The sequence below is a fragment of the Daldinia childiae genome (assembly GCF_008694065.1).
Source record: "Daldinia childiae strain JS-1345 chromosome Unknown Scaffold2, whole genome shotgun sequence".
In the NCBI taxonomy this organism is placed as follows: domain Eukaryota; kingdom Fungi; phylum Ascomycota; class Sordariomycetes; order Xylariales; family Hypoxylaceae; genus Daldinia; species Daldinia childiae.
In genome coordinates, this window is record NW_022984643.1 from 3,818,169 (window position 1) to 3,957,544 (window position 139,376).

General features: G+C 46.0%; 34 protein-coding genes across 36 annotated transcripts in view; 16 read left to right on the top strand and 18 right to left on the bottom strand.

The window, feature by feature from the left end:
* Positions 1–731: 731 nt before the first annotated feature.
* Positions 732–6,479, top strand: GL218_01934 (Serine/threonine-protein kinase cek1; the record flags this gene model as incomplete). Its single annotated transcript, XM_033578420.1, has 2 exons — positions 732–1,217; positions 1,266–6,479. The coding sequence occupies 2 exons, from the start codon at positions 732–734 to the stop codon at positions 6,477–6,479; spliced, it is 5,700 nt and encodes a 1,899-aa protein (XP_033438118.1).
* A 1,559-nt stretch (positions 6,480–8,038) lies between these two features.
* Positions 8,039–10,030, bottom strand: GL218_01935 (uncharacterized protein; the record flags this gene model as incomplete). Its single annotated transcript, XM_033578421.1, has 2 exons — positions 8,039–8,861; positions 8,910–10,030. The coding sequence occupies 2 exons, from the start codon at positions 10,028–10,030 to the stop codon at positions 8,039–8,041; spliced, it is 1,944 nt and encodes a 647-aa protein (XP_033438117.1).
* Positions 10,031–11,845: 1,815 nt separating this feature from the next.
* On the bottom strand, positions 11,846–13,147 carry GL218_01936 (Endoglucanase; the record flags this gene model as incomplete). The annotated part of the gene is made up of 1 exon (XM_033578422.1): positions 11,846–13,147. The coding sequence occupies one exon, from the start codon at positions 13,145–13,147 to the stop codon at positions 11,846–11,848; it is 1,302 nt and encodes a 433-aa protein (XP_033438116.1).
* Positions 13,148–14,361: 1,214 nt separating this feature from the next.
* On the bottom strand, positions 14,362–16,144 carry GL218_01937 (uncharacterized protein; the record flags this gene model as incomplete). The annotated part of the gene is made up of 4 exons (XM_033578423.1): positions 14,362–14,883; positions 14,940–15,710; positions 15,770–16,008; positions 16,060–16,144. The coding sequence occupies 4 exons, from the start codon at positions 16,142–16,144 to the stop codon at positions 14,362–14,364; spliced, it is 1,617 nt and encodes a 538-aa protein (XP_033438115.1).
* Positions 16,145–24,545: 8,401 nt separating this feature from the next.
* Positions 24,546–27,546, bottom strand: GL218_01938 (Glutamine-dependent NAD(+) synthetase; the record flags this gene model as incomplete). Its single annotated transcript, XM_033578424.1, has 10 exons — positions 24,546–25,054; positions 25,194–25,225; positions 25,374–25,388; positions 25,441–25,928; positions 26,014–26,051; positions 26,128–26,511; positions 26,561–26,584; positions 26,730–27,267; positions 27,343–27,423; positions 27,493–27,546. 10 exons carry the CDS (start codon positions 27,544–27,546, stop codon positions 24,546–24,548), a joined length of 2,163 nt encoding a protein of 720 aa, XP_033438114.1.
* Positions 27,547–32,014: 4,468 nt separating this feature from the next.
* Positions 32,015–35,419, top strand: GL218_01939 (Linear gramicidin synthase subunit D; the record flags this gene model as incomplete). The annotated part of the gene is made up of 5 exons (XM_033578425.1): positions 32,015–32,323; positions 32,382–32,778; positions 32,830–33,069; positions 33,144–33,219; positions 33,286–35,419. The coding sequence occupies 5 exons, from the start codon at positions 32,015–32,017 to the stop codon at positions 35,417–35,419; spliced, it is 3,156 nt and encodes a 1,051-aa protein (XP_033438113.1).
* Positions 35,420–36,073: 654 nt separating this feature from the next.
* GL218_01940 (Serine/threonine-protein kinase cbk1) lies at positions 36,074–38,855 on the top strand (the record flags this gene model as incomplete). The annotated part of the gene is made up of 4 exons (XM_033578426.1): positions 36,074–36,161; positions 36,220–37,204; positions 37,265–37,793; positions 37,863–38,855. The coding sequence occupies 4 exons, from the start codon at positions 36,074–36,076 to the stop codon at positions 38,853–38,855; spliced, it is 2,595 nt and encodes an 864-aa protein (XP_033439184.1).
* Positions 38,856–39,422: 567 nt separating this feature from the next.
* Positions 39,423–41,345, bottom strand: GL218_01941 (Inositol phosphosphingolipids phospholipase C; the record flags this gene model as incomplete). Of its 2 annotated transcripts, XM_033578428.1 has the most annotated exons (3): positions 39,484–39,516; positions 39,633–40,337; positions 40,494–41,345. In XM_033578428.1, the coding sequence occupies 3 exons, from the start codon at positions 41,343–41,345 to the stop codon at positions 39,484–39,486; spliced, it is 1,590 nt and encodes a 529-aa protein (XP_033438999.1). The 2 variants fall into 2 exon arrangements, with proteins under 2 accessions (XP_033439000.1, XP_033438999.1); XM_033578427.1 differs by having other exon boundaries at positions 39,423–40,337.
* A 1,244-nt stretch (positions 41,346–42,589) lies between these two features.
* GL218_01942 (WD repeat-containing protein 5) lies at positions 42,590–44,364 on the top strand (the record flags this gene model as incomplete). Its single annotated transcript, XM_033578429.1, has 2 exons — positions 42,590–43,596; positions 43,713–44,364. 2 exons carry the CDS (start codon positions 42,590–42,592, stop codon positions 44,362–44,364), a joined length of 1,659 nt encoding a protein of 552 aa, XP_033439182.1.
* Positions 44,365–44,939: 575 nt separating this feature from the next.
* On the bottom strand, positions 44,940–51,495 carry GL218_01943 (E3 ubiquitin-protein ligase ubr11; the record flags this gene model as incomplete). The annotated part of the gene is made up of 2 exons (XM_033578430.1): positions 44,940–45,207; positions 45,266–51,495. The coding sequence occupies 2 exons, from the start codon at positions 51,493–51,495 to the stop codon at positions 44,940–44,942; spliced, it is 6,498 nt and encodes a 2,165-aa protein (XP_033439183.1).
* A 1,923-nt stretch (positions 51,496–53,418) lies between these two features.
* On the top strand, positions 53,419–54,030 carry GL218_01944 (Partner of Y14 and mago; the record flags this gene model as incomplete). The annotated part of the gene is made up of 1 exon (XM_033578431.1): positions 53,419–54,030. The coding sequence occupies one exon, from the start codon at positions 53,419–53,421 to the stop codon at positions 54,028–54,030; it is 612 nt and encodes a 203-aa protein (XP_033439180.1).
* Positions 54,031–54,987: 957 nt separating this feature from the next.
* GL218_01945 (Protein FMP42) lies at positions 54,988–56,774 on the bottom strand (the record flags this gene model as incomplete). Its single annotated transcript, XM_033578432.1, has 2 exons — positions 54,988–56,468; positions 56,543–56,774. 2 exons carry the CDS (start codon positions 56,772–56,774, stop codon positions 54,988–54,990), a joined length of 1,713 nt encoding a protein of 570 aa, XP_033439181.1.
* A 2,024-nt stretch (positions 56,775–58,798) lies between these two features.
* On the bottom strand, positions 58,799–60,099 carry GL218_01946 (Secreted beta-glucosidase sun1; the record flags this gene model as incomplete). The annotated part of the gene is made up of 2 exons (XM_033578433.1): positions 58,799–58,849; positions 58,900–60,099. The coding sequence occupies 2 exons, from the start codon at positions 60,097–60,099 to the stop codon at positions 58,799–58,801; spliced, it is 1,251 nt and encodes a 416-aa protein (XP_033439178.1).
* Positions 60,100–68,836: 8,737 nt separating this feature from the next.
* On the top strand, positions 68,837–70,894 carry GL218_01947 (Transcriptional regulator CRZ1; the record flags this gene model as incomplete). Its single annotated transcript, XM_033578434.1, has 1 exon — positions 68,837–70,894. The coding sequence occupies one exon, from the start codon at positions 68,837–68,839 to the stop codon at positions 70,892–70,894; it is 2,058 nt and encodes a 685-aa protein (XP_033439179.1).
* Positions 70,895–71,947: 1,053 nt separating this feature from the next.
* On the top strand, positions 71,948–72,712 carry GL218_01948 (40S ribosomal protein S15; the record flags this gene model as incomplete). The annotated part of the gene is made up of 4 exons (XM_033578435.1): positions 71,948–71,968; positions 72,058–72,134; positions 72,277–72,573; positions 72,643–72,712. The coding sequence occupies 4 exons, from the start codon at positions 71,948–71,950 to the stop codon at positions 72,710–72,712; spliced, it is 465 nt and encodes a 154-aa protein (XP_033439185.1).
* A 932-nt stretch (positions 72,713–73,644) lies between these two features.
* On the bottom strand, positions 73,645–74,482 carry GL218_01949 (NADH-ubiquinone oxidoreductase 17.8 kDa subunit, mitochondrial; the record flags this gene model as incomplete). The annotated part of the gene is made up of 3 exons (XM_033578436.1): positions 73,645–73,816; positions 74,010–74,248; positions 74,330–74,482. The coding sequence occupies 3 exons, from the start codon at positions 74,480–74,482 to the stop codon at positions 73,645–73,647; spliced, it is 564 nt and encodes a 187-aa protein (XP_033439186.1).
* A 626-nt stretch (positions 74,483–75,108) lies between these two features.
* GL218_01950 (Nucleotide exchange factor SIL1) lies at positions 75,109–76,404 on the top strand (the record flags this gene model as incomplete). Its single annotated transcript, XM_033578437.1, has 1 exon — positions 75,109–76,404. The coding sequence occupies one exon, from the start codon at positions 75,109–75,111 to the stop codon at positions 76,402–76,404; it is 1,296 nt and encodes a 431-aa protein (XP_033438830.1).
* A 373-nt stretch (positions 76,405–76,777) lies between these two features.
* Positions 76,778–78,347, bottom strand: GL218_01951 (uncharacterized protein; the record flags this gene model as incomplete). 2 transcript variants are annotated; one of them, XM_033578438.1, is made up of 3 exons in its annotated part: positions 76,778–77,835; positions 77,911–78,131; positions 78,199–78,347. In XM_033578438.1, the coding sequence occupies 3 exons, from the start codon at positions 78,345–78,347 to the stop codon at positions 76,778–76,780; spliced, it is 1,428 nt and encodes a 475-aa protein (XP_033438828.1). The 2 variants fall into 2 exon arrangements, with proteins under 2 accessions (XP_033438828.1, XP_033438829.1); XM_033578439.1 differs by having other exon boundaries at positions 76,778–78,131.
* Positions 78,348–82,066: 3,719 nt separating this feature from the next.
* Positions 82,067–85,156, top strand: GL218_01952 (uncharacterized protein; the record flags this gene model as incomplete). Its single annotated transcript, XM_033578440.1, has 1 exon — positions 82,067–85,156. One exon carries the CDS (start codon positions 82,067–82,069, stop codon positions 85,154–85,156), a length of 3,090 nt encoding a protein of 1,029 aa, XP_033438832.1.
* Positions 85,157–86,678: 1,522 nt separating this feature from the next.
* Positions 86,679–87,916, bottom strand: GL218_01953 (uncharacterized protein; the record flags this gene model as incomplete). The annotated part of the gene is made up of 2 exons (XM_033578441.1): positions 86,679–87,090; positions 87,147–87,916. 2 exons carry the CDS (start codon positions 87,914–87,916, stop codon positions 86,679–86,681), a joined length of 1,182 nt encoding a protein of 393 aa, XP_033438831.1.
* Positions 87,917–88,674: 758 nt separating this feature from the next.
* GL218_01954 (uncharacterized protein) lies at positions 88,675–90,714 on the top strand (the record flags this gene model as incomplete). The annotated part of the gene is made up of 2 exons (XM_033578442.1): positions 88,675–89,569; positions 89,636–90,714. The coding sequence occupies 2 exons, from the start codon at positions 88,675–88,677 to the stop codon at positions 90,712–90,714; spliced, it is 1,974 nt and encodes a 657-aa protein (XP_033438823.1).
* Positions 90,715–94,366: 3,652 nt separating this feature from the next.
* Positions 94,367–96,073, bottom strand: GL218_01955 (Protein flp; the record flags this gene model as incomplete). Its single annotated transcript, XM_033578443.1, has 1 exon — positions 94,367–96,073. One exon carries the CDS (start codon positions 96,071–96,073, stop codon positions 94,367–94,369), a length of 1,707 nt encoding a protein of 568 aa, XP_033438821.1.
* Positions 96,074–98,443: 2,370 nt separating this feature from the next.
* Positions 98,444–99,547, top strand: GL218_01956 (putative 7 alpha-cephem-methoxylase; the record flags this gene model as incomplete). Its single annotated transcript, XM_033578444.1, has 5 exons — positions 98,444–98,776; positions 98,832–98,934; positions 99,020–99,110; positions 99,169–99,404; positions 99,453–99,547. The coding sequence occupies 5 exons, from the start codon at positions 98,444–98,446 to the stop codon at positions 99,545–99,547; spliced, it is 858 nt and encodes a 285-aa protein (XP_033438827.1).
* A 99-nt stretch (positions 99,548–99,646) lies between these two features.
* GL218_01957 (Dehydrogenase/reductase SDR family member 7B) lies at positions 99,647–100,573 on the bottom strand (the record flags this gene model as incomplete). The annotated part of the gene is made up of 1 exon (XM_033578445.1): positions 99,647–100,573. One exon carries the CDS (start codon positions 100,571–100,573, stop codon positions 99,647–99,649), a length of 927 nt encoding a protein of 308 aa, XP_033438826.1.
* A 1,764-nt stretch (positions 100,574–102,337) lies between these two features.
* GL218_01958 (uncharacterized protein) lies at positions 102,338–105,109 on the top strand (the record flags this gene model as incomplete). Its single annotated transcript, XM_033578446.1, has 4 exons — positions 102,338–102,378; positions 102,455–102,948; positions 104,078–104,765; positions 104,821–105,109. 4 exons carry the CDS (start codon positions 102,338–102,340, stop codon positions 105,107–105,109), a joined length of 1,512 nt encoding a protein of 503 aa, XP_033438187.1.
* A 1,008-nt stretch (positions 105,110–106,117) lies between these two features.
* GL218_01959 (uncharacterized protein) lies at positions 106,118–106,942 on the bottom strand (the record flags this gene model as incomplete). The annotated part of the gene is made up of 2 exons (XM_033578447.1): positions 106,118–106,333; positions 106,439–106,942. The coding sequence occupies 2 exons, from the start codon at positions 106,940–106,942 to the stop codon at positions 106,118–106,120; spliced, it is 720 nt and encodes a 239-aa protein (XP_033438186.1).
* Positions 106,943–108,240: 1,298 nt separating this feature from the next.
* On the bottom strand, positions 108,241–109,998 carry GL218_01960 (C6 zinc finger domain-containing protein; the record flags this gene model as incomplete). Its single annotated transcript, XM_033578448.1, has 5 exons — positions 108,241–108,281; positions 108,342–108,976; positions 109,030–109,289; positions 109,337–109,405; positions 109,462–109,998. The coding sequence occupies 5 exons, from the start codon at positions 109,996–109,998 to the stop codon at positions 108,241–108,243; spliced, it is 1,542 nt and encodes a 513-aa protein (XP_033439261.1).
* Positions 109,999–112,389: 2,391 nt separating this feature from the next.
* Positions 112,390–118,504, bottom strand: GL218_01961 (uncharacterized protein; the record flags this gene model as incomplete). Its single annotated transcript, XM_033578449.1, has 7 exons — positions 112,390–112,611; positions 112,679–113,177; positions 113,239–113,345; positions 117,540–117,668; positions 117,729–117,784; positions 117,910–118,252; positions 118,325–118,504. 7 exons carry the CDS (start codon positions 118,502–118,504, stop codon positions 112,390–112,392), a joined length of 1,536 nt encoding a protein of 511 aa, XP_033439262.1.
* Positions 118,505–119,153: 649 nt separating this feature from the next.
* GL218_01962 (Protein AFG1) lies at positions 119,154–122,940 on the top strand (the record flags this gene model as incomplete). Its single annotated transcript, XM_033578450.1, has 4 exons — positions 119,154–119,461; positions 119,660–120,070; positions 121,368–121,477; positions 121,532–122,940. The coding sequence occupies 4 exons, from the start codon at positions 119,154–119,156 to the stop codon at positions 122,938–122,940; spliced, it is 2,238 nt and encodes a 745-aa protein (XP_033439263.1).
* Positions 122,941–125,421: 2,481 nt separating this feature from the next.
* On the top strand, positions 125,422–127,504 carry GL218_01963 (uncharacterized protein; the record flags this gene model as incomplete). Its single annotated transcript, XM_033578451.1, has 2 exons — positions 125,422–125,633; positions 125,707–127,504. The coding sequence occupies 2 exons, from the start codon at positions 125,422–125,424 to the stop codon at positions 127,502–127,504; spliced, it is 2,010 nt and encodes a 669-aa protein (XP_033439264.1).
* Positions 127,505–128,464: 960 nt separating this feature from the next.
* GL218_01964 (Leucine aminopeptidase 1) lies at positions 128,465–129,741 on the top strand (the record flags this gene model as incomplete). The annotated part of the gene is made up of 2 exons (XM_033578452.1): positions 128,465–128,662; positions 128,728–129,741. The coding sequence occupies 2 exons, from the start codon at positions 128,465–128,467 to the stop codon at positions 129,739–129,741; spliced, it is 1,212 nt and encodes a 403-aa protein (XP_033439257.1).
* A 692-nt stretch (positions 129,742–130,433) lies between these two features.
* GL218_01965 (uncharacterized protein) lies at positions 130,434–132,804 on the top strand (the record flags this gene model as incomplete). Its single annotated transcript, XM_033578453.1, has 4 exons — positions 130,434–130,724; positions 130,777–130,883; positions 130,937–132,215; positions 132,328–132,804. The coding sequence occupies 4 exons, from the start codon at positions 130,434–130,436 to the stop codon at positions 132,802–132,804; spliced, it is 2,154 nt and encodes a 717-aa protein (XP_033439258.1).
* Positions 132,805–133,635: 831 nt separating this feature from the next.
* Positions 133,636–133,935, bottom strand: GL218_01966 (uncharacterized protein; the record flags this gene model as incomplete). The annotated part of the gene is made up of 1 exon (XM_033578454.1): positions 133,636–133,935. One exon carries the CDS (start codon positions 133,933–133,935, stop codon positions 133,636–133,638), a length of 300 nt encoding a protein of 99 aa, XP_033439259.1.
* Positions 133,936–136,356: 2,421 nt separating this feature from the next.
* The window catches only part of GL218_01967 (Dipeptidyl-peptidase 5), a gene marked incomplete at both ends in the record, with an annotated part of 4,961 nt that continues 1,941 nt past the window's right edge, over positions 136,357–139,376 (bottom strand). Inside the window, 3 exons of the mRNA XM_033578455.1 lie at positions 136,357–136,604; positions 136,660–136,762; positions 139,034–139,376. The exon at positions 139,034–139,376 is cut by the window's right edge and continues 8 nt beyond it. Coding sequence (XP_033439260.1) covers positions 136,357–136,604; positions 136,660–136,762; positions 139,034–139,376 — 694 coding nt within the window. The remainder of the gene's footprint in view (positions 136,605–136,659; positions 136,763–139,033) is intronic.

A 139,376-nucleotide genomic window follows, 5' to 3' on the forward strand; every position in this document is an offset into this window, starting at 1 on the left:
ACACGGGGTATATTATAGCAATAAACTTTCTTTGCTGACTGACTCTTGCTTTACGCGCCCCGAAAAGGGAAGAAAGGCTAATCGGTAAACGACCCGCGCTGTAAATCCGTATATCCACTCCAACTCAAAATCAAGTGTATGTTTCTTCAAGAAACTTTAGAAACCTTACTTACCTGGCTTACCTTAAGGTACATCCATTTCCTTCTTTTAAATCGAGACTTTTTTTGTACGTCGTAGTCCTCGAAACTAAACATTAAATTGGCCCTTGCATTAATAATTTTTTTTTATAGATAACGTCCCTGTACTCTTTTATCCTCGTCACTTGTGGCCCCTCCATTAGGCCCCCCCGTCGCTACCGCCCCTTTGTCAACAATACGATCGGATCGCGATAATACTCGAGCGTGCTGGCAGTCCCAGTCCGAGCTGAGAGGCTTGTCCTCAACCCTCAAACAGATCAATCTCTGCCAGAATCGAGTGACCTGACCAACTACGCACGTCACTCACCGTCATGTCTCGGGTTCTCGCAAGCTTCTGACTCTGGCTTTCTGCCAGATATCTTGGCTTTGCATGAGGTCAATCTTGACCAAGAACCGAACTTTACGATACGCCTACCTTCCGCCCGGACGCGTTTGCGTCTCTGCTAAACCGTCGAGGGCTTCTTCTCGATTTCAAGAGGCTTACTGCCCGATGCCATCATTGCAATTGAGCAACGAACCGGTCGTTTTTCAACAATGGACGAGGATACCAGTAGGCTGGCCCCCCCGGCTGTCACCTCGCTCCGTGCTCAAGCCATCGGCCGTTCAATGGAAAGATCTTTAAGCGCAAACATTAGGGAAGAGCGTGAAGAACTTCGCGAGGCCGCAGAACAGACTTTAAATGTCATTATGGACCTTAATCTCGATGGCTCTATTCGGTGGGTTAGCCCGTCATGGGCCGATGTTATTGGGACAGATCCAGATGCCGTCGAAGGCACCCCGATCGCCGATTTGATTATTAGCGAGGACAAGTCTGCATTTGCCGGAGCTATTGATTCAATGAAGAATGATGATTCACGTAGCCATTATGTCCGATTTACCGTTTACCTAGGTCTCCTGTCTAAGTTATACCCTACCGATACTCGCGAGGAGTCCGAAGCAGACCAAAGCAACCCTGCCACGATCGATTTAGAGGCTCAAGGGATTATGGTCTACGATCGCACTACTGGAGACGAAAGTCATGTAGGAAACCGAACTCATATTTGTTAACTCGAAGCTGACACCTCCTAGACTATGTGGATGATACGGCCATGGGTTCCGCCGCGAGAGATAAAAATTGACCTTGCACCGTTACTTGTAGATTCTCTTGGGTCGGGTGCTGAGGTTCTAGCTAGCTATTTAACCCAACTAGCAGAGTCTGGAAACGATGATCCCGCAAAAAACCCACCGCCGTTACCAGTTTTGTGCCGCATTTGCGAACGCCAAATCCCGCCTTGGTGGTTTGAGAAACACACGGATCTATGCCTCCAAGAGCATCGAGCTGAAATGGATGTCCAAATAGCCCAAGAGAATTTAACCGAGCACCGACACGCTATCGTTAAAGTGCTAGATGCGTTAGAGGCCCGCAAAAGCCGTGCTCTTTCAGGAGAGCCAGGATCGTTACCTATTGCCGAGTACAAGGGCTTACCTATAGGGCCTTCCTCCACTACGTCCTCCCCCGGGGCGGCCTCTCCAACTCCGTCGTCAAGGGATCGATCGATTGGATTCGGCCATGGTCGATCTCGATCGTTTGCGGTGCGGCGTCCTCAAGCCCGTATTGTGGAGTTGCTCTTGGACCTGTGTGATACCGCTATCGAAATTAGCACACCTGCAATCAAAGAATCCTCGTCGCAAGAATTTCGAACCCAGTCACCGCAATCCGAGTCTCGAATATCTCAAGTGCTCCAATGGCAATCTCCTGGCTCGAACACCCTTGAACAGGAGCAGGGGTTGGCTTTGCTATGCGCAGAAACCGAACGGGCTGCTAAAGAGAAGGTCGAAGCCGTATTTCGCCATAGGAGGATAATCGAGTACGCGGAACGGATCCGGGTTGAACTTACCGTCATAGTGGAGAATTGTGTCGAGGATGCCATGCGCAAGGCAGCTCGTATCGCGGAAGGTCGGCTGAGCGACTCGACTGAGGATGAAGAAGGCGAAGAGGAGGAGGAAGAGGACGACGACGACAACGGCGATGAGGAAGAAGAGGAAGAGGAGGAAGAGATCGAAGAGACCCCGGTGGCACAAGAAGAGCCTATTTTTGCTGGGTCATTTGATACGCCCTCTTCACTAGCACTTGCTCTCAAGAACGTAGACTTGGGAGATGCAAACGACAAAAGGCGCCCTTCTTCTATTATTGAGTCTACAAGGTCAAGTAGCCCTAGGGAATGTCCAACGCCAAAATCCCACCGGGAAGTGTTAGGCACCTCTAATACATCCCGAGCTTCTCGCCGGGGATCCGCCTTGCTTGAGACAGATGCCGGAGACAGTGATGGTAGTGGTAGATCCACTTCCGTAGCGCGGAAACCGCCTCGGACTGATTCGCCTATGTCCGAACGGGGTGGTCTACGACGTGCTACTAGTTCGCGCCAACATCAAAGGCGAAGCCTCGTCCTTACCGGCACATCATCACCTCATCGTCAGGAATCACCTTCAAGGGCCACGCAGCCCTCATCGCCATTACGAATACATAAGCCTCGTAATCTTCAATATTCACAAGATGGAGTCGTTTCTCCAGAGGCTTCGCCTATGCTCCCTAGTAGTGAATTTAGTTCGCCGGCCATATTTACGCATCACCGTCGACAATCGTCAACGGCTATGTCGGACTTCCCAAATCGACCCACGTCTCCCCGTTTAAACCCTGCTAACCATCCACCGATGGCACGTGCAGTCCCCCCTTCAATTAAAGACTTCGAAATTATTAAACCGATTAGCAAGGGTGCCTTTGGTAGTGTCTACCTGTCGAAGAAGAAGTCCACAGGTGAATATTTCGCAATTAAGGTCTTGAAGAAGGCGGACATGGTGGCTAAAAATCAAGTCACAAATGTTAAAGCCGAAAGGGCTATTATGATGTGGCAAGGGGAGAGCGAATTCGTTGCAAAGCTGTATTGGACGTTCTCTAGCAAGGACTACTTGTATCTTGTCATGGAATATCTGAATGGAGGAGATTGTGCTTCCCTCATTAAAGTTCTCGGGGGACTACCAGAGGAGTGGGTAAAGAAATATCTCGGTGAAGTTATTCTCGGTGTAGAGCATCTACATGATCGAGGCATAATCCATCGTGATTTAAAACCCGATAATCTGCTCATCGATCAAAAAGGCCACCTCAAATTGACTGATTTTGGTCTATCACGCATGGGATTAATCGGTCGCCAGAAGAGAGCTCTAAATAGTGGAAATGCTGAGCCTACACCCGATTTACTTAAGACGGGACCTTTTGTCAGGTCGACATCCGTGGCATCGTCTCGGTCAGCTTCACTTGACTTCCATGGCAGTCACCACTCTCCCGCTGCCACACCGCAGATAACTCCGGACAATGGAGTTGGGCAGCCGTCCTATTTCACCCTTTCACAAATTCATCCAACTGGTCAGCGTAGCGATAGTGGCGGTAGCGAAACGTTGGCGCATATGATGGGGAACTTCTCTTTAGGTGACCCTCAACATAGTCAAACTAGTTTGCGGTCTCCGCGCGATGATGTGAGTGATGGCGGCAATGCTTCTCCTGATTTACCATCGCTTCAACACACCAACAGCCACAATAGCGACATACATAGGAATACACCGCCTCAGTCAAGCATGATGCCTCCTCCAATGGCTCTATTCGACCCCGAAGACACAAACCGTCGGTTCGTAGGAACTCCCGATTACCTCGCTCCCGAGACCATTAAAGGTGCCAGACAGGACGAGACGAGCGATTGGTGGTCAGTCGGCTGCATTATGTTTGAGTTCCTCTATGGTTACCCCCCTTTCCACGCCGATGAAGCGGAACAAGTCTTCGAGAACATACTCGGGCGAAAAATCATGTGGCCAGATGAGTCAGAAGACGAGGTATCGTCCGAGGCGAAAGACCTTATCAACAAATTGCTCTGCATTGACCCGCAGCAGAGACTGGGTTCAAATCGCGAGGGGAAACACGAGTCTGGCGGAGAAGAGATTAGAAGCCACCCTTGGTTTGAAGGTATCAATTGGGCTACTCTACTACAGGATGATGCTCAGTTTATTCCCCAACCTGAGAATCCTGAAGACACAGAGTATTTTGATGCTCGAGGTGCTACTCTACAGTCTTTCACCGAAGAGATGGAAGATCAAGCTTCGCCTCCATCGGTCGCGACACCGGATTATCCTGACCGTCCGCACGACGCTTTATCGCGTGTCAGGTCTCAAGTTCAGGTCAACCAGATCAAACGAGGCTTAATGCCACTGCACATACCTCCCCACATCCGAGATCTAAAGAGTCGTCGACTTAGTGAGCCGGTGGCTTCGGATGACTTTGGAACATTTGCTTTCAAGAATCTTACAGTGCTTGACAAAGCCAATAAAGACGTTATCCAGCAGTTGAAAGCTCAGGCGATGGCGGCACAGAACAGATCCGGAACGAGTCCAGGTGGGAATAATCCCACTTCTCCAGGTCCCGGGCTCGAAGGGAGCCCGATCTTATCCAACCCAATACAACGCAACTTGTCCAATGCTAAGGCGTCAAACTCGCAGCGCCCGGCATCGCCTTCCACGGCTAGTCACGCCAACTCATCTCCTAGCCGTGCTTCTCAGCCGTCTTCGCCACTCCTCGTATCCTTCCATGCAGGTCAAGGAGCAGAGGGTCGCAGGAAGGCCTCGAGCAATTCTTCAAGTCTGTCGCAACAATCTGGCTCTGGATCGTTGCAGCCTGGAAGCTTCTTTGATGTCCCTCGTACTACTCCCAGCCTTCAAAAATCAGCAACAGCAGCTTCTCCGTCGCCCGCGAAGGGTAAAGTTGCACCGCCTCCGTTGCCGTTACCGTTATCGCCGCATAAAACAGTAGGAACTCCAAGACAGCCAAGCGAATCCTCGACACGATCGCGATCTCTAACCGTAGGCTCTCAAGAAGGTAGTCCTGTAGCTGCTGACCTTCTTGCACACCATCGCAATCGTCGAAGCCAAGTTTTTGACATGTCTCCTTCGTCTTCGGACAACGAAAACGAACGGGCGAGTGCTCTTCTTAAAGTGCAACGACGTCGCCAGTCCTCTCGTAGGATGTCGGCTATTGTACTTGACAGTCCATCATTCCGTTCTTTAGACGTTCTAATTTGCGAAGACCACCCAGTTTCACGAATGGTAATGGAGAAGTTGCTCGAAAAGCTGCGGTGTCGTACCATCTCCGCGTCGACCGGCTCAGATGCAGTTCGATACGCGGTTAGCGAAATCAAGTTTGATATCATATTTACCGAGTTTAAACTGCCCGAAATAAGCGGTTCTGATGTTGCTCGGATGGTACGCGAAGTCAAGAACGTCAATGCCCACACGCCTATTGTTGCAATTACGGCCTACTTGAAGGAGTTACAAGCTCCTCATTATTTCGACTCACTGATTGAGAAACCCATTAGCTCTTCTAAGCTGATCGAAGTTCTTTCTAACCTTTGCCAATGGAAACCACCGACACCAGGTCAAATTCAGTCACTACCAATTCCAAACCCTATCACCAGTGTGAGACTAAAAAACCCACAGATAGGAGACAGTCCCACCTCGGTATCATCTGGATATGCTCACCCAGGCAGTAGTAGCTTCAGGGGGTCGAGCAGAGAAGATTCTATCAGTTCTAGTTTATTTGGGGACTCCGAATCCGCGACGACCGATGAAATACCTGTGGTCCCTGGCCGCAAAGGTGTGGGCGAGTGGGGAGAAGAGTCTGGCCTTGGCATTAGTAACGAGGAGACGCCTGGAAGTTCCGGAGGAGTCTCGAAAATGCCTATTCCACTCATTTCTCAACAATCAGCCCCAGCCCAGATGGAACAACCTAGAATGCCAGCTCCCCGGCGATCTTTAGAGAAGCTTCGGTCGAGGCGTGAACATCTCGAGAAGCGGCGTACAGAAGGTAATGACTCGGCAGATGATGAAGATGACGAGCTTGGCACGCATCGAGATCGTGGGTTCCGTGGTAAGCAGCCGACTCCTAGCTCAAAGCTCGGGATTGAAATGATGAGAGCAAATAGTCACGATAGTGTTGCTATCTCATCATCCGACACTACCCCGGAACCTACAACTCAGGTAGTCACTCCGTCAAGGGAGAGTGATGTTTCACCATTTTCAGGTGCTATATCGTCATCTACAGCCCCCTTGCAGACACCACCAGAAGTTTCTTTAACGCTCAATCCAAGTACCACTGGCCAAGGTCCCGACACAACACCAAAATCAACGACGGCGACTAGAACAGAAGACGAGGAAGCAGCCGAAGAGCCAACGCCACGACCACATGCGAAGTCTTCTGAGACTTAGGCACTATTTTAACAGATCGAATTTGAGTTTTCACGTTCGACATTACTTGCGTATGTCACATATTTGAAACGCCACCCATCATCATCACCACATAACAGTCGTTTCTATAAATGAAGTCCACAGCAACGGCGTTTTTTCGGGTTTGGAACACGCATTTTCTCTCTATTTTTTCCTTTTGTGTTCAAAGTATGGACTTGTTAGCAACGGAGTTATTAGGCACACGGGACTTTTTTTTTTTTTGGTCGTTTCCGATGGTGGCCTATTTTTTGAGAAAAATAAAAGACGCCCCGGACGGACAGATAGTCAGAAATCGGGCGGGGTTTGTCGTTGTCGCATTTACACTACTTTATTTAAGGGGGGAGAAAAAACTCCACTCCCCCCTTCATCTCGCATCAATGTCGTCTTGTTGTGCTGCCATGTCTGATTTTCACCCGTGCAAAATCGGTGTTTGAAATCCATGTTGCGCAATCTCGGCAGAATCCAATTTACTCCGTTCCTTTTTTGATCGGTCGCCTTTCATCGTGTGTCTGTCTGTCTAGTGTCCTTGTCCCGTATACCAATCAACCGGTGTATTGCGGAGAGGAGAGCAGCTCGACAACTAGGAGAAAGATGAAATATGAGCTGGATTTTTTTTTCTTCGCTTTTTTTTCTATTTCTTTTTTTTTTTTTTTTTTTCAAAGCTCATGTTGCCTGTCTAGGCAAGTTTTACGATCTTCAGGGGAAGGGAGGAGTATTCGGATAGCCTATTAGGCTTTTTACGTTTTCCGAGTTCCGGAGCAGAATCCAAATACACACAGCAACAAAAAAAAAGGAGTAAAAAAAAGAGAGAGAGAGAGAACAGTTGATACGAAACGAAACGAATATAAAAATTCGTAGAATGGATGATTTAACGAATTTTATGGAGATGATGATGATGATGTGATGTGCGTGTGTAAGTTTTTTTCGTGTCGTCTTGCGTGGAGATGTGAATGAGGTTCCTATTTGGGATTCCTGTGTATTCTGCTAGGAGTGATAGGATGGATAGATGGATGCATGGATGCATGGTGGGTAATTTGTTTGCGCGGGGGAACGAAGTGAGCGGCAAGTATTGATGTGAGAGATGGTAATGTTTTGTAATACGTCGTGATGATGATGATGTTGTTGTTGTTCCGTCCCCTATAACCATGTAGGCGTAGATTTGGCATGTGCTATGCTATGCTGTACTGTGCTAAGATGAAGGTTGTACTCTTACACCTTTTCAGCTTGAATAATCGCTTAAGACGACCTTCTACATAACACAAGGCTATAATCACTAATACTCAACACTCGAAGGTGCCGGTTCGATAGCACTATGTTCATTGCAGTCGTATTTACTCTAGGTTCAGATTCCTCATTCTCTCTCTCTCTATTTGAGGAGTTTCTTATGTACACGTGATAAAAGTAAAATAAAATAAACAAAATAAAATACAACGCTCCTTGATGACCCTCATTCTCTCGTTTCGTGTTCTCGTCTCATCTCGTCTCGTCTCGTCTCGTCTAGCGGCTTATAAATCGCCGAGCTCAAAGTAATCGTGGGTTCCCTACGCCTCTTCTAGCAGTGAAGGATGCCAGGGAAACAAGACTTGTCCTATATGGGCCCCCTCGAAGAAACAGAGGCCATTGAGCCACCGCTTGATGTATAGCTTCGGTGGCGTGCAGGGCGAACGTCCCTCGGATCTGTCGCGCTTCTGCCACTCGATGTCGACCTCCAGCGATACGTGTTTTTCAGTATACCCTGGCTTGTCTTCATTATGGAATTGGTATGAAGTAAAGGCATAGCTGACGTCGTCCTCGTCCTCGTCCTTCCAATCATCGCGGCTGTCGCCTACGAAGACAGCACTATAGGGACCGTATTCTATTCCATTCCTAGGGTCTACGAGACAGGCTAGTCGAAGGGCCTTTCCTTGCATCAGGGCTTCCTCGACTTCGCCGGCCATACTGTCAAGCCACCACCCCCCGCGGTATGGAGAGCAGCCGCGGGCGTATGCGCGTCTAATTAGATCGGCTGCGATATCCGCGTAAGAAGCGCCGTATATTCTATATTGCAACTCAGTAGCAAATTGTGCAAGCGGTTTCAGCGTACTGTACTTCTCATACTTCATTGGTTTCCGACGTATGACTTTGCCTAGTTTCCAAAGGTGGCCTCTGGTCCATGTTCCCTCCGGAGTCAGTCGCGGATTCGTAAAACGACAGCCTTTGATGAAATTAAGGCCTTGCTGGACGGGAGGCCGAAAGTTACTTAGTGATTGCTTAGACAGGTACTCGTGGATGTTGTGTTTGAGTGTACCCAGGATGGGTCGTTTTGGGTCGTTCTCTATGATTTCGCCATTTAGGAGATATTGGGCAAGGATCGATAAGCTGAGGCTAGTTCCATCGTTATTTAGAGAGTTTGTGTCGATACGAGTACCATACTCGCAACAGTTAGCCATGATAGCAAGGCGGTCGGATTCTTTCTTAATGCTGCGCGAAATTATGTCTGAAAGGATCGTTGGAGACATAGAACGCGATGCTGAGTACGTCGAAGACTTGTCGTTAAGGAGGACATTATACTTTGTGGCCCTCTTAATGACCCTGTTACAGATATCCACATTGTCTGATCTCTCCCGATACGAGAGGCAGAACTCCGTAGCCCGCTCCCTGAAGTCTACAGATTTTATACAAATCTCGCCTTCGACGTTTCCAAGAATGTACCGATCAGACTCGTCTACCATAGCTCGTTTACGCCTTTCTAAGCTCCAGTGGTGTGGGAGAAGCAACATCATTCGGGTAGAAGCTCTATAGTCTTCCTGAAAAGTCCAGGCTCTCGTCCACCATAGGTCAGATGTAATGCCATCTAGAAGATCTAATACGGCTAGTTCATCTTCGGGGGCAACTTCGTTACACATTAGATTGGTAAGAAGATCGAGCTCTTCTGTAGTCTTGATCCTACGCGTGAGGAGGGCAATTGGCCACTTGCTTAACTTATACACCAGGTGCATGCTTTGTATTGCTGCCTCCTTCTCCGCCTCGTTATCCTGATCGATACACTCCTTGTCGATCCAGATGTCCTTACATCCCATATGCTCGGCATAGTTTAGTACTCGATCCAGGACCGCAGGCCTCACCTTAGCTAGGGTAGGCTGGCCGATCTTGTGAGGTGCGACAAGGTAACGCCTTGCCGCTTCTTTTCTTGCCTCCTCTTCTGCCTCTTCTTCTTTCGAGACTTGCCAGGTGTAAGAAACAGCAACATAGGGTCTCCCTTTAATATAGCGTTCTTCGTTAGCGTCCATAAGATTAATGTACCTTCTCCTCAGAAACTCCGAGGAGTCGGCGGCGGCTACACTGCCATTGTCTACGCGTCTCCGCTTTCCGCTAGGCTCCTCGTTGTCCTTGGCTACATAAAGGCATTCGACGAATTTGAGCCAATTCTCCTTGCTGACAATGTGGCCATTGACGATGTTTAATACGGAGGAGATGAGAGAAGACGATGTTTGATCTCGAATTAAACCAAGAGGTAACGAAGTATCTTTTGTGACACCATTCTTCTCGGACATACTCAATGTCTAATCTCTAACTGACCAATTGATTCATGAATTCTGAATTGGTGATATTGAAAAGAGAGGGTTAGCGCATATACATTGGTAAGGTAAGTAGTAAGTAGTAAAGTAGTAAAGTATTAAAGTAAGTATTAAGAAGTGGAAATCTGGAAATCTAAAAATCTAAAAATCTGGAGTTCGGTTGTTTGAAACGAAAAAAAAGTGAAATACTCGGGGTTCCGAGTGGAGCCCGCATTAGCTCAAACCAAACGGGGCTGGTTGGTTCCTACCTCTTTACTTCCTACCGCCCTATCGCCCTATCGCCTAATAATTCGGCAATTATATGCTATTTATAGTGTTATTATGTGCTGTGTTCCAGCTCGTCACAATTATTACGACGTGTTATCGATTCGGGTATTTCATCACGCGATTGTTGCTTTTCGGAATAATTTCACTATCCTACATCGACATCAAATTTATTAATCCTGATGACTTATCCAATGCTCTTGTTGGTCAAGCTAAAATTTATTTCAATGATTCTGAGTCAAGTCGTTTCAGCCCCTTTTCAGCGTAAAAAGGTATGAACACATTAATCAGTCACGTCAAGCCATAGGTTTAGATAAGGGACTTTAGTAGATATCATATTAAGATTAGGTATACGCTATATATTTAAGACAACGCATTAGTCTAGCTTAGATCCGCTTAACCAGGTACCAGCAAAGAGAGATTGACGAGATATGAAGAACCAGGTATGGATGAAGGTTAGGAAGCCAACACTTCATCCAAAGTTCATTTCTATATAGTTATTAGCAATCGGTAAGAAGTTGTAAAACTACGAAAATACCTTCAATAGCTTCTAAGCTTAAACACTCATAGCTAGTCCTATACATCGCTTACGTCCCTACCCCCTATACCCGCATTACCAACCCTGAACTATCTACAGGAAGCTTTTAGGGTCAATGAATATATAGAAGTTACTCTCAATGAAATAAATAAATGCCTAAATAACTATTTCCATATACACTTCCCAAAAACTATATATAAAAATACCACGCCGAAATATATATATCACCAATGATCTATCCATCCACACAGGTACCTACCTACCTAGCCAAACCAAAGTCAAAGAAGAAAAGGGGTTCCCAAGCCAAGAAAGAACAAAGCCATCCCATAATTGCACCAACTAATCTCAATCTAAAATATCTACCCAGCTAATCGCCAGCCTTATCCCGTCCTCTAAACCAGAGGGACAAAATCGCCTTAATAACCATTACTCTGCTCTACTCTAGAGCTACATAGAACCAAACCAATACTTACCTAGGTACCTAGGTACCTACTTATATATCAAACAACCACACGAACCCTATGCATCAAGAGTATGTAACTAAACTCACAATCTCGCTATTCATTGTTCATACTTGGTCTCATGTCTATCTATGTATAACTCGCTTCCGAAGGGCAGACAGGTCAGACTACCTACCTAATAGCCCAGTCCGCCTCAACCTAACAGCCACAACCACAACCAACTCCCGCGTGCCAGCATGACAAAAGCCCGCCGGTCACTCGCTAGGGAGATATCTAACTCTCTCTTATAACCAACCAACCAACCAACTCACAATCTAATCCTCACCCACGGCATCACCACCCGGGAGGAATAATAATAATAACCGCCCTCAAAAATAAATACCCTCTGGCAACCACGCCATGGCGAGCGCACATGTCCTCATCGTCCTTATCCTCCCGCTCCCTAGATGGGTATTTCCAGCACAATTCCCCCATATCATTCCAGCCAAAAATACAGTGCAGCACATGCTTCCTCTCGGTTAGAACACGCTACATACCTCCCGGGCCAAAGCTCTTGCCCCCATCCGACGTATACTCGCCAACACCACCCTCTCCTGAGCCGGCAATCAACTCCGTCATATCACGCATGCGATAATCCAGAATCGGCGTGATCCAGTCGTCGTGCACGAGCGCGTATGACTCCTGGACGTTGTCTTTCGGCTTGCGCGGGTTGATGGCCCAGTACCCGAAGTCGGCGTCGATGCGCTTGAGGTACCGCAGCAGGTTCCGCCAGTAATTTGCGTCGCCGGCGCCGGGATGGTGCGGTGCGCCGAATTCGCCCACCCAGACGGGCGCCACGTTGTCTTCGACTAGGTACGCCCAGTTCTGGCGCATCGCCTGGATGAAGGACGCGTAGCTGCGCTTCGCGTACCGGCCCTCCCGGCTACCCCATCCAGACCACGCGTACACGTGCGCCGAGTACACGACGCGATCCGCCACATCGAGTTTGATTGGCCGCTCGCTTACCTTCGTCAGATCGTTCCCGGACTCGGTCCCGCCGACGACGATCAGCCAGTCGCTGTTCATCTTGAGGAGCCTGTTTCCGCATTTCTCGGCAGCGTCCGCCCAGCGATTCCACGACATGGTGCCCCAGACGCCGCGGACCTCGTTCCTGAGGTCGGCGCCGATAACCCTTGGATTATTCACAAACGGCTTCATGATTGTCTCCCAATGTTGTATCCACTCCTCCTCGGTCTGTGAGATTTTGCACAAGGGGCCGAATTGGTCGTTGGCCCAGCCGGCGTCGCACGGATCAGCGCCGCAGCACCACGTCGCACTTGTGATGTGATTGTTGAGGATGACAGCGATGCCGGCATCGGTCAATGCCTCAACAACGGCTTGAAGTATATCGAGAGCGCGTAGACCTACGAGGTCGGGATTGGCGGTGAGAAGGTGAGGAAGGATATGCGGGTTGCGGATGACCATTTCGTCCGAGTAAGGTAAGCGTACGCTGTTGAAGCCCAGCATGCGAATAGTTTCAGCAATCACGGACCGATGCTGTACTTCGAGTCCGCCGGGGATGAAGAGCTCATCGCTCGCTCCATACCAATTGACACTGGCGAGTTTATAGCGACGGCCGGTTGCATCGACGATATCCCGGCCCTGAGTCCGTAGAGGAAAGGTATAGGTTGCTATACTAGACAATTCCTTAAACGGGGGAAGAGGTCGCTGGCTAAAGAGTCGGTCGCCTACGTCCGGAACCCACGGTTCGTGAAGGGCAGCCTCGGCTTTCCACAGATAATGGACATAACCGCCGAGAAAGAGGAATATGAAGAGGAGGATCTGATACATTTTGTTATATTTATATAAGGTATATATCTCCCCAAAAAGATCGGGGGGTAACGATGGAATCGGGGGTTAAGTTAGGCGGGATAAGGAGGGTGCTATTCTAAATGGAGGGTTGAAGATAATCGATGTCCAGTATTCCGAAACAAGACACGACAATTAAGATGGATAATGATGGTATTGAACCCATCGTAACATGTGGGTTTTAATCTACGAGGATAAAATTATTAAATGGAAAAGAGAAGTAGAGACTAATGTCTGCGAGAGAGAAGATCTTATCGGGCTGAGTTAAAGCATTGAAGAATTGGTAGCCAGTCCTTCCGTCACGGAGTGAAGTTGGCGGGTTTAACAGGGTACGTACCCCACTATTGCATTAAGAGGTACCTAATGTACATACCCCTGGTACCTGGACCAGAGAGTTCATCAGTTCATCCAGAGCTCTTTATTACATAATCTATCCAACTCCTGCCCTACGAAGTACAATATGTAAAGTACCTAACCTACATGAAGGCACATATGTATGCACCTATGCACCTATGCACCTTGTACGCAACTGCAGCCCTATCGTTCTCGGTTCAGTGCTTCCAATCGAGGTGACATAAATTAAAAATACGAATCTTTATACTCTGGGAAATAAATATAAGTATCTCTGAGAGACCACACTTGAACAAGAAAGTAAAGGTCAAATTGAGGCTTGTAGCCCATTCTATTCATTTAGACTAATATAGGCAATCTATCCGAAGCCAACAAGCAAAGTGCTTAAAGAAACGAAACTGTCATCGCTGCGTAGCTTCGTTTCCCGGTCGGCTTTCATGATACTTCATTCTAGGCATCAGAGGCAAGACATGAAACATGCCAGCCAGCCGGCTTACCGCCATCTCTCCTCCCCTGAACCTGACGTCCACATTATAAATACTTATTTTTAGTCATACCATTTTGTCTCGCCTCGCTGCTTCTTTCCTGAGGCAACCCTCTCTTCTGGGGTATTTATCTTCCTAGATTTTCCGATGTCCCTGCCTATCCTTTGCAGTCGATCACGCCTCTAGGGTAAAGAGTGATTTTATCGATACAAAATCCGTCCAATCCCGAGACGCCGCGCTTTAAGCCTCAAAACACCATATGTTCAAGGCACTGAGCCGTTTTGATATGGTAACATCAAAAGAAAAAATTGTACACGATAGTGGTTATGCAGGGGACCTGCGTGAATAAAATGGGTTTTCTCAGATGAAAACATGGTCGCGATTATAATCGGGTGCTCCAGGCTGGGTATATTGAGACCTCGGAGCTTCGTATCGTTCTTCTTCGTCTCTCTGTATTCTGTTCATCCCTAATGGGTTCATATTTTCGTACTCGTGAGATTGTGGAGGCATTGATGGCAATGGATACGAGTCTTGGTACTCCTGTGTCGTTTCCCACTGTAGCTGTTGCGGCGGCCTTGGTGAAGAGAAGGACCGCTGGTGTGGTTGGTATCGTGCCGTTTGACCGAAGTAATCCGGCGTCTGGCGTCCACCTCGTGAGGTCGGCGACATTGTTGGGCTAATTGGCGTCAGCACGGTGTCTGTTTTTCCGGAATCGCGAGACAACATTTCATAAGACCGGGGGTCCTGCTTAATATCCATCCGAGCATCAACAGATACAAATTCTTTCTTGGTACGTGTACCAGTGTATGATCCGAATAAGTCGAGCCAGCCAGTAACCATTGACCAGCGGCCGAGTAATAAGAGCAGCCAAAGGCCGTTCATCTATAACTATTATTAGCCTCATATACCATCACTAATTTCCTATGATAGTTACTTACCGCTAGAAGTATTAAGACCGCCGTGACAGTTGGGAGACTGACTACTAATTCGTTTGCTAAATATAAGCATTTATTCTTATCAGCACCCGATTGGACTAGACAGGCCGCCCAGGTCAACGCCTTGTCGGGATGAGTCCTAATTGATTCCACAGTATTATCTATGAAGACAAAGATAACGGCGAAGAAGATGACATCTGCGATGATAACGAGCACAATGACAATACCACGCCATTGAAGTTGGATCACGCGGCGTATTCTTCGGTATGCCTGACGAGGAGTCATAGTGCGGATGCTATTTGAGTAAGAGGGCATGCCGGAGTTCTCGGTTGTGGCGCTATTGTCAGTCAGGGATGCGAGATAGACCTTAATGCAGTATCCGAAGGTGGCGAATTGAATGATAACGGTGAGACCTGCAAATACCAGCAGCGGAATCCAGAAATCGGCCAAACTGTTCTCGTGGTTGATATGGCACGTAGCTCCAAAGCGGAACGAAACTCCGCTGAAGACAAGGAGGATAATGAGGCCGATGATAGGTATACCCCAACCAAGCACTTGAGAAAACCACATATAATTCCGGCCCACGACTAATTGCCAGCAGATCTGAAGATGCAGGGAAAGCGCTCGTAAGAAAACCCACATGATACCAGCCCAGCCACCGGCCAGTAAGAAAGAACCCGAGGCGGCGCATACGGAACTCGTATCCATCCCATGCGGAGTGATCTCGTTATAACATTGCTCTGGCTTAGCTGCTAAAGGAATAATGAAGCCCAGCTGTAGATGATTAGCCAACTATACTCAGGCTGCATATCCCTAAACAAGAGCTAACTCACATTCATGAGAACAACAGCGCAGGCGAGACTGATACTCAGATAGTGGCGATGCGTCTTTTCGACGGGAAGCACAATCCAGGATATCAAGAGAAAGGCACAGCAAACCATGCCAACAACATTGACCCAGTTTGCTGCCGTCGTTGCCGTCTTGAAATTATCTGGGTAAGCCCAGTCTGTCATAGGGCAAGGTACACAACAATTCAAAGTTGCAAAGGGCGCGCATAGCCGGCCATCCACATCTAGAGGCTGATTAGACACACATTCAGGGATAAGATCGATTCGAGACTTACGTCCTCCATCCGCAGGGAACATGAGCTCATTGAAAAAGGGCGCGGGGCACCCGCCACGTAGGGCTGCTATCGTGTTGTTTGCCATATCGAGATTATCTCTATATCGACCCCAATCCTTGGGGATGCCTAAATAAATTTTAATCGTCGATATAAAATATCAATACAAACGTTGTCGTACGGCGCTAGCTATAAGGTGTATATGCTACTACTTCGATCCGAATATTCGACTCTGAGATGGTAGAAACCGATCCTGACGAAGCTGATGTAAACCGACTTGGGTGTCGCGTAAAACGAGAAAGGTATATCGCAAGCGTGTTCACAGATGTGACTATTAATCGAATCGTTCCTACTCGGTAGATCTTTAGGTCCACGGACTCTGTCAACTAGAATTATGCGCGCCAGAAAGTATATAGGTAAGGCGGTCGTCTAATCACTTCAGACCAACAACCAGGCATGGGCCGGGGGCGCGCGGCGAATGCTTCTGATGTGTAAGTGGATTAATAACTTATGTGGCGTTCATGGCCCCGAATCTCATGCAGATGAGGGTATTCCCATACACATGAATCACAAGTAGGGACGGGGAACATGAACGAAGAGAGACACACCAAAAAGCAAAAAGACCAGAAATACATGAATAGACAGAGACGGCAGGAGGAGAGGACATATTTAGGTGAAGGCACCGGAGTACATTACAGTACATGTAACCTAGCGAATAGATGGGGCGGCCTCGACTCTGAAAGCCAATCGACGGCGTATTGCCGGGGGCTTGGGGTAGCGGATACTCGATGGTTGCAACTCTTGGAGTGGATCGGTTCGCTTCTTGTGGTATTGTACATATGTATGTACCTAACTGCATATTACTGCACGTTAGGTAGGTAGATACGACAGGCATTGAGCACGAATAATCCTTGCGAAGTTACTCCTCTTGGGTCGCCCTGACGTATTTCGCCTTTGTACAACCTGGCCCGCTGAGTGGTGGAAAGGCTTACTTGGGGGTGTGCTCCCGGGCGGAGGCCGGTGGACTACATGGGGAAGCTAGAGTTCACCATCTGCCAAGTCTTGCCATCGACCATCCATCCTCGAGTTTGACAAGGGAACTTCCTTTGCAGTTCGGTCCACTAGAATTCCAGACAGTCTCCCCTGCTATCTTGGCAGCCTAGAAGAGCTCTACGCTTGGCTGTTTAGAGAGACGACGGGGCATTGTATACTCGGTTAAGTCGTGTCCCGTTTCGACTACTGTAGGTTAATTAGGTAAGTTCGGTCTTTTTTCCCATTAATAACCAACACTAATAAAATTGGCGCCTTGGTGAATAGCTTCGTGGAGAAATTTGATTTTGAGCAGCTTGGGCGGGCTCTGCTCTGCCACTGGCCTTTTGCCATCTGAAGGAACAAGGGATCAACTCTACGCTGAATAGGGTTCTACCGCAGATTCGCTGAATCCTACGCCTAGGTATGTCCAGTGGTTCTATGTATTTCGCATGTCCTCGGTAGTATGACATATAGTGGTTGGCCATTGAAGGATTTCTACTGGTGATCCATTGTCGCACAAATTCGCGGCACGCAGATAAATTCGAGTTTCTCCTTCTGAATGGTAGGGACATTATGGAGTACCTGCCCCCTAGTCTACTAGGCCTGCTTACCAATGGTATGGTAAAAGCATCGGGGGTTAAGGAGCAATTGGGCAACTCCAAAACACAGTTGATAGCACCTGCAGAAAATTACAGTTATTCCGGTAGCACGCTACAGGTACGTAGGTACGCAGGTAGGTACCTACCTCGATAAGATGCACCATCTATATTTTCGTTTCAAGTACCTAACATATTAGTACCTACATTAGATCACGTACTAGGCCGTCCCAAAGCCACTTACCTTATGGCACAACCCGCTGTCGGTATCGAGTTGAGAAAAGGATTCTCCATCTGCAAGTCATACATTAGGTACTTACATAGGTATCTTATGTACATATCTGAAGGATTTCTACATATTATTCTTTTATTTCCCTCCACATACAAACCGCGTGTGCAGTGCATCGCATACTACTCAGCATAATCAAAATGACAGGTCAAAGGGCGGGCCGAATCTATAAGGTTAAATCCATCAGGCTGTACTGCGGGCTGTTATTATTAGCTTCAATGTTGCCAACCGACCCATTTGGGGATCCATTTGGGGATGGCGACAGCCCCAAAGCCCGACGATTATGTACATTCGTATAATACCAAGACCTGCACCAACCTTGTCTAAAGAAATGCAGCTAAAATATCTCGCGTGCCGGTGAGACATAGTCGCAGGCCGAGTACACATGGAGTATAGGGCGGCACTTCCAGGTAATTGCAACTTATCGACGGCGAACTTGGCGACATCTTAAAAGGCCAAGAAACTCAACAAAATTCAAGCTTCATTACTTGGCACTTCGTAGCCTCGATATTTGTGCCGGCACTATATAATAGTAAGTCTTTTATATCGAGGTACATACATCTTAGACGTATTAGATTCCCTCCGATCTAGGGCTAGTCCTGCAGGTACGAAGCTCGCCGAAGACAGGCTAAAATGCAGTGTGACGGGTCAGACTGTCCCTGCATTAGGCGTATAGTCAATTGCTTTTTTACGCAGACGGAAGTCGTGTGCCGTCTAAAGGAGGGTAGGTGTAGGGCAACTTCTCGTAAGCTCGTCTATTCTCGCTTGTCGATATTTTGATATTTAGAGATGCGATTAGCTGAGAAGTCTATCTTATCTCAAAACAAGCCACCATGCAAATCATAAGACGCCTCAAAGTCGAGCCGTTCATCTGCGTTCCATAAAATGTCTAAGTAGCCTAGCCTACGGGTTCGAGACCATTGCCACTAACATACGAGAAGAAACAAACAGTTAGAAACAGCCACAGGTCCTGATTATAATGTCTTATTCTTACATTTTGCCAAGAATAAGAAATGAAAAACGAACATGCACATACAAATGCATATACACTGCATACATAGCACAGAACTTCACAGCACCATGTCTTAATATCGGTTAGTTCCTAATAAGCGAAGCGTTCTCGATGCCTTCTAGGATGTCGGAGCTCTTGGGAAATGTCTCAGCCCTGTCGAGCTCGCAGGCCTCGTGGCATCATCGGGTCTGTCGCTCATATTACTCCATCATATGGATATCATGCGAAAACAGCCCGACAGTCCGTCAGGGGCTTTCCCAAATTTCCCAGTGCCGGCCAAGCTTGCCTTAATAGGAAATCGCTTCGGAGACGATGCAACTCACCTGCACCGGGGGTTCCCAATCGGAAAAGAGGAAAATTCTATTAAGAGAAAAAAGAGAGAGAAAAAATTATGCGCCCCGCAGAACACGCGGAACGAACTATAGCAAATACTAACTAACAGGTACCTATGCATTGTACTTCATACCTGACAACGATGTACAACCATGTCAGCTGAAAATCTTAGGCCTTGTAGCCATTCGTATTCAAGTATTGGGATTAGATGCGGTTGCCATGCGGGTTCTCACGTAGCACGTAGCACGTAGCAAAATAGGGGAGAGAAAGGTATAGGTAGGCAAGAGGCGCTGAAGCGGTAATTGACCAATCCCTACAGTTCACTACAACCAGTCACAACAGCGTTCCGACGTGTTGGTTCTCGGAGCCGCTAGAAAATCGCTGAAAAGGTGGCCTCTCACAGTCGATAACATCAGCGGCGCACTTTTACTGGCTCATTCTTCTGCAGGTCTCGGATTTTGCCTTACGATTTTGTTCCCCGCCGTTCCACTGTCCCGCTCTTCACTGATCAGCACCCCAATGCAAGGGGCATTGTATGGTTTTATGGAATTATCCTGGGTTTCTAACAACATGGGAGCTTTAGACCAATCGAAGAACGCGTCACCATAACGAACTACCAAGCGTTTTTATCTAGATTGGCCCAGAACTACGAATCCAACCGGAACAGGCACAACGAGACTACATAGTAAGTCGCCAAGTCGAGTCGTCAAATCATATAGCGTTGCCTAGAAAAGAAATTGCCGACACGAAGCAAGGGTCTAAAGGCACAACAACATATGACTAATAAGTAGATGAATATCAACCTGCAGTATAGCATCGCGTTAGTTTTCGACGCAATACGCTGTCCACTTTCCGCTACTCCCCGAGTCTAGGTACTAGAACCTAACTTTACATAGTCGACTCACAACGCGTCAGATTTTGGCGTCTTGGTCGTTACATATGGCAAACTATTACGACGAGAGGCAATGATGACGAGAACGAAAATGCAAAACCGACGCCACGCGTATTAGTACCTCTATGAAATGTTTGTCACGACAACTTCGAAAATGCCGCACCTATAAAATCTCAAGCACCAGGTCAAGATGTGACGAGGCTACTTCGTGCCTGTCTATTGGCAAATCTAAAACGCCACGAAAATTTCATCACGACTTGCTGCAGACTGTCAGCCCCCTTTTCAGCGGGAGATGTCCTGTAGTCAGCGATTATGTTGATACTAACATGCACCAAAAATCGGTATGTCATTCATCATGTTCACTCGGCCGATACGTAGCATATTTCAACCCCCCTCAAAATGAGCTCCCCGGCATGAACCGAGAGATGCATGGTTAAGTATAGGTATGTTCAAATCTCTAGGGGGTGAGGGCCAGCAGAGCAGACGTCGGTGGCGATTACGTATTACATCGGGTTAGAGTTGTCGCCGCATCGTCTCAAGAAACAGGCCCTCGGGCCGAACCAGATCGGAACCAGCAGTCTTCCAGAAAATATCGACTTTCCTATTTCGGCATCACACTCCAACGTCTTTGGAGTAGCACTGAAGGGGGAAGAACGGCTAAGGCTGTTTCGGAGAGGAGTTTATGTACTGCTATGCGCATGTTGGTAGAAATGTTCGGTTCGGCCATTTCAAGATGGTTTTGCAACGGTATACAAATCTGGTAAGTATGATTCTGTATAGATGTCCGCCGCCGCGAGATAAATTGCTATACAACATGATAAGAGAGAGAGCGCTTCTTTAGTATCATCTTTTTGGAACTATCAATGCCGGTTAGTAAGTACCTACATGCACGTAGCCTTCCTACGGGAGCTTTTGATGCCCGATTTTCGCACTCTTGCATGCGTGTGTTACGTGCGCCGAGGAGTATTCCTCTTCTATGTCGAAGTGCCTCATATTATTCATGCGCTACCGTCGTATCATATCGCATTGCATCGCATCTTGCTTTATTGCTACAATATCGCTGCACTATCATCTGAAGTATCACGTTCGGCAAGTTTCATATATGTTGATGTTGCAATGAATTGATGAAGTTATTCCGAATGCCGCTCTAGATTTCATCAACTAAGTGACTATGAATGGATCTTGCTGCCGGTTATTATGTGCTTATTCAGTAACTCATTCAGTATATTTAGGGTTGGGTAGTACTGTCTCCCGATAACAAGCCACATCGGTTAATAGGTACCGTTATCTTATCTGTTTATAGAAATTGGGATGCATTTTAGATGGACCACTTCCTATTCGCAACTTCTGCCAATACATGTCTCGTTGCATGTCTTCAACCACCTATAACCCCTCTTTCTTGATACTCGTTACAAAAATTGGAGACATTTAAATAGAATTATCTATGCTAAACTACGAATATTTTATTATACCCGGTTTCGAACTCATATCTGACACAGAGCTGCACCACGGGATAGGTATCTCAACTCTTGACTTATTACCAAGCCTCATATCCTACCTTGAAGGAAAGACATGACGACATAAGAATAAAGCTATTCACATCAGATTCGCGTTGCATAAAGCTTATCTGAGACAGTGTCTTGCGAGGTGGCTCGGTAGTTGATGGCAATCTCGAAGCAGTGCTGTTTGGTCTAGAAACATGTTCGATAATCTAGAGTTCGTCCGCTCGGATATTCTGCATCCCACGAAGATCATCAAGCTTCTGAAACCATACAGAAAACCTGGGTCTGCCAACTCGCATCTTTTTTGTCGGAACTACCCGCCAAACGCGCCAGGTTAAACCTGGTCAACTAAAAATGGTAATTTAAGACATTGTCTTGGTAGACTAAAAAGCATGATCTGTAGAACAGTGACATCCGATGGAAAGCTTCGACTTACTATTAGGTATTTCAACAACGGAAGACTGCTAGATCGCGGGCCAAGGAGAGAAAGCCACCGGTATATGCCATGGCAAGTTTACATAGTCTGTTGTCTCATACATCAGCCAAGCCTCTAACTTAGCTAACAGTAGCTCGCAAACCCTAGTATCGGGATATCATGAAATGAAGCCTGAATAATAACGCTAAACACTTAAGATATGCCATATTTAGTACCGACAAATGGATATTCAAATACCTAGCGTACATATCTACCCAACGATTCTTAGACGATGGGTCACATTTGGAGGTCTCCATATGGATCACCTCGAACGCTTGGGCGAGTTCTCTAGATGCAGATGGCGTCGCATTGTGCACTGACTAGAAACGCTCTAGATGGCGCCATAGCTTTCTGTAGCGTAGCACCACTACCTCATTTTCGCACACCGGAGGGCTGGCTGATTCTGTGAGAAGGTAACCACATCAGACAGCCTGGTGAGTTAGAAAATATACTATTGTACATACATATGTAAGTAAGTATGCACGAGTCTTCTAGAACAGGTTGTCTTGGCCGCGCAAACCAATTACACAACAGGCAAGGGAAGATAAAACGGCTAGTCAGATCTAAGGTAGAGTCCAAAAGATATGTACTTCGGAAATCAGCCCGATCCCTGCTTACTGCTGCAGCTGTTAACAACCTCCTGTTTGCGGAACGGACCCCCGTCCAAGCCTCGCGACTCACGAGGGGATTCGCGTCGGCCGGCCCGATTAAGATGGGGAAAGCTGCGCCAGGGGGGGCCAGGCTGACTTGGAAACTTGGAGACATGGAGACAACTAACTAACACACACTTATTCTATCTTATCGATTATGCTTCAACTTCTTCCTCCAACGTTTCGAAACATGACGTCGAGCACCAACAGCGAAATTAACAACCTTGAGGGTTCCGTGACGACGACATTAGCGATCTCACTACCAATGTAGTGTACAAGCTAATATATAGCAGTTATAAATATTATTTACTAATAGAATACGTAAACACGATAGCACTATTGTTTCTACATCCCTGACTTTTGGGGTTGCCGACATCATTCTATTGAATAACCCACCTCTTTAGCAAGCGTAGATCTCTAGCGATCTACTAGAACACTAACTCGTGCTACATACAGATAGACAGACCGACAGACATAAGAGTTTCTATGCAGCGTAAATCAGCCACTACTATACGTGTAATTTATATCGGTGCCCTTGCGTCTAGGAGGATGGATGGGTATAGCAAACTCGAGGACTTGAAGGTGGTGTGATTGAATTGCTTTTCTGTTTGAATATTGCTTTCAATAGCAATCAACTAATACGATACGAAACGAACACGCGACATGGTTTATTCATAATTACTCATTATTGCTAATAGGTACAGGTTCAACCGAGCTTCGAACGACTTCCAACTGCCCATTAACTACGGGAGAACCCGTCACCACCAAACTCCTACCTATCCTATATCTTACTCAGCTATAAACCAAACAGCCCACCTAGTATATATATATATATATATGTAATTAAGACACTAGCTACCTACCTATAGCATATTTCATATAGACTACTCCAAGTTACCCTACCCTACGCAACTCAACTCAACCCCTCAATTTCAACGACCCTGGATTTTGTAATTTCAACCCTTGCTTCGGCCAGGGCGAACAATCAAGGAATACTTATACTGCTGCCTACCTATACATTACGCAATGACCGCCTCATCATGTTTCTATAGTTATAAGCACTAGTTCTATTACTTGTCAGTTAACTACCTATGCAGAACTTCACGAGCAAGGTTTCTTTACAAATATGAGTTCATCGCCAGGATACTGCCTTGCTAGTATGCATACCTAGCATTTCGACGACGTTTACCTAGTTTGCCAACTCTTTCGGTATTACCTATGCTTAACTCCCCATTGTCGAGGACTACCAAAACACTGGCAGGAAGCTCTGGGCATGTACGAGGCTGGTTTATACTTAGGGTGTCTGTGTAACTACCTACTTAGATAGGTAGACTTCTGAACTTGTTACTTACCTATTAAGTCTATTATTTCAGCGCCAACAGAAGCGAGTCGCTACAAGAGCAAGTGCTGTGGGTATATTCAAAGTCCGTTATCAAGAAGATACAGCTATATGAATGTACAATATGTAATTACTCCACACTGAGATATACCGATTGGATACGTTCAAATTTACACAGGAAGCAACTGTAGTGTAACATGTTTTAATACTTTACTACAGATTGCAGCTATGCGCTGTATACAACTAGAGCCACAATATATCATGCATCTAAAGTTGTTCTAAGATCCGTCTACCTAGCCTTAGACTTATGTACGACATTTCCAAGGGAAGAGGCATCTATCGCTCTTCGCCTTCCTAGTGAACGAACCCCTATTTCTTCGCCATCCGCTTCTCAATCTTCTCCAATTCCCGATCGATCTTCTTAAAGGACCACGACTTCCAGAAGGGAGGGTACAGGAACGGTCGAAGATCGAATCGGTTGTCGTCGGGGGAATAGGGGTTGCAGTGTAAAGCGGGTGTGAGAGTCGTCATTTTATGGCGGTTGATAGCGTAGAAATGGAAGAAGCGCTTGACCTTCTCCGCCACCTGAGCGGGTGTGTACTCAGGGGCGTCGTCGTCGGGTCCCTTAACGCGGTCGGCGCTCCAATCGTGGACAAGTCGTTGGAACATGCCAAAAGGTCCTAGCTTGTTTTCCTTACGTAGACGTCCGAAGATTGTTAGCTCCGCATAAGTCATTCCCATGTCCGCTTCGTCGCTCTGCACGTAGGATTCTGTCAGGGGCTCGAGTTCCGCAGTTGGCGTAGCAGTAAGGAAATCATGTAAGCACGGCAAATCGAAGTTTTTCTCAGCCCAGGCAATGAATCGCTTCAGATCGGCCTCTACATAACAGCCGATATTAGCAGTTATTCTTTACGAAGAACTCAGTAAATCGAGTTGAGAGATAACATTTAGTCGAAATAAGAAGGACGGGCTTCGTGTTGGATGGGACGAGGAGAGGGTGAAAACAAAGCTGCTCACTATCAATAGAACCGATCGGATTGATGTCCGCGCTAGATTACCAATAAATATTAGTAACCAGTATGAGCAATGAGGTCAAGGCTTATTGTAGGCAGATGATAGGTTTTGTGATATCTATCAAGAGTAGATAGAGCAACCGTATCTGATCCAAAGGAAGCAATATATATCTTGTATACTGACCTTGAACAATCATATCTTACAAAATTGTCAATATCTGAGTGAAAGTTAAAAGGGGCCGAGGACGTACTTTGTAAGGTAGCCACGAAGAGATTCTCCTACGTTCGCGCTTCCGAGAATAAGTAAACTTCCACCGCCGGGCCGGTTTCGAGCCGTCGGCAAGATTTGCCCAAATTCATAAGCCGTAACCATACGAATTCTTGCCTGCAGACATTGTAACGTGATGTTCTCCTGATGGGTTCCGCCATGCACCTTGAACTTCGGTTCAAAGTTCAAGGTGCTGACGAGAAGGGCCTTCTGAGAATTGTAAACATCGTCGATATCTAGGTTGACATGGTAGCTGCCGATAGCTTCTGCCAGGTCCTTTGCTCTTTGTCGCGTCTCGTGGGAACTCTGTGCCTTCATGCCCATGTAAATAGTCGAGAAGATCTGATTACAGAGCTCCTGTGGAGTCTCGGGGAGAACATTCTCGCCCTTATACTTAGCAATCCGTTTGACGTCATCGATCACTTGGGGATTTCCTTCCTTTACTGCATCCATCACGATACGGCACATGGACTGCAGCAACAAGTGTTAATGATCATGCCTAGAAGCTCCATATGAAATTAATGAAGAGGAATAGTAAAAAAAAAAAATAACATACGTAGACGATAGTTGCCGTAGCGCAAGAATCTATACCCCCTTTATATGTTATGCGGATTAGCAGCTACTTAACCCAATAAGTATGATCGGGGGATAAGGATAGGACATCACGCACCGCTTAGAGGAACGAGATACCCTGCTACACCCGATCGTCTCAGGTAATCCCAAAGATAGCATCCTGCTGAAAGTGCGACCTCTTCTTCTACGGTATGATATCGAAGCTTGATCGGCGGCGATGGACGCTTTTCAATATCGAAATCATCCTGCTCTGAACTGAGCTCAAATGCAGTCTGAATACGCTTATACTTTGCGCTGGAACTGGCAGCTTGCATGCCTCGAGAGATTGCCGACCGGTAGGCGCGGACTTCCTCGAGGTCCACTGTTGCTGTTACCACCTCGACATCGTTAAGGCTGAATTGAGAGCCCTGAGCCACAACATTTCCATTCACAATGATCATAGCTGAGCCATCGTAGTACAATCGGTCGCCATCACAGCCCTCTTTAGCCATATTAGTTTCAGCTCTTCAGCTGGGATCGGGCTTACTTACGTTGGTTAGCATAAAGATAGACACCTAAGGCAGGAAGAGTTAGTATCTATTGCGAACGGGATATATCATAGAATTCATCGAATGCTCATAACATAGCTCATATACCGGGCAGAACGCATTTAGTTAGGGGGTGTGCTGAGATATGGGGTAACAAACGCCTCATACTAACCCCCGCATTTTCTGGTAGCTTCCATAATGAGTTGGAGTCGGGTTTCAAGTTTTTGCAGTTCGAAATGCGAACCGCTAGAATTTGTGATGATTTCTACACCATCGAGGCTCATGGGAATGTGAGGCGCCGCAGGAGTAAAGAGCTCCTCGCACGTCTCTGCGCCCATGCAAGTATCGGGGGTGGAGATAACGGCATCACCAAAGGGTACGTGTGTGGCTCCTTGGATCTCTTGCAGCATACGAGGCAGATGATAATCTTCTACCTCTCGGGGATGCATCCATGGTGTGAAAAATCTCATCTCCCTATAGTTACCGTCATTTGCGAGCCACATCTTCGGTCTGATCATCAGGATCTTGGAATTGAGGCATATGACTCGGCAGTTAAATCGCTGGTTCCGATGCTGGATAGGCATACCAATATCTAGTAGTATGTCATGACAACTCTCATCAAGCAGGATTCGCCTTAACATCTCTAAGGAGTGCAGGTAGAGGTCCTGCTCCATCAGATGATCGAGACATCCATAACCGCATATTTCCAGCTATCATATCAGATTAGCAAACGGCGGATAATAGTACCAAGCCCGAATAGCTGGAGTAAATGATAAAAGCCTCACCTCTGGTCCAACACGCAGCCGTGCACCAGCATCTTTCGCTTTTTGAATGCTCTCGATAATACGTTGAGTATTTCCCTCCCACTAGAATATGTTGTTAGTCCCCCGCCACGGGTTAAGAGATTGATATTCTGCTGTGGGATCAATACTTACATCAAGGGCCCACTGGTTTAGCGAACAAGTCGCAACAGTCACAAGATGACCCATACCTGCTGCCAACAATAGTTGAGATGCGACGGTAAAGGGTTTAGTGACAGGTAAATATTATCAAGTTGTAAGTTGCGATGACTCGTTTGTTGATACGATAAGGTGGAGAGCTGTACCTATGTATCTAGAGGTATACATGCTTTGCCTGTCTTAGGTTAAGTTCGGATAAAGCTTTAAAAGTTTATGTGCAATTAGGTAACCTTCGCACTAGCAATTGACGTTTAAAGTGATTATGACTAAGAAGTACTTAAATTTGTATGAATTTATCACAGGAAATAAGTACCAAATACTCGAATTTTTCCTAAACAGGTAGTTGGTATTTTTAAGTCTCTTTGATAATACTGCCTAATAACTTTAAAATAAAATATAGAAGTCCTAAAGACTTTGTTATGTTTCTTATCAAAATAAGATTCTTGAACGTGCCATGAGGACTTCTCTGTATGTGGTCCGTGCTCTTAGTCCCGATAAGGGGTTCACAACCTCCTTTTGAAGCATTTCATAGGTAATTAAGAAATGAATGACTTCTAACTAAGGTTTTTTTTTATGAGTGAGATAGGTTGAGCTAATGGGGATATTTAATGTACTGGGTTTTACTAAGTTGTTCAGAAGTAGGATCGCCTCCTTACAACAAGCAGCAGCAGCCCCTTTAAGGAGATGACTTAGGTATTACAGAATACTAAGAGGCTTAAAAATACATAAAATTCATTTTTGACAGCTACAGTTGTGTTCAAGGCCTGTATTGTATCATCATGTTTATAAGTTTAGCCTTATAAGTAAACTGATCTATTAGATGATGACAAGATGATATATGCGGATACTACAGTCATCTACTGGGGCGAGAAGAATATTAGAAAATATTGGTTATATTACTAACATCCTAAAGTATAAAATAAAACTCGCATATCTCATACAAAGATAGATTACATTATGCAAACTCCCGCGTGTGATGTTATGAGTATGGCATACCTCATAAAGTCTTTACAACAGCATCATATCCTTTGGTATTAAAAAGGAGGCTTCTTAGAAAGGAGATACCTATCAAAGAGTAATATACTCATTATAAAGAACGAAACATATTCAAATATTTGTTGAGGAGAATGTTATCTCATACTCTGACCGCCACAATTATATAATGGCATTTACTGATTTATTGTGTTTAACGATGATATTGTGGGTTTAGCTTAGTCTTGTTCAGCTAAGTGTAAATCGGATTTTTTTGAACAGGTCGAGAGCGCTTGATAGTCTATTAACTTTCACTTTATTTATTGTTGTGGCTCGATTTAAACCATGTCTCTAGCATCTTACTTTATACACAGTTCAGCCTTATTATCCCAAAAGATGAGTATGCGGGATATTTTCCAAGATGGATAGCTACCCCTTTTCTTATAATCCCTTAATAACAACGACCATTAGAATACACGTATTGTACTGGAGCTATTCCTTTACTCCATGGATTCCATAGTGGGCTCTATTTAAGTCGGGACTTCCACTTGGGATTCTGTGGACGGGTTATGCCTCGTTGAAAAAAACTCACTTAACTCTAAATTATTCATTCTACGTATCCCAATTTACTCAAGTATGAGTTCAAGTACCCCCCCCCTATTTCGTGGTGTGAGATGCTCTGTGTACCTAATCAGAGGCAGAAGGTAGTGAACCAGTTCTCAGATTAGAATTTACTGAAAGAATAGCCAACTGCCGTCTGTTAGAACGACACTTAACATGCTTGCCAGCCTCATTGAGAAGGCCCATCAGGTCTTATGTCTAGACACCCAACAATCACCTCAATCATAGAAGTAGTTGCCCGATGTTACTAGGCTTCATCGTACGTGTCCATATCCTCGATATTTCGGCCCTTCTCGTCTGATCTTCACCGCTTCCAAGTACCGCTTTATTCCCGCAATTGTATGCCTTGGATGCTGCTAGGTGGCCAGAGTATCCATCGTTCGACTAGTCAACTGCGTAGAGAGTCTGGCCTCTGGGTTCGCGATAAAACACTACTGCAATACGGGTCGTCACGGCACCCGCATATTGGGTTGCGATATACGTTGGTCACCGCCGCTCTCTAGATCACGGCTAGGAACGGAAGATATGATATGATATCTTGCTATTTCCGACAGCACCTCAGCTGCGCAGTTGCCCCCTTACAAAAATTGGAACCTTTGTGCGACACTCCTGTTTATATAGCATGTTCGGTGTAGCATCGGCATCGCGACGGAAGGTTATCAAACCTGCTATATGTCTTCATCTAGGTGGATGCCAATCAACTCCTAATACGGGTCAAGGTGACACATGTCCGTAGGTGCGGGAATTAATATTAATTGCTAGTGATCTTGGCGCAGGAGGACTAGATGGTCAAGAGAGCCAATTGCGATATAGGAGGTCAGTATGGTGATCTACCGATGTAGTTGAAACCCGTGGATTTCGTAGGTATGGGATTTAATCCCGTTGTTATACCCGATGAGCTTAGATCAGTAATGAGTAATTGGTACCGCAAGCCGTCAACTCCGGGGGCTCCTGCGTATCATCGACTGGCTCATTTATATGCCGGTTGGGATTATTATCCCAAGAAAATATTCCGGGGAACCAACGGAGTAAAGCGTCAACCCTAGGGCTAGTATGTATTTAGAACAGCTGCAATGCGGTACAATTTAGTGCATAAAAACATCGATCCTTTATTTAAGTATGGAGATTTGAATTGCCGGTAAGGCTAAAATAGACTCAGCTTTAATACTAGGGTCATGCTGGATTCTACATCTCGATTATAAGTGTGTGAATATAATTTAGAGATCTCATTCTTTCATTATAGGGATTTGTCATATTGGAACTATACATCAGAGTTCAAATGAAGAATAGGTAGATACTGGTTTAAGATCGTATATGGAAGGTAGTTGGTAGCTAACCCTAACAACTGGATTTCATATTCTAAATTCAACCTTAGAAACATGAATAGACCTACTACTGCACTTAAGGCAAAGTTCTATAAAAATTTTATTTCTTAATAGATGGATCACGAAACTTTTGTCGTCATATCGACGTATTAAGTATTATAGAGAGCTAAGAGCGAAATCCGTCGGTGATATAAGCGTGTTCTATGTATATTTTATACATTAAGTTGGTGGTGACCGGATTTCGGAGAATATACTACTCGGGATTACCACGTAAATAGCACCAATCCGGTAGAACTCTACGCTAAAACCATTGTGTGACCCGGGAGCTAGAGGATCAATCCCGGATATTGGCCCGTTCAATTCAGACAATTAGATCCACTATTGCGGGGATGCCTCGGTCGAAGATACATGTTGCCCCACTAACACTCTCGGCGTCCGAACCGCGTCGCGAAAGAGCGGAACCAATACTATCCGGCTGACCCTTACAGAGTTATGAATGCCTATCGATTTTATCTAGAAGGTTTTCTGATATCTATCATCGATGTTGGTGGGTAGATCGTAAAAGTATTGACTCAGCTCTTTACATAGTAGCTGTACAGCTCAGCCTACATACGAATCCTTACACATGAGTAAGAGTAAGGTACTTAGAAGTTTAGAATGTAACCTAGATTCTAAGAGGGCTACCTAAATGGACATAAGAGGGAAACGGCAATCAAAATCCACTTATGCATTAGTGTCACACTAACATAGATGGGAAATGCCGAAGCTGTCACCGGTTGTCTTAATAAGCTTCATACTTGGTTGATCTAGTACTCATATGGTATAGAGTCATTACCTACGTCAAGCACGGAGGCTACGGATAGCTAAGGTTTCACTACCTGCTTCTCGAAAGAGATATGTAGATTTTTACGAGGGAGTTGCAACCGTTGAAGAATGTGGAGTCTAGATATACATAGGTACATGCATGTACCTACTAATGCTCGATATAGACTCATGTATCCATTCATGGAAGGATCCCAAGGTTCTACCTACATGTTAGGTAGGTATACGTACATGCCTTATGCAGCATAACCTACCTTCCTTACCTGTACTTTCTATATTAAAGTACGAAAATGTAGTAATATAGATATCTTTGGAAGTTACATGGCACCCATTTTAAAAAAAAACTAATCTGTGGTGGCGTGAGGACCACATTTTACAGCTGGCTTAGAACATCTAGTATAAGTGTTTTACGCCCAATAAATCATAAATTCTGTATCAACACGGTGATGTAATATAGAGAGAACCGTAGATCTCGCGTTCGGCATTCGCGAAATATACCTCGCTGTTAATAGGGTCGCATCTGCAGACGCACGCTACATTTAAGGCTATACTAGGTATGGAAGATATGACAACCCCAGCCTGACACGGCATATTTATACAGCTTAACACTAATATAGATAGGTATATAAGGAAGCCAAACACCTCTCAGGTAAGAGAGGGTTGTCTCATCTGAGTGAAGAAGAGAAAGCCTAAGACCAATCTACGAGAGCCCCTTATTTCAACAACTTCGAGGATAGATATATCACCATTGTATCATTATGAGCGGAGTTAATGACACGGAGGGTCCTAAATATGGGCGACGGCTTCCGCTCCATGTCGTTCAAGAGAGAGTAGCGACTGAACCAGATAAAGAATGGATTTCTATACCACGAGGCTCAGAGCCTGAAGACGGGTGGGAAAAGATCACTTATCGCCAGTTTGGAAAAGCAATCAACTACGTTGCGAAGAAGATCATTGATTTCGCTGGCCCGTCACCCGAAGGCCAGTTTCCAACAATTGCGTTTATTACACTGAACGATTCTCGTTACGTCTCATTTGCGTTCGGTGCTATGAAGGCGGGCTATAAGGTGGGATTCATCAGCAATATTCACGACAACACTAGGTACCTATTACTAACATTTATAGGCTTTATTCATCTCACCTCGAAACTCGACCGAGGGTCAGATTAAACTCTTCCAGGATACGGACTGCCGGTTTATTGCCCACTCCCCTGAATTCCAAGATTCTGTTAACTCCTGGAAAGAGTTACATGACTTGAAGAATTTGGTCGTTGCCCCTGAGCGAGAGTTCTACTACAATGAGGAACCGTCAACCATCAACTACGAGAGGTCCTTCGAAGAGGGAGAATGGGATCCCTATTGCGTTCTACACACTAGTGGAAGCACTGGTTTCCCAAAACCAATTGTTTGCAGACAAGGATGGCTCGCGGCGGTTGATTCATTTTATAGCAGGCCTCCGAGGAACGGCGTCCACCTCTGGACTGTGGAATTAACTCGAAGATCGGAAAGATATATTTTCCCTAGTAAGTGCATTAATTTGTCACGTTAAGAACTGCATCTAATGGTTTCGCCAGTGCCATTCTTCCACGCAGCCGGAATGTACATCTCTGTGTTCTTAGGTATTTATTGCGGAAGGCCTATTATGCTTCCGATTACTTCCAAACCTCTGGGACCTGATATACTTTGCGAATATATCAAACACGCTGGACCAGGCACAGCTACCTTATTACCGCCTTCGATTTTAGAAGAGATGAGCCATGTTCCTGAGTATGTTGAAGCGTTGAAGAAATTAAGCGTCGCTATGTTTGGTGGGGGTAAGTGAGATGATTTCGCTGCTCACAAATACGAGCCAGTAATTAATCGTACATGTTTCTAACGCTCTACGCAGGTAATTTAACAGCCCGTGCAGGGAACAGTCTTGTTAAGCAAGGCGTAAACTTGGCCAACCTCATCTCTGCCACCGAGTAAGTTACCTTCGATAAAACTCCTTCCCTACTGTACGTGGCAATAGTGTAATGCTAACAAATTAGAGCACCATACCCTTTCTTTTTCCAGACCAATCCAGAGCTGTGGCAGTACTTTCATTTTGATACTGAGCTGGCCGGCATGGATTTCCGCCCTAGTGACACCGACAAGGACGCATATCATCTTTTCTTCGTACGCAAGGATCGTTACCCTGGGGCCCAGGGCGTATTCTACACATTCCCAGAGCTCGACGAGTACGACAGCAAAGATATGTTCCGTCCGCATCCGACTCTTAAAGACCACTGGAAGTACGCTGGGCGCTCCGATACCGTTATAGTCTTCTCAAACGGCGAGAAGCTCAACCCGGTCACTACCGAAGAGATAGTGACCGCCCATCCAGAGCTCAAAGGAGTTCTAGTTGTAGGCCAAGATTACTTCCAGCCCGCAATGATTCTTGAACCTCATAACCACCCCCAAAGCGAGAAAGAAGAGAAAGAATTGATCGACAGAGTGTGGCCTCTAATATCTCACGCAAATAAGGAGTCTGTGGCCCACGGACGCATAGAAAGAGATTTCATCATGTTCTCAAAACCGGAGAAGCCGCTTCTACGAGCAGGGAAGGGAACTATTCAGCGGGGACTTAGTGTCAAGCTGTACCAAGATGAGATCGACGAGCTATACAAGAAGGCTGAGAATGACCAGCAAGCGAACGCACCCACCCTAGACATCAGCTCCGAGAGCGCCCTTGTAGAGTCTATTAAGAAACTCTTTGCAACTAGGCTTGAAACTCCGGATTTAGCCCCTGACGCTGACTTTTTCAGCGCTGGCATAGATTCACTTCAGGTGATCAATGCCAGCCGGTTACTAACCGCTGGACTCAAAGCAGCCGGAGTTAATGTTGATCATACTGCATTGGCTCCTCGCGTTATCTATTCAAATCCTAATTTCAAGGCTCTCGCTGCTTACATTAATTCTCTGGTCGAATCTGGCGGTGTACAGAACACAAATGAGGTCGAGCAGGCGGTGCAGACGATGAAGGCGCAATTTGAGAAGTATACGAAGGACTTACCAATAGCGAACACTACTAAGCCTCCGCCGTTGGATGATGGCCAGACTATCATAGTTACGGGTACCACGGGTGCCTTGGGTTCCTACCTTTTGGACCTATTGATTGCTGACAGCAAGGTCAAGAAGGTCATTTGCTTCAACCGTTCCAAGGATGGTCTCTCAAAACAGACCGAAGTCTTCCACAGCCGTGGTCTAAACACCGACTTCCGCAAGTGCGAGTTCCTCCAGGCTGACCTATCTTATCCCGACTTCAGTGTGGGCAATGAGAAGTACAACGAACTTTTAGGCACCGTCGATCGCATTATTCACAACGCATGGCCTGTCAATTTTAACATCCCTCTCTCGACCTTCGAGCCACATATACGTGGTGTGCGCCACTTCGTGGACTTCAGCGCCAAAGCCGCCAAGCGCGTTCCCATCATATTTATTTCCAGCATCGGAACAGTAGAGGCTTGGAAAGGACGTGTTCCCGAAGCGCAAATCACCGACTTTAGCATCCCTCTCGGGAACTATGGCCGCTCGAAGATGGTTAGCAGTTTGATCCTAGACGAAGCGGCAAAATTTTCCGGTGTTCCCACGGCGAGCATCCGCGTCGGGCAGATTGCGGGATCACGATACGAGAAGGGCTTATGGAATAAACAAGAATGGTTACCCTCTATCATCGCATCGTCCGTCTACCTCGGCATGCTTCCCGGTAACATGGGCAGGTTCGATATGGTAGACTGGATGGCCATCGAAGACGTGGCCAACCTCGTACTCGACGTGGCGGGTATAAACGAGCCGTTCCCCGTCGATAGGATTTCCGGGTACTTCCACTCCGTCAACCCAAAGACTATCACCTGGCAGGATTTGGCGCCGGCCGTGAAGGACTACTATGGGGATAGAATCAAGAGGATTGTAGACTCGAGCGAGTGGATGGAGGCGCTGAAGGCTAGTCAGGCTACCACGACAGACGTGAATAAGAACCCGGGCATCAAGCTCATCGACTCGTACGAGAGCTTTTTCTTCGGGGGCGAGAATACTATCGTGTTCGATATGGAGAGAACGCAGGAATATAGCAAGACGGCTAAGAACCTTGAGCCTGTGACATCGGAGCTCATGCGGAATTGGTGTAGGCAGTGGAACTTTTAAAGAGGCTTGTATTGATGGTCTCATATATTGTTGCTTTTTATGGGGAATTGCTTGTACTTAGCGCTTAGAATTTGATGTCTTTCATGATAATAGAGGTCTATTCGATTTGTTAACTCTAACATCTATTTTTCTACTATATGAGTTGATTAATGTGTTTTACAAGGGTACGAGTTCTATATTGTAAGAAATTCTGAACTCGTAGAAGGGGGGGTTAGGGGGTTAGATGGTTTAAGAAGGAGGTATGCACACCCTTTCTTTTAGGACTTAACCTTATAGACCTGAGGTAACTACGACTTCTTTATCCCGGCTGAAACCCCAATATTTAGATTTCTAATCTTAAGTACTTAAATTCTTAATATGTTGCAGTTAGGATGTAGTCTTGCCATCACCATCATCTAACATCCACCAGACAACGCCTTTCGGTGGTGTTCTGGGCCCTCTTACTATATTATACAACAGGGCCCAGAAGGAATTGTTATAATATTATCTCTCTTTCAGTAAATTGTCTGTTTTAATTACAGTTTTTATGGTACGCGTTACTAATGAATTACTGGCATGACGACGTACGAGTTGCCGGTGGCCGAGAGCCAACCAGCTCTCCTACTGGACGGTGAACTTTCCCCATTGGCTACTCCGTCTTACACTCCTTTATCCATGCCCGAAAGAGGAGAGTCTGCTCGGAAATCTAGACGACGTGGTGGTTCGCGGATGCTGTCTGTACTGAGATCATTGACGAATAGCGGTAGAGTTGCTTCTCTAATAGAAAATACTCTTTAGGACGACTCTGACATAACCTGTAGCTTCTGGCAACTCCGTCAGGGAACCTGCAACATGGCCGGCACCTTCACCTACCGAGAGATCACCTGGGCCGCGTCGACGCTTTAGGAAGTTATCCATGCCGTTTCTCCGGAGCCCCTTTGGCGCCTCTGTTACTGTTATCCATCGATTTAGATCTAAATCTAGACAGTCTTGCGCGTCTACGGAGAGAGTCGTCAACGATTCGCTCCAAGTTGTTTCTCCCGAGACAGTTGTTTCCTCTATCTCCAATGGAAATTCGTATAGCAATGGTAATACTACTTCCAGCGGCAAGTCATCCGGCCCGACCAATGGGACCGGTGGAACTGGCGGAACTGGCGGAACCGGTACCACCGGAAAGACATCTCTGGAATCCAAAGGGGAGTGCAATTTAGGAGAAAGGAAGATTATCAAGGCGACTCGTGAGAGAGAACAGGAGGCTACAGCAACTGCCGAACCAAACCTTACCCCGATTCAGGAGACGGCTCTCGATCTATCTTCGCCAACTATTTTAACCGTTGAACGAGCCGCAGCTGCAAAGATATTCCTTGAGAACTACTATAACGAAAAACTCACGAAGCCCAGCCCACGTACTCTTCGTCGTCGTTACTTAGAAGGGGAGCTGTACCATAATTCCAGACTCACGGAAGCAGAAAAGAATGCTAGGCGTCGTGCGTTTTATAAACAAGAGACAGACTATCTTCGGGAAATGAGAGTCTTAAATGCAAAGAGTATCGGAGCGGTACAAGGAAAACATAATCAACTTGCTGAAAACTATGAAGTCCTCAAGATTCTCGGCAAAGGAAGCTTTGGTGTCGTTAGGCTTGTCCGAGAGAAGACCCGCCCAGGCGATTCCGAGCATGATATGCGACAAGATAAGCGGGTATACGCCATGAAGGTAATACGCAAGACAGCAATGTTAAGAACGAGCCAAGAGGCTCATTTACGCGCGGAACGGGATTTCTTAGTTGCTTCTGAAGGCTCTAAGTGGTCAGTTTTTACTCTATTAATCTACTGAGATTGCAATGCTAATGATTAATACCACGGCAGGATTGTGCCTTTAGTCACTAGCTTTCAAGATGCCGCCAATCTCTATTTAGTCATGGATTATATGCCCGGTGGTGACTTTCTAGGCCTTCTAATCAGAGAGAATATCCTCACTGAGCCGGTTGCCAAGTTTTACATTGCCGAGATGATCCTATGTATCGAGGAGGCGCACTCATTGCGTTGCATACACCGTGATATCAAACCAGACAATTTTCTCATCTCTGCGTCTAGGCACTTGAAGATATCAGATTTTGGTTTGGCTTTTGATGGTCACTGGTCGCACGACACCAATTACTATCATACGCAGCGATACAGCTTATTGCAAAAGTTCAATATACCAGTAGAAGGGGATGCCATTGACCGTGCCGAAGGGTTACAAGGTTCAGTTAAATGGGCTCAAAGCGTAGCCCAGGCGATGCAGAAACATGAACGCCATCCACCATACCCAACCCCTCCTCCATCACCTTTATCAGATGAACCGCTCTTGAACTGGCGTAACCGGTGCGGTAATCGTAGCGCGGCGAGATCTTGCGTAGGAACAAGCCAATATATGGCCCCAGAAGTCATCCGCGAGGGTGACTACGATGCAAGATGCGATTAGTGGAGTGTCGGCGTCATTCTGTACGAGTGTTTATACGGCCACACTCCATTTCTGTCAGAAGAAGGCGGTCGTCAACAGACGAAGCGCAATATTGTCAATCACAAGCAGACATTCGCATTTCCGCCTCGACCCGTGATTTCGAGACGGTGCATGGATCTTATCGTCAACTTAATCTGTAAGAAAGAGAATCGTCTCTCATCAAGGCGGTATCGTTACCGGGATACAAACCCGGAGCCTATAGGCAGAAGTCGGCATCGTCGTGGATATCAAGACTGGACGGGAAGATCGGTATATCCCCACGATGGAGAGGATATCAAATCACACAAGTGGTTCCGTGACATTCCCTGGGACCGTCTGCAGCACATCCCTCCACCATTTATCCCACAGCTCTCAAGCTGCGAGGATACACACTACTTCGACGAAGAGGAACCGATATCTGACTGGTCCGAGTCTCAACCTGAAGCAAGCACTGAGACCGAAGGCTTAGTTCTAAACCCCTTAATCACATGCAACATCGTGAACGGTTTTCCTACTACTCCACCCCCTCGCCTAGTACCTTATAGAAGCCCAGAGAAGGTAGCCGCCATGCAAGCACAGCTAGCTTCATTCCCGCGCCACGTCCGCGGCGTCGTCGGGCAGTTCGTATCGGTGCCCTACGACTCGGCCAAACTCAAACGCATAGACCGCGAGATCGAAGTCATGGTCCCCGAAATGGAACTCTGCGACGAAATAAAAGTATTCATACGGACGTTCGGGCGTCGCGAGCGGAAACGGCCTCGTGATAGATTGCTAAGGGATAGAAATACAAAGGGCCCCGTGCTCGATGTGCGCAAGCAGACTGCTTTCATGGGGTACACGTACCGCCGCATGGGGGAGCATAATCCCTCGGGAATTGTCGACTGGGGCGTTGATACTGCGGAGGATGGTGGAGGGAAGAGTAAGGGCATCGAGCTGGCTGCTTATCGGGCTTGGTGTCAGGGACAAGCGGGCTGATGAATACTTGCTACGTCGTTGTTGCGTACGAGGCATATACTCGTTAGTGTATGGTGGGTGTAAAGGGGTAGTGACAACAACGATGGAATTTGTAGGAGAGAAGAAAGGAGAGGGGAGGAATAAAAAAGGAAAAATGGAGATGGGAGAAGTAACTGGCGTAGTCCAGTTACGTGAGTCGAAAATGAATAGTGTTAGGATAGTATCCCTACGCGTAACCTGTATATCTCTTCATGGTATCATCATCATCACTACCTAGGAATAGTTAGTCCTTAACCTAGGTAAAATTTCTTTTCCTCTAACACGATATTCATTCATCACTTCCTCATTTCTTCCCTAGAGTGATTCCTGGTTGAGGTTTAGGTATTTATATACAAATTAAAATTATATATTGTTCATTCATCTTCATCTTCATCTTCTGGTTAACATAAGGTATAAGGTATAAGGTACAAGGTATATATATAAGGCATCCCATCTAATCCAAATTCATACTTTTCATCCCCAAGGTGAAGTCATAAAATAACAAATCAATCAATCAATAAAAAAAAACCAACCCTCCCCCCTCCTAACTTACCAACCCTTCTCATTCCCACCAGTCCCCGCACTCGTACCTCTAGTATCATCCTCATCATCAAGCTGCTGCTGCGCGAGCCCATGGGCCCCACTAGCCGTAGCCTTAGCATTCATAATCTCCCACTCGAACTCGGCCAAGGACCGTATTTCCCCGCCGAAGAAGAGCAAGCCCATAAGTCCGTCGACGGCACCGGCTAGGAAACCGACGCTGCTTAGGACTAGGAAGGCGAAGGCTACGCCGGGGTGGACGTTCCCGACGAACCATACGGCGACGTAGCAGGCTACTACGACGAACGTCCATATGGCGAAGTGGATCATGCGCCAGCGGCGCTGCGTGCGCTCGCGGGAGGAGTATGTCCGGATGAGGGCGAGGACTTCGTCGTACGTGGTACATGGGAGGCCGTCGCCGCGGCGGGCGGCGGAGGATGGGGAGGCGGGGGAAGCGCGGAGTTGGTCGTCGAAGGAGGCGCGGAGGTCGAGGCGGGAACCGACGCGGTATTCGGAGCCGGTGGGGGATTGGAGATAAGTGCCGTGTTCGAGGGCGAGGAGGGAGGCGGCGTGGTCGTGGCTGTTGGATCGGTCGGAGGAGGATGAGGATGGGCGGAGGAGTTGTGTTTGCTGGGGTGGTTTCTTGGGAGAGGGAGGGCGAGAAGGGGAGTGAGGAGGGATGAGGTTGGGAGAGGTGGATGTGTGGAGGAGGAGGGTGGCTTCGACGGAGAAGTGGTCGCTAAGAGAGCAGCCAAGGTCGGGGTGGCGCGCTAACATGCCGACGCGGACGTCTTTGACAACCCAACCTTTGGTACGGCTGGCTTCGTTTGTGTCGTGGCTTGTTCGCGCTGCTGCTGCTGCCGCTGTTGCTCCGGGGGTGGAGCCAGGGGTTACTGAGACCTGCGGAGAGAAGAATATATAGTCCTATAGAAGAGTTAGAAATCAACATTTTTTTCAAGAAACCAGGGGATTATAATATGATAGATGTTAGGAGTAATGGCTCCTTGGCGAGCTATATCGGGAATTTCTGTCCCAGGAGACGGACTTAAAGAGAGAGAGGAAAGATGGAATATCACATACAATACGCTTGCCGCGCGGATCAGGTGCATCTGGCGGAATGACTATCGGCCGTTTCCCTGAGTGCAGGGCACGTTGTTCGGATTTGGACCATCTCCACGTATTATAAGCGCTGTTACTCGTAACACCGTTCTCGACGATGTTATACTGGGCAGAAGGAATCGGTTGCCGACGCGCGCGCTCCAACTCGTGAACAGCCGAGCCAAGAGACGAGTTTGGGTTCAGCACTCTCCAGGCGTCCTTGATAGGGGCATGTGCCGTTAACATGCGATATGACAACGACAGCGGTACATCATTAAAGTCACCTAGCGCGAGGGCCAAGTGTCCGCGCTCGGCGGCGCCACGGACGAGCTTAGCCATCTCCCAGGACTGAGCGAGTCGGTGGACTAGATAGCTGTCCGTCTTATCGGGCGGGTGCTCGTATATAGCATGAGTATGCGTATTAAAAACCTCAACGACATCGCGGTCACCAGGGCCGTACCGGATACGAGCGCACGCAACGCCCTTACCAACAAACCAGTCACCGCGGAAGAAGGCCGTAGGCCTACCGTTCAGCGGATACCGAAACATGGTGCTCTCCTCGATAGGCCATCTCGACAGGATAGCCAGACCGCCGCCAAAAACACCGCTGTAGTAGAACTTGCCGAAGGGCAGCACGAAACGCGTCTCGCGCCGGATGCTGCGGTAGTCTTCTTGCGTCCAGCATTCTTGCAAAGCGACGATGTGAGGCGGGGGGTCCGCGGAGGCGAGCTCGCGGCCGATGGCGGTTAGACGCTCGGCGCGGTGCTCGCTCAGGTGTAAGAGGCCCCAGCAGTTGAGGGTGATGACATTGAGCTCGGTGGGGAGGTCCTCCATCTTGAAACTCGGCCGCTTGGGTTTCTCTTCCCTACGTAGTCGTATCTGGTTGTCTCCGCCTGGATGGATACTTGGTGTTCAGGCCACCGTGGGGAAGAAGATGGAGGGTGGGTAGTTCCGTCTATATAAACAGCTGCTCGGGATTTTTTTTCTTTTTCTACTTCTCTCTTCCCCTTTGCGGCGTTTATCACTGCCACGTTTTTTTTTTTTGCTGCCCCCGTCGTGCAGTATGTATGTAGGAGCTGCAGCGTGCTTGGACTAGGATTAAATGATCCTTTGGGTCAAGGCTGTCATTTTAATAATGTTTACTACATACATGTACACATATTATGTAGGTATGTAGTAATTGTCTTTAAAGTGAGATGCACCTTAAGCCGTGGAGGAGTAATAAGCTGCTCACTCCTGACTGCAGAGCTAGGTTCCTGAAATTGACTCTTGTAGTTGTTGTAAGATAAAACTTACAAAAACTCGTGAAGAAAGGAGGATTGTTGCGATACGACTCAAATCATTTGAAATTACTTGGATACAAACTACAAAAACCACATGTTACTGCTCGTGTTACTCGGACATACACTACATATGTATGTATGTACATATCGCTAGCGATACTAGGTTAGGATACAGATACTAGGATACTAGGATACTAGGGATAACCATGGTGCCTTTTCCTACAGGGATCCCACAATAGCAGTTCGTTATTTCCTCATTAAAAGCTTCCATGCTTAGCCTTGTCATGCCTGTCTTTGCGTGCATAAGAAATCATAGAAATATACTTTAGAGTTGCAGTCCCCCTGCATTGAACTTTCATCCAGATCGGCATCCATGCCGGCTTCTTTCTCCTGGAAAGGGTAGGACTTGCCGAGAACGATTGGTAATTGTCTTTTACAGTTGCCATGCGCACCGTATTACACTGTGTTCACCGTTGATTTAAGTGAGGCGCGTGCTCGACGCGATAAAGATTAGCGGTATTATAAAGTGGAGCTGCGATAGGGTAATATAGTCCAATTATATCCCGATTTGATAAGAAGACCCCGCTAAAAAATATAATTCCAATCAGCCTTGTCATGTCGCGTCGTCGTCACATCACATCACATGTATCTATTTCATCTAAGCAAGGCTGTAATATCTCCTATCTGATCTGCTTGCCTTGCCCCTCGATTAAGATATAGCTTCTCAATCGATACTATATCCTGACAAATGACCCCCCGGTAGTAAATACAAGGCTCTTCTACAGCGAAGACATCATGTCTGGCGTTGTTGATACCACCGCCACCGCCCCCGAGCCACCAACTAAGCGTCGCAAAGTCCACGATGACGATAGTATCGATTCGACCCCTGTTCCACACTACGACACCCCAAAGGAGAAAGATGGCAAGCATACCCTTAGCGTCTCCATCCGGGAGAAAACCGTAGACAGTCGCTCTGAGAGCCAAAGCCCCAGTCGAAGTCGAAGCCGGAGTCGCGAACGTCGCCGCGAGACAGATTACTCCTCCGATGAACGTTCGCCGCGCCGCAGTAGATCCCTCTCCAGTTCTCGCTCACGTATACGCTCGCGACACTCAAGTTCCGGCAGTCGATTATCAAGCCACTCACACTCACGCTCACGATCCCGAACCCCAAGATCACGCTCCCGCTCCCGCACCCGCACCCCCTCAGACTCGCGCTCCCCTCGAGCCGCAACCTCCCCCCTCCTCCGCAACACCCACGCCCCCTCCTCCTCCTCCCCCACACCGCCCTCCCGCCAACTCGCTAAACCACACTACACCCCGCGACTAGTCCTAGCCGGGCACGCGCGCGCGATATCGCAAGTGCGCATCTCGCCCGACGGGGAATGGATCGCGTCGTCGTCCGCGGACGGGACCGTGCGCATCTGGTCCGTGGCCACGGGCCAGCACGCCGAGACCCTGGTCGGCCACATGGCCGGCGTGTCGGCCGTCGCCTGGGCTCCCGACAGCAAGACGCTGGCCTCGGGGTCCGACGACAAGGCCATTCGCCTGTGGGACCGGGTCACGGGGCGGCCGGCGCGCGCGGGCAAGCCGTTGCTGGGCCATCATAGCTACGTGTATAGCCTGGCGTTCTCGCCCAAGGGGAATATCCTGGCGAGCGGGAGTTACGACGAGGCGGTTTTCCTCTGGGATGTGCGTGCTGGCCGGTTGATGAGGAGTCTGCCGGCCCATAGCGATCCTGTGAGTGGGATTGACTTTTGTAGGGATGGGACGTTGGTGGTTAGTTGTAGTACGGATGGGTTGACGTGAGTTTATTTTTTTTAATTCTTTTTTTTACCTTCCTCTCTTACTTGCCCTCCCCTCCTTTTAAATATTCTTCAGTGTTGTACAAGTAGCTAACTATTGTTTTTCTACAATACAGCCGAATATGGGACACATCCACAGGCCAATGTCTGCGAACCCTCGTGCACGAGGACAACCCTCCCATAACATCAGTATGCTTCGCGCCCAACGGGCGGTACGTACTAGCCTTCAGCATGGACTCATGCCTACGACTATGGGACTACGTCTCCGGCACCGTGAAGAAGACATACCAAGGCCACGAGAACTCCAAGTTCAGCATCGGCGGGTGCTTCGGTACCGTCCCTACCACCACCATCGCCACCACCACCACTACCACTACCACTAAAGATATCGACGACGGAGAGGAAACCGGAAGAACAGCAACAGCTTTTGTAGCAGCCCCCAGCGAAGACGGCGACATCGTGCTCTGGGACGTCCGCACCAAGGAGATTGTGCAGCGCATCCGGCGCGCCCACGATGGCGTGTGCTTCTGGGTCGACGTCCACGGCGACACCATGGTTAGCGCGGGCCAGGACGGCAAGATCAAGGTATACAGACATCAGCAAGCAGGAGATGCGAGTGCCAAAAAGGTTAACGGCGTATCCCCCGAGACGAAGGAGGCAAATGTGGATGTGGATGTGGATGTGGATATGGATATGGGTGCTGAGAAAGACGGGGTTGAAGGAAGTGAATCCCCTCTGAAGGATGAAGATGTCAAGAAGGAAGAGTAAAACCAGCCAGACGAAAGAGGATAGACATACGAGCTTGACCTTGCGGTAGATATTAGGTATAATCAGGGGCTACCAGGTGATAGCCGCAGGGTAATTGTGTCGAATAACTTAGACAGTGCAACATACCCATCCCATAATTTAATGCACAACTAATAAAAGACCTCGATTTATTTTCAATCAGACAAGTACCTAGACTAGGCTACCCGGGACACACATCACCACGAAACGACCATCTTAAGATATTAGGTAGGTCAAGTCAACTTAAACAAACTATCTATTTAAATGCATCCTCTCATCTATCCATACTTTTTGAGACGGTACCTAGGCGGTGAAGCCATGTAATATACTCATAGCGATCGCATTCGTTAGCATAAAACTTCGCATTACATCATGATTGATTGATCGATTGTTGTATACTCCCTTCTTCTTGTAGTATACCTACAACCAATAACGTCCGTCTTCGTACCTTACAGAAGAAATATTGAGGGTTGACCACAACGCCGGCGGTTATCCTCACTTCTGCTGTCATTCCTTACAAGCATCATATGCGCAGGAACTTTCCCTTTACCTCGCGCCTATATAGTCTCCCACCCGCCACTATTAATGTCCGCCTCGAGCTTTCTGCTGATGAAGCTAGGGATGCCGTGGCTAAGCCACATGGTGCGCAGCATCGAATCGTAGCGCTTCTGATTGAGGAAGAGCTGACGCCCGTGGCGTAACCCGATATCCACCTCGCCGTACTTGTCGATGTACGGCGCACTGCTGAAGCTTCCTGACGTACGATGCAGGTAGAAAATAGCGCACTTGCGAATGTTGATGAACAGCCCGATATTGCCCTGGCACCTGATGGATAATATTAGTACATCTGGTATACCATGTCATATAATGAAAAGTGACTTACTTGAACAGCATATGTTGCTGTGCACCCCCGATCCTCATCACAGGCTTGTCCGGCCCCGGCTCTGAGTATTCCATGGTACAACACATGGTCTGCCCGCAGAAGATGTCACCGCACATTAGACAAACCATAGGATCGGTCAAGTCTTTACCGGTCTTAGGGCATCTTCTCTTAGCGGACTCCTCGATAAGAGTATCAAAGTTCTTAGGTAAGCCGACGAGTTCGAAGATGCCAGGATGACTTAGTTGGGCGGATCTGGGCAGAGTTTCTTCGATCCCCTGTTCGATAGCAAAGTGCGTGGCTCTGGCGCGTCCGCGTATTTGGTGGCGGAGCCAACCGTCGACCATAGCTTGTGTGCGCGGGGGCCAACCAAACTGACTACCTAAGGGTGTTAAAGACGCACACATTTCATCGAAGGATGGTAATCGCAGCGCGGCCGTCAGACGTGAAAGTTCGTCCGCTTCTGGAGCCAGAGATATGTGGCTATTGAAGTCAACTCCAAGGTGAACATGGAGGAGAATTGCTACTTTTCTTAAGAACACCAGGGCGTATTTTTTAACGAAAGAATGGAGGTTTTCTAGGCTATCAAAACCCGGTTGATCGAACCCAAGGTTGGGTAGATCGTCAGACGGTACCAGGAACTCATCCCCGATCAGGATTTCGTGGCTGACGTTCATCCCAGCCATCGTAATATAGTGGAAGAAACTAGCGAAGTTGTTCATAGCGGGGTCTTCTTTATTCCGGTTGTTCATATATTCAAGCCATCTGGAAAGCGTTAGGTTCTGAGATACGTTGTGGACAACCTTGACTATCTCAGCAAGATAGCAAAGCCGGACTAAATGCATCGGGTCCATGTTCTGCGCGACGGAGACGCCAAACATAGCCTCGCACAAGAAGACGAATACATCTTGACTTAGAAGCGGTGGGTGCTCGTCGTACGGGGGTAAGGTATCCTTTGCGTCCGTATTAAAGTAGGCCGATATGAAGAGTTGGAAAAACTGGCGCTCGCTGGACTTGCAAAATTCTCGCTCGATATCATTAGCTCCCCCATGTCTAAAGCCACCAATTGCTATATATGACGACACCGTCTCGGACAGAATTCGAAGTTGAACTAGAAGTTGCTCCGGCATCCTTTCAATCAAGGTCATTCCGTACTGGGCTTCGACGCCTCGTTGTTGTATCTCTGCCGCAGAAATCGAGTAACCCACAGACTGGGCTAATACGTCGCTGGCATATAACTCTTCGTCCCTGCCCTCGTGTACGAAGGTCGCGGGCACAAGTTTATTCTTACGAAGCGTATCACGTAGTCGTCGATATATTAGCATCAGCTCCTTGTCACCGTGTTGTGATTCTGGCGGCGAATGTGACCGTACACTTGACCCGGGCGTAGGTGCGAGGGAGAATGTGTCACTGGAAGCTGCTGATGGTACAGTCCTAAAAGTATTGGGATCCCAGAACGGCGATTGGCTGGCACTAGACTTCTCGAACAGACCCTCTGGCATTCTTGTACGCAAGTAGTTGATGAAGGCAGTTTGGCTCTGATCTCGTGTTACTACTGCAGAGTAATGACGCCCTGTCATAAAGGTAGATATGAAGGAAGAGAAGTCTGTATTAGGTTGCAATATACCAGGGTAAGCCTCTTCTTTACCATCCCAGGTGATAGGCAAGAAGGCATTACCAAGGGCTTTGCAGAGAGGACACACAAATTCTAGACGCTCCAGGGATTCGGGGTGGTGACGTGCTATCTGATGCCCGTGTCGACGGAGGGTCGCTTCCATATACATATCGAAGCAGCTGAAATGCATTATGTGACCACATCCGACAGAGACTGGCCCTGACCGACAGAGCTTGGCTGGGAAACCTTTGCCAAGGCCTTGCCTTTCGTTGTGGAATACCTGTCCATCTTTATTGACCTTTTCTACTGTCTGCCTGTTTTCATGGGCAAGGCCAAACGGACGGATTGCCTCGGCCGAGCGATCAAGGTTGACCGGAGTATTTGCGGCTTCTCTAACGAAGTCCGGGTCTTGGAGGTCAGTTTGTCGAAGGATTTTGCTCTTGGTAAAGAGTGCGAAAGTCCCGTATAGGCGTCCGTCGTCGGTATCTTCTTGGCATAATATGCAGGTACCTCTTGGATATTTCCAGAAGTTCTTCTGCTCTTCCATAGGCTTAGATTCATCCATGTCATCCCATTCGTCTTCGCCCCAGTCAAGATCCCCCTGTTTCTCCAGGAAGTTCTTTTGCTGCTGCTGAAATTGTGCCATGACTCTGGCTTGGCGGTCAAGTGCTGCTTTCTTCTTTCGTTCGCGCTCCTCTTCGGCACTGTGGGCATTCGCTGGCGACGCGGTATCGATCCGATCCGCAGGTATACCTAGTCGCGAGTAGGCCGTATCGAAGTGGCGCGGGTATTTCTGCTTCATTCTCCTCAGGATCAGTGCGATCTTGGCGTGGCAGGCTTTGAACTCCTCCTTAGTCGACATCATGTCCAGAAGGGACACGATAGTCTTTGCATCTGGAGCATCCTGCATGAAGTTACTGCGGGCAGACGTCGTCAGGGCGATATAGACGAAGGAATCAACCCCGGCCGCGGAATCCGTCTCGTTTGCTTTATCCTCAGCAATAGCAATGAGAATCAAATGTAGCACAACCTGCAAGAATGTCTCTACTCTAGTGAACGGGACTTTAGGCGTTAATTTAGCAGCGACTAGAGGGTATAGCAAGCAGTAGTAGATGATCTGTGCAAACATCCCGGTACTGGTAAATTCAGCCAGCTTCACAAAGGCACCAGATTCGATGGGGCGTAGCTTTGGCTCGTACACGATTTCTTCGGCAGGTTTCCCAGTCTTTTTAGAGATCCACTTGCGGTATGCGGCCTCTGATTCCTCCCGCTGATTCTTATTGTAGTGGGCAATGTATGGGTCAATATCCTCGATGAAATGAGGCTTAAGTTCAAAAGTTCCCACGTCAGAGACGCCTTCGGGGGACTTGAATGTAGCTACCTCATCTAGCACGCGCTGGAAGTCTTCTTGCTCGTGGAACTTCTCCGGTAGTTTACTTGATATCTCATTGAATGATAGAGGCCGGAAGCATAGAACATGCGTGATGTCCCTGCGCATCGCCATTAGATGCGTCTGCTGCTCATCCTTAACCGGAATTAGCGAAGTTCGGTCGCTCAGTAATACGATTAAAAAGTGAACCATATCTTCGACAACATCAAGATGTTGAATCTCATCCTGAGCGTTCGAAGTCTGTTCGAATAACCCCTTGATCCAGCTTTCCATACCAAAACGGTCAACAATCGAGGCGAGAACCCGGCTCGGGTTACAGACCACCATTGCGGTCTGGAGTAGGAAGATATCTCGCGCATGCGTAACATCCCTGTGTAGAATATTTTTATACGTCCCAGCTTGATGCCTCAAACTAATGCCATTGCGCACCCACATTCCAGCCTTAATCTGGGCAAGCCAAGTGCAAACACGTAGAGGATAGTCAAATGCGGCCATAAGATAGTCCTCGGGGGTATAATCTCGCCTAGGCATAGTTTTTCGGCCCATTGACCGAGGCTTCATCTTCAGTTCTTGCGAGGTGAAGTTCAAAATCGACTTGAGTTCCTGCTGAGACATGTGCTTCCCACACTCGATCAACCATGATAGAGTGTAATGTAACGCGTGGTGAAAGCTAATAGACTGCTCTCCCACGATGAACCTGACCACTTCAAACTTGGCTGCCTCACCGGCGAATTCAAAGTCACACAACGTCTTGAATCGCACTTCCTCTTTAATTTCAGCCTGAGTAAATCTGGCACGCTCCGCTCCAACCGAGTTGATGATGACACTCTTAGCTGCCGTTCGTATAGCCTTCTCGAGATATGGGAGATCTTGTTCTGGGAGGCTCCGGAAAGAGCCTGATAGAAGCCTGCAAAGCCTGTTGATTTCTCGCGTCATCAACGAGGCGCCGATCCAACTATCAGTTTCGTACTCCACATGCTCGCCAACGGCTCGAATGTTCGGGCAGATACCCTGATGAAGCTTCACTAGGTCGAGAAATTGCATTAAGTATCTTTCTTCGGTCCTCATGCGCTCCTGCACATGAGCCGAACCGAGGAGGAATTTAAGATCGACGTAGAAGTGATACATCCGCCTGTTCGTCACCGAACCGGTGTCGAACCCAAGGACAGCACTCGACGAAACCTCCCAAGGATGACCAACTTGTCGAGTAGTCAAGAACGTGTATAGAATGGCCATGAGAGTGGTCAAAAAGTTGCCTCTTTCGACTACTTCGGCAGTAATAGACGGTGTTGTTAGCATCTGTAACGATATATTGATAATTGAGTGGTCAGGCTCGCGGTCTCCTATAAGATATAACTGCGCTAATGTTGTATATAACGCAGCAAATCGAAGGCCTAATACTCTCTTGAACTCGGGGATAGTGACAACCGTAGAGATATATAAGGATCGCAGGTCGTTACGGACTTTCTTCCACATTCTTAGGTCGAAGAGAATTAGCCAATCCAGACGGACTCGCTGGAAGACATCTTCAAATGGATGGACACTATCACGTTCCATATAAGCTGCCGGTGTCTCAACCCAGTACCTCCCAGGCTTTGGAGGCCCTGCTTTACCCGCCTTAGAAAGACCAGGAGTCTTAGGAATCTCAAGATTAGCTTTTGCATATACGGTCGGGGCTATCAAAGGCTCGGCAGTATCCGAGTCCGATGGTGTAAGGTCCCGATCCCGGGTCGCGCGTCTCGGTACAGGAGGTGGCGGCGGAGGGGGTGGATAACCTGCCATTGTCGCTTCTTCCTCTTCGAGAGACGCCACACCTGGTCCGATCCAGTCGGGTACATTCACATCGGCGCCGCCAGCGTCCGGTCGCGTGTCCACCATCATCACATCCTCATCCTCGTCTTCGTCTTCTTCGTCATCGTTGTCTTCCTCTCCACTGGAAGGTGTCCGATTACCGACGTCCATATCTTCATCGTCATCATCGTTATCATCATCATCCGAATCAAGAAATTCTGCTAGAGTGGCTGTGTTGCCCTGCTCAGTTAAGAATCTTGCTCGTTGTATAAAAATTGTGGCTGTATGGGCCTCAAGCGGGTCATATTCAAGTTTCTCCTCGTCCTCGAGGCCATCTTTACCAGGCATCGCATGCGTGCCGGGGCTCCCTTTCCGCCAGGGCTTCAGGAGCTCTTCACAGACAACCATTCGGAGGATATTCTGGTCGTTTCCTACTACGCACCCCGATATGTCGTTTAACCAGTCAATCATAGTTCCACACATCTGCTCTCGGAATGTATCACGAGATGACCGAATGGTGACAGTTATCTTGATATGTTCAAGAATGGTAGCGCACTTCAGCAACCTCTCTATGCTCGTATCGTATTTCAGAATACTCCGGCCGATCGAGTCAGTTTCTAGTGCTCTGTTATATCCTTCTTTAAGAGTCGTACTACACGCCCGCGCGACTTGGTCTTGAACTTCCTTCACTGTATGTTTCTCGTCATTCCAAAGCAGCAGCGCATACTCCCCAGGTGATTCGACATCCCCGCCGCAGTAAGTCGAAGCTAAGCGGGACATCTTCTCATCTTTTTCGATAGATTCTCTCGTCTTAGGCTGTCGAAGTTGCTCGGGAGCGCAGGAGATGACATCGCAGATGAAATCAAGGACTCGGGAAACTGTCATACGGATATTGGAAGCAACGTCTTCGGGCAATCCAGCAACCTCTTTACCCTTTCCTTTCGACCGGTCTTCCTCGCGCTCACTATGAATTGTGCAAAACATAGGAGTTTTCCAAGCTTCAGGATCACCACAATCACAACAGCCACTATTCCCTGGCGATATTGAAATCCGTACCATATGGCCTGTGTGATCTGTGGCGTTGAAACATTTGCTGCACAGGCAACATGTCTCGTCGGTACTGCAAGTCTTGCAACCATACGACGCCTCCCCAGCTCGAAATATGTGACCGCATGCCTTACCACGGGCAGCCTCGGTATATTCGGCCCCCTCTACGGCTCCCTGAGCTTCACGGAGCTTCAAGGTGCTCTTTGGCGTGAGTTTACCATCGGGGAAAAACAGTCGCAGGTGTTCGGGTCTCCCTCCAGCCATAGACCAGAAGAGATTATATAAGAGATCCCGACAGGCGGCTTCCTCGTATCGGTATCCATAACGTCGGGGTAGCTCTATTAGATGTTGACAGAGCTGGAGCTCTTGAGTAGACATAGCGGTGTCCATGACTAGACTCGACGAATTATCATTTCTAATATGGAGAAAAGTGGGAGATGGACGGCAACCAGGGTGAGAGAATTTGTAGATAGATATCGAAGAAGTAGAACCGAGGTCGATGGTGGATGAGTTGGTGGCGGCACGTGTGGAGAGTCAATGTCTTCGAGAATATGGGTGCTGTTATTTAATAGGTGATGGCGTAAAGGTGGTGTATATATTAAACTAATGTACCTAGGTAACTTAAAGTAGAAATAGGTATAATCCACCTAGATAAACAAAGAAACACGCGTCCCACCATGAACAATTGAGAAAAGGTAAGTACGGAGGGGGGAAATAGGTGAAACAGGTGAAATCGAGATTTGATGATTAGAAAGCTTCAGAGAAGAAGCGCATTCCATTCCCCCCTCCTACGTAAGTACTGGAGGTTATTTGAGACTAAAATTCGTTATCAGTGATAAGATTACTACCGCAGTTACCGTCAATCCATCACACTATGTATTGTGACTCGGTCGCATTTAGCAGCTGCGAATCAGCATTTGAGCTTTAGCGTCTCTCTTAAGTAATACAGTTTGCCGCCATGTGCTGCTATGTATATCATATACTGTATATTAGGTACACGCCATATTATTCATATCACCGTCAGTATCATAACCAAATGAAAGTGTTACACCTCATCTAACAAATTCCATTTGCTCGTACTAATGGCAAATTTGATAATTACCTTATATAGTTCCACAATTTTAGGATAGATAATGTATATAGAAATACATTTCCTTTTCTTTATTTGCAATGATTGATTACATGTATCTAAGATGTTATAAGAAGTTGACCAACGTTTACACACTGGCAAATCGAGTTGGTCTAATGAATGAGATTAACTATTTATCTTAGATGCCTTAATTGTAATTTTCTAATATACGTTTGGGCAAGCATTCACACGAGCATCGTATAGTCGTTTAATACGGGAAGAGGTAGATATAAATATAGCGTTTGTGCGAACTGTGCTATAAAGAATTGTTCCGGTCTATAAGGTACAACTGTGCAGTTTTTGAGACACTCGATCGTTCCCGGAAGTTTCCATGTTCCATATCAAGCATTCTCTAATCTCAGGAGTTGATGGTGGTCGCTTATTCATCCTGGACGTATCGGGATCGGATATCCTTCCATTGTCGCTTTCGCATTGTTAGTCGCGGTACTCTCTTCGGAATATCGTTAGGCAGCACATACCCCTCGGTTCAAGTTATCCCAGACCTTGTTCATGCTAGTATCATATAACCTGATATTCCGTTAGCAGCTACACCTTATTCCCATATTCCCGTAGAAGTCCACGTACATCTCGAAAGCGAAAGCCGAGGTAAAGACAACACCCAGCATCTGCCAGTTTGATCGGAAAAAGGCGCTGTGCGAAGAATTGTTAGCTTAACAAAGCTTATAGCTATAGGTATGGTCGACTTGCTTGTAGAAAGAGTTTACGGCGGCCTATTGCGCGATTAGTTAGTTGCAGCGCATCAACAGCAATCGGGCAGGAGTAAATCATACCATAGCGAATACCGTCTGAAGAGGTATATATCAAGGATATAGGGGTGCGACTTTTGGGTAGATTGAGGGAGACTGTTGGCGTTGCTGAATGACAGACGTCGTGAAGTCAATGCGTAAGTTCCAACTTCGCAGGTTCCAAGCCGAAGAAAGAATTGGTGATTTAGAAATGGCTATTTCTAATTGGTTGAAGCTTAAAGAATTGATGATCCACTTTTTTTCTCCGAGATATAGTGGGCTATTCTTCCATTTGAGCCCCTCAGCCTTCACTCCCACTAATAAGCTCTCATTACTATAACTATATTTTTCGCTTTCTTCGCTTCATACTTCACAACATTTTACAACCTACGCCCAGAAAGCCCATTTCAAGTGCACAACAACATAATACATCCCCCCATGCCTTCCGAACCGTCGACTGCGGGCATCGTCACAGACGAGAACAGTGGCGAGCGCCAAATCCCAGAGTCCGTGCGCGCAGACGGTACCACAAGGAAAGCGATTAAGATCCGCCCTGGGTATAGACCACCAGAGGACGTCGAGCTCTACAAGAACCGCACCGCCGAGTCGTTCCGCAACCGCGGCAAAGGCGGCGTCATCGGGGCAGAAGGATTAAAGGAACAAAAGCAAGAAACTGCTGCTGCTGCGTCCGCCGCCAGCAACAAAAACGCCAAACGCCGAGAAGCAAGGAAGAAGGCAAAGCAGTCGCAAGATCCCGCCGAAGCGACCAATAACAACGCTTCCGGAGACACGAACGCCGCCAAGGCCGAGGATGTTGCCGACCCAGAAGCCGAGAGAGAAAAGAAGGCCCGCAATCTAAAGAAGAAGCTGAAGCAAGCGAAGGACCTGAAGAGCAAAAAGGAAGGCGGCGAATCTCTTCTGCCAGAGCAGATAGCCAAAGTCATCAAGATTAATGAGCTTGTGAGAGAGCTTGAAGCGCTCGGTTTCGATGCCGACGGTGAACCCAAGACAAATACAGATACGACACCAGAGACAGCAAAGGAGGGTTGATCACGCAAATTTACGACAAGCATTCAATCTGATGGTTTAAGCAGAACGTTGCCGTAAAATACACTTCGCTACGCATCGTAGCAGTAGCGATGATAGTATTACGATACCAGCTATTAAAGTCATGGTACACGTCCAAGTGAAAACGGACCAGTTGGGTCAGCACGATATCTATTAAGTCTAGATACCAGCGTCACCAGACACGACGTTAAACGGCTACGACGTCAAGCTTATTGCAAGGGTTATTAACCCAGAGTATTAGACCCAAGCATCCTCCGCCATGGTCCCTCGAGGGACACTCAGCATGCCCAACGCTGGCGCTGCATTGTTATGGGCTATAGTCCAAATCTTTACCCTTTTACGGCGAAGAAATCCGGCTACATTAACGTATGAGTCAAGCGATTCAGAGTTTTCATGCATAGCGGGTAGTTATTGAATAAGGGCGTTTTACGTTGATGCTTTATATAATCTACTATGTATAAGACTTTATTCATAGAAGATTCGCGAATCAAAATTATCCAAAAACTTTATATAAGTTCGGAATTTAGCTTCATAAAATTTAAGACGCATTTATATTTATAATTAAAAGTATAACAATTTCTTCGATATATTCAAGAGATTGCAAAATGCTATGATTTAGAAACGCCCATTCAATACGCCTTACCACATTTGCCTTCTCTGCCTTCCATATACACAAATCACTCAAATGCATGAATGAAGATAAATGTCCCGTAGAATGTATTTTCATTTTAAATAATTTATCCTATGTAAGCCCAAGAAGTATATCTGCATATATATAGGTACCGTTAACATCTCAAAAACGCCAAACACACTATATATAGCCTAGGTATGTATAAGCAAGTGCGGAGCACCTATATATAAATCAAAATAAACCACCTCGCCATGCAACTTTTAAGACCTCCAAAAAGTTCGTCAAAGGCGTAAATAGTCATAAATACCTTAGTACTCCCCCCTACCGTTAATATACGCGGCCACATCCCTCTTCCGCCCTAGCCTCCGAGACTGAAGGCCTACGAATCCCACAAGACACACGCCGATGACCAAACCGAGCGCGAGCAACAGCAAGTTAACAGGGACGGGATCGCCGCGGAAGGTGCGGTGGAAGAGGTAGTCGAGGGCGCTCTGGCTAAAGTTAAGCAGGCCGGAGAGGCATATGATGGTGCCGTAGACGATGCCGAAAGTGCGGAAACCGAATACCTTGGCGCTGTAGTCGCTGACGGCTGTGTAGTAAAACGGGCGGTATAGGACAAACAGAACTATATTGGCGTATGCGGCCCACGCGTACGGGAGCACTCCCAAAATTCCTATCAACGTTGCGACCGTCACCAGTGTCGTGAGCACTGCAACGGTACTAGTACGGTCTAGGATAATCCCGATGAAGGGGATCGAGGCAATACCTCCCAGCGGTAGCGCCAGGTCGAAGAAATTGTTGATCTCGATGGCCTTTTCTGACGAGTCGAAAATAGCCTCGTACTGCGGCCGAATAGTCGCGACGAAGTAGTTGATCCGCGTCATCTGTACCACTGTGAACAAACATATCAGTACGAACCATGGCGAGCAGATCTGCTCCCATGCTGTGCGGTTATGCATCACGCCCCATACACCACTCTTCTCGTTCCTCGCCTCCTCGCGGCGAGCTTGCTTATCCTTGTCTACCTTGCTGGAACCTAGTAGTTCTTCGATATCGTGCACAACGTTTTCGTGGTATTCTCTTTGCTCCTCCCGAATAAGCGCAGTCTGTTCGTCCACCTGATCATCAACATCCACAACGTCTAATGTGTCCGTCGGATCAGTAAATGCGGGGGCCTCGATCTCCTCGATCATTTCTCCCACAGTTTTATATGACTGTTTGGGGAGTAACGTGAGCTGGAAAACTAGTATTACTGCCGGCACTATAAGGTAAACGAGGAAGAACCGATGGTACCCGAAAGTACCTTCTGTCTTGTTATAGATGATACGATAAACGAGGAACAGGGCGCTCGATGCATCGAACGCCCCTGTAAGTAGCGCGAGGATCAGGCCCGAGTGTCGAGGGAAAGCATTAGATAATTGGAACGAAGATATAAACGTAAACGGTCCACCTAAGGCAAGGCATAGGTAGCCGAAGAGGAATGCATCAAAAGGCAAGCTTTTCGCAAAGGACATGAAAAGCGCGCCTACGCTAAGGAATAGAGCACCTAAGATACCACAGACTCGAGGACCATAGTGATCTAGAATAGCACCAACAGGTAGAGCAGCAACGTTGGTGGCGACAGCTGCTGCAGTGAACATAAGATTTAGATGGATTTCCACACATGTGTCTTCGCCATTGCATATATCTTGATATGCACCCTCTTTCTTCAAGACCGGTTTCAAAGCGGCGTATCCAAACACAACCCCCGCTGCAAAGAGGCAAAACACGACCATAACAACAACTTGAACTAAACGCCAAGCCTATATATTAGCTTCCCTAGCTAGACATCCATCGTCACGAATATCCAGAAGAGCCACTTACGTATTCGTTTCCATTGAGGCACCTCAAAGGCGCCTCTCGACTGTCCAAGGTGAAGGTGCCCCTCATCTTCACCCTCGAAGACGGGGTCCCAGGACTCAGGCAGCGGGTTAAACGTGAGTTTGCGCGCCCTCTCCGAAGCAGCAGCAGACGACGCCGAACCCCGCCGCGACCTGAGCCCCTCGGCAGGAACAATGACGAACGCCTCGAGGGATCCAACACGTTGCAGAGACATGGCTGGCGTTCTATTATAATTAAAAAAAATAAATAACAGCCTACCAAAAATAAAAGTTGGCTAGCGCAACTATGGGATAGAAGAGAAGAAGGAAAAAAAAAAGATAAGAAAAAAAATACTCAAGAAAGGAAAAGTCCAGGATACTTATCCCATGACGATCTACGTTGAAATCGAATCGAATCGAGGCAGCATAAAACCTTAAAGGAGCATAAAAAGCTAAACGCAGAACAGAACAGAACGAACCAAACCAAGCCAAACCAACCCCAGCTTAGCCTATTCAAGCTACCCTAAAGGCTTAGCGCACGAGTCTAAACAGGTGGGGCGGGTCAGAAGGTCATTCGCCAATGCCGGAGCTTTCGATCGCCAGAGCCGTTGGAGCAGCAGCCAGCCAAAAGAAAAAAAGAAAAAAAAGAAAATGTGAGAGTTGACGTTATGTGCCAAGCTGCAGCGGGGAACATCTCCGTACATAGGAACGAGTAGGCAGACGAGGAACGTCCGCCAATGATAACGACCATGAGCCGCAATATACCATTTCGTGGTCGGATGAGTTTATACATACCTAAGTACCCAATATAAAGTACATAAAGACCCCTTGAGCGACGTCGGGTGTATCGCTGATCCGACTTACACACATGGATCCAACATATATACAAGACGGCATGTCGCAACATAGTAACCCGGCGATATGTTAGGTACCTACCCAACCTACCTATCGACGATAACGTTTCAATGCAACTAATTGGGCTTCGGCTACGTGCTAATATATCGGCAGACTGTTATGTAGGATGGACTAATAAACAACAGCTATCGAACTTCTATAATCATGCATCGCCATGACGCAAGAGTGTTTACAGGGGTGCATTTACGATATGCAGGTGAGAGTTCGCTTAAACGTACATACCGTCAGCACCTCAAATTGACCACTGTGCTGTATAGTTATTATTTTATCGAACCCAAAATATTCCTTCAACTACCCACCTAGGTACCTCATAGAAAAGTCTTGCGGTCTCTTATTAGTTTCATTATGTAAGACTTACATGTTATCTTATATTCTAAACTCATATCTATCTAATCAGCCTTATGAGGTCTAAGCTACAGACATGTGGATCCGGAAGCTACCTGTAAATAGCCTTAGTTGGAGGGACCAAGACCGTAGCTAATAGTATAGCTGATAGTAATAGTATAGAATCATCCCGCATTTGATCTTTTACCTTTGATAAGAATCGACTATATACTACATAATACTTGTAATGTTTTTATTGCCAAAGAAAATCATGAATCCGGACTGCTTAATTACTACTTGACTAAGATATTAAACACGAACAGCACGGCATATATTAAATCTCAAGCTCAAGAAGGCAATACGTACGTACGTATATATATATATGTAGATATAATAATTCTACAATACAAATTCAAATAACGAAAAGACAAGGTATATAGTGTACTGATATTACAGAGATACCGCAAGATTTAAACAAATAGAATTGACTTATTTTATGAAATTTTTCATTCTCCGTACCGAGCCCTGTCCTACCAACATGTCCACAGAGTATACTCCCAATATGCCTCCAACCACCTCTCCACCAACTCGTCTTCCGAGACTCCTATCCACTGTATCTTACGGCCTTTTAGTTGTGCAAACTCTGATGAGGGAAACTAGTCAAGGGCTCTATACAGAATACATCGGCCGAGTAACATAGGGGACATATCCACTATCGCATCAAATCGTCGACTCTGAAGCTGCCATTTCGAGATGTTGCGAAACGTCTCGTAGTTCCAACTCCCGCACGCAACAACCCATCCATCTGCGATCAAACGCACAAATCAAGGTATGTCCGGCGTCACCTTGCCACAATGCCTGAAATATACACAATAAAAATTAAATCTGTCACATCGCCCACATGACAAAACAGGCCTCTTGATATTCTGTCGTACTGAGGCGAAATATAGCAAGTATCCATTAGAAAGCAATATAAAACCTAGACCAGTATGACAGAAAACAACCTCCAACTCGCACTCGTTTAGGCATCGGTAAACGTAACAACGGCCTTGCCACCGCTAGGGATGGTAGTCTATACCAGTTAGTAAGGTATACAGAAAGAATATAGATGGAGTTACTTACGGTGCATCCACTGCTGCCAATTGCGTATTCACCATCCTTGAAGTAGCAAGGAATGCTGACATCACCAGTAATGTTGATGTTCATCTTGGGCTTGGCACTGCTGGTAGGCGTGTTCGGGAATAGAGAAATATAAGTGTTACCATCGCTGGACTTGCCAACGCCAAGGATAGTGGGAGCCCAGTTACCGCACTCATCGTGGTCCTCAGAGCAGTCCCAAACACATCCGTCCTCAACTGAGACACCGGGCTGGTTGACGTAGTACTGCAGAGTGGTAGGCTTGTTGTCCCAGTGGTAGTAGTCGGCGGATTCGATGTTGGCCAGCTGGCGGACGGCACCAGGCTGTGCGTCTACGGGGATAACCATAGCCTCGATACCGGGGTAGTCGGTACGGCAGATAGCTACATTCTTCTGCATCTTGTTGTTGATGGTAATACCCGGGACACCTGGCTCGCAGAGAGTCTTGGATTCGGGACGGCTAAGCTCGAGATAGCCGTCATCGTTGCAGTACAATCCACCCACGGATTGCTTGGTGCTTCCTTGAGCCGAAGGCCATTGCGACTTAACATATCCTTCGGGGCAAGCATAGGAGTAGAATCCAGTCTTCTTGGCCATTCCCTTCACACCGGTCTCGATGAAGCTGATGGAAAAGTCACCAAACTTGTAGCTAGGTGTGTATTGAAGACCGCTCCAGCCACCGAGGCCGAGCCACTTAAGAGGAACAGCACCGTACTCCTCAGGGAAGTGGTCGCACCTGATCTTGCCATCGGGGAAATCAGCATCGATACCAGTGGCGTATCCAGTGGAATCGGAGCTCGAAGAGGTCGCGGCAGGGGCGGAAGAGGTTGTGGTAGGAGCAGCGGAAGACGAAGAGCTCGCAGTAACCTTCTGGATGAAGACCGCGTCGCTCTTGGAAGACGAGCTGCTAGTAACAGCAGGCGGGGGAGGAGGGGTGAAAGTAGGGGTAGTCTCGCCAACAACGACGTAGAGACCCTTGTCCAACCCATTCTTGGCCTCGTCAGCGCTCACTACCTTATCGTCAAGCACGTACTGGGTAACGGTAGCAGGAACATAGGTAGTTTCAACATCGCGCTTCTCGGCGGCGTTCTTCTTGTGGTGATGGTGGCCGTGGTGGTGGGGCTGGGCAGCCGCGCTGGCAGCAAAGGATGCCGCAACGGCAAGATTCAAGATAGTAGCCTTCATATTTGTTGAAGTTAAACCGGTGGGTACTTCTTAATCAGTATTATCAAGTTTGATAGTCGTGGCTTGAAATCGCAATTCTGGATAGAATCATTGTCAGCGTAACTGCAGGTAGAGGGAATAGCAGCCGTATTCAGTACTGTATCCGAGGGGAGGGGGAGGAAAGCGCTTGTGGGATCAAAGGGAAGTTTCCGTGCAACAGTATTGTGTAAAGGTAGCAAAGCTGTAATTCAAGCTGTGTACTCTATGACGAAGCGACGATGCATATCTGCGCATTGGCACTTACCGATTGAGCTGGTGAAATTGCGTACAAATTTTATCAGTTGCTGATCGAGATAATCGCTAAAGACAAGGAATGTCGAGTATTAGATTGTTAGATTGTTGATTTGTTTGTATCGCGGGTGTATGTAACGAGCGTATTTGCGGTCCCAAAGGAATGTGGTAGAGAGTGGATTGACTCTCAGTTGGAAGACGGCGCGATAGAAAGGGAAACAATGAAGATTCACAAGAGATGGAGGGAGACGGGTGAAATTAATTGTTTGCAGGGAGATAGGAGGTTTAGGGGGACAACAGGTACACAAAGTCCCACGGCGGGTCCTTCCTCTGGGGTGGCCTAGATTCATCCAATAGTATAGAAGCGCTAACCAGAAAAGGAGATAAGTGGCAGTGTAACAGCATAAGAGGACGGCCAATGCTTGACCGACGATGTCCACTTACATGTCCACTACTGCAAGGTACGGCGCACTATTTCGATTCCTGCTGAAATTACCATGACTTAGCATGGTACTTACATGGTAAGTGCAGCAACGTCTGCAGGGATTATATTTAGGGCAAATTTGACGGCGGGTGTACCACCGCACCATTAGCTTCCCGGACTGTTTTCACATTTTCGCGGTAATCCGTACAAACAGCAAATATGTACCTAAGTGTGCCGCCTAGCCGCTCCACCGTCTACAAAACCAAGTTTAAAAGCTGCTTGAGTGGCTATGCTGCCCAGTATTCGACATCATCTCATATGAAAACACAGGTTCTCGTCGCCAACCACGAATAATACGAACATTCACAATGGAGAACTTAATGCTTCATGGGTCAGCAAATTACAGAAGGGTGCGCGGCTTAATGACGACAGCTCTAATGATGGGAATAAACATTTGATATTCCATCATTTCAGTTTAGCGATTTCTTTCACTGATAATAGTTCGCATACCTAAGTCAGTACAGTATATCTTATACTTTATTTACATCTTGCAACTTTGTTCATGAGTATACTATCATGCTTTGAATCATTTAACAACTTGTCAATTTTCAATAAGTATCATATCTCATAATAACAGAATGTATAATGTGTCACTCCAGTTTATCCAGATACCACGGCTGCTGCACGGATAATTCAACACGTTCAACAAAAGCAAAGGGAACCAGCAACGGAAAGAACAAAAATAGCTTCTACGATTGTGGGTAAATAATATGAAAGAAGATGGGCTAACAGCTCGATCCAGATCTCCTTTGCACATGCCACTTGTGGATAGGTTGCGCGTCTGTTCCCTTGCTTTTAATTGCTGCAATTTCGGGACTGGTTACCAGGGGCATCTTCTCTCTTACTGGCTGGAATTTCTCTGGCAGTTTTGCAATTTATCCCCTTTCTTGATTCGATCCTCTGCAAAGATCGATACGATGGCTGATCGTCATTCCATGCAATAAGACTCCCTGCTAGTGCCGAATCTCATCCCGTCATCCGTTGTTCCTTCGGGGCTTCCATCGATGCACTCAAAGATTGACATCTTACCAAAATACAAGCAAGCGCTTGTGGATTTTACATAGAAGAGAACGCTGATCAATGAGGCTGCTTGGCTACTATTGTTGGTATCGCCATGTGGTTTCTCCATCCAGTTTAAGTGTGTGTATCGAGATATACTTATAAATGACGAACCAATAAACCAATTCGTTGGTATGCCATTTGGGGCTTGACCAGCGAATCTTCTTCACCCACGTATTATATAATCTACAGTTATCACTTACACTAAAAATACTTCAACGCTCTCGACTCCCTTACCTTGAAGACTAAATTCAATTCGACTTTTATATCGACCAGCAAGAAACGAAGATACCCAACACTCACTATAAGTAATAGGGGCTATTTATAGTATCACTACAAATGAGTTTGTTTTTAAGACCGCTATAGAAAATACACCTGCGACGATATATCTCAACGTATACTACATATTTTAACTCAACATCAACATAGGTTTAAGTGTCTCTCATCTCAAAAGATAATTGAAGTCCATACGCTCAAAAGCGTTCATAGTTAGTCCGGGAAAGTATCCACGTCGGCGCTTAACTGGAGTGGTATAGTAACGTTTCGCGGCCTACCACTACAGCCGCTATTACAAACAGACGTTGGATATAATAGGGTCAGCAATGATACCCACATGAGTCATGTGTACCTACTTCATGCAAGTTCCCGCCATGAACCTATTTCACTGCGGGTACCCATAAGGTGAATTCGTCTCCCCTAACCCTCAGGGACACAAAGTTCCTTGAGCAATATAGTATATTAAGGGCCAGCACTATACTTCGGGTGATAACATGATAATCGTCTAATCAACTATTTTTAGGAACTTGGGATAATGTCCCTTGCGCTCCAGTGTATATCTTGTGTCAGTTGGAAATAGCATGGTTCTGGGATGGCCAGTATGTATAACATCATTAAACCGTTTTTAAACATGAATCAAGTATGTGTGCCCAACCTAATAAAGAGCGGTTTCACTCGGCAATAAAAGCACACGAACTACAGAGGTGGTGGAGTAACATGGAGATCTGAGACTTTCTTATTGAAGGCTCTATCGGCATGTGTCCAGCAGATATTGGTTTAAAGGTGTTGGACAAAGGTTCTATGTATAAAGTGAATATCCCGAGGCTTAATATTTTCAAAGTAAATATACTATAGAGATACGAATATGAAGCGAGAATACAAGTCTACCAAAGCATGAGCTAGGCATGGACCTAGCTGAGACCGGTCCACCGATATAATAGAAAGCTCCGTCTCAGTCATCCCACCGGCCTGGTAATATGACAAGTATAATAAGCCCAGGTTATATCAGCTTATGGCTCTGAATATGAAGGCATCTTGATCCTCTCAGAAAGTATAGGAAAAGCTATGTCGTACAAGTTCTCATCATCATGTTAATTTTGTTACCTTTGCGATTTATCTCGACAGTAAACCAGAGTGGTGCGGATGACTGCTTAGCATCTTACATATAAATGTCACAAACCAAGGAAACGACTTCAGCTTATATTATAAAGACCCCTATGAAAGGTTATAATGTCTACTGAGTAGAAGCAGATATCCTTTTATTTGGGATAGGGTACGAGTTCCCATCGATACTGATGTAGTCCCCTCCCTATCTTGAGAGGCATAGTGAGGAACCAGCTAGAGATATGGGGCCTGCCGTTTTCTAGGAACAAACTAAAAGCTTATTTCTATAGTTATTGCTATTGTTAGGGTATATGTGGGTTAGGGGTAACTGCAGGGGTCTATCTATATACTGTATAAGGGGCTGCGCGCCCTTGTAGGGGGTGGAGGCCAGGCGTTACTAGTTCAATACTATCTATCTTGACCTCACTCTGTGTATGACAATTATCGAAGGGTATATCTGATAGTTATGCTGATGTGGGCAATAGAAAAAAAAAGAACGATAGTCTGGTCTAAGCCGCTACTTCAACTCCGGATGCCTGAGAGCACGTACTGTGAAACATGGAAGTTCATTGAACCTGATGTTATGGTTAAGATACTTAGGAGTAGTATCTAATATGTTAGGGTCGAGTGATACTCTAAGTGTTAGTTGTAGTATGTTATTTGTACAGCTACCGGAGTCGATGATGACTTTTCTTCGCCGGGTGTAAGGCAGTGCACTTCTCATGTTGAATAATAAAGTATACTGACTGATACATACACTCCTAGGTACCTAGTCAGTGTTAGCAAATAGATTTCCCTGCACCTATGAGTCCCTTTGCTAATAAGGCTTTTACCAACTAGTCGTCAAGTAAGCTGCGAGGTAACTTTAAGAGTGGCTAGACATTGATTAACCCGTTTATTGTTGATTGGAAAGTCTTTCGACGAGAACCATATTTCCTTCCATCCTTGTGGCTGTAATGATGTTTGATGGCCGAGCGCCCATAGAAATGACAACTTACCGTTTACTGCACCTATGATACACTTATCACTAAAGGCAAGAAAATAATAAGGTCATTCTCTGGAATATATGTTTTAGTAAGATCAGTTACTATATGTTATTGTAGATTCTAGGTCTAACGTGAGTTAAAACATGAGAACTTGTCTAGTTGAAAGAATCTGTTCCTTCCAAGCTTAGCGCCTATAGCTATCCCCAGGCAGTTGATAGCTCGAGAAGGGCGCAGGACTATATATCGCCATGATTTTAGATGACTTGAAGATGACCAACTCTATATACGGCATCCCGGAGGTTGGCTCTAGGATTATTGACATGTGTACACTTATCACTCCAGCGATGAGCTGTACGACTACTATGACATCGACGTTATGCGATATCCGGATATCCCAGCAACGAAGGATACTTTCGAAACTCTTCAAGCTCGCCAAACGCCCCTAATTCCGTATTATCCGGACGGCGAATCCAACCATTCGCACACGTTCGGTACCCGCCTCTGTAACCCGGATACAACGGACCTATATCATGTCAGCAAGAAAGAATGGCGGCTATGTACCGAACGATATATTGATAACGTACAGAAAAATTCATCAAGGGTATCTTTGGTACCTACAAGAAGGCACCGTATGATAACTTAGACATCGGGTTTGCCGAACTCGTACCTGTTGACACTTTGAATACTCGGGAGTGGATCATACGGAGCACTGCGTCGGTATGACTTCTCTAGTCAGCGGATTAGTGACTTAGAATACGTCGACCGACTTACTTGATCAGGCCTTTCCTGGGAGCTTCGTGGATTTGTTTGGCCTTGACAACCCTAGGAAGGAGGTAAACATGGTCTCGTGTAGACAGAGGTGTCTCTCCTTACTGACACGGTGTCCGGGAGGGCCGCAACCCGTGGTCTACATTACGATAACTTTGTCAAAGTAGCACCCAAGTTTAAGTATCCTCAGTGGACCATTGACTGCCGTATAAAGCAAGGGGTGTTGCCTTGACTGACTTGCCGCTGCGCACTTTCGTCTATCCATCATATAGCTTAAACGATGGTGCCGATATGCCGGCTGTACTGCTGGCATTGTATATTTAGTTACAGAACGCGAGGCGTCTTGGGCTATTAGTCGGCGAGGATGAGTTGGTCGAGCTGATATTGCGTGACTCAGTCTCGACACACTCACAGCACGTAACATACGAGAGCATCATGATAGGCTGTCTAAATAAGCGTACATCGCTCCTATTCGTGGGCGTAAGACCCAACCGCGGCCGGCAACTTTGTACTCTTCGGTTTAGGATAGTCTGGTAGCTTGTACCCCTACCTGGCCTGGCTGGTTGTTGATAGCAAGGTCTATACCGTTGGTGAGACGTCTGGCCTGGATAGTTGGCGCCCTTGTAAGCGCCTATGCTGTTGTTTTCTAGTTTACCCATCTCTTGATCTATGGGAATATATCATCAATTTGGAATAGCACTGGGGCAAAGCAACTGGGGTAGCCGATCTAGAAATCGGGATGAACGGAATCGTACATTTATAAGCTGCATCATGGAAGCTTCGCAAAGACGATCTAGTAGAAAATGTATATATGAATCTCTAAAGGGATTAGAGTTATCTTAGGCTTAGGATGACTGTTCCCGGGCGATTAGTAATATCCTAGACTTCCTAGACTTTACGAGTAGTTATTACCGATGCAGAAATGCTTATACATGGGTTTGGACGGTGTTAGTGGAACTGAGGGGAACTCGGAGGCCGGGTATAGGTGGACCTCGGTGACCTTGCCGGGAAATACGGGACATGCCCTTTTTTTGGCGGACAATTATTCGCCGACTCCGTCCACGTCGTTGCTTACCTGATATATAAATGTGAGCTGTCAACATGTCCTGTATTACATGTATGTACTTATCTGTAGTGGTTGTTGGGCTAGCACATAGTAGATCGGACTTGAATGTTATTTGTTTCTTGAGGCTCAGTGGTACATCCTTGATTGCGGTTACGTCTTTACTGAACGAAGTTCTTGAATTTTATATCTACAATGGGTATTACATCGCGAGATATTGCATTGCTGCTTTATCTCGCCATCTTAGTACCTGTAGATTCTTCTTTTTTTTCTTTCTTTTTCTTTCTTTCTTTAGAAGAGCTGATTCTTTGATGGCGGCCCAAACAGGTGGTTGGCTCCATTATCACGAGCATTGATGATCCGTGGAGCTCCCGATTTGGATGAGACTAGTGGAGTATTTGACCGCTTTTAGCGATTGAGGATAAACTTGGCGTCTGTGGGGTTACAATCTGGTTAGGCGATGTATCTAATAACTGTACGGTATGTATGTTATTGCAGGATATAAGTGATGGGGGTTGCATATAATGACGAGGATTTGACACCAACAACATCTGACTATTTCACGGGTTGGAATAACTATTTGTAGATTGTGATAAAGTTAAAGAGTTCAATTGATGTTTCGATAGGAATGCGATGAAGGTCTCGGATGTCCGACTTTTTGCGATGAGCATTTCTCTAAATTCGGTATTGTACGTAAATGTAGACGTAGATAAATTTGGGGGTGGGTCGAGGCTTAGAATTAGTCAAGGCAGTTTGGCTTAGAAGATGAGAGCTGGGGTGGGTCCATATTCCATAGGTAAGGTAGGGTAAAGAAACGGTAACTACATCATTTATCAACTCTACCGCGGCTTGAACTTGCCTAGGTTATTTTATGTTGTATCTGTACTACCTACCTAGGTACCTAGGTATCTACATAATATGAAATTGTATACCTTCATGTACCTACGTAGACATGAATATACCTATAAAATGAGGTAATCAATTAGTTTACCTATGAGTTTATCTTCAAACCTTTGAAATAATGCCAGCCCAATTTTCATGTCAAAACAGATTGGTCAGATCTTTTCTAATTTGTAATGTAAGATCTGCCGCGGAGACACCTGGCGGTGATACTCTACTGTATGCATACGGTACCTATCTGTTACAATCTGCAAGCGCCGGTTGTACCTTTCTAATCTGGGATTGATGACGCTATTGGTTTAGATCGAATCAGCCACGGACGTGTCTGGAAGTAACCTGTCAGTTTTTATTCACCAGCCCAGACTAGGCTTTGCACTGGAAACTGGAAGGACCTCACCTGAGCGTTGTCTGGGAGTACCTAATGTATGAGTCAACTATACTCAAATAAATGACAACTCTTAAATGATTTTTTTTTTTAACTTTTGTAGGCAACTATGGAACTTGACAAGAAACGAACATCATTGCCCTATAAGTACCTAACTTATCACTGTCTAGATTTGTATAAGATGTAATGACCTATTGACTGATCTTTGTCCTTGATATACCTATGTATGCTGGGTCTTTGTTTCACAGTATGCCTCCTAGTTTACAAGGTATTTAAGCCACATATAATAATTTCTATATCCAAATAGCCCGTAAGCTTAGGTATAGCTCATTTCTCAGCTAGGACAAAGAGTTTAGGTATCTGCATGTTTCTAAGCGAGGCGAATTACGCATCGACAAACTTACTGCAGACGAAATACGCACACTGATGATGACTGGGTTGTACCGCCACACCCACACGATACTAATAGTACCTAACGTAGTAACATATATGGTTAACTAAGTGATATAAGCTTCTATATACTTATACCAACCTACATATAGCATACTTGACATCATCCTTAGAAGTTGATGGGTAGTAATATTAACAATCTCTTTAGGGTTTCTTATGTTTATTATCTTAGGTAGGTTAGGTACATACATATGTGTAAGCTTACCAAAACGTTAGGTAGGTTACTTAGCATGTACCTACCTAAGCCTAAGGTATCTGTTCTTGGTGTTTTTAGGTACATGTAACTATCGAGAGCCTCTGCATGCACTGTACCTAGTTGGGTAAGTATTGTACCTAGCTTAATCTATCACTGTGTGGAAGGACCTAAACGATACCTAGGTTACAGTGCGAAATTACCAAGCTAAACCAAACCAAAATAATTCCGACACCTCACGCATCAGCGCATCAGCGCCAATAAACTGGAACTTGCCGCCGCCTCCGCCTCTTTTTCCCCTTCCCACTGCCACCTGCGCCTGCACCACCACAATTTGACGTTCCCCCCCAAGCACTTTTTTTCCTGCTCATCCACAACCTACCATCTCGTTTTTGCGGCTCAGTCGTCCACTTACACTGTTGACCTGCCGAATCTCTACCCGCGCAACCTAGTGCAATTGTATTGTCGTTAACTAATTTCTATCGGCAAAATATACAAGAAGGAATACCTGATTCTTTGATTGATAAAATTATTACTCATTTATAGTAAGAAGAAAAAAAGGGAAAAATCCTAAAAAGATCAGCCTTTTGGACGCGCTTTGCCGCGATCATCAACAACACCATCAATTCATAGCAGCAGCAGCCACGTCCTCCAGCCACACATCTAGCCTTACTATCCATCGAGCTTAAACGATGCGTCGTTGATGCGCCCGAGCTTCCTTCGCGTCTCTTCTACGTCGATACCGAGTCATTTTTTATAGGGACCTTAATCGTGTTCTGGGTAATTCTTGTTTGGACCTATGGCGTCCGAGAAAGGTCCCGTCGCGACGGAAGCCCCGCCCTTCTCATCTAATACCTCCCAACCTACGATTCCCTCCGATCCTGTTTCTGTCGAGACCTTAACTGCTGAAGCTGCTCGTGCGACACAGTCGCTTAAGAGGCAGCGGGAATCTTCGCCTGTCTCTCCGTCCTCGGCGTTATCGGCACTCCATCGTGAGCTATCGCCATCAAAAGTAGCCAGGCTCGGCCTACCACCGAGATTCTCTCCACCTTTAACTGGAGCTGCAGCCGTCGAGGAGGAGCGGCGCAGAGAAGAAGAGCAGTACAAGATACAAGTTTCTGGTGCTAGCGATAATACTGCCTTCAAAGCTCAATCTGCATTGATGTCTGCTAGCGCTCTCGCCATGAGCCGACCTCAGGAAGCTCCTCAGGATGTGTCCCAAGATATTCCACAGGATATTTCTCAGGAATCCCGCCAGGAACCACCTCAAGCTGCTCCTCAGGTAGAAGACGTGCAGCCTGCGCCTCCTCCCGTATCCATACCGCTCCCCGACGCCCAAAATCCAGAATCAAAGCCCGATGACATTAGTCCTCAGAGCGCGACTAGCTTGGGTAGCTTAGGGGGTGGACCTGGCGCGCCAGTGACGACTAGCCCTGGGCCCATGGAGCTTGATGGACATAATGAGCATCCCGGCTTCGGAACGCAGCCGCCAGCTCCTATGGAAGAGAAGGGAGTCACTTCGCTATCATACCCTGGTGTTCTTGCTTCGACCAACATGCCGGCTCCTCCGATCCGGGGCATGAGCATGCCGATGACACCGAATCAGCAGGGTGGACCACGCTCGCCGAATTCGAAAAAGCATAAGTGTCCCTACTGCGAGACGGAATTTACGCGCCACCACAATCTGAAGAGTCATCTCCTGACTCATAGTCAAGAGAAGCCATATGTTTGTCAAACGTGTTCAATGCGTTTCCGTCGCTTGCATGATCTTAAGCGTCACACCAAACTACACACCGGAGAGAAACCCCACGTATGTCCAAAGTGTGACCGTAAGTTTGCGCGCGGCGATGCTTTGGCACGGCATAGCAAAGGTCCTGGCGGTTGCGTTGGTCGTCGGAGTAGCTTAGGAAGCTTTCTCGGCGAAGAAGAGGTGGACGGTTCAAGCCACATGGAGGGCGATGATTCCGCGATGACTGGTGTCGTGTATGATGGTTCCAACGAAGGTGAGTTGACGGAGGAAGAGAGACGGCGTCTTAGTTTACCCAGCATAAAAGCTCAGCATGTTCAAGGTAACCAAACACTACTCGAACTCTACGTTTCACCTTTTTTAACACCTCAACCTTCAGGGTCTGCTACGGGTCGACTCTATCCACCCAATGTGGATCGTGGTTCCGGAAGTTCGAACGCGTCCCAGACTCCCGGCACCAGCATCTCATCTCTCCCTGTAGGCGCTAGCAATCCAGCTATGTACGCTCAAAGCGCAATGACCGAGAGCCCTAAACCCTTAAGCCCCTCTGGCGGGCAGGGCCATGACTCTACAAATATTAATAGACAGCGCTCGCCGAGCCTGACGGCGCAGTTCCAGCAACAGCACTTTAACCGTCACCAGTCGGATCGGCACACACCTCCAGGTTTGTACAGCCCAGAGTCTCCTAATGCACACTTTCATACTGAGAATATCGAAGTGCCTGGATTTGCCGCGGTCGACGCTGCTAGATACGCCGCCTCCGCGGGAGCTATACAGAGCTCTGCCCCTGCTTCTCAATCGGCGCCTGGGAGTTCTGGCCAACAAATAGTTGCTGGTCCCGGGATCGGCCATTCCCACGCGTCTAATGGTCCGAACCAGAACGGTGGCAGCGGTGATAGCACTAGCAATAATATATTTGCGACTGATCAAGGGATATGGGCTTACATCCACGGTCTCGAGGAGCAAGTCAGGCAACTGAATGAACGTGTCCAAGCGATGGAAGCAACGGGGAGATCTCAAGAGGAAAAGATTACGTATCTGACGAACGAAATGACGGCTCTTCGAAGCGAAGTCGAGATAAAGACAGATGTGACTGAAAAGGTCAGCTGAACTGATGATTTTAGTTGAAGATCATGTCATTATGAAGTGAGAGACACAGCCGAGCGAATAATTTTGTTGTGTACGCATGGTGCATATGATGGATCCAAGGGCTACGCATCTGATTCTCTGCGGTCGCTGCCTTTCCCGTTACGGCGGACGTAGGCTTATCGTTTTAAGGGAGGCGTTCATGGAGTTTTCAAGTTGCCTACGAAAAGCAATGTTTCTTTTTTCTGGTCTTTTTAACGATTTACTCGGGGTCTTTCGCTATTAGTTTTGGTGATATCCCTATGGGTTATTTCGGACTCGGAACCGGGTGGAATTGCAGCAAAAATAATTCCACACCGGCTATTCCATGTTTATGTATTATATACTAGTGCAGATAGAAGCCTCGAGGCAGGGCAAAAAAGGCAAAGCCATCGCTATATTAATGAATGCTATCAATAAGTCATCTGCTTAATTACCTATCTACACTTTCACTCGGCCTTTTTTACGGTCTGACCTTGCTTATCCGGTATGGTGTGAATAATTCGGTCTTTATATTTTATTTGAGCTGCCTAGGTACAGAATAATAACTTTCTTTGCTCATAATTATGCCTGTTATAATTGTAGTAGTGAGAGGATACTAACAATTGCTCTCCAGTTGTGATTGGAAGTCGTTATTCCGGGGAAGTCATTAGGTACCTAACCCATATGCCGGAAGGTAACCATCCTGACCTGACCATCCGGCAGGTGGAGCTTGAGCTTGAGCTTGAGCCACGCACGGCCACAACCCCACCCGACAGTCCGCCAACTCGCCAACTCGGTTGGACATTCAACTTGTACGTACCCTATTACTTGGCTCGTGCGCACACGACTTGGGGCCACAACCCTCACACAAAAAATTCCTGTAATCACTTGGGGCTAGTGCAGGCAAACCTAAGCGAAGCCTTCTACCAAATTATCCACCTCCAAGTCTAGAAACTCAACAACCCCCCCCATCTCAATCTTGAACAATTTCGCTCTTCGACAGCGACAACCCACATTCGATCAGCGAAACTTCTTGAGCATCACCCAACCGTAATCATGGCTGACGATCCCGACTACGTACGTTATTTAATCCCGCCGTTGATTACTACTCTTACTATGGAGATAATATTCGATTGAAGAATATGCGACTGACTTTGGATGCGCAGAACGCTGAGGAGGCCGCCGAGCTCAAGAAGAGAAGACAGTTCCGCAAGTTTTCCTACCGAGGAATTGACCTTGACGCGTATGTTACTTTTCCTACAATCGAATCCCATATAGACGCGACTGTTGAGTCGCAAAATCCGTCCGGATTATTTTTTTTTTGGTGGGATGGAGTCTGAATTGAATATTTTTGAGGCTAACATGATTTTTTTTTACGATAACAGTCTACTCGACCTCAGCTCCGAGCAACTTCGCGATGTCGTCCACGCCCGAGCCCGCCGTCGGATCAACCGAGGTCTTAAGCGAAAGCCTATGGGCCTGATCAAGAAGCTGCGCAAGGCTAAGCAGGAGGCTAAGCCCAACGAGAAGCCTGACCTCGTCAAGACGCATCTGCGAGACATGATCGTCGTCCCCGAGATGATTGGCAGCGTCATCGGCATCTACTCCGGCAAGGAGTTCAACCAGGTCGAAATCCGACCTGAGATGGTTGGCCACTACCTGGGCGAATTCTCCATCTCATAGTACGTCCAGGATACCTACTAAATAATACGTATATAAAAAAATATGCAGATGGCTAACAATTTCTACAGCAAGCCCGTCAAGCACGGTAGACCCGGTATCGGTGCTACTCACTCTTCTCGATTCATCCCTCTCAAGTAGTCAGTCTGTGGAAAGTTGGAGGGTTCTTGCACTTGTATTCATGGATTGGGCGAACGGAACGGTTCTTTCTCGGTAGATAGGCAAATGACCATCAACCGAATGCGCTACATGATAATGATATGAGATCAGTCTGCGCTAAGCACATTACCACGCGGATTTCTTTGATGACGTGATTGCTGTGCCTCGTATTTCTCGTGTCTCATTTGACAATACAATGTCTACCTTTTTTTTTCTAGGTACATAATTAAGTTATGAGAGTCCTAGGGTTCAGCACGATAAGGTATTTTGTGCCCGTTTCCTCGTAATGTGCTAACCTGGAATGGATAATGACCATTGATTCCTAGTGACGTAGTTTGTTTGTAAGTTGTTTATCTGTGAATAGGTAAACCAAATGATTGCTAATATATGGGCTATAATTCCTCCAGTGAGGCAACTTGTTGCTTGATAATTGTAGTATAACTATTTCTATTTCCAACGGAGGATACGTACTACACCACATAGACGTTGACGAAATTCAGAAAGAGGACCTGTACTGAAATCATGTTTATTTACGAAGTTTCTATATGTCAAATTCTCGATAGTGCCCCCAATGATAGATCTTCCTCAGGAGGGATTGGTCTGAAGAGGTTTTCCATATGCGGTACTCGATACGGGATATTTAGAATCGAGGTCGACTTGAGCTGGATAGGTGCGTAAGGCATACAATAGAGCTCTAACAAATCCCACAAGAGCCAATCAAATTCAATCGGTAAACGACAAAATAAAAAGGCCATTACTTTATCTAGCAGCCACCCGTCTGATTGTTTCGAGAGGCCTGTCTACTTAGGTCCCTAGGTAACTAACCTAAGGCACCTAATGTTATGCTTATGTACATTTGCCGCGCCGAGATATATCAATGTAGATATATAGATATATATTATGTATGCGGCCGGTTACGAAGTCTCCTGCTTCTGCTCCTGCTCTTGCGCCTTGGCCTTGGCTAGTAGGGCCTTGACTTTGCGCTCCTCTTCGACGGCGGCTTGATTGTGGTAGTGCGCGGTGACGTGGTCGAGGTTCGGGTAGTGGCCTGCTGGGACGTTCCAGGGGCAGCCGGAGTAGAGGAGTCTGGGTGGGTATGTTAGCATTGATCTCTCTCTATCTCTATATATAATCTTTCGGTCTTTCCCCCCCTTATAGTTATTTATCCTCTCCTATGCGTGTTTCTGCCAAATGATACCGTAGTATGGAAGGGAGGGAAAAGGAAAAGGAAAGGGAGAGGGTAGGATATGATATGATATGATAGTATAAAGAGACATACTCGGGCGTCTTAAGCTCGACGTGCGTGCTCTTGCCCGCGTTCATGAGCAAGTGCTTGTCGTGGGCGGCCTGCTCGATGATGTTGGTGCGCAGGGTGTTGCGCAGCTCCCAGTCGTTGAAGTAGTCGAAGGACCGCAGCCACGAGGAGAAGCTGGACTCCTCGCCGTCGGGGCCCGGCCGCGAGATCGAGTAGGCGACGTAGCTGGCGGGGACGGCGGCGGCGAAGACGTAGAATGATGTCTGTAGTTGGGGGAGAGGTTTAGTTAGTTAATATTCTCTGTTTTGTTTATTACTTTTTCCTTGTGGCGTGGGAAGACGTACTCCTAATCCCTCTGCTACCTCGGGTGCGTGATGGTGATGGCTATCGTGGCCGGAGGCGTAGGATCGCGAGGCTCGCGGTGCGGCGGTGGTTGTGGTGGTGGTAGGCCGCGCGCGCCTGGCTGCGCAAGCTGCTCTAGTCCGGAGAGCCTGCATCTCGGGGTTATGTGGTGGTGGTGGTGGTGGTGGTGGTGAAATGTGGGATATGGCCCAATTGGCTTCGGAGAATGATGTCGTCAAGCTATGATATATCGAGCTTTAAGATGTGTAGGTATTCCGTTAAAGACGCTGGAATTGAGGCATAATGGTGGGGGCGTTTTGGACCAATCAGGGTTGCGTAATGGGTAAGCTTTAATGTGTTAATATTGAAGTTTTACTGTATTGCGTACTGTATTGTATTAGTACATGTCGGTATAACTAAGTCTTATAAATTTAACGTAACTATGTGTATGTATTTCTATAATTATTGCTAACTTGAAGAAGGTATTATGAATTCGTTATAATAGGAATAATGTAAGAATCTACTCATATTTCTATATAATTCTTCATATTACTATCCTTCTTATCTTAGTCTGCGAGGCTTGGACAAACTCGTCGTCGTGTCCAGTTTAGCTATTGCAAACTGTCCTAAATAAGACGTTGCCACATCGCTCAACTTACAAAAAGCTCACTTACAAGAACGACTTATATACCTATATATCTCAACATTAACAAAGTGGCGTTTTATTATAACTACTCATTATCGACTTTTATATTTCACTACTCTCACTTGACATAACATAATGAAGCATTCATATGCACATAATATTATGAAGAGACTTGCAATCGCAACCTTAGTTGCCTCATCCGCTCTCTCCTTCACACATGCATCATCCCCGCCATCTGAATCCCCCTCCGCAGAAACAGAACTTATATGCCACACCGACAACCCCGCCGAATGCTATCCAAAAGTCTTCTCCGCCACAGAGGACTTCCAACCCGTCCACGACGACCAGGATCTTCCCCCCGGCCTACACGTCCAGCTCGACGTCCAGACCGGCCAGAAACAAGCCAAGCTGTATAACCCCGCGGAAGAAAATCCTGCTGCCCTGGAAGGCTTACCAGTAGACCGGTCCGTCGTCGTCGTCGACCCCGAAACACCCCAGGACGACGACGACGACGACGACAACGACCAGCCCCGAATCCCCCCCGGCGCCCCGGCCTACGAGCCCGTAGGCGTAGTCAAGGCGCCGAAGGAGAAAAACGAGGGTTTCACCTCGGCCCTCGAAACAGTGAAGAAATCTTCTTCTTCAGGGACCACCGTCAACCCCGACGATCTCGACAAAGCCCTAGAGGACCTAGAAGATCTCTCCCACGGGATATACTACGGCCTGCAAATCGCCTCCGACCCCGCCGTCCTGCACGCGCTCTTCTGCCTGCTCGCCGCGCGCGACCCAGCGCAGGCCCAGCGGCCGCTATCCCAGCGCACCGACTTCCTCGCCTCCGCCATCCTCGCGTCTTCCGTGCGCAACAACAAGCCCGCGCTGCGCGCCGTAGAGCAGGCCTGGGACTCCCTTCTCGAGAAAAATTGCCCGTCTAACGCCTCCCCCGCATCCCTGAGATCAGAGCTCTTCTCCGCGCTGCAACCTACTGCGACGGCCGGCTCGCCGGACGAATCCGCCGAGGCGTACGCTGCGCGTCTGAGTCTCGCCGTGCTAGACGGCTTGCTGAAGAGCCCGCTGGTCGCGGCGCAGTTCCTCGCGCACGGCGGCATGCGGCACTTCCTAGAGATACTGCAGCGGACGGACCCGGTCTGGGACGCGCGCAAGGCCAAGGTCGCGCGCATTGTATCCGATGTCTTCCTCGACGAGGAAGTCGGCGCCGTGCTCGGCGTGTGGCCGACGAGCGCAAGCGTAACCGAAGCTAGCGTGTGCGAAGCTGGGGGGCCGGATTCGTTGGAAGAAGGGTGTTGGGAGTACCACTTGGAAGTTATTAGCCAAGGTCCGGACGCCCCGGGTTGGAGCCAGCCGCTCCTCGATTTGCTGAGGCGGAGACGGGGGGAGAAGCCGGGGGCGCAGCGGAGGCGGGATGAATTATAAAAAAGAAAAGAAAAATAGAAATAAAAAGTATAATAATAATAGATTATCTAAGAGAAAACTTACTGGTTCAATATACGATAGGTAACTAATAACAAACATAGATAATGAGGAGGTGTTTGGATAACTGTATTTTGTATTTTATTTATTTATTTGTTTTACTTTATTTCAGTTTACCCCCTGACGAATACCCTAGCCACAGCTTTCCGTGTCGAAAGCTGCAGCTCACTACATAGAGGACATACATACATACATATTATCTTGGTCTCAAGGTACCTAGCAAAGCCAAGTTCCAGCCGAACCAATATTCCGTACGCTTATATATATATGTATCCCCTCATTGCACCATGTAGTAGGTATTCATCAGGGCAACGGGTCACGTCTTTAGCCTGCTCATATCGTCCATGACTTCGTCCCATCGCTTCTCGAAGTCGGCGCGCACTCTTTGCGCGTCCTCTGCCCTCCCGACGCGGCGTAGGTAGCTTTGTAATGTGGCGAGTAAAGTAACCGTGGCGTTGTCGTTGCGCCCGAATTCCGTCTCGCATATCTCTAGGCTATGCGTCAAAAGGTCGACGGCCTCCTCGGGGCTCACCTCGTGGCTCGTTGGCAGCGTCCGCAGCATATTATAGCAACTGAACCGTGCCAGCCGTGGATCCCGTCCTCCACACGTTTCGACTAGTGTATGCGCCGATGCCGCCGCCTCTGTCGGCTTGTTGTGGAGGTTCGTTAGCCACGATAAGTGGTGCCGTAAGAGATCGATATCCTTCTTTATGGCATCCTGTTCGGGTGGATCCACCGACGGCGACGGCGAATTCTCGAGATCTGCAATGAGATCTTGCATGTACTTCTGCGCCGTATGCATCTCGATGAAGTTGCTATTGAGCATGGCTCGATATATAGTTGCTAGCCATGTCGGTTTGAGGCGGCTGTCAGCTTGCACGGCTTGTAGGAAGCCTTGTATGATCAGGCCGATAAAGCTTGTTATTTCAGCTGGGCTAGCGCCTTTTAATCTCATAAATAATAAGTGTATAGGGTGTCTAGGACCGAAAACGATGCGGGACATGCCGCAGGCGTAGTTGATTAAGGACTCGGCAAGGCCTGGTCCGGATTGTAGAAGCGCCCCCAAGGCGAGACATGTCTCGACGAGTAGTGACGGATCTTGCCGCATCATAACTTCTCTATAGTCATCGAAGGTTATCCTTATCATGCGGAAACCTTGTTTTGTGAAACCGTTGATAAATAATTGTCTGGCAGACGACACAGGGTCCAGCCACGTCCTCGGTCGGCGTGGAAATACTAGTTCCTTGTCGGGAGTGAGCTGCCAGAGAGACCCTTCCAAGGCACCCCCGACGTAGCTCTGCACTATCTGCATGCACTCCTCAGGGAGCCGTAGGCCGTCGGGAGCTTCCACACGTCTTGGTACTGATATCGGCCCTGGTTCGGGAGACGGGGTACGGCATATAATCTCCTCTATGCTGCGTTTCTGGGCCTCGACAGATTCTATCTTACCCGACAGGATCGCTATGAGTTCCTTGCGACTAGCAGGCGAGACTCGTCGGAGGTACGCGTTGAGCCTATCCGCATCGACCTTGCGGCCGTGAACGAAGGATACCGATGTCTTGCCGACGGCGGCGCGGCGACCCCGTTGAACTAGAAGCTCAGCCACCTGGTGAGCCCTTAGTTTCTTGTGTAGGCCCCATCTATTGAAGCGGATCTTGTACATCTTTTCCCTAGGTGCTGGGTTAGACATATAGGTTGGTGGTTATCTATGCGCTGGGGTCACAGGCAGAAGCTTACGTCGCGAAGAAGTAGTATTCCTCCCGCATGATACGCATGACTTCTTTCAAGCTCTTGTTCTGTTCTAGATATAGCGCTGTGATGGTGTCTCGATAGTTGTTCCAGTCCCCGTCCTTTGCAGGACCATTATACCGTTGGGGTGTGGCCATGACAGTTGTGGTTTGCTGGGTATCTCTATTTGAGATGGTCATGATATGTATAAATTCGAATTTGTCTTGCTTGATTAAGAAATAATAAAACAATAAATACGATAAACCTTCTTTCCCAAGCTCATACCCAAACTCGTATGTCGTCTAACTATAGATATGTAAAAGATGTACAAACATTATATACTTGTAAGGAAAAGCGCGCAACGGGAAATGTCCCGTTCGAGGTTGCAGAGGATCTCGCGCGTGTTATGTTCTCGAAGTAGACAGAGACAGTGGAGCGGACTTAATAGACAGAATAGGCATAATCGAAGTCTTGTCACCTCCTGCTTCATTATGTCGCATCGCCTACAACAGGAACGACATGTTCGGGATAGGCGTGTCTCCAATAAGGCTGGCCTTTATATTAGTCAGGGCAGGGCAGGGCAGCCATGATGATTCGCGAATTGAGAATCCTTGTCGCACCAGCGAGCGCAACTGTCAGGGGGTTACGTCCCGGACTTTGCCCTGGGCACTGACGTCGAATGACACACGTGTTATAGTCGCTCAACGATGGTCGACCTAAACCATTTTTAGGTAATATCTAACGCGGCATATTAATAACGCCGTAGATCGACTCTTGTTTCAATCAAGCCGATGGTTGTTTGACTTATTTGAAAGCTTAGTAAAACTATGTAAATGGTTGAGTCTGGGGGTAGGATGTCGGTCCTAGGGCTACCAGGAGGATGAAGGATCATAAAAATTGGGCGAATGAGAAGCTAGTGCATATATGAGTATCCCCAGTTTGCCAACTCCTATTGGATATAACTAGCTTACCTAAACCTATTGTATAATAGTTGGACTTTGTTCTAGGTGGATTTTTATTAGTCTTTGCCAAGGGTTTCAACTCTCTGATGCGGAGTTAACTTCTTGGCTCCCACTCTATAGAGTAGCGTATAATGTTACCCGCATATGATCCCCCTAGCTGCGACCTAATAACTGTGAGCTAGAACAGGCTTCCGGATGTCAGTGGGTGTCAGTGGATGGAAGATGGTACGTATTCCTACCTTCTTTAGATCCGGAGTACGCGGAGTTCTTCCCTTATTCCAACCTTCCAAATATTTAAGCTACCTATGTTGCCGAATGCAAGTTACTGTATACTACTTCCTACCGTAGTGTAGTAGGATTTATCTCCAGCACGGGGTAGTATCAAGTCAATGAAGATCACCCTGGGCGACTTTATATCAACTTCGGGTCAACGGCTATGGTCACGCTTCTCGAATAGCTGCATAGTGGTTGAGCAATGACGACAAGACTCTAATCGGATCCTTGGCGGGTCATATGAGAATAGCGTGTGTTTACCTGAACGGCAACGGCCCCGAGTTTTCATCAATAATAAACAAGGATCCTTCGGCCTTTTTTGAGAGTAGAAAAAGGAGAAGCGATAGCCATGCGCTACGTTGATAGCTGTGAATTAAGAAAGCTACCTTTTATTGAGCCCTGATGGTACCAGCGGATCTCTAATATAATTAGCGTAGGTACTAGGATACTTTAACTGACAATATACCATTCGTTGATAAAGAACTCCGGGTCACCTCTATACGATGATGACTGACCTTCGTACTGTAATAGATGGGCTTGTCTGTATAACTATAGTCCAACTTCGGCTGCAGTAAGCCGAGCTGGGCTGGGCTGGATAATACGTAGATATCCCTTAGAATAGGTTATGTGGCTGTCTTGTGATACCATCAAGTGATTCTAGCGAGGCTGAGATTAATAATTTAGATGGGATATAGATTGGTTCTCCAAGACCGACGAATTCGTTTACCAAACTTCGGCTGTCGGCGACCTGAAGAGCGGAACCGTCAGATGGACCCCACGTTCCTATAAGGATACCATGTCGTAACTGTTTAAACCTAGGCATGATAAAGGGGAAATACTACGTACGATACCTTATGTTTCCCGACATACCATCGCGTTGTTGGAATATTAGTACAGTAGGATGGTAGTATACAGAAGTTGTTGGGGCCTTAATGCGATGAAACCCATAGAGTCGAGATGGAAAAAGAAATGTAAATGTAGATGTAAATGTAAATGGGGGGCTGTGGGGGAACCGGGCTGTGAATTCGAGTATGGGGAACCTTTCCATGAATTAGATGTGTCGGCATTGAACATCGAGGCTGTGGAAGATGCAGCCTTCAATGATGCTAAGCTTGTGTATCGAACGGAACGCGAGATGCCGATTCTAAATAAATAAACATCGAATGACTCGCATATTACTCGCATATTAATGTGACTAAATTTGAAGACGGAGAATATTGTCATATTTGGTCAGTAGATGAATTGGGTACCTATAGATATGATCTACTTTATGTTAATAGTCCCAAGATAATGAGAAAACCCGATGGTATTCTCTAACAATGTATCGGACGCATGTCATATGAGACACCAATCAAGTAGCTCATTGCTGGTGATGGTGTCTCATCAGTGTTGTGAAAGATATTGGAAACAACCGAGAGGCCAGTTAAGAAGGCCCAAGGCCTGTTTGTTACCTCAAGTGTACAAACTACATGTACTTACTTATTAAGCACGTAAAAGAACTGGAATTCATAAAAGCTGCTGACTTAATATATATGACCCACTATATTGATTGATTTGATTGATTTGATAGGTTCTACATACAGAAGATGCAATGCAAATGACTGCAGTTCCATTCAGTCCCATCAATCTTTTTTTTTTTCTCCTTTCTAAATTCCGCCACTTCTATATGCACAACATCCATCTCCATTCCTACACCAACATAAAATGCGTTTCCGTATCTATGTTTACCGCCTACGCATGCAATGCACCATAGTGTACACCATAGCGTAACATTTAGAGGAACGGGAAGTGTGGAACCCGGTAGGGTTGCAGCCGCGATGCGAATACATTACCGCCCAACCGTTGTCTAGCCATCTCTTGGTTTAAAAATGCTTGACCAATGGGGGCTATGTTGTCCTACAACTCGGCGGCTACATCTAACGCTCATCTGCTTCAACCCCAAATTCCACCATCCAGAAGCTTCATATGGCCTCTCATCTGTTAGCCGCGAAGGCGTCTTTAAGCCCCCCAGACCACACCCTAACCTTGCGTTGGCTTGATGTCGTGTAATGGGGCTACCGACAGCTTGACCACTCACATATCGAATTTTCTTGTCCGACCTATTAAATCGGGTAGGTTGATCGTTGGTTAATTCGAGTTTCCTGTCAAATGTATCGTAGTCATATTGTTTGCACTGATGCGTGGATTGTAGGCGAGGTGATACGTCCTTTGCCAGTCATTGTTCTGGTCCATTTAATATTGGCCCTCGCCAGCTGTCTTATCTTACAATGACTTCTTACATCTAATTCTCACCTAGCGTATTGTTTTTGAACATTTCTTTTTGTTTGTACAAAGACGTGCTATTTCCCTATCATGATAATACCTACCTATTCATCTGGAATCAAATTGGTGGCTCTTAATGACTTGAAATCTTCTATTCTTTTCAACAAAAACCTTCCCCTTACGCGTAACCATTTTTGCAGGACAGTCGCATAGACAACTTCACCCGACATTTTATCTCTACCGATTCCTGTTTGATTCCATTCTTGATGCGCCGAACTTCAACGCAGGCACTTTGAATTTGGTATAGCTTTTGGGAAATACTTAAAAAATATTCTCTTTAGCATTATTACTTATTTGCTACCTAACTTACATCATCCATCATGAAGGTAATAAAACCTTCTCCGAATAGTCCTTTAGGGAAGCCATCTAGTCGATCGAACCCCAAGGACGAATGGGAAGACTGGGAAGATTCGGACGGGGAGGTACAAAGAGTGACGGAGGATAAGGATAGACTCCTCATTGACCTTTCGGATGATATAGCGCGCAAGTCGTTCAGGTCTACTACTACACAGAGCATTTCGCGCAATCCAATACGATACTCGATCCAAAAACCAACTCGTGTGAAGTCCAGAGCTAGGCAGAAGGCCCAGAATGCAAAGGCTGGTATCAAAGTCGTCACAGACATGTCCAACTTTAGTCGACCAGTACCAGCTACGCAACAACCAAAATTTGCTGATGCTGTCGCTCTTCACGCTCTAGAAGGAGAACCTTCCTCTGCTTCGATTGGCAGTTTTTCGTGGCTTAAGCAAAGACCTGGGTACATGGGTGGTGCGAGAGCAAGCAACAGGCTCGTACAGGCTCCCACTTCAGACCTTTCTCCGGTAGCTCGACCAATCGTCATCGGAATAGCGGTACCTTCGGATAACTTGCTGGATCATCAGCCTAGCCCACAGACTGCAGTCATCGAGACGCCAAATGATCTGCGAAGATACGCTCCGAAACAGGGAAATCCTACAGCTCTCACACCACAACAGTTGCGCTCCGTGTGGTCTCCAGACACAGAAGAGAGTGAATCGCCATACCAGTCGTCTAGAGCTGTGTCAAGTTTTTATTCACAGCCCAGCGTATATGGCGGTACTGCAGTAAATGCTGATGTACCTCCCGTACCCACCCTACCAGCAGACCTTAAACCCAAGGAGAGGCAATCTGCATGGCTTGATCTGGACGATGATGACAGTATTGGAACACCGTGCACTCTTTTTGAAGAAGACGGGAGTCCTACGGCGGTTCGCAAGTCAGCCAAGCCTCAAGCAACGATAGTGAGTCCCGAAAGTGCCAACAGTCCATCTCGTGGCTGGTGGGACCATATCACGACTCCTTTTGTACAACAAACCAACCCCTTCAAACAGCAACCGCAGCCGCAGCTGCAGGACACACGTTTGAGCTCTTCACCGCAGCAATGGAACCCATTCAAAAAGCAAGTACAGGAACCTATTCTTAACACTACAGCAGCTCCTCCTCAAGGATGGTGGGCTGGAGTGGACGAAAAAGGCAATCCCTTGCAGCCGGATACCAGACAACAGCCGAATAACTCAACTCCCAATCCCTCATCACTATCGCCGTCGGCTCCCCAAGAATGGTGGAATAAGACTGCCGAAAAGGGTAGTACATCTTCAAAGGGGTTGGCTAGCAATACACCAGTGATATCTCAGCAGCAGTTCACAGCTCAGCCAGTCGCCACCTCGTCTCGTGCAGCATCACCCGACCGCCGCGAGGGACATTCCGAGAAAGCCAGGATTCTTCTGGAGGAGAACCAGAAGCCGAGCGAAGAACCACCGCCATATTCACCTCCTAAGGCAGTTAATCAAGTCAAATTTGGCGTGATACTACCCCCTCCACACGTGGTCAGCTCTCAACGTGTCCCGTCCCCCGGTCCAATGACGCCAAACTTACCGGGAACGATGACTTCTCAAGGCGCCATTGACATGGCAGAAATCCCCTTGACGCCCTCTGGGATCCGTACCGTACAACCTGCCGTGCTCCCCGACCGCGCACCTGGCTCGTACGTTCCCGGCGACCATTTTTACGAAATTCGAGGCCACGCCAATAGAACTGAAATGCAGCGGCGTCGTCACGAGAAGGAGGAAGTGGTCGCCAGGAAGGTTGGCGGCTTTTGGAGAGGCCGCGGTTGCATGCCCCAAAATGGGTGCTTCGGACGCCCGGGTCGAGAAGGGAGGAAGAGAAGGCGGATTTGTTTCGCAGTTATCGGTGCTCTAATTGTTGCGATTATTCTCGCTGTGGTGTTAGCTGTTGTCTTTACACGGCGGCATCCGGACGAAAGCCAGACCCCTTCGATTTGGCTCAATTTGACGGATTTCCCGCCGATGCCCACCGGAGTTTTGACCGTTTCTGGTCCGGACAATTCCGAGGCGAAATCGGGCTGTCTCATTGAAACACCAGACACAGCCTGGTCGTGCTCCCTGCCGAAGGAAGAGCATGATTCAGTAGCCCCCCATCAGCCTAGCCAGCCTGAGTTCATTTTCCAGATTCAATATGACAACAATACTCGAACTCTATGGAATATGACCAACGAGGACCAGGCCGGCAGGAAAGGACAGAGCTTCCTGACGGACCAAGGGTTCACACCGAACCCGGCACCCCCTTCCATCGCAGAGATGCGTTTTCTAGGGAATACCACGGATCACATCGAAGAAGACGACAAAGCAGGAGAGCCGACACCGTTCTTCATTAGTCTCTTAACATCGATCGAAAAAACAGTCGGTCCTAATATGCTTACTCGTCGGCAAGAACCCAATAATACCATCGGTTCGAGGGATGACGCGGCGTTCGACCTTATAAGTGATCTTCCTCCCCCGAAGACGAACGGCGACGGCACAGTTGCTCCAGCCCAACTCTTCCCGCACGCCACCCAGCAGCCTATTCGTCTGTTCGATCGCGGCTTGTCTACCGAGCACTATGGCTTTTACACTTACTTCGACAAGACTATGTATATGATCGACACCGTAAAAGCGAACCCAGGAGACGAGGACGGCGGCGCCGCCTTAGCCGCGGCCAAGTCTATAGTAACATTTGCCCAGACGCGCTTCCTCGTGCAAATCTGGACACGCATGGAGAACACCACGCGCCTGGTCGGCGGCGGCCCCGTGCCCTGGACCAACGGCTCCGCGGCCGCAGACACTCCCGGCACCATGCCGTACCCGGTGACCGTGACCGAGGACATGCACGGCGGGGACCGGAGCAAGAAGATCAACTACCGGTTCGGGATCCTGGGTAACCACGCGGTCAACCTGACGGACGCCCAGCTCATCCTGTCCGACCGCGGCTTCGGCGGCACCCTCGTCAACCCCACGAGCAATGCCGACTCGTCCCTCGGCGGTATCGACGGCGGTACCGGCGGCTGTAAGTGCGAGTGGATCAACTTTAAGAACCTCAATAAAGTCGCTGTATGATTTGGTTGAGTTGGAGCGAGTGTATCATTCATTATTACATACACACACACTTACATATATGTACATACCTACCTAAGCATGTCAGGGCGTTTTCTTTTTTCTTTTTTCGGATTGCATTAGCGTATTTCAGCGGAAGATAAAAATTGGTCAGCGGTTTTGGCATTCATAGGATGCCCTTTTTTTATTTGTATTTTTTACTTTGGTACCTACCTACTTAGCTTATGAGGGTTGGATGTCCGCAGCAAGCGAGGTTATGAAAGCGTTTGAGAGGATAGGAAGGGCGGAAAGGGGGTGGGGTGGGTGCATGATACCACGATGATTTTGGACGGGCGATTACCTACCTACCTTGGGGGTAGGCATGCATAGGTATTTAATGAAGGCTTATACGTAGCTGTGTTATAATCAGCGAGAAATTAAAAAGCGAATTTGATTAATTATATTAGCTTGAGAGATTTGTGAATATTGTCCTAGGTTGCGAGTCTTCATTATTAATACACACTTTGAGGTTACCCTCTGGGTAATACAAAAATCTAAGGTTTACACCGTACTATACCTGAGATTTATTAGGTATTATATATCCTTGGTACATATTAGGATAGATTGAATTATGAATGCTTATCTTTGACTCTTTTATATACCCTTTCATGAGAGCGCTGCACGCATCTTATATAGGTACCCATCCCTAGTAGATCTACTCCTAAATCTACTTATACCCTGGTAGGATTCTACCTCCTTTGCTTTTTTTTCATTTTTTACTGTTTACCCGAGTTTACGAGGGACATTGTCTTAGGGTCCTATTTACGAGATAGGAAGTTTATTTGTGCGTAGCTTTTAAGCATTTTTATTCGGTGCATTTCCAAAATAAGTGAGATCTTTCCAAGTTTCCTTTTCTTTTTTTTAAAAACATATTTGTATCTTTTGCTTCCGAATCCCTGGGTGCCGAATCCTCCTTTTGGCTGCTGAGCCGTGGGTGAAGGTATCGAGGTAAAGGTATTGAGGGTAAGGGTTTCGAGGGTCTCGAGGGTTTCGAGGGTCTCGAGGGTTTCGAGGGTGAGGGTGCCGAGCCCTCCTTTTGGCTACCGAATATTGGATAGGGGTTTCGAGGCTATTAAAAGTATTCAATATATTCAACTGTATAATCCACGTAAACTCGGGCTATTGTGGCAGCCGCCCTCCAGTCTTGTAAGGCAGAAAAATTCGTAAAGGGTATAAGGCATATGCCCTGAATAGGAAATCTTTACTCACACGACACAATAAATATCCTATATCCTATATATAAGGTAGACCTTAGGCCTATCAATCATTTATACATCGTAGATTCGAGGACACCTTAGGTGCTTATTCTTAGACTCCGGCTATTTCTCTAGTATCAAAACGTTCTAATATAGTGATTATAAAGACTACCTTTTACGTTATGAACGAATATACTTCGTCTCTTCTACATCCCATCCTAGCAGATTCACCCCTGAATCTACCCCTGATCCACATATTCCCCTGACATATAAAGTAAATATTACATAAATTAAGTAGAAACTGGGTGTTGCCATTGCTGCCAACCAACCCACGCCTGAAATATGCTCACTCCAAGGCTCAAAATTCCGAGCAGAACAGCAATCAAGACGCCGGCTAGCGTCGCCATCATAACGTACCTGGAACCGCTATTCCGCTCCATCCATTTCTCCAAAGGGCCGCGCGGAGTGGGATTTTGGAGTTCGTCGTATAGATCCATCAGCCGAAGGCCCCAATGCTCATATGCGATAGGTCCTTCGTGTTGTTGCCATGATGTATTTATATCGTCGCAAATATCGGGGTCGAACTTGTCTTTGACGACGAGGGATTGAAGAAGAGACCGCGATTCTGGATCGATGGGGAAAAGGACGTGCTTCAGTGTGTATAAAGTCTCCAAAGCGAGTTCTTTGGGGAGATTTCTATGTCTAGACATCGTTAGTGTAGATCTATATACGTAAATCCGAAAAAGATTAAAGCCTACTGCTGAGTAGATGATCTAGTGCCATCACGCGATTCACGGGTCATCAAGAGATGTTCCTTTAGGACGCTTGTATAATGGTATACTGCAATAGTGCCATTCTTTCTGTCCAGAAGAAGGTGATTCCCGAGGTCGTCGGTTGGTATTATGGTAAGTTTCGCAATCTTTTTTAACCTCTTCATAGTTATGGAACCTGATGGGACTCCAGGCCACGGGATCGTATCGTTATATGGTCTGAGCTGATGTTGGCCCTGCCTAGGGATACACGAGAGAACGAATTGGTTGAACGACTTGTCACTATGCCAGATAGTAGGTTGTAGCCCGGCTTCCAGTTGTCCATTAGGTTGCTCCTTGGTAGCACATTCAAACATAGTTATTACGCGTGCAGCCAGGGTGAAAGCCCGGTTATGATCGTCTGATAGTTCTATTTGAAGTCCCGGATGTTCACGGATGCCGAAGTAATCTATTGTTAATCGTAGGCGAGCTTTGTCTGCGTGTTGCTTGATATATCGAATAATTCTAATGAGGCCATCGTGAGTTTCTATAGCTGGAGGCGAGCTGCCAGTGAGCTCGGGGATGTAATATGTAGTGGTCTCTCTGTAGAAATCAAAGAACGTTTTTAATCTTTGGGCTCTCTGGTAATGGCATTCGGGGTCTTGAGAGAGACATTGGCATTTCCGTTTCTCAATCCAATCGGCACATGGTTTCCAGCCCCATAAAGCCTCACAGAGCTTGGCGAAATCGTCCTGAGAAACATTCCTCAGGGGATGCATTGACCTAGATGCGGACATTTCTTCTCCCGGATAAGTTATTAGTTAAATATTTTTACGGAATCAAGGTAGATTTGTACTTTTACCCTCTATGGTCTGCTGCTATACTGCTATTTAATTTTATTTTCGAGGATGGCTTGTACACATCATCTTATTGAGGCCTCACAGCGTGCCGCAACTTCCTGTAACCTCAGAGCGGTAAGCATACGCCACAATATAAGCTCTAGCCATTCAGATCTCTTCTGGAAGCGCCATTTTGTTAATTATGTCTCTCTGGGTACCTAGGTAGACACCTGTATAAGACAAGCCTAGAGCCCAATAAATCTATTCCTAACGATCTCTCTAACCATACATCTCACGGAATCCAACCGAATATGATGTTACAACCTGAAATCGTTCGTGAGCTAGGGTTTAAGAAGGCAGTAGATTTTATTAGAAACCCAGGTGTGCTTTTGTTTGTTACTGGAATATTTTTTCTCGTTTCTGAAGTCCACACGGATTAATTACTAACAACTTCAATAGGAGTAATGAACAATGACGCCGACCCGGACTGTACTTTGCAGACTTCAACATTAAATCTGCTACAAAACCCACTTCTCCCGCTCAGTAGAAAGAAAATTCCCATCGATAAACCGATTGATCGGTCGACAATAGATCGCCTTAAACCAATCCAAGAATATACCGAAGCACTTCTACTTGGTGAATTGCAACGCCGTTGTGCAAAACATCGCAAACCATATAAGCCTATATCTATACGTCTCATGCTGATGGGAACTTCAGAGGATGATGCCCAGCCACATATTCGCATCTTTTGTCGGCCTGAGCTTGAGAAACGAGCTCGAAGTATTATTAAGAAAGATAATCACCTGAATAATCGCAACCCAAAGGACCCAAGCATGCCGGCTTTTGAGATTATTGTCACGGGCCTACCACCCCAACCGCGGCTATCTCTATCAGATATCGAAGTAGTCACTACACACAATGAAATTTCTAGCATGGAGACTTTCAGAGAATCGCTTTGTGGCGTACCAATTTCTTTCAAATGGCCCAATGGTAAACTGCGAAATGCAACATTTGGTGGAATAATTAAGATCGTCACCGAGAGAGGCGATATAGAGCTTCTTGGAATGACCGCCGGCCACTCGCTCCATGAGTGGGATCACAACGTAGATGCATACGTGTCTAACATCACAAATAACGAAGACATTGAGAGCTCTGAAGATTCTGACGACTCTGAAGACTATGAAGAGTCTGGATACGAGTCAGGGGATGCCCGAGATGGGGTACATTCAGATCCCGTGTTGAATCTAGAATATTCGAAAGATTCACCATGGCCCTGCCACGATCTTCTTATCGCGGGCCAAGTTGTTGAACTCCCCAGAGCAGACATACTACCCCAGCCTCGGAAATACTACGATTGGGCTTTGTTCAAAACTAAAATATGCAAGATGAATCGTGTACCTGCTGATATTTCAGTCGATATTCTTGATGTATCCCAAAAGCGACCTGGGGCTACTGGGACGCGGGATGTTCTCGTGCTTAGTGGTTCTGCAGGCTGCAAGAAGGGATCTCTGTTGGGGGAACCCGGTCGGATACTACTTGGGGACGGGGAACAATTCGTTGATGCCTTCATGATCACTCTGATTTACGAACCAGGTAAGAGTTAATACCATTTAAGGCTCTTTCATTTGGCGCTATGTAGCTTATTAAACTTTTACCTAGGGATACTTGACGGAGACTCTGGATCATGGGTTATCGACGCAGAGTCCTTCGAGGTTTATGGACAACTTGTCGCTTCAGACGTGCTCGGCGGCGCGTACGTTATACCCATGTCAGATATACTTGGCGACATTAAGCGGAAATTCGGAGCTAAGTCTGTGGAATTACCAAACCGGGCCGACATTCAACTAACTAACACCATTGATAATGACGATTCTACTATGAGTAACCTCATGCCTTCCCGAGGAGATGAACCGCCACCTGGATTGCCACCTATGTCGCTTAATTCATACATTCTGTCACTTGAATCCTCTTATAGCGACGGAATGTATGGTTACTATGCTGTATCCAACCTCAATATCGCTGCTAGGAGTGATGTGCTTCGACTTGGCACTGTATTCAGAGGCCGTCACATGCTTGTGCCGGTTAATAATAATGCCGACTATGTGCGTATCCCCGACGATGAGATCCGTACTGTGACACGGCAGAAGAAGTTTCACGGGACGCTTAAGCAGCTCCTAGGTCGAGCCGGGGTTCCAGGGTCAGAACTCATCAGGGGCCCAAAGCGGACTAATAAAGAAATGTTCTCCTGCGATAATATCACAACGATCTCCTTTAATCCAACAGATGAATGGATAAATAAATGCCTATCAACAAAGTCTATCAAGGATGAAATTTCTAACTCAAGATATAAAAATGAATTTTATATCGTGACAGAGTTGAAGGTAGTCACAAACCTAACGTTTGAAAGCACCACGCGGGAGGCTAACGCTGTGGTGGAAGTACCTCCAGCTCCAGGAATAAGCAATACCGAAGGAAGCATAAATAAAGGCAAAGACTATACACTAAGGCGTCCATCTACGGATATAGTTATTGGGTTTTGTATCCGGGAGTATCGATATCAAAGGCAAGGCACGTCCAAAATGTTGTCCGGTAGCATGTATAATATTATTCGGCACCCCTTCGGTGAGGATGCTGAGGATGCTGGAGGTACTTGGGCTGCCAGTAGTACTTGGGCTGCCAGTGGTCCGAATGTTGTGGGAGGGGTTATTTGGGATGCTTCCAAGGGTTCTAGACATTGAGGATGCTCCCAGTGTTGATATAGACGTTAGGGATGTTCGGAGTGCTAGTGGTGCTGTGAATACTAGGATACTCAACCGCGTTAGGAATTTACTTGACGAACTAGGTTAGTCTGTAGAGATCCTGATCGAGGAAGAGCTTTCTGCTAAGAAAGCATAGAAAAGAAAGGGGTGTGGCAGGATAATTATGGGTTGATAATAATTGTATCCTTCGAGAGTAACATGATACGAATTGAGAAACTATGGAAATAACTTCATTATTCTGTAAGGAACTCTAACTCTAAGCTACAGAGGCTAATTGCTATTTACGTATATAGGCATGCATACTAAAAGCATCCATTTTTATAGAATAATTGTTTTGTAAGCATAATAGTAATAGTGATTGATTGGCTAAGAGAGTAGGTTCTAGTAACTATTCCCTGAAAGAGCGTATAATTAAACATGTCTTATTTGCCAATTTCGTATGACCAGTTGATAATTTTACAGTTATTTAACAAGATGTTGTATCCGAAACCCTGACACTCACCGCCATAAGGTCGGTTACTTGGTTCCACTTTAACTAAGGAGAGAGCGTGTCATGAATGTTATGATTGATGTTGTATTGGATACTTTCTAATGTGGGGTGCTATGATACACGAGGTATTTATACTTCCACATGTCATGTGACCATGACAGAGCGTATACTACCTCTTTAGTCGTATGACCTTTCGTGTACCCATCTTTTATGAGCTCGTAAGTATTTGAATGTCTTCATACAGTTAGGGCATTTGGTTGGCTCGTATGTTATCTCAGAGTTTTTCTTGGATATATGTTGGTATATCTTTCTTGCCCATGTCACTTAGGATAAGGACGGAATTGCAGTTGCCTTGCTTAATGGACTCGTCTTGTAGTAAGAATTATAGCGCGCTTCTTAAAGAGTTGGCGCCTCTCATCATATTCGTGGACTGGAGCCTTAACTTTTGGATCTTTTCTCCGTGTATACGCCTCTCGACTCCGTTTGCGGCCAGTATTTGTGGCATTTTGACGTTCACTTTTGCCTCAAGTCTTAGCTTTCTCTGTTGTACTGTTGCCAAATGTTAGGTTCGCCGCTACTTCCAGCTCCGTGATGACATATATATACCTTTTTCTTGTATCCCGAGCATACAGTATATCTGCTCGTGGGTTTTGCGGTTTAATGGGCGTGTGCCTTAGCGTCTATTGCAAGGCAGATAGGGAAAACTCGGACACATAATAATGAAAGCCCTGAGATTTGGAGTAGGAAGTAGAATTAAAGGCTGTTAGGAGCGAGGAATTATGAGTCAACCTAATACTAGGTTACTGATATGTTTTGAAGTTCTTTGTTTAGATGTTTTTTTGTTGAAGAATTTAGGTTAGGTATTAGTGGAAGAAAATGTTGAATTTATAATTTGTGGGAAACGTGACTCTTATTAAGAGCTACAATGTACTGCTTGTAGGTCAGCCTGTTAGCCCCTTCCAGTTTGATTATTTTGTAGAAAACTGACATGTACCTGCCTCCTTAATTTAGTAGTAGAATAGGTAGCATGACTGTAACTTCGGCATTGCCTTCCGCTAAGAAGTTTCATTTTTAGCAAGAGCAACGGATTGAAATTAAGTAACGCTATTCGTCAATTACCTCTTTAGGCAACCTCCCACATAACTTACTACATAAAATAAACAAAAAATGCGTAAGAGGTAGTCTTTTCAAGTCTTCCGTAAGTACAACATAAACCGAGGAATGTGGGCTGTGTAGGTGCACAAGCCACGCTACCTTAGGTAGCTAAGCCACTCCCTGACCTACTTGATGCTACACTTGATATACAGGCAGCCTGATTTATACCTAACGATAATTCATAACTAAAACAAACTGTTTCGAGCTCATTTCTCTCGTACTTGTTTTATGTGTAGCATATGCTTTTATTTAGCAAAGAATAAAACTCCGGGCTACAGGAATTCACATTCCTCTTCTCCCTTGCTGCGTTTAAGAGCTCAAGATGTCACTCCCACCAGATTTTGACCCAAACTTATTAATCCTGCGAGAGGCTACAGAGGAGGAGAAGATCACATGTTGGCGTAACAATAGCGATTCATGGAAAGGAAAACTTACTGTTGAAGAATACATCGGTCAACAGATAGTCAACGGGGACCAAGAGCTAACACGTAACGGTGGGATTCGATACTGGATATTCACTGATGGAGTCGAAATATATGCCTCTGCCGAAACGCTGAAGAAGCCTGTGGTGGTATACACGGGTGAAGACAGATTGAACACAGAATGGAGCTATGGTGTTGCAGGCGTTTTTACGCTAGCAAAATACCGAAGACGAGGTATTGCGTCGTGCATGATGCGTAGACTCGGAGACTGGTTTGACAGCGACGAAGCACCTTGCCGCTTTACAACGCTTTGGTCTGCTGTGGGCGTACGTATCGAGCCCGCTTATTTCTGTTATGACTGCTTTTTCATCATCTCACACTATTCTAGGGATTTTATCAATCGTTCGGCTGGTCTATCTTTGCGACTTTAGAGGCAATTGTTCCCGCAACACCAAGCCTATCGAATGAAAAACTAGATGCTACTTTGTTGACCAAGGACTCTCTACAACCACTGTGTAACGACAATGTGAATACGGTCATTTCCAACATCCGAGACACTCACCTCCCCAGTGGTAAAAAAACGTGCTTAGCATTCCTTCCTACATATGCGCAGGCAACCTGGCATTTTGGTTCTGAAGAGTACGTTGCATCGAAGTTATTTTCCTCCCCACAGCGGATTCCGTCTATTAAAGGAGCGATGAGCTCTACTGGGAAGGTCTGGGGCTACTGGCTCCACGACTACAACGCCGACAGGCTTGTTCTATTACATCTTATCTTACCGCGGGACGCCGAGAATGCTCAAACCAAAATAGAGATAGTTACACAGATTGGACAAGTCTTATGGGCGGCACAAGTTGAAGCCGCCAGTTGGGGCTTGAAGAAAATATCTATCTGGGATCCGCATCCACGAGTTCTCGCTGCTTGCGAGGCTCTCTTAGGAACCAAGCCAGAGATCCGAGAAGAGATCGAGGGCAATATACCTTGTCTGCGATGGAAGGATAATAAGGGTAGATATGGTGTCGAGGAAGGAATTGAATGGATTCTGCGGGAAATGTATCCGTGGTGTTAACTGCCGTGTTCAGCCAGACGATATTATCTACCTCAAATTGTAAGGTTCCACCATCAACTAGTAGCTTTCTAAGGAGCAGCAAAGAAATGTGTAAAGTTTAGGTTTTCCGTACTTTTAAGCTCCTTAGCCATATTATAGACTTTCCATCCCATCACTGGGTAAATCTCCTTTTTTAATTTAGCCTCATTCTAAGTGAGCTCGAACCATTCGCTGTCATAATTAAGATCTCCGCAGAGGTTCTTATGCTATATTTGGTTCGTAATTTGAGTCATATGAGATGATACAGAGAGTGTTTTGCGGATAGCATTCTTGGGAAATCCAAGGACGCTCGCTAGTTTGCAACTTAGCAGGAAGGAAATGTAGATAGCGTTACTATGCAGAGGTATAAGAAAGTTATTATCTTAACAAGTAGCCCGACCAAATGGAAAATAACATTAAAGACGGGAAATATCATCTTTAGAGCTTTACAGCCGTAAAGTAGTTTGTGGGCTAACTCTAAGGGATTGGTTTTTGTTCTCTTTGCCCGTCTTCTCCTATAATATGTTTTTTATCTTTCTCGAAGATTTCCTCTAGATCAGGCAATTCTAGATTATTAGCCCAAGAAAATGAAATAACTTCACCATCATCACTAAGTATAAATTTAAACAGGAAGAAGGACGGCTCAGAGTTGTTATATCTACCCCTCTTCATCGTCTCATCGTGCGTGAGACTCCATTCGAAGATATTCCCACAAAGGCGACGTAGCTCGTACGTCTGATCTTCAAGGCCTTGAAACCGCAAGTACAAACGATCGCTTTGATCGGCTTGCACTAAGATATCAATAAAGAAGAGCTTCGATTTGTTTCTGTATCTCCCGACGAATGATCCTGAGGCTAGTGATTTCGAGTTGGAGCAAGCTGTACGCATTTCTGCTATCTTATCGTCAAGTTGTTTGTATTGAGCCAGGGTGCGATTGTTTGCTTCGTCCGCTAGTGCGACGTAGTCTTGGCCGTCATCGAAGTCAAAAAGAGCTTGAATAACCACTCGCGCAATCCAATCCGCAGCATCACTTAAGCCGATGGAATTGGTGAGAACAACAACGGCTGAATTGGTATCAGGGAAAAGTGCTACGAAAGAGTAATACCCCACTGTGCTTCCCTGGTGATAGATCATTAAAAGCGGTTTGTCTTTAACACCTAGCACAGGACTTTCATCGATATCCCAAAGGTCGGAGTTGTCGCCAATAAGACCAACCACTCCTGGAAGTTGAGTACGGACCCAGCCAAGGCCGTACGAACGCTCCGTAATAGATGGATTTTCGATGGCGATATGGTTGCTTAGAATATATGGTAAACCCTTGATAACTGACGAATTCGTTGGTGTTTTACCGATAGTTGAATTGAGGATAGCAGAAGCCCAAGTCATGAGATCATCCAGGCTTGAGTAAATTCCGCCGGATGCCTCGAAAAAAGTGCCCTCAAAAACTTGTAGTTTATGAAGATGGAATGCACTCCCATTAGATAGTCCAGCAAATGGCTCAGCAAGCTCTCCTTGGTTCCGATAGTTGGGACTAAGCGAAGTTACTTTCATTCCAAGCGGTTGAAAGATATTATCAAATAAGTAATCCTTTAAGGGCTTCTCGGCCACTTTTTCGATAATGGCGCCGGCCATTGAGTAGCCCCAAACAAAGTAGTTCCAGCTCTGACGGAAAGGGGACAGGATTGGGAAATGGTTGACAAGCTCGAAGAGTTCGTCCTTTGATAGGAGTGCGTCGCCATCGCCTTCAAAAACTAAGTTCATGGCACCCCCACCAGACAATCCGCATCGGTGAGAGAGAATGTCGGTGATAGTCATCATTTCCGTAATGAACGGATTGTCATGATTAAACTCAGGGAGTATTTCTTTAACAGGGGTGTCCCAGGTCAATTTGTTCTCATCTACCAACTGAGCGATAGCTACGGCGATGAAAGATTTTGTGATAGAACCAATGCCGTAGACGGTCCCGGGATTAGTGGGAATTCTCTTCTTCGAATCACTATATCCATAGTTATAGGTATGTATGGTCTTGCCATGATGTATGACGCCGATGGAAGCACCAGGTACGCCGGATGCTTCACAGATCTTATCTATTTTAGCCTCTGCATTTCTAACCCGATTACGAGCGGTCGATGCTGCTAAAATGGACGTGCCCAAGAACACAGCTGTAAGTGTCTCTAGGATCATGATGGCGTCAAGCATACCACTGATAATAGAAATCAAGAAAAGGTTTGGTCGAGCTTAATACTTTTTATTTTGGTGTCTATTTTTCTTACTTTGTTGGATATTGAAATGTGGTGAAAATAGAGTTGAGAGTGGCTGGCTATCATTCCAAATGCGTGCGACCGACCTATGTAACTACGTATATTACTAAGCGCTTTCAAATGTCTCACATTATATTATATAGGTCGGTCCATTTACCATTTTGTTCTATATTAAAAGGTCGGCAGTTTTCTAATAACTACATTCCAATAGGTAATTTGTGTCTCTCAATGAGAGAGACGAGTTTTTGTAAAACTAGTAAAACTACCTAAGGTACCTGAATTACCTAATAGTGCTCTCCACAGCAAGCAATTTTGTAAGGTTAGTTGTGGGGATACAGATACCCACTATCTCCACTATATGAGCTAGCCGCGACTATTTTAGGTGCGTACCTACCTACCTATCAATCGCATCTTCTACCTTGATACATTATATTCATCACATAACATGATAGGTAGCCATATTCCCAAATTTATTAGCTTAATACACAAACTAATAGCCGCGAGTTCCACAATGAGTCCTACAACGGGTCGGCCCGCAAAATAGTGTAATTGAGAGTTAAATTTCACGACAACACAGGGAGGTATTGTACGTACCTAAAGGTTGTTACATTATCTAAGCTACCTTACCTCTCTAAGTTGAAATTTGGATACTGGCCCGTACGCTAAACTTGGGTGGCTTATCACTGTATTTATAGCAATACCAGCGATCAGAGTATAGCTGAAGTAATACAGTGCGATCCCTTTTTACTTATACATGGTTTGTTAAGACCATATGTACAAGACTTTTAGCCCGGCAAAGCACTAATGAAAACAAGATGGAATGTTCGTCCTGCTAGAGTCATCACTAGAGACGGGGATTTCCCCGATTCATTAGCCCTCCGTTCTGGCATGCTGACATGTTGATATCCTGACAGAGGCGAGCTGAGGTCGTTGGTTCCAATTTCTGCCGAAGAGACCTCTGTGATGCCCAACAGAGACTTGGGTGCCTTAACTTATTCTGCTTCGGCCAATTTACCGTTTATACCCTCCTACCCATCTTTGCAAGGATAATCTGCTACTTCAGTGTTACACTGAAAAGGCAAAAGTTGTCCTTATCGTATTTCCTAAACCCAGCCTTGAAGTGGGGTAAGATAGAATATGCTTGTTCCTCGGTATCCATGAGGCTCTGCCCTTATCGCATGATATGTTCGTACACCCATTTCATGTAGGTTTCATGTAGGCTGTAATGCACGATTCCATTTATTGATTTATTCTACCGTATGTGCCCTCCTTGTAAAGAGAATCCTGAGATGATTGATGGGATTAAAGAGCCTCCACGTTGCAAGGCGTTTTGCTTTCCTATACTGATGACCATTTTATGCCACCCCTTCCATGTTTTCTAGTAAGCAGTTGATATCGTTCGTTTCTCTCATTTGCTATCCATGATATGTAGGTATCCTTCCTACATTGGAATCACATGGATAGTCGATAGGGTCGAAAGGCTTCCACGTTACAAGGCGTATTTCTTTTAATTTTATCACAACCGACCACGCAGAAAAATGCCGCATGATACTGCTACTGGAGTGTGATTACGCCTTGCCGCCATACGCAGCCAGAGGTTTGTTGTTAAGCATTAATACGTCTTATCCTGGAGTCCTTGTCCCAGAATCTTCAATCACCAAGCATCTCATGACAAGCTTCCTATGAATCAGCTAGGTGAGAGTCCATCAACCATTGAACAGAATGGGTATCTAGAATCCTAATCAGACACAGAAAACAGACAACTACCAATATGCCGCTGTCGACGAACACAAATGACGAGGGTCACCTCAGTCAAACCAAAAGCGTAAATCCCGAAGGGCGTGTGCAGCCATGGAAAAACTTCGTGAATCAAGCGCAGGATAAGGCTCAGGGCGGAGACTTCATCACCGTTCCGGAAAAAAAGGGGGATGATGATGATGATGAAACTACAGGAGGAACTAAGCCGCATGTTGCTGCCTGAATAGGGATTGAACATTACATATTCGAAACTCGGAGGGCACCGGAAGTTATTCACAGTTTCAACGAGAATTCCATTAGTTATGACAACTATTATACATTGACTTTGAACGCTTTTCATCTCTACAAGTGTACTAGGAAATTGACATGTGTCTTTATATCCAATCATAGAGGAGTTAGCTACATTCTACAAAGTGTTTATACTTAAGGAGAATAAAAAGTTGAAATCATTTTCCCTCTCATGTATCTTCTTCTCCACCCCTTTTTCCCAGCCCGCCGAATCATCCACATCACCCCCCTCCTCATAACATCCGCTATGACAACTGATACGCTTGCTCAGTTTTCCTATTTCCAATGGAAGGACATTTACCAAAAGGAAAAGCCTTATTATCTATACATTGACCCTCCTGAAAATGTCCCCGTCGCAAATTTCTCTACAGCTGCTGGGCCAAATGAGGTTGTGCACAACTTGCGGGGTATTGAGGATCGATTCAACCTTGATGATAACGGCTTCGCGGTCAAGCACCAAGACTTCTGTCTGAAGACCATTGATGAAGAGGCCATCAATAACTCTTATCTCCCGTCTTTAGAAACCTTACTGCGAGAGCTTCTAGGACTGGACGCTGAGATCTTCTGGTTTGACTGGAGGGTATAGTCACTTTCTTTGTTTTATATAGTGCATCCAATCTAAGTCCATCATCTAGACTCGATCAAGTGACAGATCAAAAACAACCTTCCCGCCTGGGACCAAGATTAACCTAGATGACCGAACGATCAATCTGGCACCTGTGACAGCTGTACACGTCGGTAAGCATTAACTATACCTCCATTTCTAATTTTTTTTCAACTGTCAACATCCGGAACAACTCACATAAAGTTAATATTGGATTAGATCAGACAAAAATCGCAGCTATCAACCGGGTGCATCGACACTTGGGTGATAGAGCAGAAGAGCTTCTCAAGGGGCGAGTGAGGATAATCAAGTATGTGTACCTACCTCTCACCATTGCAAACTGGAGACCGGGCGATAACATCCCACAGTATATGGAGACCCTACGATGCCTCCGTAGAGTCCTATCCCATCGCAGTCTTGGATGGTAGCACTGTCCCTCCAGAGAAGCTGGTAGATGTAGATGTAGTGCGTCAGTCATATATCGGAGAAAGCTACTACCCACTTCAACATGATGGCTACAAGTGGTATTTCATCAACAAACAGACCAAGGAAGACGTTCTGTTATTCAAGATGTATGACTCGAGCGAAACAGCGAAGGCAAAATGTTAGTGAACTGGCATATCATTTACTATAAATGTTAACTGGCGCACAGGTTGTCCCCATGCTTCTTTCAATCAGCGTACTGCCGAGGAACCCAAGCCAAGGAAGAGCATCGAGGCGCGGGCGTTAGTATTCACCGCCACTTGAGTTATAGTTCAATTATGTCCATAGTGTATTGTTTTAGACACATCTTCTTGGAAGCTTTTTCTGCGGCGATATTTTCGGAGATAGTAATATACTTACTCACTAAAGCACATCGACCTTTAGAGAGTACATTTTCCCCTGTTTAATTATGCCACTCTTTCCCTTCCGAGCCTCTGCCAAAAGTTGAGACAGATCTTGATTCGCATCGATATAGAGGCCACTAAGTAGACGCGCGTCCACATCTGCTGCCAACATCACACAGGTATTTGCTGCTAGCCAAGAGCTGTCAGAGTTGTGGCTCTTTATAGTGTCTTGCATACTCGATATCATAGCCTGTAAGCGAGGTAGCTTCGCGAGCTCTTCGGGATCGTAGGTGCCATCCATCAAAGATGTTGTGACGTCGCCGGGTTGCACATAAAAAGTATAGACGTTCGTATCACGAAGTTCCAGCTTGAGACACTGGTGGAAACGAAGGAGAGCTGTCTTAGAAGCCGAATAGGCAGTCATGAAAGGGTGATTGTCGATAGCATTTCGACTTCCGATGTTTATTATTATCCCCTGTTTGCGAGAGATCATGTCGGGCAGGATTTGATGAATTAGGGCCGCCGGGCCCATTAGATTCACTTCGAAGACTTTCCACCATGCTTGGAAGTCCGTCTCGTATTGCATTGAACCTATCCTGTCGATTCCGGCATTGTTGATGAGGATATCTACATGGCCAAACTTCGATTTGATGCTAGCAATGGCTTGGCTGATTTCTGAGAGGCAAGCCACATCTACAGAAACTGCCATAGCCTCAGGATAACCGCATTGAGCAATGTGTGTGACTGTCTGATCGATTTCCTTTCTTGTCCTCGCAAGACATACGACATTAGCACCAGCCTGAGCAAAAGCAAGGGCAATCGAGTGTCCTATTCCACGCCCAGCTCCGGTGACCAGCGCAGTTTGGCCAACTAATGAACCCCTAAAACGGCCAGGGTCGATAAAAGGGTACGTATTGGAATGTCGGTCTAGGTTTAAGTTAGCCATAGAGCAAAGTCATAAAAATAGCAAGGCAAGTCAGTAATTGCGAGCAAGATTAAACCAATCGTGGGAAAATATTTTAGTGGAAGTGAATTTCTGTACGGGGTTTCTCGTAATCGTAGCCTACCTCTTTGGCTGACTATGACTCAAAGTAGGGAAGACAAGTCAATGACGGGGCAACACTTCAGGCCGCAATATTAGCGCGCCACATGGCCTAAATTAATCATTGGGTGCTTACCTCCTAAGTATTAGCCCTGGCTTTCGCTTCCTTGCACCAGGGGGTACTGTGCTTTAACTACCTACCTAAGTGCCTATCAGGCAAGACTAAGTATAAACGTGCTAGACTTTAAGGGCCAATATGAGGTTATTCTGATTCTTGTAAAATCTTTGGAAAGCCCTGCCTTTTATGAAAAGTTATGAATGTTTTAAAATACCTAGAAATAAGGGGGGAATCCCACCGTTTAGAAGTATCTCGTATCGATCTTTAATTATTGGTCATTTCCTCAATCAAAGCGTAGCATTCTCTAGGTACGATGTTGATAGACAACACTAATAACAGGTACCTAAAGCAATAATGGCGGTCAAAAAGGCAATTTCACGATTTCAGCTAGGCTTTAACTCGTAAGTGTATCGCTATCCGAACCATCTACGGGAGTATGTTTAGATTCGGGGAAAGGCTTGCGCTTCCCAGAATTCAGTAGACTCATCATCAAAACATTGAATTAACAAAACAACGGAATTACGGAATAGTGAAATTTATCAGAACATTAGATTAGAGTATAGGAAGGCCTCTACGTGTGTATTCCCCATTAAATTCCTTTCCCAACAATTCAATACTCCAAGTTTTCAGGGCATGTCAGGGGGGGAGCCGTGCAGCTGCAACTATACGACACGAAACTTCCTAAGTCTGCTATAGGTCATCGTAAAGTTAGGTTAGATTCCGGTGTAGAACGCAGTTAAGGCGATTACGTTATAATCTACGCTGGCAGGCAGGCTGTGATGACTTAATGCCTCACTTTTGCATCTAGGGCCAGCAGAAGATCGTTGCCTGATACTCGCCTAACGGCCAATCAAGGAGCCATGACAGAACTGTAGCTTGTACTTGTTATATGTGATAGCGGCTTCTCACTTTAAAGTGCAGTTTGTTCAAGTCCCCTACAAGGTGTGATGCAGTAAAAATCCCACTATGTCAGAAATGTCCACATCTCATCACCAGGGTCTCACTCGGCCTCAACTCCTTTGGGCCACAATGCTTGCCGAAAAACGCGAGCAATTAGTTAAAGCCAAGGCTGATAGGGTTTTAACCATTCATAGCTTCTCCACGATGCAGTCTTCTCTCGCAAGATTACACGCAGATGATGCCTCCAGCACCATCTCTAATATTCTGTCAAAGCTCAATCCGGTATTTGAGCGCCTGAAGTGTCTTACAGCCGCAATATCAGTCTTCATTCAAGCCGATACCACCTATGCTTCTTTGGTACGAACATAACATACGAAACATCTTGCAAGAACTGACTCTGTTACAGATTTGGGGAGGATTATTGGTGTGCTTGGAGGTATTTTTATCCATAACCAGGTATCGCTAATATAATCTAACTAAGGAGTAAAAAAGTGTGTTAGTCAGGGGAATAAGATGCTAAGCAGAATAGTCGATATGTTTGATAACGTAACAAAAGCAATGCCGCGCTTTGAGCATTATATGGAATTATATCCGAAGAGTGGGGGGCTTGAGTATGCCTTACTCCAAATCTATCGATATTTTATCGATGCATGCATATGCGCTATCAAGTTCTTTCGACGGAAGCCTTGGTGTAAGTTTAACTGTCTTCAGATGGACGTGGCATTTCTAAAGATATGACAAGATCGCCCAATTACCCTGATCATCAGTAACGTCGTTCACAATTTCGAAAACGCTACAAATGCTATTGAGACGAGTACGAATGAATTTGAGCGGGAGGCTAAATTAGCTCATGACATTGTGGCTGCGGAACATAGGAAGACAGTGGAAGATGCCCTGCCCAACTTGGAAATATGTCCGAAGTTACCCACTCGACTTTTCTCTGTCCCTTTCCCACGGAATTCCATGTTTCTTGGACACGATGATAACCTCTCCTGGATACTAGAGAAGATTCAAAACGCAACACAGTCACAGAATTCCTGCGTTATCCACGGAATCGGCGGTGTTGGGAAGACTCAACTAGCTCTCGAATTCACCTATAGGTTCCAAGAGAAATTTCGGTATATCTTCTGGCTATCAGCTGATGATGAGGCTAGTCTATCGGGCACGTTTGGTAGGATCGCGACTATGCTATCTCTCAAGGGTCCGGATCAAGGCCCTAGCCACCTCACTATAGAGGTGGCACGTCGCTGGCTCTGCGAGAGTAGGTAACTTGCCTAGTGACATTTACACCATCTATAGACTGACCATGACAGATCCCGACTGGCTGCTCATTTTCGACAATGTAGATGGCAATCCTTCACTCCTGAACCAGTTCTGGCCCCCTTGTCAGCATGGCTCCATAATCCTAACGTCTCAAAGGACAGATATTAGCTTACGCACCAGTTGTGCTCTGGAACTTTGGCCATTTGGGGAAGAGGAGGGATCAGACCTCCTTCTACGACATTTGCCAGATTTTACTGACGAGTCCCAGATTTGGTTAGCAAAAGAACTCTCAAAAGAAGTAGACGGGCTGCCGCTCCTCCTGGTTGGACTTGGAGGATTTATATCCCAGAGCTATACGACCTTGACCGACGTTTTACAAGCATTACGAGAGTCTCGGCTCTCAGCTGGTCACATATTTTCCAATGACGCAACATCGTCAGCGACTTTTCAGTATCAGAGACCAATACAGCTGGTCTTCCAGTTGTCTTTGGATCGTTTGCCAACAGCCGCTCGGAACGTAATTAACATCATGTCCATGCTTTCACCCGAGGAAATCCCAGAAGTCCTATTTTCAAGAGAAATTTCAGAACCCGTCCTAGGCAGCACTAATAAAATCATGTAAGCAGAGAAACGTAACCACACTTATACTTCGTTGACAAAATAATTCAGGTTTGCAAAGGAAGTCAGGCAGAACCTTGGCTCAAGGCACCTCACTGAGATCCGTATGAGAGGATCCGAGGTGATCTACTCTATGCACCGTTCTGTCCAACGTTCCATCCTGAACACTCTTGATGATGACCACGATAGGCGCCAATTAACATTTAGCCAAGCCGTAGGTATTATTTACCGACAACTACCAAAACCATCCCCCATCATGGTGCCCCTATTCGAAGGGTTCGATCTTTTCGCCACCTGCATTCCACATGTGATTAGTATTCATAAAGCTTTTATTGAATCTCAACCACCAATAAATCCCACGGTACAATTTGCAGAGATGATTTGCTCTGCGGCGGCATATTTATATGAAAGAGGCCTTGCTAAGTTATGCCTAGAAGTTGTTTCCACAGGAGAACGCATCTGTCAGCAGCTATCAAAAACTGACACAAGACCTAATACAAATTCATCAGATCCACCACCGGCATATACAGTGACTGCCGCTTCGGAAGCTCTTGAAAAACACCAGGATCTAAGTCTAACTACTCTCGAGGCTAATATAATTGCCTATGGCGCAGGGGTATTATGGAATACCGGGGGTATCACAAACCGTCGGCGGGCTCACGTAATGACCTGGAGGGTATTAGAGCTTCGCGAACAGTATATCAAGAATACTCCAGATGATCAACTTGTTGTCGAGGATCACGTACTCCTTGCCAACGCTTACAACGACTGGGCTGTGCAACTGATCAACGAAGGGAAATATGCAGAGGCAAAACCTTATAGTGAAAAATCGCTTGCAATGAAAGAAAAACTTTTGGATACCAAGAGTCATCAGTTTGAGTTCTTCATCTCTAAAATAAAATTAGCGTTCGCCATTTTAGCAGAGGGGTGTCCGGAAGAGGGGATAGCTATGGCGCAGGATGCGATCACCCATATTGAAAGGGAAAGGGGAGCGGAAGACCCGTACACCATACATCACATGTTCCAAGTGGCCAACGCGTGGGCAAATGTTGGTAGTTACAAGAAGGCCGCAGCACTACACAAAGCAGTTATGAAAGCGAGAATATCGCTTTTCGGAGAAACAAACCCTGACACACTGAACGTCTACTTCGCAGTTGCATTATGCCTATACAGAATTGAGGAATTTTCAGAGGCGCAGTGAGTTGCTCTACCCCAGCCCCGTGTCGTTCAAGCAATCACTAACATAACAAAGACAAAATCTGAGTCAATGCTTCAAAAACAGTGAGGCGGCTCAATGGTCAGTCGAAAATATCCTCCGAGCAAAGTACCTTCATGCCTTAATCATGCAACATATGAATGAGGAAGCGGAAGGGAAAGCACTAGAATCCGAGGTCATTGCCGAGCGCAACGACTTACTATCGAAATTTGCCGAAGGGAAATGGGTCAAGCCGTTACCGTGTCGAAACGAGTTTATCTACTTCGACTATCTAGTCAACATCAATGCCGGAAGAACTTCTATTGGGCAGCTGGAAATCGATTAAAGACGTTTAACCTGTCATAGGATGAAATTTCGCCTAAGTCTAGAATGAACATGCCAGAAGGAATCCTTGGTGTATGTTATATGTGGAGTTAATGTTAGAAGTAGCAGCCATGCAGTAGTATAGATTTATTAACGCTTAAACTTGTATCCATCAATAATGGTGACCAGCGTCCCTTATATATATAGATCCTATGTGTGTATATACCCAATTAATACTACTTCACATATACCCTGATAGTACACAACTGCTCAGCATGCTACTAGCACCACCTACTTCTTCCAAAGTACATCACTCTCACTTCTATTGATTTACCAAGTTACCAGCGATAATCAATACATTGTAGGAAAGACGTCCGTTCTCGTAGCTAAACAGACAAGCGCAATCATGCCCGTGAGTTTCTGATATATGCCTCCCGGGTAATCACTTTGGCCAGTCTGAAAAGTCTGGATTCTTGGTGAACCAAATAGGCCATAGAGCTACGATTCGCTGAACAGACGGCTTGTATAGATTGGTCAATAGTAATTACTTCTAGTTGGCTATGATGGTATCCTAAGTAAGACACCAGTATCGTTAAAAGGATAGGTTTATTACCACTACGCGGTCTTATAACTAAAAGACGAGCATTTTTACTATGGCTCTGAGGAGGCATCACAGTTTAGGTAGAGAATGGACCAGTCAGATACGTTACTCAAAGATGTTCTCATTGAAGTCATATGATTAACTGCAAACTTAAAGTATGAATAGTGCAAGTAAGGTACCATCCAATGGGGATAGGTACTCAGAAAGCCATCAAAAGCAAACTAGCTACAACACCAGAAATAATGCATCGCAATCCACCAGATACCACCGAAGAATGTGCTTCATAGTATCGAGTACCCCAGGACCTTTTGGCCTAACCTTCGCAACGAAATCCCTGCAACCAACGCCGATCAATTCCCCTAACCATTTCCACCCGTCTCAACCTTCACTCACAGAACACTAAGGCTCGAGGAGCGGGCAAGTCTGAAATCAGTGGAATGTGATATATCTGATGACAATCCATACGAAGAACAACATGGCTATGATGGCCAGGGCCAAGATAGACAGCATCTCACCCTTGGAGAAGCAGTCCCAGAAGCCGGGGTGGATGTCGTCGTGGGTAGGGCGGGAGTTTGTGCCATAGTCGTGGAGCTGGGGCACCGGCGAGGCCAGGGAGCCATCGAGAAGTGACTGCTGCTCGACATCCTATTGAATATTTGTTAGTACACATTACATCAGGTATCAAGTGAATAACCATGAGCTGGATAAAAAAAAAAGAAACAAGTAATAAAAACAACTTGGGTAACTTACGTATTCAGTCGAGTCAGGAATGGTGAACCAAGATCGGACATCAGCATGGAGATTAGTCACAACGGTTCGGTTGCTGCCGCTGGGAGTAGCAAACTGGATCTCGTCGCTCTGACGGAAGTTAATCGCGTTCTCCCAGGACTCGCGGGGAGAAGCGACGCTGCGAGTCTCCGGGGAGCTGAACGTGAAGACCACGCCATCGGGAGACGCGGCGACGTGACGGACGCTCACGCTGCTGGGGGTGAGAGGCGAAAAAGCGCCGCGCTGGCCAGACGACATGATCTCGAGAAGAGATCCGTCCGTGGGGTTCTTGGGAGTGACGGGAGGAGCCATGACACTCTTACCCTTACCCTTGTCCTTAGGACTGTTGGGGGTGGGGTCAGTAGGGTGATCGACGTGGCCCGCGGGCGTAGTCACCGATAGGCTTTTGGGACTGCCAGGAGTAGGCGTGGTAGCCTCCTCGCTGGGGCCAGCCTTGGTGACGGGCGTCTCGGGCTGGCAGACCATCTTGGCTACTTGGAACAATTAGATTCGAAGTGGATTAGTTAGAGAAAGAGGTAGGTGTGATGTTTTGAAATTGAATTAGAGATGGCAAGCAGTGATGAGGTTGAGAGGGTTAAGTTCCCAATGTTTTGAAAGGATGGGATGTGTTCGAAACCCTAGGGAATTGTTGTGGGATTTTAAAAAGGTAGAAAAGAAGAAAAAAAGATCGTGAATCAGGTCAGTAGGGTTTTATCTGATGTAGACCTATTGACAAGTTGGAGGGGCGTCATTCAAGCTGTACTTACTGTCTGTACCTCTTTTATGCGCAAGAAGGTGTACAGGTACAGCTTACACCATATAGTCGAATAATTTGATTAATCTGCCTAAGAGCGACTAATCTTCATAGTTTCCCCCACAACTACATATCACTACATCTATGATTTGGAATGGTACAAAATCAACTTGAAGATAAATTACATGCGTGTTATATTATATATTTAGGTTTCCATAACACATAACAGTCATTTGTAGAACCAGTCGTGAAAATGTGCATTTTTGCTATGCCATTGCGTCTTCTGCAGCGCCCTTATTTTATCTGTGAACTCGACTAAGAAAAAACAACATGTGCGCAAAGTAGAATAAAATTCGTATAGTTATACATGCCTAATAAATGACTGATGTATATGTGTAAAGCCTAATGACAGAAATTTCCTGTTTTGACTGGTCCGGGAAAAGAAGCCGAATATTTTCGGCACTCTTTCGGTGCCATCGGTGCCGCCGGCGCCGTTCCGGCTGAAGTGAAGTCGGGGACCCACACGGTCCGAAATACATGGACGGCCCACAAAGCCAACTAGAGGTACATGTATTACCGGTGTACCTAAATCAACCCTTATGTAGGTACCTATAAGTATAACACAGTTCAATATAATAGCATTACGGCTCCGATTTCATGTAGGTAGGATTTAACTAATAACATTTATATGCTCAAAACCCCACTTTTTCGTTTCGCCTTTGAAAAGGATGATAGATACCTAGCTACATGCCACTTCAACAAACATCTTTGTGCTTCGATTTACACAAATTGTGTTTATTTAAATAGCTTCATAGATACCTCAGTACATTCCACAATTTATAATCATTAGCCATGAATATGTTGACACATCAACTAAATCCGTCCCAGCCTTTGAGTGAGCTCGTGGTATTAGTTCAAAGAGAGGAGAAATATTCAACCCTATATATAACGAGTGCGCCTAAGCAATAACCCAAACCTTAGTGGATATCCAAGAATTTTACCTGATGGGAAACAAATGTCATAATTCGTGTCAAAATCCTAATGCTAAATCGACTTTATCGCGAATTTGGTCTGGTTTAGTGATTAGTTCCTACTTATCACCACACTCATAAACGAGGGGTATTGGCTTACCTCTCATACCACCTAACGCTTCGAAAGCCGTTGCGTAATTCTCCAGTGTTACTAATATAGAGACCAGTCCTTGTTGAAGACGGTCGCGAAGGTTATCGACAAGGGGACCAGCCTCGCCAGTTGCTGTTGGATACATCGTCTCCGTTCTGTCCTTGACCATAAGCAATGCGTAGCTGCACTGCATTGCGCAACAAGCGAAAGAAGGCATTGTCCTTGGCGTGATCAACGTAGAGTTTGGTCCTATGTAACAAGGGGTGTCGCAAAGCAAGCCACTAGGATTCGGGTACGGCAAGGAATCGAACGCCTGTGCAATATTCAAGGCAGACTTCAGGCATATTTTAGACGACTGGTGGGTGCTGAACGGGAATGTCATAACTGGTGCCGGTTGGTATGTAAAACCACAGCAGTCTGTATTAGGAGTGGATCGACTAGAGAGTGTGGGCGACACAGATCCACCAGATGGACTCGAGTGGACAGAAGGTGTACTGCTCAGAGTGGTACAACACGACTGAAGTTGAATAACATCTGGACTATCAACTGTATCTTTCTCGGTTGTGCTCTTCAGGTCGCAGTGCTTCCCCGAAAACACGGCGAGATCGAAGAAGGCGCAATAACGATGGACTTTGATTCGAGCACTACATGTTGATGTCAGCCTGCTATAGATTAGAGTTCTAGGTGTAGTCAATACCTGTTCAACTTAATACGCGAAATGCATCGCAGCGATTGAGACAGAACCGACTCCCTCCTATCAACCAACTGCGTCAATGGACAATTCAATACCCATGATTCGGATTTGGTGATCAGAGGTTCTAAAAGCCGTTCGAGGTCTCGCATTCGATTGAATATGCGGTTCATATCCGATTGTTCTTTTCTAGCCTTGTTGAAATCGATAACAAACTGAGTGGCTGCTAAGATAGCCTGCTGAGCTTGGATGAATAATGGCCATGCCTGATCATAGTTAGAAAGGAGTAGTATGCCGGGGTTCAGTATCATACATCTGGATCAGCCTTGATCATAGGATATTTAGCCGTGAAGCTAGAAGCGAATACTTCAAACGTTGGAGGCTACCGAATATTCGTGAGCACATAAATCATATCTCCAAGACAATCCGCGGACGTACTGTATTGCTAACAATTGATCCTTGGCAGACGCAGATATACGTCATCCACCATGTGCGACGTCGTGCTTCTGAGTACTCATCCTCGTCGTCGCTGTTTACATGGAGCATTTGGGACATGGCAGATACTAGGGCCGCTCCGACCCTAGCCCGCATCTTCTTCAAGTTTCCGCGCTGCGCATATTCGTAGACGCTGAGAAGATCAAGAGCGATGATACTTTCTAACTCTAGAGGAACCTGTGAATGAAACTTTTCTCTAAAAATTTCGTCGTCTGAGTCATCCAGAGCCCTCGGTGGCGAAACGGATGATTCCGGTCGTTCCGTCTCGGTTTCGATACTCTCTAATGCTGCTTTTGCGAAAAACTGCGAATACGCGCGCCTCCAACGAATAGACTCCGGCTCAAGTGGGATTGGATCCTGTGGACATGGGATGAGAGCTAAGATCGCGGAAATAGCTAAACTGATAGCCGAAGATGGCTCCTCAAACTTGTCCCTCTGGTTTTCGAATAGGGGCGAGACCTGGTCTAGTCCCGGCGTCATCTCCGGGGGAGGTAAAATTGGGAAATACGGATGAATCCAAATATAATAGGCATTTAATCTTGGGAACGGTCAGTCGAAATGTCGGAGAAATGGTAACACAACTCACATGGCCCGATCATCCCCTCCGTAAGTTCTAACCATCGGAATCCTAATATTGGGCATCGGAGTCGGTAGGGCATCTTGAAATAGATTATCATATATGGCGTCGCTATCTTTCCAAATATCTGCCAGAGGCTTAAGGCCAGCGCCAGGATCTATATAGTTCTCGAGAAGAAGTGCTTAACTTTGGTCAGCATTGGCATGCATCTAGGTCAGCCGACAGAGATTCTTACCATCCTGAGGAATTTCTTCTTGATGAGTAGGTAGCGAAATAGCTAGATCTTGATAGTCCGAAAGTGGTCGGGCCTTCTTCCGAATACGCGGACCTCCTCGCCTGCTGGGTTTATAGACACATTCGCGGTCTTTGGTTACACACTGGATCGTTTAACTAGTTAGTGTCTCACACTTGATTCTTGTTTGCTTCTTTTTTCGGAACGAGACATGAACTAAGGATTTAAGGGTTAAAGCGTACACTCGCGCATGGATGCTCGCCGTTGCATCGCGTTCTCGACGCGCGACTTCAATTGCTGTCAGCATGTACCGAATTGATGTCAAAGGATGGCGCAATACTCGGGCGCTACAACTTACCAGGATAGACAGGCGTTCTTGACGGGAGGGATCGCAAATTTCTTCCTGGGCACAGATGCCTGAGTGGTCAATCTTTGGACCCCATTCTGACCATCGCCCTCAGACATCGTCATAGTGGTGCTTCGAACCTGGCGGGCACCCGCAGGGCTGTTAGGTAATTGAATTTGTAAATTGTTGGGTGAATAGCCGATTTAGTAATGAAGTTAACCGGCAGTGGAGATACTCAGACAAGAAGGCGACTTCTGATTGTCTAATGTTAGTTTCAAAGCGGGGTAAAATGGCTGGTTCTGATTAAGGGTCCAACTTCTCCAGGATTGAGCTATGGCCGTATGGAAAATAGACTAGGCATTGAAAGGTAAGTGGAAAATAGGCTAGGCATTGAAAGGTAAAGGGCGATGGAGGGGGTTTTATGAATTGAGGGTAGCCACGTCTATCTAGCCTGTCGCTGTAACATAGTAGTATCATGAGACATCTGCATGAACTTTCCCCCGATAAGATCTTGTATGTATCCACCTATTGTACCTAATGGTAGGGTTTTCAAGGGAGGGTGGCAGTGCCACTGTGGTGGCTCTCCGTTGTAAAAATGTTCTTGCCCTGTCCGAATACTACTAAGACCATCTAACTACCCACCTAGGATATTATTAGTTAGTGCACTAATATTTATTACAATGGATACGCTAACTTTTGCTAACAATGTGACAAAAAAAACAGCCCCGGCCCGTCCCGCTTAGTTTATAAAATTTTATCCACGCAATCACCTTCTTCCCCTTGGTCCTTGGCCGGTTACTTGTGTCCATTTAACTGACATGTAATTTTTTTTTCGTGTATTTTTCTAGCCAACCCCCTTCGCCGAATAACTTTCCCGATTCTTTACTGATTGCATACATTTATTCCCGCGTCTTATGCACCGACCCTACGAAATAAGCCCGGAAAACCCCTCCTCCATTGGGTAATCAGCACCACGCCATTGATGATAATCCTCGTACGTTTGCGGACATAAATGGCCAAAGTCGGCGGTGACATAGGCCCCAACGACCTCCGCCGAGACCCAATTGTTCAATCGCGATCTTAGCGATAAATCCGCTGGGTACGAGTGGAGAGAAGGCCAATCAGGACGATATAGGTATCAAGATCGGAGATATGATACATACATACCTACATAGACTGATAGACATTGCTACATGTACGAGTATGTACATACCGCCACTAGCCCCTAACTCCTATTTTATTTCATAGCGGCCTATATGTAGACTCGGTATGTAGGTATGTATGCAAACCCCAGTACCCCAGAAATGGGAATGTCAAAGCTCGTCTAAAAAAAAAATCTCGATTGCCTAAGCCCTAAAATCACTTATACACAAAGGAATCCCTGAGATATCACATTATATCCCTTGCTTTATCGGCGACATCGGACACAATCGATACGTCCCTGTCAGGGTGGTCTGATGAAAACCAATCTCTAATTCTCATACGCTACCTAATAGGTCGATTCGTTCAGCCGTTGACCAAACGTACAGATGCTATGTATGTTTATGCATACGATGCCCCATTGTTCGTGATTTCCCCTATGTTGCAAACCTTCGACTCCCATCTTAGATACCGTGTCCTAGGAATTAGCATCTACAAGACGTAGAAAAACGCTTCATTATTTGCTTGATCGGCGGGGATTATTTCATTATATGTCCAACTTATCACTATAAGTTGTCAAGGTACTTTCTGGTCTCGGTTTTTTCCCATGCCTGTCCTTCTCGCGGCGCGGCAGTATATGACCTGGAATTGTCTTGCGCGGCATCCCGAGCGCACGCCCTGGGGCTCCTGGCCCATCCATAGCAGGACCGCCCAACCCCTCAGGGGGCAACGGCCATCCAGGCGCCGGGCCTCTCGGGCCTCCCGGGCCTGGCGGCCCTCGCGGCCCTGGCAGACCCCCTAAGGGGAAGATTTGCTATTCATTGTTAGCTACTACGATATCGTCTACCACTCGAGCTGATCTTACCATCTCTCGGGCACCGCCCGCATCAAGGGCGACGTTCTCGCCACTTCGCACTTGAAATAGCCAAGGCATGAGCCAGTGGAAGAATGGCGAAATTGCCAGAAAGCAGGTCGGTAACCACATCACCATAGAAGCTTCTATGGCCATGAGTGATAAACGGAACGTTGATTCCTTCGATTCATCTGGTGTTGAGAGCGAGCTTACGGCGAATAGCACAATCCACGCAACAGTGATCACGATCTCTGGTATAACCAACCATATTGACCAGTGATGCCTAAGGAACAGCGCGAAAATGCTCCAAAAGCTAGCTAAGACAACCTCGGCAATCGTATAGAAGATGAGCCAAAAGACAGGGACCGAAGACGTGAAGACGTAGAGAATCAATACTAAGAGAGCGATAAAGCATTGCGACGACCGGAGAATCGTGATGAGCGAGTTGCTGTCGTAGCCGGATGGCTTATTTCCGCCGTTGATTCTTGAGTCGATGGTGAAAGTTGTGTCTCTGGGGCTTTTAAACCAGCCATCTCTTCCCTGTAGGTCCTGAGAAGGTAAGCACCACCAACATCTTGTCCTCTGTTTCGGTGCGGGCGCGGGTGTTGGCATCGGCATTGACCCCCTCATCATCGGATGGGTTCGCTTGGTGGAAATATGGCGTGTTGAGATTGTTATGCTGTAGAGTATGCCAGTTTCCGGTCTGGATATTGAGGCTCGAAAAGATTAGTTGCGAGCTCTTCCTACTGACAGATTTATATGTCTATCGGTGGAGGGTAGAGTAATACGAAACCGCCGGTATGCCGTGAATAATCCAGCATACTTGTGAGAAAACGCCAACATTTAATAGACGAGCCCAGTATTGATGAATCACGAATGAACAAGTCATAAATGTCACACAGCATTTGGACATGCCCATGAATAATTTAAGAGTCTGTTGTGAATGTTTACGCAATTAGTCTGATCTTCAATTGCCGTAGCCATTAGTTATTTATCAGTAACTTGATGTTCTGTGCCATAAACTAATTCGTATTCCAAATTTCCAGTCTGTATTAGACGCTGAAAGGTCTTATTGTATAAGAAGATACAGAATTAGAGGGCAAAGAATCAGCTTCTGATATATAATAACTAGCAACACTTTTAAACCATATACCTTCTAATATAGGGGGAGGGATACCCTTGTTATATTGACCTACTACCTAGCAGCCACTCCCTTGAGGTTCCCCCCGAGTTTCTTAATAGAATGTCTCTATACCTCCCTTTCCTTGAAAATCCAAAAGACGGGAAGTTCACGATAGTTCGGAGTATGCAATATGAACTAATAGTGACATATGCCGAAGTAATAACACTTCCGTGGTGAGTAAAGTATAGTAGGAAGGTATAGTTCAAAATATTCGAGACTAGCAGTAGCTTCTAACCCCTTAAAAATACAGATGCAATATGCCGGCTTTATGAATTTAGGATGCTAAACCCCCAAAATTTACACGTTTCTAGAGTGAAACGGATGGGTAGTAGGTTGCAATCTAGATGGTCGTTCAGCACTTGCGGTGGGAGGGCCGTAGTACCTAATCTCTACCTATCCATCGCATACCCGCAATTTAGTGACGCACTTTATAGTAACATGATGAATAAGTGATAAAATATTATAAAGATCATCAAATACGCCTTACTCATGATTCACACTTTATCATTCTTTTACCCTCTACATAGTAGATCTACTCCTGTAATCACCCCTATATACTCTGATAGAAACTAATAAAATACTTATTGATTCATTTCATAAATCACATAATTATACACTCAAGAATCGAAAAGTTTATTCAATGCAATATTGCCTTATGTATACTATCTGTGATTTATGATAATTACCTGATAGTCAGTTCGTGGCCTTCCATATATCTATTCGTGCATTTAGTAGTTATATTCAGTTCTTACTCACCATATAATATCTATCATCTATCTTATATCCTATTAAGTTGAAGACATAGCAACTATGGAACATGATGATAACTTTCTACCATATAAACTCCCTAGTCCTATTAATAGGAAGCCAGTATAAGGAAGATGGAATATTTGGCATATGTATATTTATGAAAATTAGGTAACAGAAGGAAACAGGTGAACCAGCCGTTACGAAAATAATATTGTTTTGACAACTCTAATTCAATCTCGCCTAGATCTTAAATTTGGGAAATACTGGGTTGAATATGAATTGTTATGGTATGGTATTCCAATAAATGATCTGAAAGGCATGGCATTAACAGTTCACTTTCATAGAATTAAGGTATACGGTAGGATACAATTTATATCCGCTGATTGGGGTAGACTCCTCATAAAACACTTGCTTTTCAAGCCAATTACTGCATTATGATGCAAGCAGACAAGCAGTAATAAATACCCAGGGTGCGTATATTGTTCGCGCCTTGTTGTTATTACTACCAGATTATGTATACCTACCTCGGTATTTATTCTGTTATCCACATCGCCTGGTTGTGGTATGACAATAGTTGACTACCTATAAGTGGATAAGGAGGCCTACAGGGGTCTATCTACTATATAAGGGCGCTACGCGCCCTCAAAAGAAAGTAGAATCCAAGCGTTACTAGATCAATATACTATACCTTTTGGTCTATATGTGCTAGACATTCACTCTGTGTATGACATCAATCAATTGGGTATAAACCCCCTGACATTAGATAATTCCTCTAAATGCAGATAGCTGATCATTCTAATTTACCTTGAACACTTGAAATTAGATTTTTAACAGGGAAACTGAGCACAATTTCTCTTAACTGACTGTGTGTCATCCCTAATCAGCATACAGGTCATGCGCGGTTTGTGATCGCTTCGCGTTTGCCTGGGTCTCGGCTTCGTCTTCGGCTTTTCTCTTTCCCCGTCGGTTGGGAGAAGGTGAGGAATTAGCAGAAACCTTACGAGCCGCAGGAGACGTGTTGGTACCCGTCGTGCCATTCGAAAGTATAAAATCCGGGGGGTGCTGTATCCACTCATCAGGTAGACCTTGTGGAAACGACATAATAAAAGAAGGTTTATTATTCGAGAAGCTCGTTTTTTCATAGCATATGTTGTTCCTAATTGACTGCACTGTTGGGGGCTGCGCTACTCCAACCTCCTTTAGCAGGGGTGGACTTGGTGCAGCGTGTCTAACGCCAGCTTCATATCCCGACCCAAAAAGCATGTCCACTTGCATATCTTCAGCATTTTCACCTTTCAATACTATACACCTGGTGCGGCGGGCAGTTTGATCGGCTACTTGTTGATGCCTCTGATTTTTCCACATGACAATAACGGTGCCGTCGTCCTCCCTCTCAAGTTGATTCTCCCTTACGGTTTTGATATTAATATAACTAGGCTCTCCTTTGCATTTCTTTGTGTTGGCATGGCTATACTTGGCAGTATTGGGTAAAAAGATGGATACTACCGTTGGCTCGACCTGTTGAGTGTATCAGCGACTTTCACGAAGACTACCTAGGCAGAGAAGCGTTCTTACATTCTGATCAAAAGGAGGGACGCTTATAGTCTCTGATATCTGGTCATCACCCTGTGCTTGGTCGACTTCAGGTTCTTGAGGATGGACATCAGATGACATGCTTGGTGGTGTTAGGGGATTACTTGAGAGTAGCTCTTTCCAAATCTCCTCAATCTCAAGAGCATTTTCATGTATAGTATCTGCCCTGAGCTTCTTCTCGAGGAATTCGAATACGGCCCATTTGGACATAAATTTGCTACCATTATTGAGCGCACGATCCAACATAACCTTTATTAACACCCTCAGTCTTTGCTCCATTGTATTATGCGCCAAACTTCAATATGGCCGTAAAAACGACACTCATTGATTTGGCCAGTCGCTTATTTGGTAATTTATTCTATGCGATACTGGGGAGCGATACGATGTCTTGCTAAAGCTAGTAGGGACCTCAGGCTGAGGATTGACCCAGCTCGTACGTCGACGCAACTAGGCCAGCGATTGGATTCACTTCGGCGCATAAATTATGCGATATTGTCTATGGGCGGTATCGTAGTGAATTATGGGTGATAGAAACCGTAGCGCAATAAGTTGGGTTACGAAACTTGTATAAAATACGACTGCGTATTGTCGGTCGAGTTCGCGATGCGATTCCGATAATTACATTAAGGATAGGTACCAAACAGGTCTCAAACAGAAATCTTTAAGGATAGAGGTGACCACACGAATATGGTATACTAATTATTCAAATTATGGATATAAGGAGTGGATAGTTTCCAAAAAAGAGAATGTACGTGGTGAAGACCGTAGTCCAAAGGTAAGGCAATGGTAGTTCGTGAGATTCGCATAGACAGTTAGGTCGAGTCATATCTACTTACTTACCTAACCTACCTACATCATGCTGATAATGCCCTTTGCAGAAGCCCGGTAGAATGTACCTATCTACTACCAATCCCCTAACCTAGAAGACTTGTGTAACACAACTTAGATTTGTCATGCTCCTCGAACCCCACGAGAGCGCCACAGCTTCTCGATTTGACCTAGGTACATATATAGGTGCCAAGGTAGTCAAATAGGTATCTAGGAGGTAGGTACCTACACTTACCTACCTGGGTAAGAAGTATAAGTAGGTACCTAAGGTAATGTTAGAACTTTAGTCAGAATGAATGTATCAATTGAAAACCTAGAAATCTGTATCTATGTATCTGTTACTTAGTCTAATTTGCTTCAGCTTTCATCTGTTTTTCTTTATTTCTTTTAGTATTTATAGCCAGGAATGGACATGATCAAATGACATCCGTCAAAACACGAAATGGAAGAGGCCCCTAATTGACCACCCTATTGCTCATTTTGTGGGGATGGACCTCTTAGGCTTCGAAGATGACGAACCGGTAATCTTGACGAACCGGCAGCCTTCGTAGATCTGTTCTGCTCGTACTCTAATTTGTTCTGGGAAGACCTCGCGACCTGTTCATCCATAGTTCGGCGCATTTCTCGAATTAACTTATCTTCGGTAGGCTATGATTTGATCAACTCAAGTCGAAACAGTGCTATGTTCATCATTTATCTATTACTTACGGTTTTCGGCTTCTGTGCTGTGTAGAAGACCTTATTGTCCGGATTTGAATCCAGCACTGCAATGCCGTGTTAGCAGCTCTCGTATATTTAAACGATATAGAGTTTATTCAATAAATGAATTCCAGCCAGGAGACGGAAGTTTAGGGAGTGGGGAATTAATTTCTAGAAAAAAAAAACATACGAAAGCGGCCGAAGGCATCATCAAATTCTTTCCCGACAAGAGTATGCTTGATTGGGGACTTATCTGGAAGTACATAGAAGAAATCTACTCTCATCTCCCCTCCTTTCCCCTTCCAATGAATTTCTGCCTGTGCGTCGCAAGTAAACTCCCCACCGGCCACATCAATAAAGCTCATAGGGTCTATCCGCTTGGTTTCAAGGCTGTAATCGGTTACGGCTCGTGCCGTGACGAAGTTGGCTGAAGAGCATCTATCCCGGATTATTTCGATAACGTATGAGTTACCGTTGGAATGATCTAGGATCTCGAACCATTTATTCTCTCTTTCCTTTTCTCTTTCCTTCTGCTATATATTATGGATTAGTTCTCAACCCACCCATTATTCATCAGTATAAGCATAACTTATTTACCTACGTACCTGTTCTTCCTCCTGCAGCATTTTAGCAATTGCTTCATCCTTTGTTGTCATATAACCTCCACGAACGCTCGCACCCCATGCCAACATGTTTTGTTCTTTAAGCTGTCTTTGGCGAAACTCCTCGATCTCATCATCTGTATAATTACTTGCTCGCTTAAACTGTTCTCTGATACTATCCATATCGTCTAAACACGTATACTTAGACAAATATGGACTTTGATGAAAAGACGACTGAGGTTGTTGCGTTGTCAACCACTTTATGACTGTAGTACGTATGAGACTACAATTGGAGAGTTAATTCGATTAAGTATGCGGGAGACGCGAGATTAAATACCTGCTAGATCCTGATTGGAGATAACTGCCATCATCTTGATTCCACGCAGGATTGGGTGCCATCGTATCAATGCAGGCTTGCCGTGTGCAGGTTTGGGCATGGAAAACTGCACTTTGTGCTGGGCGAATAGGAGGACGTAGACTTGCAGGAAGGGGAAAGAAGGTAATATCATAAAAACAAGATGCATACCACGTTGATTTATATATAGGAAGGATGGAAAATGAGGTTCTACCCCCTCGAGCTGACTAGCTGGATGGACAGCCTGTCAGTATGCCTATCACACTATCTTTAAAGTGGAAGGGGTGTTTCGTGGCGTTCAATCGGGCATATTATTATCTTATGCAATATCTATTAATATCGTTTAAAACTCGGAGGTCGCACCGCTTATTACACAGCCCTCGTCAAGCAATCTAAGAATTGTCGATAATTACAAGGTCAAAATCATCGATATAATAATCTTGCCTCATAACCTTGTATCTAGGCAAATTATTGAATATGGAAGGCTATGCGAAAGTTGCTCAGTTAATGGCTAAATATGAAGATTTTGCCATCCTGCGACGGTTCAAACGACTCAATTACCAAAACCTGCTCTATTTACAAGCTCAAATCATCCACCTTGAGGAGAGCCTCGGCAGGATTGTAGAGCAGGACGCTATTGATCCCGAACGGAAAGAGTATCTCCGAGATTGGTGGAGGCTGGCTCATGGAGAAAAGGGGGCCGGAAGAGCTCAGTGGCGTAAAATACGCCGCATAAGGAAAAAGCTGAAAGAATACAGTAAGAGGACGTACCCTTACCTACCTAGGTAGGCGAAAAGGGCCATCCCATAATAACTTGTTAGACGAGACTCTGCTTCAACAGGTTTACATATCGAAGCTTGAAGGTCCAAATCCGCACGACCTCGAATTTCTACGTAGTTGGTTTGAGAGACCTTCTATGGGATTTTTTCCGATAAGAGGAATCGATTTTAAGGCTTGGGACCAGAGATCTGAGAACGACCTAGTCGCCGTAAAGCCTCGAGTACCATCAGATCCGCTTTCCTGGTGGATTACGAACATTGTATTCCCTCTATACCACCGCGTATTCGGCGTGAAATTCGGGGTAAGAAAGTTCCAAAGTTCACAAGGCACGTTGCCAGCCTCGCTAACGCGTACCGAACATACAAGATAGCCGACTCGAACGAAGTGGGAGACGGGCTATACACGTACGAAGAATCATTGATAAGTTCTGTCATCAATATTATCACAACCGTTGTTGCGGCCGTGTTGCCCCTCTCGTCGATCGTGGTGTTGTATTTGGTGAAAGCCGAGTTGATCAGGCTGGGGATTCTCATCATCTTCTCCGCCTGTTTTGCGCTCGCGCTCGCGCTAATGACCAATGCAAGACGGATAGAGGTGTTTGCAGCGACGGCCGCGTAAGTATTGCTGGATAAATAGTCTACTACACATTATAATACTAACGTGTCGCGTCTAGATATGCGGCTGTAAATGTTGTCTTTCTGAGCAATAACTGAATCGATACTCTCTACGAAGGGTGCCACGTGACTATTGTGGTCGCTATTTAGGTAGCATCAGCGTCAAGCTTATTCTTGCCCCGCAGAGAGCCTCATACGTTACCTAAGCTATCTTATTATCTATCTGCTGATATCTGGACTATTAGTTCTTTCGCTTCTCTCTTTTCAATGTTCGTCTTTTCATGATCTAAGATGTCTTACGCATTTATATTGGCTATCTAAAGTTGTCATACCTATATCTACATTCGTTTGGAGTAATTAGTATAAGCAATGTAGGCGACGAGACAAGCATAATTTGATCTTGTGAGTTTTTGGATATACCTTATTGCACCACCTATATGGGTATCTGATGACTGTTGGCATGTGATGATATTCAATTAAACTCTGGGGTAATGGTAGTTTCTTTTACGTGTAAGACACTTTGTCGTAGCCTGTAGGCACTAATTAAGTAAAAGTATACCCTCTATCCCTATATTAGTGAAATTCGCTAACTAATTGCTAATTCTATAAATAACTGACTGGTCACTAGGTTAGTGTCTTTCATGTTTCATACAAATAAAGCAAAAACCTGAAGAAAATCTAGGGATAAGACATAGAGTTGGGTTGATTTGTACCTCAACTACGTCATGCGTAACTGACTAAGACCTGGTGATGGTACGGGAGTTAAAGAATAGCCGTGCTTGAGCGGTCCCATTTTTATCTTATATAAGAGACATGAGCCTCGGCCAAGCGTTTTATCAGATCAAGCCGGAAATATTCGTTTTAACAATAGATCTTAGGATATAAGAATAATCTATCTTTAGAGCGGGATCTTGCCGGAGACGGTCGGTAATTTCGCCATTTGCGCATATATGTAAACGCTCTAAATACCTACATATCTCCGAATAGAGACAAGTAAAGGCTAATTACTATTTCTTATTTTTGGTAATAATTTCGACTTGAATCTCACCTATACTCCCTTGACCTTCTTAAATTTTTACCTACCTACGTAGAATACTCTCGGCCTATGATGCATCAAGGTCTTTCAAAAGATATTTATTTATGAGGAGGACTTGTTAAGAATGCGCTGCTATTCGCTTCATACTCCTCTCGTGCGACGTTTCTCTGCCCAGATCATTGTAAGACTTCAGCTAGGACGCCACATATGCACTCGATGCTTGATAACGAGGGCAGATGAAAGCCGACGAACCACGATCAGCTCTTCTGCAGCCAGTCGCAAGCCGTCGTCTACCATCTTGAGATGGCCCGCTTTCTCGCCAAGCGCATCCAGACGTTTTGCGACCGTTGCGACACCCTCCTTACAGAATGGTCAGAACACCAATTTAATCTTCACTTGCTTTCATTTCTAACATTTTGATATAGCTCACCTACCCGATAATCATGGCCCAATTCAAGAATACGATCGGCGAGTGCGGGAAGGACGCCTCCGAGAGGACCAACACCAACGCGGGATTATCCAAAATTTGCAAAATTTGCACGACGAACTAGTTCATTACCGAGCGCAACCCGTTGTGCGCCCGAACTTTGAGACTCTTAAACCGACCAAATCATTATTTTCGTGGTTCGGACCGAAGCCGGCCATTGGAACCATACAAGAGATTCCATCCAATCTACCGCGAGGATTATATTTGTACGGCGACGTCGGGAGCGGGAAGACGATGTTGATGGACCTCTTCTACGACACGTTACCCAGTTCCGTCCAATCTAAGACTAGAATACATTTCCATAATTTCATGCAGGATGTGCACAAGAGGTTGCATAAGATGAAGATGACGCACGGAAACGATATCGATGCAGTCCCGTTTGTAGCAGCAGATATCGCAGAGAAGGCGAATGTTCTGTGTTTCGACGAGTTCCAGTGCACCGATGTGGCTGATGCGATGATCCTACGAAGACTTCTAGAGTCGTTAATGTCTCATGGAGTTGTTCTTGTGACGACATCAAACCGACATCCGGATGAGTTATATAAAAACGGGATTCAGCGCGAATCCTTTATTCCGGCGATCCACCTTCTGAAGTCGCGGTTACATGTCATCAATCTTAACTCCCCCACCGATTACCGCAAAATCCCCCGGCCGCCGTCCGGGGTCTACCACACGCCGCTCGACAACCAAGCGGCGTTGCACGTAGAGAAGTGGCTCCGGTTTCTTGGCGATCCCGATGCGCCAGAACCTCACCCAGAAACACAAAAGGTCTGGGGCCGCGAAATCTACGTTCCAAGAGTCAGCGGTCGCTGCGCTTGGTTCACCTTCCAAGAACTGATTGGCCGTGCGACAGGCGCGGCTGACTACCTCGAGCTGATGCGCTGCTACGATGCGTTTATCATATCTGATGTGCCTGGCATGACTTTCCGAGAGCGCGATCTTGCAAGACGGTTTATTACTTTTATTGACGCTGTCTACGAATCACGCGCGAAACTTGTCCTTACTACAGCTGTTCCCCTGACGGAATTATTCATCTCTCCCCAGGAATTACGGGAGTCCCTGAAAAGGGACGGAAAGCCCGTAGACGACAACGATGACGAATCGACTAGCCACGCCATGCAGCACATGCTCGAGGACGTGGATAGTAACATTGACCAGTTGAAAAACTCAAGTCTGTTCTCTGGTGATGAAGAGCGCTTTGCATTTGCGCGGGCGCTATCTAGACTGAGCGAGATGTCTAGCAAGGAGTGGGTTGAGCGCGGTATGGGTCTAGAAAGTTCAGGGGGCAAAGAGGAGAGGGACGGTTGGGCAAAGGCCCGTAGTCGACAGATGGAGGATAGTATGTGATGCAATGCGGATTAGACAAGAGCTTGTCCTACTGCACACTAGCATGGTTTGGCGTTTATTCTTGGCTCGACGGTTTGCTATGGGACGCATAGAATGGCGGCGAGTGGGCTACAGTTTTGTGGCTAGAGAGCTTGATTGATACCTACATTTACATCGTAGAAGTCACTTACTATGTGTATTGCTTGCTACATAGATTTTGCGCTAAGATACGAGATCATGGAATCCGCTGGGCTGTGCTTCATTAGTCTATCCAAGTTTATTGTTTGCGTGATATGACAGGTTTTTATCTTGGTTTGGGCGTACGGTAGTAGTACAATGTATTATTGCGCTAGTTAATTGAAGATGATGATTGAGCTGATTGGCGATGTTTGAGGTCAGTGCATACATGTATAACCTAAATATCTATTTAGAAGTCGTGTAATATAGAGGCATACGATGATTTGTGCGACTGTTCTTTGCATTTTAATGGAAGTCGATGAACGATCCGAGGTTTCACTCATGCGTGTTTGCTCTCGTTACACAGCATCTGCTGGGAGCCTACGCCGTACAATTGCCGACTTACTATAGATGTACATCTACCTATGCACGCGACGCGCCGACGTTGGGACGTCCAATTTCGTGGTTTAGTGCGCCGTGAACATGGATCCGGCATAGTCGGGCAAATTCCCGCTTGGAGCTCGACCGAAGGACCGTGACAACCATGGAGGGAACGTTGAGATTAACCAGGGTCTAGGGAGACGATTTCTTTAGGGGATGGCCTAGACTCAACCGGGGATCTTGGTGTTCTTTTTACTTTCAATGCATACCCCTAAGGACATACACTACCTAGATAGGTAGTTAGCTAGTGCTCCTTGTAGATGGTTTATCTATATATAGGTAGATACCTAATTGAAATCATGGTAATTTGCAGAAGAATCTGCGAAACTTCTTTGCTACGTTAGGAGATACTTACACATGGTTGGGTATATGTTAAAACTTATATGTATATAGATGCGGTGAGCTACCATATTGCTATGTAGATCAGGGGTTACTACTACATGTTCGTCCATATGTATTCATGGGTGCATCCCCTATGTGCTATGGTTGTATGCATCTCGGCTGGTAGAGAATCTTACTGGGGAGTTCTAATCTCAAGCGGCAATTTCTAGCGTAGGATTCTAACCGATGCAAATTTCGATTGGAACAGGCTGAGAAGCCACCCCTGTTGGATCCTTCAAATAGGGAAGAAAATACCTAGTTATGCAGGTATTGTAAAGCTCTCTATTCATGACTTGCATGAGCACCATGATATCGTTGTTAATCGTTAGGAAGTGCTTATGTATAAAATTCCGCGCCATTGCTAGTCTAAGACATTATTGTTATTCATCTAATCTCGAAACAATGTTTCTTCAGCGCTAATGACCCTTTTTCACTATGTAAGTGTGGGGGTGGCTTCTTCTAGCTGCGGAGCCTCACGGGGAGAGACGCTGTAAGACGGCACCTACATGAGGTAATAACTATAAATCCATCCGAATGTTTAAAGCTTTGATGACATCAATGAATTAGGTAGGTATAGATAGATATTACAAAGCACAATTAGATAGCCTATAAACATATATATAATAGTGGTTGGGGTGGGTAGGATGTGATAAGAGATGAAGTGAATGGAAAATGTCATGTGAAAACCTCGCAGATAGTTACTGGGCGGCAGATGGTTGGCTATTTGGACCAATCAGGTCTTGAAATATACGCTACTCCCATGCTATAGGAAATCTAGATGCCCCAACTATAGAATAGCGTACCTACCTAGGGGGTATTACACTACATACACTAGAAGACGGATGAGTTAATCTTAGGTAGTTTCCTAGACGGGACCTTCCCATGTCGGTGCTAGTGGGGTGCAATCATTTGCGAAGATCATTTGCAAAGACGGTTCGTTCCTTCCCACCAAAGAAGAGAAGTTTGTTGCTAGTCGGCTGCCAATCCGACTTCTGCTTAGGTCGTTCTTTACCCACCCTTACCTACCCTTACTCATACTATGTATGTACAGCTGCCACACCAAAAAAGGGGAGAATTCCGTCATTCTTCTTGGTGGAGTCCAGTTTAATCCAGCTTTAATGCCTGGCATTTCATATCACCTCCACTCTCTCAAGTTTGTCTTGGCCTTTCCGGGGCTGCGTTCCTTTTTTCCTCTCCTTTTCTTTCTGTTGGTGTTTCCCTACGATACATAATCTTTTATTTTCTTCAGTCCATCGTGGGACTATACGTAATGCTGAAAGAACAACAAGGCGTGCGACTTACTTGTGGACCTAAACGCGCGAAGGATAACGATCGCGACACAATCATTTTCGGTCCCAATTCTCATTAATTAGGATGGGCGCGATAAAAAATACCCTTTCCTTAATTCCCTCTTTTCGGTCCTCGGGATCCAGATCAGTCTACGAGGTGCTACCTTCCCACGATTCAAGCCATGCTAGTTCGCCTTTAGACGGATCGCCCATCATGTCGGATACTTGGCGCAAAGGGTTCTCAACACCCCGTCGGCGACTGGGTGGTTTACTTCGCACATCACCAAAGAAGTTGTTTCTTTTCACAATCGCTATTTTTGTCACGTTTGTTCTACTTGCCGGAGGAAGTTTTCGAGCTAGGCGTTATTACGTCGAGAAGGCTAAGACAGAAGAGAGAATCCCCTATCACTGGGAGAAATACCCCAGGTAAGAAGTCATACAGTCTATGTCTTGAAAGTATCTCAAAGGAGGTAACAATGGTTCTAACACGCATTTTCAGGTTAAGTGGATTTTACAATGGTGTGCGCTCGCTTGTGAACTACACGGACTGGATTCCCGAACAACAAATCACGGAAAAGACTAAACCCCTAATTCACAAGACCCCTCCTATGGACCCAGTTGTTGTTAATCCGTATCCCGACTTCAGCTCTAGCGAGTATCTTAAGGATCACCAGCCTGTGCAAAGATGTTATGTGGATGAAAATGAGAAGTTCCCGGCGCCTGATATCTTCGCATATCCCGGTATACCTGCTGGAATGCCTGCTCCGTTCTGGGGATCGTACGAGAGCATCGGCGTTGCGCCAGATAAATGCTGGGAACGGTTTGGTCGTTTCGGTCCTTACGGTTATAGCTACAATCCTGCCGAGGGGGGTTTAGGACTATCGAATAATTCGGCGCATGCAGGTGCCGAGAAGATCCAAGAGATGTTTACCAAGGTTGATTATCGCAATGTGAATTGGGGCAGAGCGCAGAAAAAGTGCTTTGAGAAGAACCAGAACCGATTTGATACTGAAGCAGCGGCACGTATCAACGGCTCTACTGAAGACAAGAAAGTAGTTAAACGCTCTGCTTATGTACTACGAACTTGGACCGGCTACCAGTATACCGACATCCAACTCTTATCTCTACGAGCTATGATTAACGAGTTATCCCTAAAATCAGGCGGCGAATATGACGTACATCTGCTTGTTCATGTCAAAGATAACTCGATACCAATTTGGGCGTCCGACGAAGTTTATAACCAGACAATAAGAGATAATGTGCCTGAAGAATTCTGGGGCATTACGACATTGTGGTCGGAACAGCAGATGCGAACTTACTATCCCGGACCGTTCCCTGAAGAAGACAACGTCGAGAATCATTCCAAGTCTGATATCCATGGTGTTTACCGAAGTGCTCATTTCGCCCTGCAGTGGTTTTCGCAGCAGCACCAAGAATACGATTTCTTTTGGAATTGGGAGATGGATCTAAGATACACGGGCCACTACTACGAATTCCACAATGGTATTTCAAAGTGGGCAGCGGAACAGCCTCGAAAACTACTATGGGAGAGAAGTTCTCGATTCTGGATACCTGGTATTCATGGTTCATGGTCCAAGTTTTCTCAACTAGTTGAACGAGAGACGATAGAGAGGAAAGAGGAACCAGTTTGGGGTCCGGTGACATTTCCCACTTCCGACCGTGGTATGCTCCCATCTCCTAAGGAGAACACACCACCAACCAAGATCGAAGATGATGATTACCGATGGGGCGTAGGTGAAGATGCGGACCTAATCGTCTTTGACCCATTATTTGATCCGTCAAAGACAAACTGGGTCTTCCGCAATGACGTATCAGGATATAACACGTCCCTTGAGACACCGCCTCGCCGAGTAGCAATCATTACAGTTGCACGACTTTCAAGAGGGTTATTGAATACTATGCATGAGGAGACGTTCCGTTTGCACCACACTATGTTTCCAGAGATGTGGCCTCCGACGGTTGCTCTTCACCATGGATACAAAGCCGTTTACGCGCCACACCCGGTTTACTTTGATAGACAATGGCCGCTAGATGTCATGGACAAAACTTTTAACTATCCACCTACCCCGCAAGATAGCCCGTTTGGTTGGGGTGAGCACAACATGCAAGGTGGTAGTTTCTACTACAATGCTGGTTTCAGCGGTGCATTGTGGCGACGATGGTTCGGAGCTAAGGAGAATGGTGAGGGCGGTAAGAAGATGGAGGAATCTCGATCGGACCGTATGTGTCTAAGAGGAACGCTCTACCACCCGATAAAATCTGAGAGCATCGAATGAGCACGTTTATAGTTGTGGTTATCTAATTTTGGTGTATTGGCGTTCAGGAAAAGCCGAGTATAGGGCTTCTGATTTCACGAGAGCATTGAGGCATTTTCAGGGGGCGGTTTGTTTTCATCCATGGCATCATACAGCATTCGAGACTCCGGTCCTCTCTCCGCATATGGTTTATGGGGTTCTGATACCTGTTGATTTGTCGACGAATCCCCGTTTCTATTTTATTACCTTATTCATGAGAACAAATTCAAGCAGGCACCAGGATCGTCAAGATTGGATGTCGTGCAGTGCAGACGAGGGGCATATGATGCTTGTATGAGAGAGCAGGTCGACAAGCCAACCAGGGCTGTCCACTCCTAATTGTATAATAGTAGACCTGGCGACCAATGTTTAATACCCAAGACAATAATGCTGCAATGTCGCAATACTTCTCATTTTGAGCTGTTCAATCCTGTCTTAGTGATGCATTCCAATTAGGAACGCATATAGCATTTGCAATGAGCACTTTGGAATTATACTCCGTTTTATCAAATTATGATGAATTTCTAGTAGTTCATCATGCATGCTCCTACATAATTGGCCTTTAATTCTTATGCTGGATTATGTAACTTAGTTCATGGTCACATGTGCCCCTTGCATAGTACATGCATGTACATACACACATAAGTTTTTTGGCGCGTGCAGAAATTTGGAGTAGGGGTACGTCATTTTTAGTACTGATAAGGGATATGGTCTGTGCCTCAGGGACAAGGGGATGCTACCCCAACTGCGTCAGCTTCCAGATTGGTCATCAGTCAGCTGTTGCTATGCCAGCTCCAAAGTAACCAGTCATAGTTGAACTTCAAAGTTACATTCCCCAAGTTGAAAGAGTTGATCTATTTCATCTTCATATCATCGTCTTGTATCGCTTCAATAACATTTCATCAACTCATCAGGACTGTCTATAAGTACAGATCTGTAACCATGAAGGCGTCTCTTATTGGATTTCTCCTGCCTGCGGCAGCGAGTGCTCGCTTCATCGAAGCAAATGAAGTCAACCGCTTTCTCCCTACCGTAGATGCACTTCTAGAAGAAGTGGAAGTTCCGGAAAGATATCTTATCGAGCTGTCTCCTGGAAAGACAGCATGGGTAACTGAGGATGAGAAATGGCAGCTTCGTCGTGTATGTTTATCTCTCCTGACTTACAGATTCCAGTATATTTGCAGCCATTAACAGGTCTACTATAGGAAGGACTACGGTTCATGGATATCACGGACAACGTCGACCTCGCCGAGTTACGTGTTACCTCCCAAGAATCACCCATATTCCCCGAGAAGGTCCAGCTCCAATCCGAAATCCATCCCCTATTAAAGGACTTATCCAAGGACTTGCTCCAAGAACATCTCGAGAAGTTTTCGAGCTTCCATACGCGATACTACAAATCAGACTATGGCCGCCAGTCTTCTGAGTGGCTGCTAAAGACAGTTCAAGACACAATTAAGGAGGCAGGTGCTGATAAATACGGGGTTAATGCGAAGCACTTCGAGCACTCCTGGGGCCAGAACTCGATCATCGCAACGATTCCTGGCAAGTCGAATGCAACTATTGTCATCGGTGCCCACCAGGATTCGATCAACCTCTGGTTCCCCTCCATGCTTCCGGCCCCTGGTGCCGATGATGATGGAAGTGGTACTGTTACGATCCTCGAGGCTTTCCGCGTTCTTCTATCTTCGAAAAGCGTAATTGAAGGAAATGCTCCGAATACGATCGAGTTCCACTGGTACAGTGCCGAGGAAGGCGGTCTCCTTGGAAGCCAGGCCGTCTTCGCGGACTACGCTAAGAAGAGCCGCGACGTCAAGGCTATGCTGCAGCAAGATATGACTGGTTACGTCCAGGGAACGCTTGATGCAGGAAAGCCCGAGAGCGTGGGTGTTATCACTGACTTTGTTGACCCCGGCTTAACAGCTTTCATCAAGAAGGTCATCGAGGAGTACTGCGAGGTCCCCTGGGTTGAGACTAAGTGTGGATACGCTTGCTCGGACCACGCATCTGCTTCCAAGGCTGGTTATCCTTCTGCTTTTGTTATCGAGTCGACTTTCCCCGAGTCCAACCAGCATATTCACAACACCGAGGATGTGATCAAGTATCTCTCCTTCGACCACATGCTTCAGCACGCGAGGATGACTCTTTCGCTTGTCTACGAGTTGGGTTTCACCGATTTTGAGAAGTTGAAGTCAGAGAACGAGATGGGAGAGTTGTAAGAATGAGGGTCTCTTAACTAACACTTTTTATTTTTATCAATGAATGAGATTGGTTGTCGAATGCATACATGGGTTAATGGCGTTTGAACACAAAGTGAACACTTTGGGTAGAACTATAGCGAACATTTTCTTATACGAGGGTATTGGATTAGCACATGCAATTTGCTATACTACACTAGAATGAGTAGAAATCTAAGTTTAATTCCATTATTATTTCCGTACTATCTAGACTTTAGTGTAAAATATCTAAGCATCTGGGCAGATCTATGGATGATTTGAGTGTAATATTTTGAGCCGATTATCCGAGCTGGGTTGTTCGGAGCCGGAACTTGCGTCATTCTTGTCGGTGAATTAGCCACTCAGGTTCAATTATTACATGCAGCTTGGCAGCCACACCACCTTGTATCTTACTTATCCTCAAGTCTTGGCATCATAGTTCGTATGGCCTTGTTTTAACCTCCGAGACTAAGTCTAATACATGTCGTACATTTTTTCGAGGCTGCATGTAAATACGTAGCTTAGATATGTCCCGTAGACAGAGGCGCAATTCTATACAGGATGCAGTTTTTCTTAAAATACTGCAATGGCCTTGATTCAGAATACACAGAATTTGAATGATCTCGTTTTACTTTTCTTTCGTCATCTTTACATACCTTTAAAGACAATCCCGGTAACAAGTTGCCAGATTCATCATGCCAACGAAGCAAGATACGAATGTGCCCACCGAGTCTCCATTCAAAATTAGTGAGCACTTATATGAATTATGTCTATCATCTGAGAGCGTCTCATCAGCTCTCGCCCGAGATTTGACATTGACTCCTGGTGAGGCATGGAAGAAGCTGTTCGGTTGGTATACTCATGACCATGGCTCCAAGGGGGACTTCCGCGACATTGGAAAAGGCTCTCTTAGCTCTAAAGAACTGGAGAGAGCCAGGGCCTGTGGGAAATGGGGTTCACAAAAACCCAGCGACTTGTTTCTCAGAGTCAGTCCCAAAAAAAATCTCATTATAGTAAATAATAAACTAATACAACTAGATCTATCACGATGCACTATCTACACTTGACGAGAATTTGGAGTGCGGTATGGTAAGCCCTTCTTTGATGGGTAGCAGCGGGACTATGCCATTAACCATCATTTCCGTGTAAGTTAACTTGAGGTATACTCGCGCAGTTATATTCTAATTTCCCATTAAAGCATCCCTGATATCGTGAGGCACATGTCCAACCTCATCGTCCGCGCTGAAAAAGAGGTATACCTCGCAACCAATTTTTGGCAGAACGGAGTGGCCTCCAAGTACATCACGAATGCGATAAGAGAGCTTTCATGTCGCGCAGGGGAGCGAGGAGTGAAAATCGTCGTAAAGATCATATATGATCGCGGGAGTCCAAAGCAACTCCTCGAGCCGCATTATATGGTCCCCGAGAGCGAATACACCGGTAGTGCCGTTGGACTACCAGCTCCACATGAGATCCCTAATATCGATCTTCAAGTCATTAATTATCACCGTCCGCTGCTAGGCACGTTTCATTCTAAGTACATGATCGTCGACCGCAAGATAGCCGTCGTACAGAGCAATAATATTCAGGACAACGACAATGTAGAGATGATGGTGCAGGTGGAAGGCCCCATTGTAGACTCGTTGTACGATATGGCGCTTTTGAGTTGGCATAAGAAATTAGAGCCGCCGTTGCCATATCTCAATTCTCCTGCAGCTGAGAGCGGAAGTACAAGTTTTACCTCGAGCTATGCTGATATATTCAGTCCTGAAGGAGCTATCAAAGGCTACTCTGCGATTGTAGATACAGATAAACTCCCGGGAGGAGATAACTACGGCCTGAACGCTTTTGAGACCAAACGAACGGAAGGATGGACAGACCATGTTAATGGAACGGGTAGATCGAGCATAGAGACATCAAATAGCCTGGGTTCTCTTAATGGGGTTGGTGATAGATCCAGTAGCCATGAAGGACAAGACGGTTTTATTGCTCAAAATCCCGAAGGAGGAAACTTTGCACCGCAAGGCCTACTTCCGGAGCAAACCGCAGACGCTCCCCACTACGACGAAGACCTCGCCGGGGAAATCCGCCGCGTACAAGCGTCCGTAAGCCAAAAGCCAGGCGAAACGCGGATGCAAGCTGTGTCGCGCCACCTCAATCACACAGTTAACGAAGGGTTCGAAGGAACCGCTCCCGAGTGTGATCCGCGGGACGAGATGACACCGTACATACCGCACCCAATACACGAGCCCTTCCCAATGGCTCTTGTCTGCCGCGCCCCTTACGGCCAACCGAATCATTCCTCTGTCTCAAATCCCCAAAACGCGGCCTGGTTGTCGGCGTTGAGAAATGCGCAGAAGAATGTGTTCATCCAATCCCCAACGCTGAACGCAGAGCCGCTTATCCCGGCTATTGTGGAGGCTTGTGAGCGTAGCGTGGATGTTTATTGTTATATTTGCCTAGGATATAATGACTCGGTAAGTCTTCTCCTATTCATCTCTACTCCACAAACACCCCTATTGAGAGTTACTGCTACGTAAAGAGTAAATTTACGATACTCGTAAAATACTAACCCCTTTCCTACCCCAGGGCGAGATGCTCCCCATGCAAGGCGGCCACAACGAAGCCATCGCACACCACCTCTACACCGACCTCCTCTCCCCCAGCGCAAAGCAACATCTGCACTGGTACTGGTACACCGCCAAAGACCAGACGTCTCCCATCGTAGCAAGCAAGAAGCGACGGTCCTGCCACATCAAACTTCTCATCGCGGACGAGCACATCGGCGTCGTCGGGAACGGCAACCAGGATACGCAGAGCTGGTTTCACAGTCAGGAGGTTAACGTACTAGTTGATAGCGGACTGGTCTGTCGTAACTGGATTGCGGGGCTAAGGAGGAATCAGAATACGCATTTGTATGGGAGAGTTGGGGGGAGGGATGGGATTTGGAGGGATGGCGAGGGTAGGGAGGCGGAGGGGGCGACGGGTGTGGATGCGGGGAGGTTGGCTTGGGCTAGGGGGGTTGTGGGCGCGGTTAAGAGGGTGCAGGGGACGGGGGGGTTTTAGGGGTTGTTTTGAATGGGGATGGGAGGAGAGGAAGGGAAGGAAAGGGGCGTTGGGTGGGTGGATAGGGGTATGGAGATGGTGGTGTTGGTGTGTTTGATGTGCAATGAGCCGCGATTAGACGGTTTGTTCTACTTCCGTGGGATGTAGTCACTGTGTATAATGATAATATAAGAAAACATGCTAAGTTTATGCAGAGCCTTACTGCAGTTTGATAGTGATAGTAAGTTTGCGTCCTTATAGGTGTAAGTCTCTTCGATATTGACCGGGTATTGCGGATGTGAGATTCTTGGGTATTATAGTAATATCACCAAGCTATTACACAATATTATGAGACTTATAGCCGGGTATGACTTAAGTGATGTTATCAACTCAGGCTAGAAACATTATTGAGTCCAACAGGGTGTTTAGACGTATGTCTTGGAAGTTCGTGGCTCAACAATCACCTTCACACCAACAAGTAATCTTAAAATGTATAGACTTTAGCGGAATAGAGTTTCCCAGGTGCAATATTTTATTCGTTGAACTTGTCTTGTGAAATAACTATAACTAGATAGTTCGTATTCTACTGTCAAGTTATCGTATATAAACTGCATAAAGCAATAAGATATGGTAGTACTATAGATTCCTGCCATGGCTATGTGAAATATAACCTTCGCAAGAATATAAATTCCGTAAAGCTAAAGGAATGTGATAATATATGTTTAATATTGATAACGAGCGACAATTGTAAAAAAAGTGTTCCAAGGCGAATAGATTGTGTTCCCACACCAGCCCCGACCTTGATCTTAGCTCTAGCTAGTTGTATACTAGGTAGGCAAGGAGAGCATTTGCTTATAGGACGCACTTCACAGACTGCGGATTAAAGCCCGCGTTCTGGCACACATGCTGCTGGTCGGTGGTAAAGCTAGCGCCGTCGCAACTGGGGCCAGCGTACACGGTCAGCTTGCATCCCGCCTTGCTGGAGTAGTACCAGCCCCCTGCGGCGTTGACACGGAAGGTCTTGCAGGAGCCCTCGGCGTTGGAGCCGTAGTTGTGGTAGTCGTTGGTGTTGGCGCAATCAGTCAGGGAAAAGGCGCTCACGCCGCTGGTGGCGAGGCCGAGAAGGGTGGTGGTGAAGAAAGTGGACTTCATTGCGATTAGGGTGACTAGAAGGAGAGTTATTAGTAGCTGTGATATTGTGAAGGTTAACTGGTGATATGGACCTACATATATTAGAAGTTTAGCAGGATGTGTAGGTGGTTCGTTTCTTTGCTTGGGATGTTATTGTAGTATGCGATGATATGAGGGTGGAATTGGAGGAAATAATGTTGATACTTATATTAATATCCTACCATCAGACCTTCGTATTAATCACTTTGAACTTGCAAAGTGATCAACATCAAGTCCTCCAGCATTATGTCAGATATTAAAGTTAGTTTACTCAGCCGTTGATCTCCTTTCCACTTTCAGATATCATGAAGCGACATTTACGAGTTTCAGCTGGTAGAGAATTAAGTCTTCTACTATGGTAACACGGCAATGGCCAATTGATCTAAAGTTCCTAGATAGATCGATTAATGATACGCAATATAATGTAGGAAGTAGGAAAAGTAAGTCTTACCATAACCAAGTTAATACAGAATCGAACCAGGAGCCCAATCCATATCTGACGAATATTCAAAGTTCATCCACAATTTTTTTTTCATAAAAACCTCATGATTGTAAATATTATGGGAGATACAAACATGCACAGCAAGTTGAATATGTGTTGTCATGTACCATATATGACAACTGCCAGTCCTGTCATACTTTACTTGTATATGCGGGTACTAATGGCATCAATTGTACACAAACAAACATGATTGCTCTTTACTTTCCTGAGATAGGATGAAATACAATTTCTGACTAACTCTACTACTTCTTTAAACAAACAAGTGCTCCTACCTGTCTTTTATATCTAGGTCCTAGGTTATGTCAGAACATAGGAAGGTGTAGAGCAAATTATAGGAATAAGTGCTTTACTTTATTTACCTAAGGTTTTTTTCTATGGGCCTAGAGCTAGATAACAAACCTGCTCACTTACAATAATTGCCCACCCTTTCTCTCATTCACTCCTATCAACAATATATATATCTAGCAACCAACTATTAAAAACACCATAACATAAAGATAAATTCACCAGCAATATTCTTTGCAGCACCAAATAGGAAATTTATTCCATTCTTAACCTCTATCGTCTCGGCAACAGCAATACGCACTATTCACACCAATAACTAGTAGTGTGAACCATCGCCAAGACGACTCATAGCAATTCACACTTGCTTGTGTGTGTAGCTATTACACATTCAACCAGACTCATGCAGATAAACATCCCATTAAGCATGCTACAAAGATACTTCATTCAGTCGTCAACAGCCGGCATTCCACCAGCCAACAGTCAAACCAACAGTCACCAGCAAACTTATCACATTAGCAGTGACACCAAACAACATTATTTCTAAACCTGAAGTATAATTAATCAGAACAACCAATTCCTACATCATATCTTCACCTATAGGTAAAATAACCTACCTATTAAGTCAGTTGGGCGGTGCAAAAAGCTATCTCATAAGTCGACCTAAAACACTGCTCCGTCCGGAGTCGTCCGAAGTCGTCCGGAATCGTCCGGAACCGTCCGGAATTGTCACGGGGTGGAACCAAACAGCATGAAAACAACTTCGTTGCTCCGCAAGGAACTCTAACTACCTAGAAGGTTCTACGTCTATATACTAAACATGTTCTTTGTTCTAGATGTCTCATCTAGAATCCTGACAGGAATCGCCCGGAGCCGTCCCGGCCACCAACGGAATCACCTCGTCACACAGCCACCATCTTGTGGAACGCATCAATATGTGCCATAGCTCCATCTGCGATCCAAATTCTAAGGCCGACACTATTGCTTCTGGTGTCACTACCTTCCGACTTGTCTTGGCCTGTGAGGACTATGGGCGTCACTTCAACAAGTGCGTAATTAACATATGCTATAAAAAGGTAAGATAAAAGAAATATTAGACGAAGGCCCAGCGAGGAAAGTTACTAATAATATCCAGGGCGCATACGGAAGTGCCCAAGAGTTCGACAGCACTCACAACACGAGACATTAGACTAAAAGAATATGGAAAAACAACTTCAAACCGATACACTTCAACAGCAATAACTGCCTCTCAAAGAACATAACCACAGAACAAAAACGAATTACCCATCAATTAAACTCTTTATGACGATTTACTTCTACAATGCCAGGGAAATCGCATGCAATACACCGACACATTACCTTGGTAGAATCGGGTTGCTCACTCAGGTCAGGTTCAGTTACGTCAGCACAATTCATGGGAGTCCGCAAAGCAAGAAGAGGAGAAAATGCCCAAGATCGTCACTTTTCAATTTGAGAATATTTCATTCCTATTCTGCCTAATGATTCCTCCTAATGATACTTGACTTATGCAACATATCGAACCAAAACAACGGTCCACAGAATTCTATAGATAGAGCATTGTAAAGCATTTTTTGGAAGTGGCAAGTTGCGACAGATCCTTACTTGGATCCTTCCTCGATGATCATCGATACAGGGCGGCTACCCTCGCTTCGGAATGAATAGCGGAACTTGTCAGCGGATGCTTGCTTGCTTTTCTTCTTCTTGGCGGGTTCGCTGTACAGGATGAAGCCGGTATCGGACAGGCTATCGCTGAGGGTAGGGCCTCTCAAGACATCAAGCTTCGGTGGTCCATCGTCGTTGAAGATTCCGGGCTCGCAAGCTTCGGGCGAAGAGATTGGACTAGCTGCTGCATAGCTCTAGTCAGTAATTAATCGCAATATCCAGGTTTTGGATGAACTTACACTTCTCCTCTTCTCGTGCCTTGGGCCGAGAGAATACTTTGCGACACCAGGATTTCACACGTTCGCGGAACGTCTGCCAGGGGGTGATCAATTCGGTTCTGTCCTAAGGAACCGATCCGATGCCCGTCGGGCGAATAGGGTCAAATGCAGGGAGCCTTGTGAAGAACATCTTGACTAATTGTCGCAAGCTGTCGCAAGTGGTCGCAAGTGGTGGAGCAATGAGTGAGTTTGAGTGCGAGGATGAATAAGGGATTGGACTTGTGGGCGTGATGGTAGCCAATGGGTCAAGCATGTAAGAGACTGGTGGTGCAAGACAATAAGGTGAATGAATTATCGATGGAATTTTATTTGGAGGCCTCGGGGGGAGGGCTAGGTATATATATTTTGTAAGGCGGCGGGGTGATTCGCAGTGATTTGATGCTAATACTGCAAGGGAAGGAGCCTGTTAACCGATTTTCCAATGACGGTTGCCTCTAATTATATACAGCGGTTTGTTTTAATGCAGGTACGGAGGGGGGTTTTGTACCTGATCCGTCTCTTGTAACCTTACACCAATAAGAGTCCGTGATTAAAATATTAAAAATAAAGTATTAAGCACTGATCTTGTGTTTCATTGGCGAATAAATAATATAACATTGATTCACACCTTAAGAATAAACCCATACAAATTCGCTCGCTCCTTCTATCTTGGATTGGGTACCTACCAGTACCTGTATATATACCCCTGCTCTTCACCCCCAGATTTCGGAAGCGATACATACAGGGATCTACGGAGATCTGATGTGGGGATCCCAAGCTCTCGGGACACTGATTTGCTGATTTTGTGCTACATACGCCATTCCCCCCTATGCCGTAAGTACCCCTTAGGCACCTACATAAACCGCACCGCTCTTGCAACTTGGTAGGGTTAGGAACCCAGAATTGATCACATTATGTTGAATATTTCTGCTCGCGTGATTAAATTAACTAACTAGATGTACTTCTTACTTGTCCTAAAGTTCTTTTTAGAGGCAGCTAAATTTAAACCTACGCTGGTACTTAGGTTCATTTAACGTCCTCCCTTACATGACAAAGGTGGCTCAGATACATAGGTAGGTTAACTTTATTGGTTGAACCTCGCTGTGATTATCCAGGGGAAAAAATAAATGTGTATTTTAGGGTTAGCACACTTTGTGGTGCTGAAGGTTTGTGAAAAGGGGGTTGGATTTGTGCTGGAATTGGCCTAGGTACCTTAGGTACATTTTGAGCAAGTACCTACATGCTCAAGGTATGAGAGATGGGCTATTCGTATTTAGGTTTATCATGTTTTATGACCATTGAACGGCTTAATTCAAGATTTAATATCAAGTAGAATTTGGAGAAAGGATTGTATTTTTGCTAAAGGCGTCAGCTTGGAGAGACAGAAGAACGAAGATCTCCCCCCCCCCTTTTTTTTTTTTTTGAACGGAGCTGGCTAAACCCAAACTGTGCACAGCGGCTACTATCTGGCGAGTGCTCCATCTACTAGATATATTTGGATCAAGTACATTCTCTTCTGCTAAGGAAAAAAATGATATTCTGCAATTATGTCGAGGCAGTTCATGTGGTTACATGATTTTCGTTGAAAAATTTTAGGTCTAGTAAGAGAATTCAACGGAGTAATGTACACGATTCCTCTGATTAATCTTTTATTGTATATCGTTTTTGCTATTGTATAGGGAGACGTTTCTTGCTAAACCGGCGTATTACGATCAGCATTATATATATGTCTATCGACCGAAGGTCGTTGCAAATATTTTCTTGGATACAAAAGCCGTGGATCAGTGTTTATTGGCTCTTACCCAGGCTATTTGGTTGGGGCAGGATAGGTTCTTTAGATAGTTTCTTCAATTACTAAGGAATGGTCCCCATGGAGTCTACTCTAGTACTGCAGAATGGCCTCAAGTGTGTTGGCAGAGGTGTCGTCGTGAAAATTTCAAGAGGGTGTTACGTTTGACAGGGTGGGTGGAATATAAGGTATAAGCTCCATTCATATTTTATAAACAGATATGGACACATGAAAAGATATTAAGACAGAAGTGTTAATTCTACCGACCTCGTATGGTCAACACTTGCAAGCGAAGTAAATACAACGTCAAAGGATTAGGCTTAGGTTTACGTAGTAGGCAAGCGCCTTTTTTTATATAGAAAAGAACTATTAATGATTATAAGATATATCCACCGTGGGACTGTGTGTACTCAGTACCCAGGACTTAGCTGTTCAGCCTGTTACCAAATGATCGTGCTGTCCCCAACCTGGACCGAGATAATTATCCCTAAGGAAGCGTTCTGATTCATGTGTGTCTCGTGACATTTCCTTCCCAAGACCGGTATACTTATTGATCCAGGCAAAAACCTCTTGGTGGTATTTGCGGATGTCCTTGAATTGATATTTATAGTGGCCTGTGTCAAGGAATATAAGGAGTCTGGATGGTGTTCCTAGTAGCTGTAGCGTACGGAATGCAGCTATAGCCCCAGTAACTGGGCTCCGAAAATCATCGCTACCGTGGACAACAAGCATAGGTGTCTTCCAGCTAGGGAGGAGATCTGGACGTGCTGGGTTAAACCGCTCTAAACCTTCGGGGTTCTTCCATAGGATTTCCGAACCGCTGAAGCGATAGGTCTTTTTCAAGCTTGGGCATATATCCCGCTCCATAAAGTAGGTTGGCAAGTGGAAAACGCCGCCCCAAGAGACCATG